At 48.8% G+C, this 114,987-nt stretch overlaps 4 protein-coding genes across 12 annotated transcripts; 3 read left to right on the forward strand and 1 right to left on the reverse strand.

Annotated features, from left to right (window-relative positions):
- The first annotated feature begins 37,937 nt into the window (after nucleotides 1-37,937).
- LOC309346939 (uncharacterized protein) lies at nucleotides 37,938-55,632 on the forward strand. 7 transcript variants are annotated; one of them, XM_081871326.1, is made up of 6 exons: nucleotides 42,314-42,490; nucleotides 45,447-45,518; nucleotides 47,296-47,343; nucleotides 52,721-53,245; nucleotides 54,793-54,848; nucleotides 55,251-55,377. In XM_081871326.1, the coding sequence occupies exons 1-5, from the start codon at nucleotides 42,401-42,403 to the stop codon at nucleotides 54,808-54,810; spliced, it is 753 nt and encodes a 250-aa protein (XP_081727452.1). In that variant the 5' UTR covers nucleotides 42,314-42,400; the 3' UTR covers nucleotides 54,811-54,848; nucleotides 55,251-55,377. The 7 variants fall into 7 exon arrangements, with proteins under 7 accessions (XP_081727451.1, XP_081727452.1, XP_081727449.1 ...); XM_081871328.1 differs by lacking the exons at nucleotides 42,314-42,490; nucleotides 54,793-54,848 and adding exons at nucleotides 42,629-42,733; nucleotides 44,966-45,158 and having other exon boundaries at nucleotides 45,473-45,518; nucleotides 55,251-55,632; XM_081871325.1 differs by lacking the exons at nucleotides 42,314-42,490; nucleotides 54,793-54,848 and adding an exon at nucleotides 37,938-38,008 and having other exon boundaries at nucleotides 45,473-45,518; nucleotides 55,251-55,632.
- Nucleotides 55,633-58,555: 2,923 nt separating this feature from the next.
- FAM131C (family with sequence similarity 131 member C) lies at nucleotides 58,556-68,465 on the forward strand. The gene is made up of 6 exons (XM_081871347.1): nucleotides 58,556-58,650; nucleotides 62,233-62,351; nucleotides 62,971-63,067; nucleotides 65,710-65,892; nucleotides 66,512-66,622; nucleotides 67,196-68,465. The coding sequence occupies exons 1-6, from the start codon at nucleotides 58,629-58,631 to the stop codon at nucleotides 67,477-67,479; spliced, it is 816 nt and encodes a 271-aa protein (XP_081727473.1). The 5' UTR covers nucleotides 58,556-58,628; the 3' UTR covers nucleotides 67,480-68,465.
- Nucleotides 68,466-69,282: 817 nt separating this feature from the next.
- CLCNKB (chloride voltage-gated channel Kb) lies at nucleotides 69,283-102,532 on the reverse strand. 3 transcript variants are annotated; one of them, XM_081870982.1, is made up of 21 exons: nucleotides 102,334-102,532; nucleotides 101,805-101,828; nucleotides 95,588-95,728; nucleotides 91,959-92,087; nucleotides 90,535-90,663; nucleotides 87,884-88,023; nucleotides 85,826-85,903; nucleotides 84,456-84,534; nucleotides 82,091-82,216; nucleotides 80,204-80,288; nucleotides 78,745-78,846; nucleotides 77,353-77,437; nucleotides 76,916-77,089; nucleotides 76,645-76,714; nucleotides 76,057-76,167; nucleotides 74,652-74,865; nucleotides 72,612-72,745; nucleotides 71,381-71,481; nucleotides 71,129-71,212; nucleotides 69,973-70,059; nucleotides 69,283-69,585 (listed from the first exon to the last, which is right to left on the reverse strand). In XM_081870982.1, the coding sequence occupies exons 3-21, from the start codon at nucleotides 95,700-95,702 to the stop codon at nucleotides 69,538-69,540; spliced, it is 2,091 nt and encodes a 696-aa protein (XP_081727108.1). In that variant the 5' UTR covers nucleotides 95,703-95,728; nucleotides 101,805-101,828; nucleotides 102,334-102,532; the 3' UTR covers nucleotides 69,283-69,537. The 3 variants fall into 3 exon arrangements, with proteins under 3 accessions (XP_081727108.1, XP_081727107.1, XP_081727109.1); XM_081870981.1 differs by lacking the exon at nucleotides 101,805-101,828 and adding an exon at nucleotides 101,829-101,997 and having other exon boundaries at nucleotides 102,334-102,491; XM_081870983.1 differs by lacking the exons at nucleotides 95,588-95,728; nucleotides 101,805-101,828 and having other exon boundaries at nucleotides 101,829-102,491.
- Nucleotides 102,533-102,801: 269 nt separating this feature from the next.
- On the forward strand, nucleotides 102,802-107,894 carry HSPB7 (heat shock protein family B (small) member 7). Its single transcript, XM_081871464.1, has 3 exons — nucleotides 102,802-103,107; nucleotides 105,242-105,378; nucleotides 107,534-107,894. Exons 1-3 carry the CDS (start codon nucleotides 103,029-103,031, stop codon nucleotides 107,717-107,719), a joined length of 402 nt encoding a protein of 133 aa, XP_081727590.1. The 5' UTR covers nucleotides 102,802-103,028; the 3' UTR covers nucleotides 107,720-107,894.
- The last annotated feature ends 7,093 nt before the right edge of the window (nucleotides 107,895-114,987 follow it).

Here is a 114,987-nt window from a genome sequence, read left to right on the forward strand (position 1 = left end):
GCAGCACTAAGGCCAATGAGATTGAAAATTGTCACTTGCAACCAATGATTCTGCACACTATATCACCTAGCAAATTCGGCTAACAAACTGTAGGACCGGCATCATGTCCTGTCCTGGTCTGCAGCTCCATCTCCTTTTAAGCTGTACTTTTTCCATACCTTCCTCTCTAGGTAAAAGTGAATGGATCATTATTATTTTAAGGTAAGTCAGGCCACAGTTGCTGACAGTACTGTACGTACCATGAAGTTTACATCGGGAGCAGCCAGCTGAGTCTCAAGGGATTTTATTTCAGGCGAAAGATGCAGCCACATTTGCGAAAGCCAAGCAGGTCTGGGAGTGGTCATTGTCTGGGTGGGAGACCACATGGGCAGCATACACACTGCCTTGCATTCCATCATCGAAAAAAGGCAGGATATACAGTGGTACTTCGGGCTACATACACTTCAGGTTATCCAGAAATATTACCTTGGGTTAAGAACTTTGCTTCAGGATGAGAACTGAAATCGTGCTCTGGTGGCGCGGCAGCAGCAGGAGGCCCCATTAGCTAAAGTGGTGCTTCAGGTTAAGAACAGTTTCAGGTTAAGAACAGACCTCCAGAACGAGGTGCTTAGGTTTTGAGTTTTGACAACGGGGGGGGGGGGGGACACAAAGTTAACAGAGGATGGATATCTGTAAAGACAATTATAGCAAATATCAATGGCTGACTTCCACATAAGCATTTCTTCCTCACCAACTTGGGTTGGCCATCCGCCAGCTCCCACCATAGCTGTCAAGTGTCCCTTATTTGAAGGGACAGTCCCTTATTCCAGCGCCATGTCCCGCTGCTGTCCCTTATTGATGATGTCCCTGAAATTTCCCAGGTTTCAAAGGAAGCAGCTCCTCTCCCTCCCTCCCTGTCGGCCAGGGAGGAGGGAGGCTCCAACTGTGTTGCTTGGCTGTGTTGCTCACCCAATAAGAAGTCTAAGAACGACTGGGGGGTGGAGCTTGCATGCCTTGTGTGTGGCTAGTTAATGCAAGCTGAGGGGTTTTTTGAATGCTGGACGCCATTTTGTTGCATGTGCTGCTGCAAACTTTGCAGTGCAAAGCCAGGCCAGGGAGCCATCTTAAGCTGAGGCTGCATAGGCCTTGTGGTGCATGTGATTCTTTTTTTTTTTTTAATAATATTTATTGAATTTTACAAAAAAGGTTTACAAAAACAGAAAAACACACAAACACAAAAAGCAAAAACAAAAAATTTAAAAGAAAAATTAAAAATCATTGTTTCAAATGTCATACCATTCATTAACTTACTTTCATGACTTCCTCACATCTCCCTATTATGTATTCCATTTAGAAATTTAATCAGCAAGTTCTTATCCTCTTATTTTACACTTAGTTAATTGTCCTCTCGAATTTTAACTTCTAAACATATTTGCTAGAACCACTTCATTTCATTTCAACATCATTCACATTCAAAAATTTTGCAATGTTTCTGTATATACATTTTAAATTTCTTCCAATCTTCTTCCACCGACTCTTCTCCCTGGTCTCGGATTCTGCCAGTCATTTCCGCCATCTCCATATACTCCATCACTTGCATCTGCCAATCTTCCAGAGTGGGTACATCCTGTGTCTTCCAATGCTTTGCAATAAGTATTCTCGCTGCTGCTGTTGCATACATTAAAAAAGTTCTGTCTTTCTTTAACACCAATTGGCCGACTATGCCCAGAAGAAAAGCCTCTGGTTTTTTAGGAAACGTGTACCTAAGTACCTTTTTCAGTTCATTATATATCATCTCCCAGAAGGCCTTAATCCTTGGGCACATCCACCAAAGGTGAAAGAATGTACCTTCAATTTCTTTACATTTCCAACATTTATTATCGGGCAAATGATAAATCTTTGCAAGCTTGACTGGAGTCATGTACCACCTATACATCATTTTCATAATATTCTCTCTTAAGGCATTACATGCCGTAAATTTAATCCCAGTGGTCCATAGCTTCTCTCAGTCTGCAAACATAATGTTATATCCTATATCTTGTGCCCATTTTATCATAGCGGATTTTACCGTTTCTTCCTCAGTATTCCATTTAAGCAGCAAATTATACATTTTTGACAATGTCTTAGCATTGGGTTCTAACAATTCTGTCTCTAACTTTGATTTTTCCACCTGGAAGCCCACTTTCTTATCTTGGTTATAAACCTGTGGTGCATGTGATTCAGATTCTAGTCAGTTGAACCTCTGGTTACAAAGTTGGTTGGACAGTGTTCTCGAAGCTACCAGCATGAGTTTGACCAGACTGCAGGAGGACAGGAAGACTGGAGTGCCTGGAACAGGTGAGGCTGCAGGTCCCTTATTTTGGCTGCTGGTCCCTTATTTTCAAGGCTGCTGGTCCCTTATTTTCAAATCTGTAAGTTGACAGCTATGGCTCCCAACTTTCTGCCTTCTTGCTCCCATCCAGGCAAGGATGTCACCGGCTCTCAACTTCCTCCTCCTCAGTCTCATCTGTGCTGCCATTTGTTACACAGCCTATTGTGTTGAAATGTAGCAGAGTCCTTAAGCAAACTTAAGTTGTAAAAGGGAATGGGAAGCCCTTCAGTCACTGTGTCATATACTAGACAGGGAGCAGTAAAAGGAGGCAGTTGCTGTTTTGGGCCAAATGGGCACTGAACGCTCCATGACGCTGAAATAAAAAAATTAAGGTCTTTTATATATACCGGCATATAATAGAAGTTCATAAATGTACCAAGCAAACACTTACATAAATATATAAACCACATGTCTGAAGCAGCACAGGAAAACAGCCCTGAAACCATTTTGACTCCAAAACTGACCAAATGATTTCTCTGCAAGGTCAAGGAAAATGGAAAAGCCTCCCCATTGTCTCCTCCTTCACAAATCCTGTCTTAAGGGTATGTCTGTGTATGAATAGGGTGAGCCTGTGACCTGGCTCAGGAACGAAGTGTTTATCATTACAAAAGACTGGCCAGGCTCCCCAGGGTATCCAATCAAGTAAGCATTAACAGGTAACCTGCCAGACAGGAGGTAAACAATGCACTCACATTTCTGTTGTAGACCACCCTTTCTGTGATGTAGGTATGATGTGTCTGTGGGGTGGTTTTGCGCTATACCCCTTTCTGTGATGTAGGTATGATGTATCAGGGGGTGGTTTTGGACTCCAGGCCGGGCAATTAAAAATGTCTATATAAGGATGGGCACACCTTGGTTCGGGGTCCTCCTCCTTCTCCTGCGTGTGAAGGGGGCACCCTGTTGCAACAATTCAATAAAGATCAGACTTACTAGCTGCTTTGCTTCTCAATATTCTCTGGTTGGCCTCTGTTATTTCCTCTGACCGATGGAGAAGCTGCAAAGGACTCTATAAGGGCTCTTGTGTCCCCCATAAGGGAATAACAGCAGATCTTTGTTTATTACAATGCCAATCACTGTCTCCACCTGAACACCAACATTTAACTCCTCAGGGCTTAACCATTGCAACCACAGGCCCTTTCTCCATTTGTCCTGCAGCCTTTATAGATCTGTGATTGCTACCGGCATGTGAACCATGATGCAAAGGCATGGGAGCAGCCTTCCGCAGTTGCACCAGCTGCAAAGATTGGTGCCAGGCAGACCAGCTGTGGTTCTTCGTTTCCGCGGTCAGCAAATGACACGCTGGAAGTAGCAGCTTTTATGAGTCTCCCCAGGGCCTGGGAGTCTTCATGGATTCCATTCCATTTTTCTCTCTCTCTCTCAGCCTTGCCACTGACCTTGTTGGGAGTCATGCTCGCTTCCCTTCTGGCTGAGTCATGTATACCCTTGGGTAAAATGGGTCTAATCTAACCACACCATCTCCTTTCTAAACTCTGTCTATAAAGTGCCTCCAGTAACTGGGATTAAAAACTTTGCACATTCGCAATTAACTGCGCTGGCAAGGGCACCACAATTGGAATTCCAGAGTTTAGAACATCAAGAAGCTGGTGGCACAAGAGACGGGCAGGTATGCAAAATGGCTGGTGTTGCACAGAGCAGGTGCAGGGAGAGGGGATTCAAACCATAAAATGCAATCTCACGTATCACCCAATCTGACATCATTGTTATGAACACACACCTGCCTTATATTATTGGCCCATTTACCCCAGCCTTGTCCATTCTGAGTAGTAATAGCCCTCTGAGGTCCAGGCTGAGAAAACCCTTTTCCAGCTTTGCAATCTCTTCAGCTCTAGGCTACGAAGGGGGGAATTCCTTCATTAGACCGTTGTTATGAGTTTTTTCCTCTCCCCCAACACAGTAGAAAAGGTATCCATGGAACAGTTTATTTAGAAACTGCTGGACTTCTCCAAAAGACTCCTGGGAATTGTAGTTTGTTAAGGGTGCTGGGAATTATAGCTCTGGAAGGGGTAAACCACAGCTCCCTGGATTTGTTGGGGAAAGCCATGTGCTTTAGATGTATGGTGCATATGCAGCCCTAGTCTTGCTTTGAAGATTGCAGTGGGTACCAGAGATAACCTGAGCGAGGGCATAGTACTCTTTAATCAAGTTCTGGGGCAAAGACTCAGTTCTGCAGCTTGTCAGGTCATCATCAGTATCTGAACATATGAGGAGGTGCCATAGTTCAGTAGCAGAACGGATGTGCTTTGCATCTCAAAGGTCTCAGGTTCACTCTTGTTGGGTGGGCCTAAGAACCACTGTACACACTTCTCCCAAGCCTCAGCTTCCAGCATTGCACAGCTAAGACAGAAACTTCTTCTTCCACGGGCCTCACCTGTCGTTTGTATAACAGGTTTCTTTCAGGGGTGGGGAATGTTATTACTGGAGCCAAATGCATCTTGAGTGATCACTTGCTTCATGACAGTGACCCAGATAACCTACTGTAATCAGTCTCATTAATCGATTAGTCCCATGATGCCCCCCGGGAGCAAATGCAGATTAGCAGTAAATTGCTTTCTCCAAATCTAATTTAAATTGAAGCACGCTGCTCTCTGTAATTGGGAGTTTCTGCAGGGATTGAAGCATGAAGGAAAGCTTCCTTTTCTTGAAGAAGGGAGAGATAGGAAGCAGAGCAGCCACCCCCCTGGGAATGGGAAGACTGGGTGGAGGGGGGATCTGTGCAAGGAACTGTTTGATTTGGGTCATTTCCCAGTGCGGGGAGGAGGGAGGGCATAGCAAAGGCCAGCTTGATCACCAGGGGAAAACCGTTGTCCCGGGAATCAGAAGCACAAAGGACAGTGGAACAATCTCTTGCGGAGCTCCAAAGTCAAGGTTGAGCACCTATAAATGGACAACGCTAGCTGGCACGTAGAGGGTTCAAGCCTTGAACAATGCACACTGCCACAACCTCCTTTTGTTCATTCACCTTCCCAGCTTGGCACCTCTCCATGTGCCTGTGACTCATCCCCATGGCTCGTGCTCCCTGGAGCCTGGCGCCTTGCTGGTGCAATTTGTCCCTTTTTATTTCCCTGGCTTTTCATTCTTCTGGGGGTTGGAGAGAGCCTTGGGGATTGTGGCACCTTGTTTGCCCATTGAGTGGGCCTGGTGTGAGGGCACATCCCATGGAATAAAGCAGTCATGAAACTGTCCTCAGAAAGAGGAGATGCCCCTGTAAAGGTTTTGCAAAAGTGTGAGCCTGTGAAGGAAACGTGCTTTCTTTTTTGAGAGTGGGTGGATAAAGAAGTCATGCGTATTCCATACTATGTTCACATTAGCAATCCTAAATACCTTGAAAACGGGTGTACTGGTGGGGAGAAAACCACAACCAGCTCATGGGACCAGTCAGAGTTCTGAAACAAGGACTGGTTTTCTCTATTCACACTGAAACTGCATTCACACAAAGGCAAACACAGCTGGCTCATCCACACTGCAGTTAAATGTGGATTTGAAGCTGCTTTTGTCTTTGTTGTTGTTACTTGTGGCAGATACAACAATGATAAAATAATTTTTAAAAACAACAAAATATCGCTTAAATACATTTCAAAAACATTCTCAACCAGTGACCTCCAGGTGACCAGGAAGAGACACTTTCATCCATCAAATGCCTGGGAATGTTTTTTTAAAATTCCTGAAACTCAATGATGAGACAGACACACCTCACTAAGGAGGGCATTCCACAAGGAGGGAACCGCCACTGAGAAGGCCCTGTCACAAGGAGGCTGTTGTTGGCTGAACCAGGGATTTTCTGTATGCAAAGCTCCAGTTTCTCAAGGTGTGCACCCTCTCCGTAGGGTTCCCCATCCTTTACACATGCATATTTGGTCTATTCAGGGGCAGGTATCTTTGCTACACAGGCCTCCACACCCACAAAGCCACAAAACTGCACAAGCAAAATATCCTGACACCAAAGCAGCCAGCAAATCCTGGCCTTTAATGCAGCAGCACCTGACTTGGGACTACACTTGGACACCAATGGCTCAGGCTGCCTCCTTGTTTCTTCCAAGCACGGGCCTTGTCTATTTGTCTTCTGTATCTAGAACAGAGCACCCCACTGCTCCCCCATCGCTGCTTCCATCCTTTGACCTTTGCCTGACTTAGCCCTGCTCTGCTAGCCACAGGGCTTATGGTCCTGGCAGCTGCCTGGCCTTCAGGAATGTGTCAGCAGAATTCCATTTACAAGAGAGATTTACAAGGGGGCCTCTTCCTGCTGGGGATTCACAGAGGGCCGCAGTCTTTGGGGAAAATGGAGACAAGAGGCACAGAAAAGCACCTTCCCCCTCCCAGACATCCCCACAGACAGGGCCCCTGTTTCCTCCTTACAATAGGGTATGATGCCACTGCTGTCCTGCTCACAACGAACTCTGTTTCTTTCAACTGGGCTGCTGCCCCTCCCTTCACAAGAGACCCTCCCTATGTCCTCATGACCAATTACTATACTGCCTACTGTATTTTTTGCTCTATAAGACTCACTTTTTCCCTCCTAAAAAGTAAGGGGAAATGTGTGTGTGTCTTATGGAGCGAATGCAGGCTGCGCAGCTATCCCAGAAGCCAGAACAGCAAGAGGGATTGCTGCTTTCACTGCGCAGCGATCCCTCTTGCTGTTCTGGCTTCTGAGATTCAGAATTTTTTTTCCTTGTTTTCCTCCTCCAAAAACTAGGTGCGTCTTGTGGTCTGGTGCATCTTATAGAGCGAAAAATACGGTAACTCCATCTCTGGCATGTAGACCTGAACATCCTTTCCTTAAAGTTCTCCCTGTAAGGAGATCCAGCAGTCTCCCAGGTGGGTTGCTCTGTTAGTCAAGTGCTGGGGTCAGCAAACTTTTTCAGCAGGGGGCCGGTCCACTGTCCCTCGGACCTTGTGGAGGGCCGGACTATATTTTGGGGGGAAAAGAATGAACAAATCCCTTTGCTCCACAAATAACCCAGAGATGCATTTTAAATAAAAGCACACATTCTACTCATGTAAAATCACGCTGATTCCTGGTCCATCTGCGGGTCGGATTTACAAGGCGATTGGGCCAGATCCGGCCCCTGGGCCTTAGTTTGCCTACCCATGGCAAAGTGGTTCTTCATAGTTAGCAAAAATTTACCTTCCTGCACCACCAGCAGTCTGCAGTCGAGGTCTCCCTGCGCAAAGCCCAATATGCCATCTTTAGAAGAGGGCTCTGGAGACTTAGAATTAGATCTGCTATTCTAGGGCTCGGTAACTTGGACTAGCTCAGGTCAACCCTGCCTGTTGAACATAGTGTCTGTAAATGCACAACACAACTCTTTCAAAGTACTGGAAACTGGGGGGTGGGGGGAAGAAGTGGTTCAGATGTTTTAGGTTTCTCTCGGGCAGGGGGAGCACCAGGCTTCATAGAATCATAGAATCATAGAATCGTAGAATCATAGAGTTGGAAGAGACCACAAGGGCCATAGAGTCCAACCCCCTGCCAAGCAGGAAACACCGTCAGAGCACTCCTGACATATGGTTGTCAAGCCTCTGCTTAAAGACCTCCAAAGAAGGAGACTCCACCACACTCCTTGGCAGCAAATTCCACTGTCGAACAGCTCTTACTGTCAGGAAGTTCTTCCTAATGTTTAGGTGGAATCTTTTTTCTTGTAGTTTGGAGCCATTGCTCCGTGTCCGCTTCTCTGGAGCAGCAGAAAACAACCTTTCTCCCTCCTCTATATGACATCCTTTTATATATTTGAACATGGCTATCATATCACCCCTTAACCTCCTCTTCTCCAGGCTAAACATGCCCAGCTCCCTTAGCCGTTCCTCATAAGGCATCGTTTCCAGGCCTTTGACCATTTTGGTTGCCCTCCTCTGGACACGTTCCAGCTTGTCAGTGTCCTTCTTGAACTGTGGTGCCAAGAACTGGACACAGTACTCCAGGTGAGGTCTGACCAGAGCAGAATACAGTGGCACTATTACTTCCCTTGATCTAGATGCAATACTCCTATTGATGCAGCCCAGAATTGCATTGGCTTTTTTAGCTGCCGCGTCACACTGTTGGCTCATGTCAAGTTTGTGGTCAACCAAGACTCCTAGATCCTTTTCACATGTACTGCTCTCAAGCCAGGTGTCACCCATCTTGTATTTGTGCCTCTCATTTTTTTTTGCCCAAGTGCAATACTTTACATTTCTCCCTATTAAAATTCATCTTGTTTGTTTTGGCCCAGTTCTCTAATCTGTCAAGGTCGTATGAAGTGTGATCCTGTCCTCTGGGGTGTTAGCCACCCCTCCCAGTTTGGTGTCATCTGCAAATTTGATCAGGATGCCCTTGAGTCCATCATCCAAGTCGTTGATAAAGATGTTGAATAAGACGGGGCCCAAGACAGAACCCTGTGGCACCCCACTAGTCACTCTTCTCCAGGATGAAGAGGAACCATTGATGAGCACCCTTCAAGCTGATTGCAGTGGGAGACAGAGCGATTCCCAGGTTGCCTCATTAATTACAGCAGTAGCATGTTTCCTGTCTTTAAGTCAAGAAGGTGAGCAAAGGGCCAGTGCAGAGGCTCATGTGTCTAGTTCAGCCAACAGGCTTTTCCCCACCACACACCCCAAAAGCTGCCATGGTGCTGGGTTGTCTCTTTCAGATGCCTCTATATCCAGACATTCCATTTTATAGGCAGGATTGCAGGGCCTCATTTTGTGTGTCAGCCACTGGGCATCTCAACGGGAGCTGATGAGCCAAAGCTGAATCTGGAGAGCTCACAAGGCGAAGGCTATGCAACGGACACCCAGAGAAAACAACAGGAAAAGCTACAGTGCAAAGCCTGTCATTTTTTGCTACCTGAAGCCCCAGCAGATGTGTCCCTAGAGAGATGGTGAGGCAGTTCAGCTGCCTTCAGAACAGAACTACTACAATAAATTCCTTAAATGCAGAGAAAGAGAAAAGAGAGGGAGATAAGGAAGAATACATGGGATAGATAGAGAACCAAAACCAAGACAGGCACTTCTCTTTCCATTTGCCAAGCCTGAGGCTCTCTGGCTGTCAAGTGTTATGAGGCAGCAACTGGGGAAGCAGGTGGGCACATCTCTCCAGGGCACAGACATACTCCCAGGGCACTGTAGTGGCTCAGCCCAGGAAGAAGAGCTACTGAGGCTTCCTGTTCAGTCTGGGATTTGCCTTGGAAAGGGTAGTCTTGACTGCCCCAGCCCTACTGAACCTGTTCTATGTTTCTCTGGTAGTGAACTCCCTCTCAGCGGCTGCCCATGCAGCAGCTCTGCAGCTGAACAGCAGGATCTCAAGTGTCCCTTTTGCTCAAGTCCCATTTTCACTCATCTGGGCATCAAGATTTCAACTTGTTGGTGGCTGTTTTTGTTATTCTAAAGCAGCAATGCTGCAGCAAGCAAAGGCTCTAACAGCTCAGACAGCTGCTAGTGGCTGCAAAGCCAGACAGGATGTGTGTGACTGCTGCCATGGAAACAAAGGGGCAGTCCATCCTTATTGAGCACAGGATATGAGCTCAGTGTGTGTCATATGACCTGTACAGGATGTACATGGGTGGAGTTTGGAGTTTCTCTCTGTTTGTTGAAGAGAGCAGACATCTTTTACTGTGTGACTGCTAAAGACAGGAATAAAAGCATGTAGTTACAGTGGTGCCCCGCAAGACGAACGCCTCGCAAGACGGAAAACCCGCTAGACGAAAGGGTTTTCCGTTTTGGAGGCGCTTCGCAAGACAAATTTCCCTATGGGCTTGCTTCGCAAGACGACAGCCCATAGGGAAATCTCCGGGACAGTGGGGAAGCGCAGCTCGTCTTCCCCGCTGTCCTCGGACCTCCTCCGAAGCCTGGCGGCGGGACGGGGACACCTCCTCCCGCCGCCGGGCTTCGGAAGGATGCCCCGATGCCGGGCGGCGAGGCGGGAACGCCTCCCCCCGCCGCCCGGCATCGGAACGATGTCCCGAAGCCGAGCGGCGGGGCGGGAAAGTCTCCCCCCGCCGCCCGGCATCGGAACGATGTCCCGAAGCCAGGCGGCGGGGCGGGAAAGTCTCCCCCCGCCGCCCGGCATCGGAACGATGTCCCGAAGCCGAGCGGCGGGGCGGGAACGCCTCCCCCCGCCGCCCGGCTTCGGGGCGGGAAAGCCTCCCCCCGCCGCCCGGCTTCGGGGCATCGTCCCGATGCCGGGCGGCGGGGCAGGAACGCCTCCCCCCGCCGCCCGGCTTCGGGGCATCGTCCCGATGCCGGGCGGCGGGGCGAGAAAGCCTCCCCCCGCCGCCTGGCATCGGAACGATGTCCCGAAGCCGGGCGGCGGGGCCGCGAAGCCTGGGCGCGCTGGCAACTCTCCGCAAGGAGCGCTCCCGCTGCTTGCGGAGAGGTCCGCGAAGCCTGTCCTGGACCTCTTCTGAAGGCAGGCGGGGGGCAAAAGTCTTTGTCCCCCCTGCTTGCCTTCCCAGGGGCTTTTAAATCGCCCAGACAGCGGAGAAGTCCTCCGCTGTCCCGGGCGATTTTAAAATGCCGCCCGCCAGAAGAGGTCGGGGGAAGGCGGTTTCCATAGGAACGCATTAATTGATTTTCAATGCATTCCTATGGAAAACCGTGCATCGCAAGACGAAAAACTCGCAAGACGAAGAGACTTGCGGAACGAATTAATTTCGTCTTGCGAGGCACCACTGTACATTTCTGTCTGTGTCTGATTCCCCTCCCTGGGGATATGCAGGGAGGAGGAGAAGGAGGAGAAGCAGTTGGTGTGTTTTTCTCACAGCCTGAGGAAAATCACCGGAACGGACCTCGTGTGTTTTTCCTGCCGGGAGTTGCCGGAGGGAGGTCAAAGGAATTCAGCCGGTGCCTGCAGATAGGCACATACCTCTGACCGAGCCTGAATTCTAACAGTTTTCAGGCCAACAACTTGATCCTATTTGGAATCAGGGGAAGAAATAGGCTGGTCTAGTCAACTATAATCAAAACATCTTTCCTCAGTTGTTAGTAATCTAGATTACTCATCTACAATATCAATATACCCAGTTTTACTTGACACAGAACGTGAGTAACTATTTTCCTGTTTTGAATGCTAGACGGTCTAGTTTTACCATCCAACACCAGCCTAACTATGAAGGCTCTGTGCAGTTGATAGAGTAATCTGATGTCAGCAAGTCACAGCATATCTGGAGGTCAGGAGTATTTGTCACATTCTGCTATCACTTGCAGAATATTATGGGATGAACAATGGATCCCTGCTCACAACCCAGTGCTGCTGGAAATGCCCTTAGATTGCATCTAATATCTAAGAGGTGCAAACTTTCACAAACTGTGCTACAAGGCATTCTACACATGCTCAGAGGCGTACAGCCTTGTACATAAATCCTTCACAGTTCCACAATTGGACTCCGACACCTGGCCCCTGTTCCCTATTTGTGAGGCAAGGCAGATTGCAAGAAAAAGAGAGCCAGCTCCCATCCCATTTAATAATACATTTCTATGTGGTTGCTAAGAGGCGCTGTGCAGCCGCTGGATGGGATCAGGAGGGTGGCTGTTTACAAGCTTGCACTATTAACATTTCAGGTTTTCTAGGGATGTGTCCTGGAATTCTAGCCTAGTCCCAAGGAGGAGCCGTTCTTGGCCCTGGCTCAAGTTAAGCCCTGTTTGCAGCTCCAGGTATACATCTCACTCTCTGACTTGGCAGAGCCAGCATGGCGGGAAGAAGGGGTCAGATCAATTTATATTCATCTTATCCAGTCTGATCTTCCAAAAACATTGCATGGACTTCCCCCTTCTTTTTAATAGTTCTCTATACTTGCCAATCATTTACTCATGCAGCCACATTCTCTGCCCAGGATGGAGCCGGTGCCAAAATTCTTCCTTTTTGTTTTGCGGTACCTTGCCACCAGCTCCACCGCTGGCTCCCTGCCCTGCCCTGCCCTGCCCTTCCCCTACCAACCCTCACCCTGTTTCTGAGGAGCAGCCACACACGCCAGAGCTTGTGCCCACAAAGGAGGAGGCAGCCAGGCGCCTGGCTTGTCAGGGGGAGTGATGTATGTTCAAGTGATGGGTGTCATCTGAGAATGCCAACCGCACTGCGGGGGAAGCAGGGACACATTTGTGTCTGTGTGAAGGAGTTCCTTCAAGGTGCTCACTAACACCTGCCTGCCAACTTTTGAAAGACTGTAGCCCGCCCCCCTACTTTGCCCACCAAGTGATTTATTTCAAAATCAAGATTATTATTTTTTTTAAAAAAAATAATTATTCAGCTGTTCTAAATAAGGAGGTTAAATGTATAAACTAATTTATTCCACCCTGTTAGTAAATTCTCATCCGGGCACCTCCTGTATGGCTTGAGAGAAACTATAGCAAGACACTTTCAAGAATGCAGTTCACCTCCTCTCAAAGTCCTTCAGCTTATTTTCAAACAAAAGCAAGCAGCTTCCCTGCATCTTGGCTGCTGGATAGCTATGGTCTGTTTGATGTGGCAAACTCGCACAACTGCAAGAACGGGTGCAGGTGGTTTAGAGGAGGGTATTTATGAGACCAGGCTGGTGACTTTGAAGACCTAATGCTAGGGGAAAAGGTGTCAGATGGCATCACAATTAATTTGGCTTTCAGCTCAGTATATCATTCAATTTGTAAGGTTGGCCTTGGACACTCTATCCTGCTCCCACAAAGCACTTGTGAAAATCAAGATAGGGTTTTATTGTGACCTGCCCTGTAATAGGGCAGGGAAGAAAGTTGCATTGCCTGGTCTGGGTCACGGCATATTGCTATCAATTACGAACCTATTAAGATGGTGCCAGCCCTACAAAATGAAACAGAAAGATAATAATGCAGCTCCGTCTGACCACAGCACAAGGACAGGAGGTTCTTTCCAGGCCCAGGTGAGTCACCTTGTTGGCCGTATCAGGTTGAAGCGTATTTGCACGGAGGTGGGTGGGGAGCTTTGGACTGCATTCTTGTCCGGCCACCACCCCGCCAATTCCAGGGAGTTCTTTGATAAGGTAGAAAGAGAGCGGAAGGAAGTCTGAGGTTGCACTGTAGGTTTCCTCATACACACCCTTCTCCTCCAGTAGGTGAGGGGATGCCCCTTCCAGTTGGCAGGAGGCCCAAGAGGTTCCAGATCTGATAAGAGGCATTGCTATAATAAAAAGGCCTCAGTGAGATTAGCTGAGGGCAGAGCAATTGTGATAGCTAGAAAGATCAAAGCAACTGGCATATGACCAACAGAATAAGCAGCTATTAGACCAGCGCCACTCCCTACCCCCAAACAGTCATGAGAGAAGTGCCCAAGGTTGCCTCTTGATGACTCCCAGCACAGCTACTGATTGTCGCTAGTGTTTTGGAATAGGAAATAGGTGCTCCCCATCTTCAGCTGCTACACCAGTTATGAATGTTAATCTATCTAGAGTTATCCATATTTTATACAGTTAAAATATGGCATTTGGGGTGGCGCTGTTCTTGAAGTGACGTGGGAGCTTCTTTAAGTTTGTACATTTTAAATATTTGTATACAGATGTAGACTCTGGAACACTTCCTTCCTCCCCCGCCCCTCTCTTTAAAGCAAAAAAAATAATAGAAGTCATTGTGATTCACCCAGAGCCACAGGTATACTGCGTGAGAGATAAATGTACACACATTATACAGGTAGATAAATAAACAGAATGGGATGTAGTGAAGCCAGGCTGAAGCTGCAGCTCACACACCCAGGGAAGCGTTAAAAGGTTCTTCTCTGTTTACCCTAATCTGCCAGAACAACTCATCCGGCACTGTTGTCCTCCAGCTGTGCTGTGGCTTTAGAGCAGGAAAACCTATGTGATCTGCCTCTTTCATTAAAAGGCACAGAAACCATTCTGCACTGATGCCCTAGGTGTGGCCGAGTTACTCAAAGCCACTCCATCTGAATAGCTGTGCTTCATTTCAAACCATTAAACTCAGGAAATAGGAGCTACTGTCTTCTCTGGTGACCGCTTGCTGGTTTGGAAACCCATCCAGCCAAATGACACCTAATAACACCACGAAGGCACATTCCCTGCTTCCTGGCTCTACCCAAAAGGGGAACAAAGCAGGAGGAGAAGAAAGAGTCTTTGTCCAAATATGAGTTGGACCAGCAAGGGATGCCAACATTTGCCACATTCTCTCTCTCGTGGATGTTGTTGGTGCCTCACACAGCACAAAGCTGGTGAGGGCGCAAAAACCTTGTGGTCAGCTGTTGTCCACGCAGCACCTCTCAGGTCAATTTGGAGCTTCTCTTGTCATGTGGGGTCTCTCTGGGGTGCTCCACCCTATTCTCCTCTTTTCTGCAGTCTTGAGATTGTGGAGGTGGCGGGGGGAGGTTCCTGGCTTTTGCCTTTCTGTCTCTCTGTCCACCCTTGGGTGGGTCTTCTTCAGAGCTTGTCCACACATGCATGTTCTCTTTGGGGTCCAAGTGCTCCAGTTCTCCTTTTTGCAATGTTGGGGTTGAGGGCCTGAGTTTCTGATGGGTCTTTGAGGTATTCCTGTAAACCCAGCAAAGGAGATACATATAGTTAAGGCTGGCTCAAACGAAGAGGCAAGGTTGCAAACTAAGCAACTGCTTGAGGTACTAAAATCCCAGGGGCACCTGCTTCAGCTGTGTGGGGGGCTTTATCCACCATCACAAAACATGCTTATGTGGATTCCAAACTACATTAGAGATTGTGCCCAGTGATCGGAGCTTTGTGCTTTGTCCAGATTACCTAAATACAGAGCACAGCAGTGTGATGATAAAGGTGCTTAAATAAATAAAAAATATGTAAGCACCGTGAGCAACTGAATTCATCATCAGTTAATGCACAATTGTTAGGCTGCTCAAGAGGTGGGTAGAGAGCAGAATTTTAATTCACTGAGGGCAACCAAAAAGCGAAACAAAAAAACCCCACAGCTGCATCCTTCATGTGACATGTGAACAAGGGGTAACTTGAAGAGACCTGAGGGAGACAAAGGGGGCATACTAGATCCCATGCTAAGGATTAGGGTGGATTCACAGCCATAGACTCCTGCAAACTCTTGTATCATTTTTTTTTCCTCTGCCTTGATTCTCACAGTCTTCTCTAAAAAAAACACACTACAGAAACCTGGCAGCTGTGAAACACTCCCCAAACTCCCCAGTATTATTCACCTCTTCAGCTGAAACACACATCTCCCAGGCTAGCAGACAGCCATAATCTACACTGAGAGCCTGTGGTCAGCAGCTATAAAAATCCATGCTGTAAATCTGCCACAGTCGGACATTGCTATCTCTAAGGTTTGTTCAGGAGATTTTGAAATAATCCCTTAGTGAGACATCAGATTCCTGTAGGTGATGACACAGGGTTTCTATAACCAGAGTTTCAGGCTGTTCTCTAACCAGCTATACACATGGGCCTCCCATTGTTCCCTCCCTTTGCTTTTCTGTTTTCTTCTCTTAGCAGTAATTTTTGGTCTTTCCTGATTTATGTTCCTACCTTGACAGTGGTTGGCCTTTCCCTTTCCCCTCTCAGCTCCCCCCACACCCCCATATAGTCAACATAGCTATTAAGTGGTTATAAGGAATGATGGTGAAATGGAGACTTCGTCTTCAGAAGTAGTGTTACACTGAATACCAGTTGCAAGAGCACGAGCAAAGACTACTGTGTTCAAGCCCTGCTTGTGTGCTTCCTAGAGGGAGCTGGATCGTCACTGTGGAGAAACAGAGCAGTGGGTCAGATCCAGCAGGCCTCTTCTTTTGCTTTCAATGCCAGAAAACAACAGAGGGAACTCGTCTAGGCCTGAATTGGAATTTTTTGCTTTCTACTCCCAGGACCTTCATGCTAACTGCCCCTTTTCAAAATGCCCTATAAACATACATTATAAACACTTAATGCACACCCATGTACTACTTGTTAGGATATAGTTCCATTCCACCTTAAAAGGAACAGGCATGACTTTTGTGTGTCACATGCCTGTTTACTTCCAGCACAAGTCTGCTGGGAACTTCCGTTTGTATATTGCTTTTGCTTTTGCTGTTTTGCTGGAGACGAAGGGAAGCAGACATGTTTTTCCCTTTGTCCCTGAACTATGCTGAATAAATTGCTGTAAATAACACTTACACATGTCTCTGTCCGCCACTTCCATTGTGAGGATTTATTCACTCTGCTGATAAGAGCGTGCACAGCTTCTAAAGGTTTCGGAGGCTCGTGTCGCTGATTGATCTCCCCGGCAGTATCCCAACACTACCATCGCCTAAAATGGATCATAGAAACCAATTCTGACAACCCAAAAATGCTCAAAGGGCCATGCCTGCTAACCTTAAGTTCACAGCAAGTGGCAAGGGCCCCAAGCAGAGCTCAAACACAGAGCTGCTAGCCAAAGGCTACAAGAAACACAAGTGGGAAGGAGGGTGGGTTGCTGGACTCATACCCTGCTTGACAGCTTCCTATGCCACTGTGGGAACAGGATGCTGGCAGGGCTTTTTTCATGTCCTTATTACTATTTTTATTATTTATTAAATTTCTATGCCCCCTTTCATCCGAGGAGCACAGGGCGGTTTACAACATAAAAACAAAATGTACAAGCTGCTGCCATTCAGTGAACTGGGTGGAGCAATGAGCTAGCTCAGTATAAGGCAGCTTCTTAGGTTCCTAATGGAAAACCGGTTAGAAACAAAGAAAATGAAATTCAGCAGAGACAAATATAAACGTCTGCATTTTAGGTACACACAAAAACCCAAATACATGGGTACAGGATGAGGGAAACCTGGTTTGGCAATAGAACATGTGAGAAGGATGCTGGGATTGCAGCTGATCACAAGCTGAACATGAGTTAGCTGCGTAATGTGGCAGCAAAAAAAGGCTAATATGATTTTTAGACTGCATTGATAGTTTCCAAGTCACAAGAAATTACTTTGTTCTGCAGTAATCAAGTTCATCTGGAGTGCTGGGAATGGACGGGACCACACACTCAAGAAGGTTGCTGACAAATAGGAATTGGTTCAGGTAAGGGCCTGCTGGACAGTGGCCTACCTAGTCCAGCATCCTGTCTTTACAATGACCTACCTCATACCTGTGGGAAACCCGCAAGCAGGACTGGGGTGCAACAGCAGCGTTCTCCCCACCTGTGAGTCCCAGCGACAGCCATGTAGTTCTTATGAGAAGGAGCCTGGATGACAAGGCCCCTCTCAACTGCATGATAAAGCAGCTCATTCAGAAGTGCTTTAAATAAAACCTCAGAATGATCTGGGAAGTGGGGCGTCATTGTTTGTCTCTCCCAGCTTCTAGCAACTCAAGAGGTTTCAGAACATGCTGATCTTGACATTGTTGGCCAAACTAATTTCTAGTTAATGATGAACATGGTAGGAAGGATTAGGAGGGTTTTGTGTGTGTTTTTTGCAGTACAACCTAGGACAGGAAGAAGACTGTCCAACTGAAAACACAAGGAATGCAAGCAGGGCCCTTTTGGCATTATGCTAGCTGTTAATTATGTCCTGTTTTTGCCCACATTGCTATGGATTTTAAGATTTGCAGATTCCATGGTGCACAACCCTACAATAAGCTGAGCTGGTCTGTCTTGCATCCAAGTTATTTTGTGCCCAGATCCAGAGGTTTTTCCTACAAGAAGTCTGTCTGAAGCTACAACATGGTCAGTTTGCCAATGTGTCCAGAAGAGCCATTAACTCAAGTTGACTGCAGAACAGCCATGCGTCTGCACCACTAAAGGTGCATTTTTAGGGGAAGTTAACAATCTGATGTGCATCACAGTATGAGTAGAGGCTGCTGCGTGTCTGGGGATGAAATCATGGGGCTCACCAAACTGGTTGTGCTACTGAAATTCACAGATTTCATATTTCTGCAAATGGAAAAGGGGGAAAAGGAAATACATAAATCAAGTGGTTTGCACTCCACAACGGAGAATGTGGGAAAATGCTACAGCTACTGCACTTGCTTTCTCCACCCCCAACTCTGACAGTGCTGTCACCTCTGAAAATGGGACGAGGAGGCTGGTCTTGGGATCCAATTACAACATGCAGCAGGAATTGCCCTCGGGGTCTGTGGCAATCTCAAACTCATGAAAGACAAGGAGCCATGCTTGATGGGTGACTGCAGCTCATTTCAGCTAAATTATAGAAGTGAGCAGAGAAAAGCTTCCCAAGAACCTTTTCTTCCTGTGGAAAGAACCTTGGTGTTCCAGAGATCTTTCCCATCCTGCGTAATCCTGACCTGCCTTGAACCGGCTTGGCCAGGGAACAAGTGCAACAGTGCAAATGTTTATTTGGCCATTACTTGGAATAGAGAGATGTAGATGTTGATAAGGCAATACAGTTTATCTGTCTTAATCGCACAACAGCACTTCCATCTATCTTGTGATGCTCTTGATGCTTGTTGTTGTTTAGTCATTTAGTCGTATCATTTAGTTCGTGACCCCCTGGAACAGAGCATGCCAGGCACTCCTGTCTTCCATTGCCTCCCGCAGTTTGGTCAAACTCATGCTGGTAGCTTCGAGAACACTGTCCCACCATCTCGTCCTCTGTCATCCCCTTCTCCTTTTTTTTTTTTTTTTAATAATAATTTTTATTGATTTTACAACATAAACAAAAAACAAAACAAACATAATGCGACTTCCCCAAACCTCCCCTTCACTGCATCCAAATTTCAAAATTTTTAGCAATTCTTCATCCCATTTTTATATTTAATTCTCTTTAAAAAGAGTTTCTGCTTTATAAATTTCGATTTATAGCTGTAATTCTTAGTATCCAATCCCCTGACATCTTAACATTCCGAAATTTTACAACAATTTTTAAGATAGATTTTAAATTTTTTCCAGTCCTCCTCCACTGTCTCTTTCCTCTGGTCTCGGATTCTGCCGGTCATCTCTGCCAGTCCCATAAATTCAGTCACCTTGGTCTGCCATTCTTCCAGAGTAGGTAGTTCTTTAGTCTTCCAATACTTCGCCAAAAGGATTCTTGCTGCTGTTGTTGCGTACATAAAAAAGGTCCTATCTTTCTTTGGTACCAATTGGCCGACCATGCCCAAGAGAAAAGCCTCCGGTTTCTTTACAAATGTCCACTTAAGGATTTTCTTAATTTCATTATAGATCATTTCCCAGTAGGCCTTAATCTTTGGGCAGGTCCACCAAAGGTGATAAAAAGTTCCTTCACATTCATTACACTTCCAGCAATTGTTATTGGGCAAATGATATATCTTTGCAAGCTTGACTGGGGTCATGTACCACCTATAGATCATTTTCATTATGTTCTCTTTCAGGGCACTACATGCCGTAAATTTAATACCTGTGGTCCATAACTGCTCCCAGTCAGCAAACATAATATCATGGCCAATATCTTGTGCCCACTTAATCATGGCTGATTTAACCGTTTCATCTTGTGTGTTCCATTTTAGCAGCAGATTATACATTCTAGACAAATTCTTAGTATTGGGTTCTAGCAATTCTGTTTCTAACTTTGACCTCTCCTTCTGAAATCCTAGTTTTCTGTCCTGCTTAAAAGTTTCATTAATCTGGTAGTAATGTAACCAATCTCGGACTTTAGGTTTCAATTTCTCAAAACTCTGTAGTTTCAGCTTTTCACCATCATATTCTATAATTTCACAATATTTTGGCCAGTCTGTATCCATGTTCAATCTTTTTACCGCCTTAGCTTCCATTGGTGACAGCCACCTGGGGGTTTTACTTTCAAACAAATCTTTATATCGATTCCATACATTATACAATGCCTTCCTAATAATATGATTTTTAAAATTTCTATGTACCTTTACCTTGTCATACCATAAATAAGCATGCCAACCAAAACTATTATCATAACCTTCCAGGTCCAGAATGTCTGTATTCTCAAGAAGTAGCCATGGTTTCAGCCAGCAAAAAGCTGCTGCTTCATAATAAAGTTTTAAGTCCGGCAGGGCAAAGCCCCCTCTATCCTTTGCATCAGTCAAAATCTTAAATTTAATTCTGGGTTTTTTGCCCTGCCAGATAAATTTAGATATATCTTTCTGCCACTTCTTGAAACAGTCCATCTTATCTAAAATTTGCAATGTCTGGAACAAAAACAACAATCTCGGCAATACATTCATCTTAATTACAGCAATTCGGCCTAACAAGGAAAGTCTCAATCTTGACCATATATCGAAATCTTTCTTCACTTCAGCCCAGCATTTCTCATAATTATCTTTAAACAGATTCACATTCTTAGATGTTAAATTCACCCCCAGATATTTTACCTTTTTAGTAATTTCCAAACCAGTTTCTCTTTGAAAACTATCTTTTTCCCCCACCGTGAGATTTTTTTCCAACACCTTTGTCTTGTGTTTATTCAATTTAAAACCTGCTACCTGACCAAATATTTCAATAAGTTCCAAAACTCTTTTTGTACTAGTTTCTGGCTGTTGTAGTGTCAAAACTAGGTCATCTGCAAATGCTCTTAGCTTATAATGTCTAGTTCCGACCTGTATACCTTTAACCAGCTGGTCTCTTCTAATCATATTAAGGAAAACCTCCAGTACCGATATAAACAATAGAGGGGAAATTGGGCATCCCTGTCGTGTCCCTTTCTCTATTGGAATTTCATCCATAACCATACCATTTACAATAAGTTTGGCCTTTTGCTCAGAATAAATTGCACTTATACCATTTTCAAAGTTCTTGCCTACCCCCATTCCTTGGAGATTCCTCTTCATAAAGCTCCAACAAATATTGTCAAAGGCTTTCTCTGCATCCACAAAAATCAAAACAGCTTTTCTATTTATGTCAGTTCCCAAAAGTTCTAGAATATCTATAATATTCCTCACATTGTCTGACAAATGCCTGCCTGGTAGAAAGCCTGTTTGGTCCCTGTGAATCTCCTCTAACAGCACTTTTTTGAATCTTTTTGCTAGAATGTCTGCAAAAATTTTATAATCCACATTCAAAAGTGATATAGGGCGGTAATTCTTGACTTGCTGTTTCTCAGTTTCTGTCTTTGGTATAAGTGAGATGAATGCTTCCTTCCACGATTCGGGAGCCTTTTTCCCCTCCAAAATTTGATTGCAGACTTCTTTCAATGGTTGTATTAACCAATCCTTCAATACTTTATAATATCTCGCAGTTAGTCCATCTGGTCCTGGTGATTTTCCCAGCTTCATATCCTGGATGGCACTCTCTATTTCTTGATCTGTAATTTTCTCATTTAAACTCCTTCTGTTGTTTTCAGAGATTTTTGATAGTCCGTATTTTCCAATAAATTCTTCTATCTCCTGTTCATTTTTTGGCCCTTGTTTGTATAATTTCTTAAAGAAACTTTGAAAACAATTACTTATCTCATTTGGTTTATTAATAGACTTCCCATCTACTTCGAGTGATGTCACTGTATTCAATTTTTGTCTCTTTTTCAGTTGCCAAGACAGTAGCTTCCCACATTTATCTGCAGATTCAAAAGTCTTTTGTCTCATTTGTTTAATTTTCCATTCTATTTCCTGGTTCATCAATTCCATATATTGTGTTTGATAGAATTTTATTTCTCTTAATATCTCCTGGGATTTAGGCTTAGATCTCAATTTCTTCTCCCCTTCTTTTATTAGATTCCAAATTTTCTCTTTCTTCTCATTCTGCTTTTTCCTCTTTATTGAATTCTGTTGTATTAGGAAGCCACGCATCACGGCTTTACTTGCGTCCCAAATGATTCTTTTTTCTGTGTCTGATCTCAAATTGATCTCGAAGTAGTCTTTAAGTGTTTCTTGGGCCTTTTTGCAAATTTCCCCATCTCCAAAGAGAGTGTCATTCATTCTCCATCTAAAGGTTCCAGCTGTTGTCAGTTTCATTTCCATCTTGACAGCATTGTGGTCAGAGCAGGTCTTTGGGCAGATTTCTGTTTTTTTAACCTTTGATGCCAGATTACTAGAAATCCATATTTGATCAATTCTAGTCCATGTCATTTTTGCTTCAGAGAAGAAAGTCCCCTCCCTTTCCAGAGGGTTCCTAGTTCTCCAAATATCGATCAGATCCATAGTGTCAGTCAGGTCAAAAAAAGTCTTTGGTAGTCTTCCGTCATTAGATATTGTTTGTCTTTGGGCCTTATCCATGTTTGTAGAGACGACTCCATTCATGTCACCCATCATTATAATTTTAAAGTCCAAAAAGTCCATTAAAGTCTCATGCAACTTCTTGAAGAATTCAGCCTTCCCCTCATTTGGTGCATAAACTCCAACAATCAATATTTTTTCTCCATAAATTTGGATTTCCACTGCCAGGTATCTTCCTTGGTCATCCTTAAAGATCAATTTTGGTTCAAATTTTTCCTTGACATAAATCACAACTCCTCTTTTCTTGACTCTATCTGATGATATAAATTCTTGTCCTAATCTCTTGTTTGTTAAAAGTTTTCTATGTATCCTGGCAATGTGAGTTTCTTGTAAACAGATTACGTCCAGATGTTCCTTCTTTAATAAATGAAATACTTGGCCCCTTTTTCGAGGGTGGTTCAAACCATTGCAGTTCCAACTGAAGAGTTGCAGAGACATTTTGGTTACTGGGTAGACCTTCCACCGACTGCACCAAGTTGTTGTTCCTCCTCGGTCGGTGCTCGGTTCAGTCCAAATGATAGATTTGAGATGTCCGGTACTTCCTCCTCGCTGACAGTTCCTTTCTGAAGATCCTCTTGATTTCTTTCCAAAAAGAACTCTTTATCCTGGTTTGTTTTTATTTTAATTTTCTTCCCTTTGTAGCTAAAGGACAGCCCTTGTGGAAATTCCCACCTGAATGGGATATTATTCTTCTTAAGTAGATCAACTAGTTCTTTAAATTGAGATCTAACCTCCAAAAAGTATTTAGGAATATCCTTGAAGATTTGAATCTGAGAATTTTTAATGACCAAGGCCTTCTGGAAGTGTAGGTTCAATATTTTGTCTCTTTGTTCCTTTGATCCTAAGGTAATTAAACAGTCTCTTGGCTTCTTCCCTTGCTTCCTGCCAATCCGAAAGGCTGAGGTTATCATAAATTCATCTTCCTCTCCATCTAGCTCATCATTCCAGAAGTCTTGAAATTTGTCTGTGAGGAATTCCCCGAGCTTGTCCTCTTCCTCTTCTGGAACCAGTCTTAATTTCAGATTCTTACTTTTCCTTTCTAGTTCTAGTAGGGCTAATGCTGAATCATGTTCATGTACTTTTTTTACAATAGGCGCAAACTTTCCTTTGGTTTCTTCAGCAGTGGACCTAGCACTCTCAGCTATTCTCCTTGTTTCCGTAGATTCTTGAACCAAACGGTTTATAGAATCTGTATTAGATGAAATTGTTGTTGTATTCAGGTCTAGTCTTGTTGTCAACTCCGTCAATTTCTTAGAGTTCTCTGTAGACTGTTTAGTGAGTTCTGCAGATTGCTTGGTAAGTACTTCTAGTGACTGATTTATTTTAAGCAGGGCCTGTGTCATTGACTCCATTGATGCTGCTGTTATTTTTTCTTGTGCAGCTGCTGCTCCTGATAAGGAGCCTCTTTTTTGAGCTTGTTTTTGAGCCTGCTTTGTTTTACTTCTTGTTGAAATCTCTTCTGGCGGGTTGCTCATAACTCAAGGTCATTCACACAGGAAAGTTGCAAGTGGAAAATCCCACTGGATACTCCGTAATGTGACTAAAGCCCTCTAGAGGAGGAAATTGTAACCGTCCAAAGGCACCCAGAACAAAGAAACAGAAAGTCCAAAGGCAAAAGTCCCATTAAAAGTCTTTAGTTTGTAGCACTTTACTGTTAAAATTGTAATCCACCAAAGTCCCGAGTATGTTTCAAAATAAGTCTTATTTTGTATCCGCTGTCCTTTGACAGCTCACTTGACAGTTCCTTTTTTCAGGCGATCGCTGCTCCGGCAGCCTGGCCAGAAGTATCAGCAGCAGAGGTTTTTTATTCCTTATCCCTTTCTTTTGCAGGTTAAATTAATTCTGTTTCCTCCCCCCCTTCTCCTGCACAACAGGGGGGAGATCCTTTCGATGTCTGGTTTAATAAGAGTTAAAAGGAAAGTCCATTTAAACACAGCTTAGTCTTTTCATTGCTCCGTTAATCATGCAGTTCCGGGAGGCTGACTTCCTTAATTTTGCCTTCCCGTTTTCAGCCAAATCTTCTAAATTTTTTAAGTCCCGTCTTACTTTTGCAATCTTACTCACGGGTATTGTTGTTGCCAATCGTTGATTTCAGAAAGGAATCGGCGCTCTCCGTTAATGGCGACGCGGCTTCACTCCGTAAGCTGGGTAGCGATCCTCAGCACCGCGCTCACCCCGATGCCGCTCCGGAGCCTTTAAAAAGGCTCTTTCACGATGCCGGGGGGGCGCAAAGGTGCCCACCGAATCTCCTTGCTCACAGGCTTCAGCGCCTGTGATTTTAGGGGTCCCCCGCTTGCCGTAGCGGGTAAGACCCGAACTTACGGAGCAGTCCTGCCTCGGAGCTTGAGGCTAGGACCGCCATCAAACGCTGGCGCCGACCGGAAGTCGCTGTCATCCCCTTCTCCTTGTGCCCTCCATCTTTCCCAACATCAGGGTCTTTTCCAGGGAGTCTTCTCTTCTCATGAAGTGGCCAAAGTATTGGAGCTTCAGCTTCAGGATTTGTCCTTCCAGTGAGCGCTCAGGGCTGATTTCCCTAAGAATGGATAGGTTTGATTTTCTTGCAGTCCATGGGACTCTCAAGAGTCTCCTCCAGCACCATAATTCAAAAGCATCAATTCTTTGGCGATCAGCCTTCTTTATGGTCCAGCTCTCACTTCCATACATCAGTACTGGGAAAACCGTAGCTTTAACTACCGGTATATGGACCTTTGTTGGCAAGGTGATATCTCTGCTTTCTAAGATGCTGTCTAGGTTTGTCATTGCTTTTCTCCCAAGAAGCAGGCGTCTTTTAATTTCGTGACTGCTGTTACCATCTGCAGTGATCATGGAGCCCAAGAAAGTAAAATTTATCACTGCCTCCATTTCTTCCCCTTCTATTTGCTGGGAGGTGATGGGCCCAGTGGCCATGATCTTAGTTTTTTTGATGTTGAGCTTCAGACCATATTTTGCACTCTCCTCTTTCACCCTCATTAAAAGGTTCTTAAATTCTCCTCACTTCATGCTTAGCTAGTTCAGAGGCTGTGCCACCATCCTCCCCGAGTAGCTGTGGTGACTCCATGGACATTCAGGACTCAAAGGAATGCAGAAACTAAAGGACAGTTTTGGCAGCAGGACAAATCAGGTTTTCCAAGGTGCTAAATGCCATACCGTTTCCATGGTGCGCCACATAAACTTTGGCATTTCTTTGCTGGTCAGAGGTCTCATGTAGTGCCTCAGCTGCACCAACTCACATCCATCCCACCTCCGTCCCCTGCTTATCCTAAAACCATGAAATTCTACAAGGACAGAACAGATGCCCCATATTTCAAACGGCACTGACCCCTTAACTTGAGAAGGCAGATGGCAACAGGTCATTGCTGCAGCAAGCCCATTCCAGAGTGTCTCTCTCATGTCTCTCTCTTTTCTCTTCTACCTGGTACATTGCTTTGTTTTGGCAAGTCTGTGCCACATGGTAGACTGGGCGTGGAAGAAGGGGAGTTTATTTTTGGATATCTGCCTGCATGTGAGAGAAAGAAATATCTTGGAAAGGCAACCAGATGTTCCCTAATTGGTTTGATAAATACAGCAGATGTTTCATCTCCTTGATTTATGGCAGGAGTGGCACTGCCAAAGTTTTGTGTTGTGTGGCAAGGAGGAGGCAGCCCTCAAGGCTGCAATCTGGATTTAAGCAAAGGAGCAGCCCAACCATGAAAAGGTCCAATCTATCATTTTTCTGCAGCTTTCTGGCATTTGGAGCCTACCTTGTACCTATGGAGTGCAAGTGGGAAGTGTTTGCAAACTCTTTGCACAAACTTCCAAAACTGGTTCAGAGCATCTAACAGCAGATCTCAAGGGTGTGATCCCCTAATTTGTGGCTGGGTGCCATTTTGGGTAACCAGATCCCTGTACACACAGTACAGTGCCCTTGAGGCTGTAACTTAGATTCTTATCCATCCCTGTTCCTTCTCCATGTAGCTCTGATGTTTGCCGCTTATTCCCCAGAGGTGGCCACACTTTTTCTGAAGGAAGAAAAACGAGCAATCCCTGTAATCGTACAAATAAACAATTTTATACTCCACTGAGACTAGAGCTGTCCTCTGTTTCCCATGCATATCATGAATATCTCCAGACAAGAGGCCACTGGAATCAAACTTGCATGGCGTGGGTGGAGAATAAAAGAGGCAGGCCCATAATAATGTTTCTGCTGATGTGTTACAAAACATTTCATAAGCTCAATAAGGGTAATTGTTGGAGAATTGAATAATGCTGACAGAAACAAAGGTGCTGCGGTTAAACAGTGTCAGTTTACTGCATTTGGAGACATTTAGCAGACACACTCAAGACCAGCTAGTGCGGATTAGTTACTCCCTGCTAATTCCTATTAATCACCTTCTTCAGGGTAGTTTAAGGGTAGGTTTTTCTCAGGGTTTATCCACACTTCCCTTTTGCCCCGCTTTTTTCCAGGCAGAAGCCCACATTTTAACGCTTCGTGTCCAAGCGTGTTGGTTTTTTGACCCCTGGAGGTTGCTATTTTCCTTAAGTTTGATGAGGGTGAGGGAAGACATGAGAGAGGGTGCAATGCCCTGGAATCTAGATGGGTCTTTGGGCCATAGCAATTCAGATTTCCCTCATTCTTTCTTTTTCTTTTTAGAATATTTTTTATTAAGGAGTTTCTTAGGTTACAAAAGCATGTGCATTGTCTCTTTTGTTTTTCCTGGTCTTGGTGCCTTTTCTACTGATCAGTTACATTTGATGTGAGGCATTAGTATTGTATACCTCTTTCTTTCAGCTTTCCTTCATTCACTTTCTGGTTTTCCACCTCAGGTTCTTTAACCACCTTTTCTTCCTTATTCCTGCCTCATGTTCCTCTCCCTGCTTATTTCTTGAAGCTTTCTGTTAAGTTGTGGGTTGACATAGCAGACGACACAGCGATTTCTCCAAAGCAGCTCTTTATTTTGTAAGCTGGAATAGAACTGACTGCAAACAGCTCAGCCGGCCTGCTTTTATAGGCAGCCGGCTGTCAACATTGTAGCAACAACAACCCAGAGTTTCCCGCCTAAAATAACTGATGTGGACCTGAGTGAAAACTATCTACAGACCTGAGTGAAAACTATCTACAGTATCCCCCTGCTGGCCCAGGGTGAAACTTCACTACATAACACTTTCCTTCATCCACTGCATGTCCCCCTGCTCACCTTCCTTTCTTTACACCTCAGCTTCTTTGCCACCCTCCTTCCTCTTTCCCTCATATTTCTGTGAGACCTTTCTTGGCATGCCTTCGTCTAGCTGTTTTCCCCCTCAGCGCTCTCTTTCCCCCTTCTTTTCTTACGCTGCTTTCCCCCCACCCAACAAACTCTCATCTCCTCAGGTTCTCCCGCTTTCCCTTCCCTTGAGCTTCGAAATGCCGCCTTCTCCTCCTTCCTCAGCTTCCCTTTCCACCTTGACTTCTTAATTCCACACGCCCACAAAATCCCTTCAGAGCCTCAGGCAGGCTTCTTGCCATCCCTTTTCTCTTGAAGACTCTTTTCCAGCCTGACATTCCCTCACTTTCATCTTTTCCCCCCTTTCAACCGCTTTATCTCCCCCTCACCCTCCCGTTTCTTAGCCCTCTCCACCTCATCTGATTTCGTTTTCCTCAGCGGTTCTTACATTTTCTCTATTTCTTTTGAACGGCTTTGCTAATTTTCCTTCAGCCGCTCTCATTTTTCCCGCCTTTCCCCCCTCCCTCTCTGCCCCTCAGCAATGGGGAGGGACCGGCAGCAAAAATAAAAATAAAAGGGCGAGAAAGAGAGACTGCAGGTGTAGTTTGCTGCCCTCTTACCCTTCCCGGCCTTGGGCGCCCTTGGCAGAAGGAAGGTGGAAGGGGGTTGAAATATACTCGGAGTCGAGAGTGGATTTCATGCTCTTTATTCAGCTCATAGTGGTGAGGAGGAATGGAAGTTCCCCCAGAATGTCTGCTTTATATACAGTTACAGATAGGTAGCCGTGTTGGTCTGCCATGGTCAAAACAAAATAAAAAAATTCCTTCCAGTAGCACCTTAAAGACCAACTGAGTCAACTCAGTTGGTCTTTAAGGTGCTACTGGAAGGAATTTTTTTATTTTGCTTTATATACATTATTTACACAATGGGCCCCACATGATTGGCTAATTCTGGGATTCACCTGTAGGCCAATCAGGTTGCGGATTCACTTCCACCTGGAGCTGGATTGGGTGGCTCCTGTGGACCAATCAGACTGCTGCATTCTAGACCCTATTGTTCTAGGACCAATCAGACTACTGCATTCTGAATCCTATTCTAGGACCAATCAGACTGCTGTCTTTTGAATCGTATTCAACTCAGTACATAACAGGGGTAAAAAGGAGGAGGGGGCTTTTCATGGGAAACAACAGCAAACTCCGTAATATATTGCTTCAGAGGTTGCGTGTTTCCCCCCAATCTTGAGCGGCAGCAAGATTTCAGGGCTTAGGCACCATCCCTGAGGGGCTGTTGGTGCCAGGGCAACGCAAACATTTTACTGTGGGTGCCCTGTTGGGCGACCCAACATGTCCTGTTGGGAATGGAGCTTGCCATATTCCAAGAAGTGAAAATCCAGACACAAAAGAAGTTGAGCTTTTTTCGACCATTGAGCTTTTTATTTTTGCGAAATCACAAAAAAGGAGCTATTTTTTTGGAAATTCGCCAAGAATTCAACCCTTCCTGTATGGGTTTCCCAAGACATTTTAAAATTCTTCCCGGACGCCATTTTTGATGGACATATCCCGACTACATCCAGGAGATTGCGAATGTATGGCAGCCCTAACTTTAAGAAATATGGTGCATTGACTCATATTTAGAACCTGGGTGCAGAACAGAATAGGAGCGTCCCAGAGAGGCCACAGAAGGGCAGGCAGACTCCTAGCTGGAGTGGAGAGGTGTGATTTCTACACTTGGGAAGAGCATGATGGAGCAGAGCAGTGAGAGGTGTGGCCTAGGCAAAGTCCTGAGGGCCAGTCAGGGAGGCCTGGAGGGCCACATTTGGCCCTTTGCCAAATGAGGTTCCCTACCCCTGCCCTAGTAAGTGGCTTTAGGATTGTAGCCTTAATCTGTTTCAAGCTGCTCAAACTCATGAAACCGATCAGTTAAGGTTCTGAAGGTGCTGAGAAGTATCTTGTGACCTCTTAATTCAGAAAGCAAAGCAAGAAGAGGTGACTCCCAGGTGTGGAATTAGGAACAGAGAGGAGACAGGACAGGTTCTTCTCAAACTGACCACTTAAATCTTGCAAGAGGACGTGCCAGGACGTGTAAGCAAATTTTATCATGCATTTCCTGATTTCTAAGTGCATCAGAATCATTTGTTAAGCATGGGCTGATGATGCCCAAGGCAAGTCAATACTCATCAGGGCAGGCTTGTTGAAATCCATAGACTTAAGTGCCTTTGGGGAAAGGGCCTCCACTCAGTGGGCAGAGAGCACCTGCTTGGCATGCAGAAGGTCTGAAGTTCAATCCTACTGCCAGTCAGGATAGTACTGCACTAGATGGACCACGGGTCTGACTCAGTATATATATATTTTTTATTTTTTATTTATGATGTTCAGTTACATACATGTCAATAGTTTTACAATCATTCCAACATTTCAAAGCTCAACTTTCTTCCTCTTCTTTATGCATTTCCTTAAATTATTTTTTTTTACATTTCCTGCATATTTTAAATTAACTTATTGTTTTATTCATCTACTTTAAATATATACTCTTATGAAACTGCAGGTTATTACAGTCATCCTGCAATAGGTTTACAGTTTGTTTGTAAATATTCAGTAAACCATTTCCATTCTTTTATGAAAAGTTTGTTAGCTTGATTTCTTATTTTTCCGGTAAGTTTCGCCATTTCTGCATATTCCATAAGTTTTTGTATCCATTCTTCTTTCATCGGGACTTCTTCTTCTTTCCATTTTTGGGTAAATAACATTTTTGCCGCTGTAGTTACATACATGAATAAATTTCTATACTTAGGTAATTCTACCCCCAAAATTCCCAAAAGGAAAGCTTCTGGGGGTTTTTTTACAAATGTTATTTTAAACATCTTTTTCAGTTCATTATATATCGTTTCCCAGTAAGCTTTAACCTTACTACAAGACCACCACATATGATAAAAAAGTACCTTATTTCTCTTTGCATTTCCAACACTGATTTGATTTTGATTTATACATTTTTGCCAATTTACTCGGTGCTAGATACCATCAATGGGTCTGGCTCAGAATAAGGCAGCTCTCTGTGAGTACTGCTTAGGTTATTTCCAGACAGGAACCTAATTGTGTGAATGGGATGTTGCTGACAACAGGGTGTTGCTTTGTTCTTAATTAACTGGATTTTTCCTGGAAAATGTAAATCCAAAGTAAATATGGTGGGGTGGGGAGATGGAGACTGCATTTGATGTCAATGGTGTTGTGTGGATGCTGTGAAAAAATGTGCATTCATGTGAAGCATCCATCCCATCATAAAAACCTGTTTGGAAGCAGCCTTGCTTGGATTCTTTGGGGCCTGGGTGCCCAAGAACAAAGGGCATCTTTGCAAACATGCCATACAATGATTCCGCAGCCCCCCCCCAAAAAGAAGTATATTGGGAACTGTAGTTTGTTAAGGGTGCTGCTGTTGCCATGCATGCATCCAGAAACACAAATAGTCTCAATTTTTCCAGCCCCCAGAATGGTCTTCAGCAGAGGTCTTCAGCGTTTTTCCCGACTTGGCTTTCTGGACATGGAAATTGTTATGTACTGAAGTTCTCACCCTGGGCAAGCAGGAGGATACTGTAGATAGTTTTCACTCAGGTCCACATATGCAAATAAGGAATTGAAAGTGACGTTCAGTGATTGGATAGTTACAGAAAGTTGTTACTGTTGCGTTGTAGTGGAGCTCTATATAAGCAGGCTGGCTGAACCCTTCAGTTCAGTTCTGTTCTGGGTCTGTGAATAAACAAGAGCTGTTTGAAGAATCGCTGTGTCGTCCGATATGTTCACCCACAACTTAACAGAAATAGCCATCATTCTTGTTGGGCCCCTAAATTCACATGACCAAACAGCCCAAGTATCCCTCTCTTTAAATAAAGAGAGGAGGAGACGCCAGTGCCTCAGTTTCCCTCCTGGAAACCGGTTTTGGATGTTTGCTCCTGAGTTGAGAATAACGGCGGTTTTGTAAACGTGACACTCCCCACGGAAGGCCCATGAAAAGTTTAATGGATCACCGTTCAAGGGTCCCACGTAGAGCCCTTTAAAACTGCAGCGGGGATACTATTTACAAGCCCACAGTGGGCAGCGGGGGGGGGGGACCACAGGTCGTTTTTCATTCCTCCACCCCCCCATCCAAACCCATCTGCGTTATGCATCTTGTAAACTGCGCGGCCTGTTGCGCTCCATATTTATTGGACCATAAATAAAACCTATTCAAAATTTTATGGTACTCGCTGGATTCCGCGGCCCCCGCCCCCGATTTTTATGGCCCTTTTTTGCTTCTGATGTGTGATGCAATCGCAAGTAAGAAATGGATACTCTCGCCAGCTGCACCTTAATGCCACGGGAATCACTGGAGGCGTTAGAACCAGGTGGGGAAGGGAAGACTGGGTCCTTTCCCCACACACTTTGGGGAGAGAAGGGAGGTGGGGGGGGGGCAAAGAGTGTGTAAAAAACCAGACCCACCAAATTCTTGTTATAAGATTGCTCACTGCTCCAACCTCCTGGTTTCTGACTCAGCTGTTAAACCCTTAGACTTGCCACAGAAATATGAAACGAAATCCTTGGGTTACCCTCTTAAACCAGGGTTGGGGGACACCTGCCCCCTCCTGCGAGATATTGCTGGGCCCCAGCTGCCCCAACAGCCAGCATGGCCAATGGTCAGAGATGATGATGCTGGGAGTTATACCGTATTTTTCGCTCTATAAGACGCACTTTTCCCCTCCTAAAAAGTAAGGGGAAATGTGTGAGTGTCTTATGGAGCGAATGCAGGCGGGAGGCTCTGCTCAGCGCTCCCTTTAAAGAGCCGCATGGAGCGCATGGAGGGCTGCCCTTCTCCCTCCTCAGGGAAAAGCCCCCAAGAGCCGCACACACAATCTGTGCGCTCTTTAAAGGGAATGTGGCTCTTGGGGGAGCCTTAGCTGTGCGCAGCCTCTCCCAGGCAGGGGATGAAGGCTCCCCTTGCCCGGGAGAGGCTGCGCGCGGCTATCCCATAAGCCAGGACAGCTAGCGGGATCGCTGCGCTGTAATCCCGCTGGCTGTTCTGGCTCCTGGGATTCAGAATATATTTTTTTTCTTGTTTTCCTCTTCCCAAAACTAGGTGTGTCTTATGGTCTGGTGCATCTTATAGAGCGAAAAATACGGTAGCTTGCTATAACACACTGAAGGCCACAGTCCATCTCCTCATTAAAAGAAGGCAGAGTTGTGATGCAGGAGCTGGGGTGGGGCAGTAAAGGCAAGTGTCGGTCTAGCTCAGGGATGGGAGACCCGTGGCTCTGTAGAAGTTGCAGGACTCCCAACAGCCAGCGTGGAAGGACGAAAGGAGCTGGAGTCCAGCAACATCTGGAGGGCCGCATATGTTACCCCTTCCTGCTCTTGTGCTGCCCGCACAGAATGATGGTTTCTGGGCTTTTGTAGAGAGGCAGGAGTGATGCTCAGGGGGTCGCTCAGCCTACCTGAAACGCCCCATCTTAGGCCCAGAGGATGTGAAGCAATGACCTAGAAAAGAGTGCCCTGAAGGGTGCTTTCCTTCTCCATGCTCAACGGTGGCAGCCAACCTTTGCGCGCTTCTGGCTGCCCGAAAGGTTTCTAGTTCAAAGAAAAGGGCTTTTCCGGCACCTCCTCACTGGGAAAGGACCCCTCCTTGGGTGCAGCTCCTCATGTATCAAGCACTGCGACTTTAAAAGCCAATCCGCCCGCAGGCAGGCACCTCCTGCCGTGCCCAGCCCTCAAGGTACTGGCCAAGAGGTGGGGAGAGAGGCAACCTGGGAGGGGAGCTAAGCTCCCCCTCTCCCATGCAACGGAGGAGGGACATGCCCCCAGATGGAGCCCCCTGCGTGCTGACAGGTTTTGCACACACACCTGCACACACAGCTTCCTTTGCAGCTAGGCAGGCGCTTTTCATCACCTCCACATCTGGGAAACGGTGAGGGAGGTGTCAGGGGGTGCAGGCAAGAGGAAGCTTTTCCACAGTTCTGGCACTGCTGCTGCTGTTGCTACCTGTGGCGCTCGCCTCTCCATGTGGCTCCCTAAAGTGAAAGTGGTAAGATCACTTGCCAACTACTTGATAGACCTGACGGAGCCCAATTTGAGAAGAGCGTTTACCATGGCCCGTTTCCATTCTATACCCACGGCCTTCCTGCAGGGGATTTACTCTAAGACCCCTATTACTCAGCGTCTATGTCCATGCACAATGAATGAAGTAGAGGACTTCATACATTTCTTTTTCTACTGCCCTATTTATGAGCTAATAAGAACTAAGCTCCTCCTCTTGATCCCGTCCACCATCACATCTAAGGAAGACTGTTTGAAATTGCTTCTTGTGGACGCAAATCCCCAAGTTACACGTGGGGTGGCAATCTTTATAGACCTGGACCTGTCTTAATTCTTTTATTACCTTTTTAACCTAATGTCCCGAGCCTGTTTTGGGGCCATTATATGCTTTATATACATTCGCAGTAATATCGCTTTGAATTTTGTTTGGTTGTTTGTCTCTAGCATATTATTATTATTATTATTATTATTATTATTATTATTATTATTATATCCTGCTATGGCTGTATGCTAATGCAATAAAGGTTTGATTGATTGATTGATTGATTGATTGATTGATTGATTGATTGCTACCTGTGGCTGTGGAAAGTGCCACCCGCAGGGTTGCCCAGCACCCCAGCAGCCCTGCCAGGATCCCTCTTGGCACCAGGTGGTGCCAGCCATCTCCTCGAGTGCCTGGCAGCAGCATTTTGCCTACGGGCTGCTTTGGGACAGGATTGGGTCCAGGCCCAAAGCAAGAGGGTTTCCTTCCAAGGGTGGAGAGACCAAGGGTGCTTTGCAGTGGGGCCACCTTGGTTGTTAAAAGACCCTCCTCAGATTTGAGGATGCAGGGCTGTGGCAGCATCAGGGCCTTCAAGCCAAGGATAATGGGCCATTGGCAGTTTTGCCCCTTGGCAGACACGTCTGCTGTTTCAGTTGCCTCTCTGCAAGGGCCCAGCCTCTCACATCTGGTTGACAAAAGAGCTTCCCCTGCCCCTGTTCTGTGGAACAGCACCCCTCCTCTCAAGACGCTACAGGAGCCCCTCTAGGTCTACACTTTCCGGAAACAGCTGGAGGCTTCATCCCCAGGTTGATAAAGGGGTCTTTGCCAGGAATGCCGACTTGTTGCGGTTTCAGTCTGGTTTTAAATGTGTTCCTTGTTTTTGTTTCCCCCGTGGCTTCTAATTATCGCATGGGCAATTTGCCTTGAGATGGTGTTAAGGCAATGAAGAAATCAATAAAAACAATAATGAATGAACCAGGGCCAGGAAAGATGGCTGGTTCCGTCAAGGGGCATCTTTGCTCCTCAGAAGTGGCACTGTGAGAAATCAGAACAACCGTTCCCTGCTCCTCTTACAGGTGTTAACAGGGGTTTTTATTACTCCCAGTTGCTGTTGCTGGCAATGCTCAGTGTGCTTGTTCTGCATCCGTATGCTAAGCTTCAGCTGGATTTTCTCTGTCCTCTTGGCATTTCATCACCTCTTGACTCCACCATCTCCAGTGTTCTCCTCTTCACCCGCCAGCTTATATATTCTTGCCAGCTTCGTGCACCTGAGGAGCACCTCGTCCGCAAAAGCATCTTATGTAATAAAATTGCTTCCCTTTAAAGCTTATGTTTGTTTGTCCTGGCCAAAGGCTGTGACTAATATGTAGCAGCAGCAGCAGCTCAGTGTACAAGAATGCAGAAGTCTGAAACCTCAAGCCCAGTTATCACAGCAGAAACACAGAGATCCATAAAATAAGCAAAGTTTAAAAGTCAGATTACTAATTATTCTTAATAAACCTTTTGCACAAGAACGTCTGTTACTTCCAATAGATGAGCATAGCTACTCCCCTGGAAATATCCCCCAAACATTCCTTTTGGATTTTGTTCTTCATTGGTCAACACAGCTATTTCCTGACTCCAGCTGGCCAGACTCACATCTAATGTCAGCTTTCCATAACCAACGACCAAATTAACTTTCTTTCTCTCCTCAGCCAGGCCTGCCAACGGCAGTCAGAACATAGGAAGAAAATGAACCATTATGCCCCATGTACCGTGTTGGTCAACACTGGCTGGCAGCATCTCTCCGGGGAAGCAGAGAAGACGCTGTTGGTGACTGAAGCCGAGTCCTTGAGTTGAAAAGGAGGACACAATGATTCAATCGTTTTTTAATAAAGACAAACACCATATACCGTGGCGTAACCTTGGATGCCAGTTTTGCATTCCCATCCAGGTGATGATAACAGCAAAAATCCCCTTCATTGATGGTTGGTACCTTTGGGTCTGGTTGGGAAGAAGGCAGGGAGCCCTTAAGATAGGCAGAGCCCATGACTGGCTGAGCCAACTCCTTCCAGTTTTGCCCCCATCCTCCTCAAGGAAAACGAAGATAGACGGAGGTGACAGGCAGGGCCCCGTTATCCTGGCCATGAGGCTGGCTGAGGTTGATGAGGCAGTGCCCCATTTGCCCTAATGGGCCAGCCTGCTCTGCCCCTAGTCCGAAGCAAAGTCCTCCTCCTGGTCCTTCTCACTCAGTGCTGGTCCTCCTTGCACAGCCTAAGGACGCCTCTCCAGGGGTCCAGGCAGAGCGGGGAGGCCTGCCCTGGCTGGCCAGCAGATGCCATGTAAGGCTACACATATGTCATATGGCTTTCGCCAGCTGCAGGCACAATGACAGCCTTGGCTTGTTCTAGCTCCTCCAAGATCTGGCCTGGATTTGTCCTTTTGCGGAAGAGATTCCTGGGGTTAGCTGACAGCGGAGGTCTTGTGTAGCAGCTCTGAGAGCAAGGGGCTGGGAAAGGGTCTCTAGAAAACTAGGAGCCCCTTGGAGAGGAGGGTGGCAAAACGGGCACCTGCCGTGCCTTACGGAAAACGAGGCTTTTGCGTGTTGCCACAAGCCTTCCTGACGCATATCACTGGGTGGAGCCGAAAGGCAGCCGAGCTGCTTTTTAAACATTTGGTGATCTGGCCTGATGAGAAATTGTGCACGCAACTGATGGGAGCATGGTTATGCGGTGACATCACGCAGAGTGAAACAGGGTGGTGATGACATCATGAGCCAGTGGCGCAACAGCAGCCTCAAGCCGTGACGGAGAAATGATTCCTTTCCAAAGAAGACCTAGAGATGTGGGTTTTGGATGTGGTTGCTCAATACATGCTCAGAGGCACTCTTTGTCCTCATAATTCTCCATCTTCTTCCAGGGCCTGGCCTTGGCATTGCAAAGTGTGTCAATGGCTCCTCTGGACAGTTGGGCCCCTGGGGTTTAGATAGGCTTCCTGTCAGGCAGAAATTCAACAAGTGCAGCCTTCTTTTGTTTCCGTAGCAACTCCTGCAGGATCAGTCCAGGCGGTGTGTTTGGGCATCTAGCCAGGCATCCAGTACAGATGCCTCTGGGAAGGAAGCCAGAAGATGGCGCCTTTTCCTCCTATTAGTCCCCGGCAGCCTTTCAGGGGTCCACAAAGCTGGAGGCTGTACAGTCTTGGATCCCAAACGCCTTGGTACTCAGACGTTTTGGCTCACAAACACCGCAAACCTAGAAGTTAGTGTTCCAGTTTGCAAATGTTCTTTGGAACCCAAATGTCCAATGGGGCTTCCAATTGGCTACAGGAGCTTCCTGCAGCCAATCAGAAGCCACCTTTTGGTTTACGAACATTTTGGAAGTCGAACAGACTTCTGGAACGGATTCCATTCAACTTCCAAGGTACAATTGTATTCTCATAGCAAACGAGAGCTCAAGAGGAAAGGACTGTTAGATGAAACCCTGGGAGAACCCATATATTCCAGTACTCTGGGCTGTAGTAAACTCTGTCCTGCTCACAGCAGACCTACTGAAAGTAACAAGGCCTAAGCTAATGTTGTCTGTTAACTTCAATGGGACTACTCTGAGCAGGAGCAACATTGGCCAGAACCCACTGTCTCCCTCCCCCCAATCCTACATGTTGTAGCCAGCCAATGTCAATCCTACTCAGAGTAGACTCAATGAAATCCATAGACATGACTAACATAGGTCCATTAATTTAAATGGGTCTGCTATGACTTGGTTGGCTACAACCCTAACTATGTTGCCTCTGGAAGGCCAAGGAGCCTTTTTGACCCACCCACCCCAGAGCTAAACAGTCCTGCAAAATTTTCTTGACGCTTTGGAGAGGGGCATCTAAAGTTCTAAACACACCATATTCTGTGTGGGTGAGCTGCACCTGTTGGAATTCAGCCTGCCCCAGCTCTGCTAAAGGAACAAGTGTGTGTGTTTGGGGAAAGCAGCCACCCTCTTTGGCCTGGCATAAAGCACTCCCTGCCCCCAGGAAGAAGCAAAAGGAAACCGCACCCACTATTCACCCTGGCCTCAAGCAAGCCCTGAGCAGAACCAGGAAGCCAGGCTGATGGGTGGCGGCAGCTGCTGCTGCTTTGAGGAAGACACTGGCCAGGCCACACCTTGCACTACTTCCCTGTGAGTAGGGTATGAATCAGGGCCAGCTCCTAGGGGAGGTAAACAAACAGGGGCTGTTCCTCTCCACTCTCTCGCCAGCTCATGGTGCCCAGTGGGCAAGGAGGTGGCTTGCCATAGAGTGCAACTCCAGCACCCACCAGCAGGGCAAGCAAGTTTCCAGGGGGCCACCAGCACTCTTGCGCAAAGGGTAGAGGTTGCGCAAAAGAGAAAGATGGATCGGCACTGTTTGTTTGTTTTAGGAATTTATCAATGCCTCGCCCTTTAACCAAAAAGGCTTGCAAAAGTCAGCATTAAGGTGGTCCCTGCCACCTTTTTAGACTGCCCTGAGAGTCTAAAAAAGGCATGACACACAAGCTGTATATGCAATTCTTACTAAGCAATTATACGGCCTGCATAGATTCTGGCTATCTCAAAGAGCAGCAGCTCAGCCGTTGTTTAGGCTGCCTTGCCCCTGATGAAGAGCACACACAGAGAGCGGATCCAGGAGCAGAGGTGATGGCAGGATCCTGGGCGAGAGAGCCTTCTTCAGCCAGAGGGCCACCTTCCTTTCTGGGAAACCTTCCAGGGGGGCACATACCAGAAGTGGGCAAAAGTGGCAGAGCAATAAATCTTCTCTTTGGACAGGAGGCTACTTTCTACAGCCTGGCAAAAGGTCAGAGTGTTCAAGGGGACATTCCAGACTTGCAAGAGCTGGTGAGGGGTGTGGCTTGAGGTCAGTCTCAAGGGTCACATTAGAACCCTGAAGTGAGGTGGTCCATCCCTGCTGAAACTGAAGGCCAGGGCTGCATCCTGGAAGATTACCATGAAGAAGAGGGATCCCTTGAGAAAAGCGTGTGTTAAGCTCCAGCATTCCTGAGAGTCAGGCTGGGATGATTTGCTGGTGCAAGATCTCCCTCTGCTGGCAAGTCACTAGAACTCGTGGAAATCCAACAAAACTGAGTGTTGGAAGATTCAGAATGGATAAAAGAAAGTACTTCTTCAGGCACAGCAGTCAGACTATGGAACTCACTGCCACAGGAGGGCAGAGGTGGCCACTTGGATGGCATTTTAAGAGGATTAGATAAATTCAGGGAGGAGAGGGCTATCAAAGGCCACTAGCCACAATGCCTATTCTCTGCTACCACAGCCAGCAATGCTTCTGAGAACTACAAAAGCAGGTTACTGCAAACCACAGGAGGGGAGAGGGCTGTTGTGCTCGAATTCTGGTTGAGAGTTTCCCATCATGGGCATCTTGTTGGCCACTGTGAGAATAGGGTGATGGACCGGATGGGAAAGTTTTTCTCCCTCTCTCGAAACACTGGAACTCATTGATATCTACCCAAGGTTTTTTAAACAGAGCCTGATATTCCTGTGTTGCATTGTCTTCTGTTTGCAGGCACACACGGTAAACCCGGTCTTACGACCGCAGCAGCGCCCGCTGACCTGGAACGCAAAGTATTAGCCTGTAAGGAAACGTATCATTAACTTGAAGACTGCTGACCTAGGATGAAATTATAAGGAGAGAAGAAATTATTAATTTGAGGGAGGGTGGGTGGGTGGGTGGGTGATCCTGGAAGGAAGAAAAACAGAAGAGGCCTGGACAACGGGGTCAGCCTCTTTTCTTTGGCCTTAGCCCCAGCCCTGGCCAGCTGTCCATTGTCCTCGTGGGCAAGGGTGGGTCAAAGGCTGGCTCAAGCACGGCAAGAGTGTTGTTAGCCCAGAAATGGAAACAAGAAGAAATTCAGACGAAAGAGGTACAGTGGTGCCCCGCAAGACGAACGCCTCGCAAGACGGAAAACCCGCTAGACGAAACGGTTATCCGTTTTGGAGGCGCTTCGCAAAACGAATTTCCCTATGGGCTTGCTTTGCAAGACGAAAATGTCTTGCGAGTTCCTGCGGGGTTTTTTCCCTCCCCCCCCTTTTCCTAAGCCCTAAGCCGCTTATCAGCTGATCCGCTAAAAGCCACTAAACCGCTAATAGCGCTAATCCGCTAAGCTGTCAATGGGCTTGCTTCACAAGACGAAAAAACCGCTATACGAAGAGCCTCACGGAACGGATTAATTTCGTCTTGCGAGGCACCACTGTATTTGTTGTTGTTGTTTAGTCGTGTCCGACTCTTCGTGACCCCATGGACCAGAGCACGCCAGGCACTTCTGTCTTCCACTGCCTCCCACAGTTTGGTCAAACTCATGCTGGTAGCTTCGAGAACACTATCCAGACGAAATTAATGGACTATGCAAAATTGGACAAAATGACAGGAAGGATTTGAAACCTGTGGGACCAGAGATTTACAGAAGATTGGAAGAAGTATATGAATTATTTGAAGAGCAACTGTAATCAACAAGTTACGCTAGTAGGATTACAAGAAGTTTTGTAAGGAGAAATATACGAAGTGTTACAAAGTAGAAAAAGTTACAGATAGGTAGCCGTGTTGGTCTGCCATAGTCAAAACAAAACAAATTCCTTCCAGTAGCACCTTAAAGACCAACTAAGTCAGTTCTTGGTATGAGCTTTCGTGTGCATGCACACTTCTTCAGATACTTCTTCGTATCTGAAGAAGTGTGCATGCACACGTATCTGAAGAAGTGTGCATGCACACGAAAGCTCATACCAAGAACTGACTTAGTTGGTCTTTAAGGTGCTACTGGAAGGAATTTGTTTTGTTTTGAAAGTAGAAAAAGATAGTGATATTGGTTATGAGATCGAAATGTACTAGGGAAGATAAGAAATGCATACTGAGAGATTAGATTGGAAAATTTTCAGGGGCCACTAGGGGCGCATCGGAAGATAGCGGACAATAACATCTCTCCGACCCACACGAGGTAATTAGGAGGCTGTGATGGGAGTAAATAGCCTCCCTACCCCCCCAAGGTTGGGGGGGGGCTGCCCTTGCCTGCTGTGCCCTACACCACCCCCAAATTTGTGGGGATGGGGGCACTAGGCAGAAAGCCCTCCTGTGGATCTCGGCGCTCCTGGACGCTGTCTCTGATCTGCGCCTCTAGCTGCAATAACTTCAAAAGAAGCAATTAGGAGGAAGTGAATGCACATATTTCAAGGAAGGAGGGGGAGTAAAGACTGCTAACTTAAGAGATCTCTGATAAACAAGATGGGTCGGAAGAACAAGAATAAATCATGAGAAGATCACCAAGGCTTGGTATGGCAAAGGGACTGGATGGCGGAGGGGAAAAAACTTTCCTTTCTTTCCTCTATGTGATTAACCAAGAATCCCCCCCACACACACACACAAGTCAGAAATGCCGTTTTAATGACTTAAGCTGTGGATTTATGACTGTGTGGAGATTATTTTCTAACCAAAGCATGTTTCAAGAAGATAGTGGAAAGTATAAGAGCTTTGGAATGACGCAGTTAAAAATACCGTCGCCATGTTGGCAAGTTCTGTCGGAGGACTTAAGTCTGGGAGGAGGAACAGAGCTGTTTTTATATTGTGGGTGAGACTCCTCAGAGGGACTTAAGAGCGACAGATTTGAGAGATTAATGATGGAAAGAGTGATGTTATTTATAAAAGCGATGATATATGGAAACCATCTTGATATGAGGATTGGACGAATGGAAAAATTCACACAGGATTATAATTGGTGTTTATCTGCTTTAGGAGATTATCAGAAGAGATCATAAAGAAAAAAAGAAAAAATATACGAACAAGATGAGATGTGGAAACAGCAAGATAAGACTGGATAGAATTATGAACATTATTTGGACTGATTTAGATATTAACGCAGTAGCAAGAAGATGATCGGAATCCCCCTTCGGAACTTGAAATATGGGTCCCCTCAACAAAAATTTAAAATTCGGCTTTGTAATTCGGAATTTATGTGATGTGATTTGATTTGATTAGTCGGCTAATAAAAATTATTTTTAAAAAAATAGATTGGAAGATTTTCAGCCAGGATTGATGGAAGTCAAAAATTTGAATAAGATGTAAAAGTATGTTTAATTATTGTTGAAAATGATATGTTAAAAAACTAATAAAAATTATATACAAAAAAAGGGCTGGCTCAAGCAGGTGTGAGGCACCTGCCCAGGTGAGCCCAGGTGCAGCAAACCCCGCCCACCTGTGGGGAAGGGAGGGCGGAAATTCTGGGGAAAGGGTTGGGGGGGAAACAAATTATCTTAAACCAAACAGGCTAATTGCCCCTTGGATTCGTCCTCTAAAAGGGGCCCCATAGCGCCCTCCTAAGGAGCAGCTGGCTAGCTTTGACCCCTCTAAAGAGGGTAATAATAAGACGTCACACAAGAAACAGGAAGCGCAGCTCTGTACTCTAGCCACCGGCCATCTTGCCGCTCTAGCCGAAGCTTCTCGCTTGTCCTCCTCCGGGTGGGGCTCCCATTTGAACAAGCCGCTTCCCGGCATCCTCCGCGCTCCACCTGCCACCCATTCAGGGCGCGCGGGGGATGCCGGGAAACGGGAGGGATGATTCAAATAGAGAGGACGGGAGAGGCGGAGCGAAAGGCCGGGTACAGCAGGAGTCGGATGGCGGACGGGTAAGCGGCTTGACCGCCATAGAGCTTGGCAGTGCTAGAAGGGCGTTTCCTGTCTCGGGGGCGGGACGCCGGGGATCCCTAGCTTCCCTTAGAATCAGAGACAAAGTCACTGGCTGTGAGGGCAGTTGACGCCGACGCCGCCCTGGCAGGAGAACATCCGGGGCTTTGGGGGTCGAGCTCTGATTGGCTAGCTGCGTTCTGCGGGCGTGGGAAAAACCCGCAAAACTTTCCGAAGTCTTATGTGTGGTTTTTTTTTGCTTTGCTTTTCTCCGCTCTGGTGTTTTATGCGGGGGGGGGGGGGAGTGCATAAATACTTTAATAAGTACTTCCATAAATAAACTGATTAATTAAAATGAAATTGTCCTGCAACCGCAGCCCGTGCGCTTCAGCCTGTAGGTTGATGCAAAAAATAATAATAATTGATACCCCGGGGCAGCATTTCAACGGGCAAGTTCCCAGAATGGCTTCTGGCATACATAACTGTGCGTGTTTATTGCACCCATGGACGGTATAAATTAAAGCGGCAACGGTAAAAACACAAAACCCCCGCGGTTTAGCCATATAAAAATTCTGGCTTTGGAAACGGCATGATTTTTTTCAACCCTGCCCTGGGTAAACCTCTCTGGGGAGGGAGGATGGGGAGTTACTGGCAAGTGAAGATATTGGAGTGGGTGTGAAAGGGTGGTTTGCAGTTTGGAGAAGAGAGTTGCCGCTGGGTGTGACCAGAGGCGGGAATATTAAACAAGGTGGTTAGAAGCATTTGTTTGTGAACGATGGAAGCATAATCCAGAAAGAATATGTAATAAACAAAAATCTGCCCTTATTCCCTTATGGGGGACACGAGAGCCCTTATAAAGTCCTTTGTAGGTTTTCCATTGGTCAGAGAAAATAATAGAGGCCAACCAGAGAAGCAAAGCAGCTAGTAAGCCTGATCTTTATTGAAACTGTTGCAACAGGTTACCTATTAATGGCTACTTGATTGGATACCCTGGGGAGCCTGGCCAGTCTTTTGTAATGACAAATACTTAGTTCCTGAGCCAGGTCACAGGCTCACCCTTTTCATACACAGACATACCCTTAAGACAGGGTTTGTGAAGGAAAAGACAATTGGGAAGCTTTTCCATTTTCCTTTGACCTTGCAGAGAAATAGTTGAGGTCAATTTGGGAGGGGCAAAATGGTTTCAGGACTTTTTCTGTGGGGTTTCAGACATGTGGTTTATATATGCAGTTATGAACATTTATCATATATAATATCTTTATATCTTATATATATATATATATATGACTTTAATATTTTTTTTTCAATATTAAAAGTAATTAAAAGCAGAGTATAGGCACAAACAAATCTTAGAGAAGGAAAATGTAAATGTACTTCTGTAAAATGCAGAAGGGAAATGTGATGGAAATGTAAGAAAATAAGAATGAAAGACTGTTAAGTGGTCATTATATTGGTACACACCACCCCAATCTCTGAGCTGCGTGAGATTCCAATCATCTTGGCGTTTACCCAGGGTCTGTGTTTCCTTTGGAAGTTAGGCACAGCAGAAACTGTAGTGTCTTTATGATAATATGGTTTATTCACACACACACACAACCTGAGTCTACAGGGGAGAGAGGGTTCAGAGCATTCATATCTGCAGAAGATTATTTGGTCTTCTGAATCAATTAGCTCAGTCAGTAGAGCATGAGACTCTTAAGATTGTAGGTTCACACCCAACGTTGAACAAAAGATTGCAGGTTGGACTAGATGACCCTCATGGTCCCTTCCAACTCCACAATTCTATGATTCTATTATTGTTAGGAGCAGCAGGCTTAGGTCTGCAAGCAGAGGAACCAGGCCCTCCTTCTTCCTTGCTTTTCAAACCTCTTGCAAAATGCCACAATTTCCCTTGCCATCCAAGCCTGAAATCCTAAACCTAGCCTTTGCCTGTTCACCATACCGCATCTGCTATTAGGCAGCACCACCTTCTTTTGTACTACATGATGGTTCTTCCCAGGTGATTCCTGGTCAGGAAGCTGATTCAGCACTGCTTTATCTACATCTGGCACCCAGGCTGACTCCAAGCATTTATTAATACTTCACATTTACTCTATAAATTATGGGTGCCTTGAACCCACAAACGCTGGCACCCAGAACTTGTAACAATATGTAAGGATTACAATATGCAAGATTAAAATTAACTACAATTTAAACTACATTAGCCCACCTAAATTCTACCAACTCTCTGGCTAACATTTATAATATTTCTAAGTGTATAGCATTTTAGTTTAAGAAAGGGACAGAGCTCCAAATTCAGAGTGGAATTCTAGGAAATAGAATCAATTTCAGATGGAAAGTGGTGGAGAGCAATATGGCATGTAGGATAGAGAATACTGGAAAATCTGAATAAAATACAAGTCTAGCCTAAAATAATGATTTAAATATAATATATAAGAGTGAAGGCTGACTCTCACTGTTTTCTTTTTGGCCAAAAGTATAGAATGAGAAATGGAAAATAACCCATATTTGAAGTTGTCCACAAGCCAAAACCAAAAAAAGTTTTAGTGCCGTAAAAATGATTGGGTACCATGTGATAAGAGAGAAGGAATGTCTGTGGAAAACGCAGCACAGAAACACCTAATGCAGCACAAATTATTCCAGCAGCAAGAATGAAATCTATAAGCGAAGGTATATTTGTGGGTTCCAGAGAAGAGATCAATTACAGAATAAAAAGGTATGGGGGAGGGAGGCTGCTTATGTGAAAAAGAGATGAATTTGGAATCTCAGACTTCTTCACAACACAAACCTCCCCAAGTTTTACTGCTTGTGTGGCTGGTTTGTTTCATTCCCCCTTTTGCTTGCAACTAAGACTTCTTTTTGCCTTTGTAAAAGTGTCGTTTCCTCTGTGAGCGGAGCCCTGCCTCATCTTCTCAGTCCCTGCTTCAGGGTTGAAAATTTGTTGTTGTTTCTCTTCAGCACGCTGACTGGATTTCCCTTTCTAGGTGTGCAGACAGCATGCAGACAGTTGACCTCCTTGAGAAGAACTTGGTGAGTTTCCCTCCCACCTTCTTGCTGTGGATGGCTGGCTCTTTGGTTTTTTTGGGGGGGGTGCAACACCTCCCTCCTCCCTCCCTCCCTCCCTCCCTCCTTCCTTCCTTCTTTCTTTGAAGCCTTTATATCCTCTTGTGTTCATTCTTTCTCTACAATGTCTTTCCTGGGAGAAAAGGTGAATGGGAAGCAACTTAGGGAAGTCGCAGTGGGGTTTTCCTCTGGGATTGCAAAATGGTGGCTTCCAGCTCTGTCCTGGAGGCCCCTTATTTTCCCCAGATATATAAGCTGGGATTCCCCACTTTGTGGCCCGGCATAGGCAGACATGGGTCCCAAAAAGGCAGCATGCTTCTGTTGCTGCTGCTGCTGCTGCTGCGTTTATTTCTTCTTGAAATGCCCCAGGAGCACACCTTGTCTAACTGCTGAAATGAAGGAGTGTCTCACCTGGAGACAGGACTACCAGCCTTGGTACATGGGGGGCGGGGAGATTCTGAGCTTGGACTCCACTGATTTCGTCTGTCACCCTGGTGTTCCTGTAGCTCTTAGAGCTGGATCCTTAAAGGGGCACTTGGAACTGCTGGGTAGGAGGCCTGATTTGAACAAGGTTGTTGACTAAGAGAATCTGCCAGGAGCAGAGGCTTTTCAGGCAGTTTCATATGTCCAGGATTCATCCGCTGAAAAGAGCATCCGGGCGGAATTCCCGACATTCGACAAAAAATGTCCGGGAAAACCTGGGCATATGGTAACCCTTGTTTGCAAATTTCCCAAAAATAGTTTTAAAAAAAAAACTTCTTTGAAAGATGGCAGGCATAGGTAGGGTTGGACCCTGCCAATGGCATAGACCGGGGGTGGGGTGGGGGCGCAGAAATCACACCTCTCCACTCTGGCTAGGTGCCTGCTTGCACACTCCCCGGACTGCTCCTCGGCTGCTCTGGGAGGCGAGGCACAACTCCTTGCCAAGGGCACAAGGGAGCCTAGATGCACCTCCTTCAGCACCTAGTGTGGATAATGGCCAGGGATGGTAGTGATGGAAAACAACATCCTTACCCCTGACAAAAGTTCTCTTGCCACTACCTAAGCCACGCAGGCAGCCTTTCCTGATCTCTCTGTGTGAGGATGGGGGTCCTGAGTTTCTGTCCCTTCACTGCAAGGGGGGTGCTGGCTATATCGGGGAGATTGCCTTTGTGGGCGCTGATTCCAATCATAGAATCATAGGGTTGGAAGAGACCACAAGGGCCATTGAGTCCAACCCCCTGCCAAGCAGGAAACACCATCAGAGCACTCCTGACATATGGTTGTCAAGCCTCTGCTTAAAAACCTCCAAAGAAGGAGACTCCACCACACTCCTAGGCAACAAATTCCACTGTCGAACAGCTCTCACTGTCAGGAAGTTCTTCCTAATGTTTAGGTGGAATCTTCTTTCTTGTAGTTTGGATCCATTGCTCCGTGTCCGCTTCTTTGGAGCAGCAGAAAACAACCTTTCTCCCTCCTCTATGTGACATTCTTTTATATATTTGAACATGGCTATCATATCACCCCTTAACCTCCTCTCCTCCAGGCTAAACATGCCCAGCTCCCTTAGCCGTTCCTCATAAGGCATCGTTTCCAGGCCTTTGACCATTTTGGTTGCCCTCCTCTGGACACGTTCCAGTTTGTCAGTGTCCTTCTTGAACTGTGGTGTCCAGAACTGGACACAGTACTCCAGGTGAGGTCTGACCAGAGCAGAATACAGTGGAACTATTACAATCCTCATGCCTATATCTGTCTTGTTCCCCAGAAAAAAATCCAGGACCACTTATCCCTTCTGGACATGCTTCAGATGAAGGTGAGAGCAGGCTTCGCTCCTTGGGGGGGGGGCGGTGCAGGGGGGGGGCAACAACAGGCAAGATATGGGTCCTAGTCTTTCATGAGCTGGTGGGGGAATGGGCATCTAATGGGGGACCCTTCTGAGCCTTGTGGTGCAAGTTCAGCTTTTTGAGTTTGTCTGCTGTTGAAACAAACGGGAGGCGAATTCCTTAAAAAGGAGGAAACAAAATGAGAAGAAAGACAGGATTCTGGATAAAATTAAAGAAGGCGAAAAGAAACTGAGGTCGAAACCAAAGTCTCATGAGATTTTGAGAGAAATTAAGTTTTAGCAGATGCAGTATATGGAATTGATGAATCAGGAGATAGAATGGAAAATTAAGCAAATGAGACAAAGGACATTTGAATCAGCAGATAAATGTGGGAAACTTCTATCATGGCAACTGAAGAAGAGACAGAAACTGAATACAGTCACAAGTTTGGAGGTGGATGGAAAGAATATCTCTAAGCCAAATGAGATTAGTAACTGCTTTCAGAGTTATTTCAGAAGACTGTATGCACAAGGGCCGGAAAATGAAGGAGAAATGGAAGATTTTCTTAAGAACTATGGATTACAAAAAATTTCGCAACAGAGTATGATGGTTTTAAATGAGAAAATAACCGAGCAAGAAATAGAGGGGGCCATTCAAAATATGCAATTAGGGAAATCTCCAGGACCAGATGGACTAACCTCCAGATACTACAAAGCACTAAAGGAATGGTTAATACAGCCGCTTTAAGGAGGTTTGTAATGAAATATTAGAGGGGAGAAAGGCACCTGAATCGTGGAAAGAAGCTTTCATTTCACTTATACCAAAGACTGAAGCTGACAAGAAACAGATCAAGAACTATCGCTCTATATCATTACTTAATGTGGATTACAAAATATTTGCAGACATTTTGGCAAAAAGATTAAAGAAGGTGTTGGTGGAGGAGATTCAAAAGGACCAAGCAGGCTTTCTCCCGGGTAGACATTTATCAGATAACGTAAGGAATATAATTGACATTATAGAAATGTTGACAGTTAATACTAATACAAAGGCAGTTTTGATTTTTGTGGACGCGGAGAAAGCCTTTGACAATATCTCTTGGAATTTTATGAAGAAGAATCTCCATGGGATGGGGGTAGGCCAAAGGTTTGAAAACGGTATAGGTGCAATATATTCGGAACAAAAGGCAAAACTAATTGTAAATAATGTGGTTACTGATGAACTTTCTATAGAAAAAGGGACACGGCAGGGATGCCCAATTTCCCCGTTACTCTTTATATCAGTCCTGGAGGTTTTGTTGAATATGATAAGGGGGGACCAGCTGGTGAAAGGGGTTCAGGTCGGAGCCAGAGAGTACAAATTGAAGGCTTTTGCAGATGACTTAGTTTTGACCTTACAAGAGCCAGACACTAGTACAAAAAGAGTTTTAGAATTAATTCGAGTTTTTGGTCAGGTTGCAGGATTTAAACTGAATAAGCAAAAAACTAAGGTTTTGGAAAAAAATTTAACAAATGTGGAAAGAGAGAGGTTCCAAGTGGAAACTGGATTAATTATGGTAAAAAGAGTGAAATATCTGGGAATTAACATGACATCTAAAAATGTGAACTTATTTAAAGACAATTATGATAAGTGCTGGACAGAGATTAAGAAAGACTTAGAAATATGGTCGAACTTGAAGCTTTCCTTGTTAGGCCGAATTGCAGTGATTAAAATGAATGTGCTGCCTAGAATGTTATTTTTGTTTCAGACACTACAAATTGTGGATAAATTAAATTGTTTCAAGAAGTGGCAGAAAGATATATCTAAATTTGTCTGGCAGGGCAAAAAGCCCAGAATAAAGTTTAAGATACTTACTGACGCAAAAGAAAGAGGGGGTTTTGCCCTGCCGGACTTAAGACTGTATTATGAAGCGGCAGCATTTTGCTGGTTGAAAGACTGGCTACTACTTGAAAATGCAGACATTCTGGATTTGGAAGGTTTTAACAATATGTTTGGTTGGCATGCATATATCTGGTATGACAAGGTTAAAGTGCACAAGGGTTTCAAAAACCATATTGTCAGGAAAGCACTATATAATGTTTGGATTCAGTATAAGGATTTGTTGGAAAACAAAACTCCCAGGTGGCTATCACCAATGGAGGCTAAAGAGGTGAAGAAACTTAATATGAGAACTAATTGGCCAAAATATTCTGAGATTTTGGAACTAGAAAGTGGTGAATTTAAATTACAGAGCTTTGAGAAGATAAAGTCCAAGGTACGAGATTGGCTCCATTATTTTCAAATAATGGAGGCCTTTAAACAAGACAGGAAAATTGGATTCCAGGTGGAAAAATCGAAATTAGAAACTGAATTGTTAGAACCCAATACGAAGAATTTATCAAGGATGTATAACTTGCTGTTGAAGTGGAATACAATTGATGAGACAGTTAAATCAGCCATGATTAGATGGGCACAGGACTTAGGTCATGATATTATGTTTGCTGACTGGGAACAGTTGTGGACCACAGGTATTAAATTCACGGCTTGTAATGCCTTAAGAGAAAACATTATGAAAATGATTTACAGGTGGTACATGACCCCAGCCAAGCTTGCGAAGATTTATCATTTGCCCAATAATAAATGTTGGAAATGTAATGAGACCGAAGGTACCTTTTTTCACCTTTGGTGGACCTGCCCAAAGATTAAGGCCTTCTGGGAACTGATTTATAATGAAATTAAGAAAGTACTTAAATGTATTTTTCATAAGAAACCAGAGGCATTTCTTTTGGGTATGGTCGGCCAATTGGTGTCAAGGAGGGATAAGATCTTTTTTATGTACGCCACAACGGCAGCAAGGATCCTTCTAGCAAAGTATTGGAAGACACAAGAGTTACCCACGCTGGAAGAGTGGCAGGCGAAAGTGATCGACTTTATGGGATTAACAGAAATGACCGGCAGAATCCATGACCAAGAGAAAGAGACTGTGGAGGAAGACTGGAAGAAGTTTAAAGCATATCTTAAAAATTGCTATAAAATTGAGGAGTGTTAAAGTGTTAAGGGAAAGGAAGATGTATAATTACAGCTGCCAGGGGTTCAGGGAGAGAGGCGCAGATGAGGGAGGAGACAGAGAGCGAGGGGGAAGGATTCCAGGGTGACGAGGAAGAGGACGACAATGACCCAAGATTGTCCATGAGTCCGTCCAGTGAATCGGAGGACTCCCAAAAGGGAGCCCCTCTGGTCAAGCCAAGGGGAGCTAGAGGGGGAAGCAGTCAGGAGCAGGGAAACGAAGGGGGAACCCCCAGTGGGAGTTGGAGATCGGGACCGGCTGCTCCGCCGGAACGGAGTGAAGGGGGTGGAGTGACCGGTGTGTCAGAAGGAGCAGAACAGGAAGCAGAGAGGGGAAGGAGATCAGGGCAAGACGTCCTGCCGGAAGGGGAGGAAAGTAGTATCGAGAGCAGTGTAACTGTCGAAGGGAAGGTCAGGAGCAACGTACGCGCGCCAAGTTCAAAATGGGAGGCGCGCGGAAGTGAAGAGAGTCCTGGGGAGGAGCCTGGTCCCAAAGCCCGAAGGAGGGGGGAGGAGGCGCCAGAGGATTCAGCCTCTGGGGAGTCCCGAAGGGAGAGAACACAGGGGGGCAGAAAGACCCTGCGGAAAAGGAAAGAGAGGAAGAGGTGGACCAGTACAAGCCTCTTAAACTGGTGTAGAGGCGGGACTGACTCAGAGGGGACTTCAGCGGTCTAAGGGTAACAGACGTAGAGTCACGGAGCTCGGATGTGAAGCTAATAATGTTCTTCAATAAAAGCTTTTGTACATAAGCTGGAGTGGACTTTGGTCTCTTGTGAGCTGGGACCACGGGTGACTCTGACAACAGCTATATATATCTTTTGATTCAAAGTGTAATTGAAAGGAGAATAAGTTAAACTATAATTGGCTAAAAGGGTTGCTGAAAAATTTTGAAATTAGGATGCAAAAAGGGGAAGGTATGGGGAAGTCCGAGAAAAGAGGCTTATGAAAATGAGGTTAAGAAAGCAAAAATGTATGTATGTGTCTATGTTTGTTGCTGTTTGTATTGTTTGGTGTTGTTTCGTTGTTAAAATTGGAAAATTAATAAAAATTATTTTTTTAAAAAGAAACAAACGGGAGGCGGCTTTGGAGAGTTAGGCAGGGAGGAATGGCAGCGCATGGGGGGGGTAGGCAGGCACAGGCTGGTGGGGATCATGACCCTCATTGTGCTATGTGGAGGAAGGACTGCAGCTCAGCACTAGAGCACCTGCTCTGCATGCAGAAGGCCCCAGGCTCAGTCCCCACTGGCAGCATCTCCAGGGAGGGCTGGGAAAAGACTCCCCTACCTGAATTCCTGGAGAGAGCTGCTGCCGGTCAGTGTCAACCATGCTGAGCTCGCGGGACCAAGGGTCTGCCTCTGTATCGGGCAGTTTATTAGAGGGCCACCACTCTGTGGCAGACCCTTGCTTGGCTTGCAGAAGGACCCAGGTTCAATCCGCATCAATGTCTCCAGGGGAGCCACTGCTGCCAGGCCGTGTGGGCAACACTGAGCTAGACAAACCGTGAGAGTAGGGCTCTGATTATTTTGTTGTTGTATATATTTCAACAACTACTCCAAGCGTGAGTAGCACTGGCATGGTAAAAGCAGACCGTTGCAGTAACTTGAAAATGATAAGGCAGAGGAAATTTTCATTCATACCAGCGACTTGGACATGTGAGAAAATCCAGTACAGTGGTACCTCGGGTTAAGTACTTAATTCGTTCCGGAGGTCTGTTCTTAACCTGAAACTGTTCTTAACCTGAAGCACCACTTTAGCTAATGGGGCCTCCCTCTGCTGCCGGAGCACAATTTCTGTTCTCACCCTGAAGCAAAGTTCTTAACCCGAGGTACTATTTCTGGGTTAGCGGAGTCTGTAACCTGAAGCATCTGTAACCCGAGGTACCACTGTGCAGCCATTTTAAGAAAAATATGAAATGTGGTTTATTTTTAATGTGATCTGTCATGGAATCCCATTGGAGAAGATAACAATGGTTAGCCAGATGTCATTGCTGGTTGCAAAGGGGGCCCCATTCACACTTCAGGGCCGCCACCGTTCATGGCTCATGGGCAGGGAAGGTTGAGACTGCAGCCCAGCTATAGCTGGTGAGGGGGCCACAGACTTCCCCTATGTGTGCTCAAAGAAGGCCAGGTTGTGGTGAGGGCAGCAGGGGCAGCAAACAAGTGACGGTCTGCTTCAACTATGGCCCCCCCCATATCTTGTTGGCCCCCAACTCCCACCAGTCCCAAGAGTCAGCATGGGTGGCCAGTGGTGAGAGATGTTAATGGGAGCTGTAGCAGCTGTGAGCCCTGTTTAAACATATTTTCTGAGTTTTCCTTTGACATCCTAGGTGACAGATGTTTGTGCGGGGTGTGAGGAGACCCGCCGGGACATGGAGGCCGAGGAGGAGAGGCTGGCAGAGCTGGAAGCCCAGTTGAAGATCCAGAATGACACGTTGGACGAGGAGGACGATGACGACGAGATGGATGACGAGGAGGAGGAGGAGGAGGATGACGACGACGAGATGGATGACGACGACGATGAGAAGGAGAATGGTATACTGGAGACGGTCAGGACCAACATAGCTCAGCTGAGGGTAAAGATAGAAGCCATGTCCCAGGAGGCTACTGAGCTGGCGGCAGATTTGACCAGGTATGCCCAGCAGAAGATGGTCTTGGCAGCAGGCCTTGAGGAGGTCCTGAAGGGCAAGCAAGGTGCCCATCAGCGGCGGGCAGAGCCCCTTTCCTGTGACCAGAAAGCAAAGCGCCTGAAAGAAGACGGAGAAGGAGACCAGGAGGTCCCAGCCCCATCTCTACTGCTGCAAGAGGAGGCGGCTGCTGACCTCAGAGCAGAGGACCCTTCTGTCCAGGAAGAGGTGAGCTCTGGGGAGGGCCTGGCTTGGCTCCGACGGGGTGTTCTGTGCTTAAAGGCCAGAGGGGCATATCCTGCAGGGGTGTCTCCTTGGAGAAGGGATGTAGTTCAGTAGCAGAGCAGATGGTCCCTGCTGGCAGCATCTCCAGGTAGGGCTGGGAATGTCCCCAACCACATGAAGAGCTTGCTGGGTCAGGCCAATGAGCCACTTAGCAGCCCAGCATCGTGGTTGAACAGTTGCCTGTGGGAAGCACAGGAGCATTCGATTGGAGCACGTTAGCACTTTCTCCCCTCCTGTGTTTTTCCAGCAACCGGCATTCAGAAGCAGGAGCCTGGCGTGCCACTGCTGCCCATCAGTGTAGGCAGTATTGAGCTAGATGGGCCAGTGGTGTGGCTTGATAGAAGGCATCTTCCTGTGTTCCTCAGAGAAGGGGAAGCCTCTCTTCCAGCCCCAATTGCCACAGGAAGGATAGCTCAGTTGGTAGAGCACGAGACTCTTAATCTCATAGCTATGGGTTCAAGACCCACACTGGGCGAAATATTCCTGCAGTGCATGGCCCCTTTCAACTCTTGTGATTCTGTGATCTAAGGCAGGGATTGGGGAGACCCGTGGCCTTTTCTGGACTACAACTCCCAGCATCCCTGGCCATTCACTCAGCTGGCTGCTGCGCATTTTTAGGGTCCAGCATGATCCGGAAGGCACTGGACTTTATTATTATTATTATTAATAATAATAATAATAATAATAATAATAATAATAATAATAATATAATATTTATTAAGATTTTGGAAATTACAAAAAGAAAAAAGGTGGAATGAAGCTATATGGCTTTGGCAGAAATGTTAGAAGGAACTAGGTATAGATAGATTGTTAATGTATTAAAAGGGAAAAAACTAGGTTACAATATGTTAAAATTAACTTTAAGATAGAAAATAGATGAAGATGGAAAGGACTTGCTGAAATAGTTAATTGAAGTGGAATACAAAAAGGGAGGCATTGAGGAAGTCAATGAAACAAGTGTATGAAAGTTAAGATTTGAAAATATTGGAAGTGTTTTTAATTGTTTGTTTTTTTTCCGGAAGGCACTGGACTTGGCTCCACATAAGGCAGCAAGAGAACAGGGGCTTCCTTGTTCCATCACCAGGCCCAAGCTGGCAAGCAGTTTTGGCTGCAGCCGCCTGTTTCGTTTCCCACAATGCCCCAGGCCAATGCTAGGTTCAGGGTCATTATGGGTAATTTTAAAAGGGCAGCTGCATCTGGCCTGCTGCTTGGAGTACTTGGGCCATAGTGATGGATGTGGGGGTGCTCAGCAGTGCCAGGAAGTCTGTATATGAAGGGGTCTGAGTGAATCCTAGGGAGGCAGAGGAGAGAATGAGCCCTATATAGAAGGTGTGGCAATGTGAGGGAGGCCCCTGACTCATCCTGCTCAACTCTGGCGCTACCTGAAGCAAAAGGGCGCTGGATCTATTGACTGTTCCCGACTGGCTGCAGAAGCTGAGTCAGTTCACTGGCTGGGCTGATTCTGAAGCCATGCCTTGTTGCTCCTGCAGGTCACGAGATTTATCTGAGCAGAGACGGGGGTCTTCCACACCTCCCTAGCAGGCTCGTATGTTCTCCTCCTTTCTCACTGGGTGTCCCAGCACTGGGTGTGAAGAAGGGCACTCTGCAAGTTGCACCAGGGTCTGGGGGAACCAGGGTTCGAATCTCCACTGGGCCAGGATGATACACCCTTGGTGTGACCTTGGGCCAGTCAGTGCCTCTCTCAGCCTAACCTACCTCGAGGGCATTAATTGAGGGAGAGAACTATGCACACCACTTTGGAGGAAAAGGTGGGAGATAAATTCAGTGAGTAACTAAAATAATAAAGTTCCTGGGTTGGGGGGTTGGGGCATGAAGAAACAGTGTGGCTGAGCCCAGGAAATGGGGGTGACAGGCAGTTGTTGTGGGGTGGGGGGCATTGCTGGAGCTGCAGACCTCTTGGCCCTAAGGACTCTGTTTTTCCCCGCAGGCTGACACTGGAGCCCTCCAGACCAACTGCTCACCCCCTACTGAACAACACCCCATCCTGGCAACAGCGGGGCTGGGTTTTTGTGCCACTGAGGAGGAGCTGGACTTAAGTAGTTGACCTCAAATGAACTTCCAAATGCTGGGGTTGGTGGGGTGAGACGAATTGTGCTTTACACACAATTGGGAGACTTGGTCTGAAACCTTTGGGGCAAAAGTGTTTGCGATTTACTTGGGAAGTTGCCACAGAAAAGAGAGTGGCCAGAATCCAGGACGAAAAGACTCCAGCAACTTTTAACTCCTCTCCATCCCTCCGCCAACATCCCCTCTCAAGAATTAACGCTGACCTATGACCTTCCCCCATTGACCAAAAGTTGTCTTCATTTAAGTGTAAGTTGTTTTCCAGTGTGCTATGCACATGTTTTTTTGTTTTTGTGGGGAGAAAGACCCCAGTTGGGATTCTCTGCAAGCCTTTTTAACAGGAAAATAATCCTGGCGGTTCTCTCTGTGCCAGACATGCTTTCTTCCCTTCTAGTCCGTCACAGTTGATCAATGGGAGGCAACAGGGCAGATCTCCAAGCAGAGGAGGGTCTGCACTTTCAGGATCCCAGAGACTCTCAACAATTTTAGCACAGTCCCACAGTCAGGGCATTTCTGCCTAAGAAGGATTGCAGTGCAAACAGCTGCCTGCCTTAAAAAAAAAGCAAAACAAAAACTTGTGCTTTGTTTTGAAGTGCATCTTGCTCTTTTATCGACAAATGCACTGTTTGCATAGCGATTTTCCTTCTGCTGAATATTTTTCTCCCAGTTTGGAAGTGGTTTAGTGCCTGAGCTCCAGTTCCCTCCTTGAGATCCTCCTCCTCTTCCTCCTAAGACTTTGTTTTTGGACAGCCTCTGGTTTTGTACGGAGTGGCCTTATTTTTAAATGTGTCCTGCTATGTACAATTATCCTGCTTAAAAATGTCTTTCATCCCTATGGGTGTCTTTTTGACTATTTTGGATTTCGAATAAAGTCCTTTGAACTTGCGCTGTTGCAGACATTTTCCTCTTAAGGACTTGCCGCCTACACAGAGCGGAGCTCTAAAAAGTGGAATCGAGAAGTGTAAGAGCAGCCCATCTGGTCCAGCACCCTGCTCTCTACACTGACCCACCAGAGGCCCCAAAGGGAAGCAGCAGCAACAACACGCTTGCCTTCACTTGCAATCCCCATCAACTGGCATCCTTCTGTATGCATTGACCACTGGGGGAGAGAGGTACTTGGGGCCCACCCATGTCCCATTGTCTCTCTTGTACAAAGCCAAGCGGTGGAGTCAGGTGTCCTCTGCATTCATGGGCTGTCTGGGGGCAGAGGGGCTCCTGCATCCCTTTCTAAAAGGGTGGTGGCTAAAGGCTGTGTGCATGCAGAACTCCCAGGTTTAATACCCTGCTGGCAGCATCTCTGCGTAAGACTCGGAGAGATTCCCTGCCTTCAGTCCTGGAAAGCTGCTGCCAGCCAGTGTAGACAATACTAAGCTAGATGGACCCAATGGACTGACTCCTGCCAGAGGTGTCAGCAAACCTGACACAAATATCTCTCTGCCGGCGCCCAACCCCCGTTTCCCAGAGTTTTCAACCTTTTTCTAAGGGGGGGGGGCACTTCGGTCCAGCTCGTTTACATCGCGTGGTCCGACGTGCACTTGGCATGTAGGAGGTGCCCAGATCGCAAAGCCTCCCTCTAAGCGCTCGGTGCCCCTTAACAGCCCCCGCCCGGGGGAGTTTGCGCCACAGGAGGGCCAGCAAGCATATCAGGTGGCCTGCCAGCTGTGCCATCCTTGCTAGGTGCCGGGATAGCACAGGGCGCTTCCCTGCTCCGCTCGCAGACTCTGCAGGGAGGTGCACAGACCACGACAAGGCCAGAGAGGGGCGCCTCGCCCCCGATTGCGCCCGTCAGGCAACCAGGCACCCCGGCAGGAGGGGATGTGAAGGGGCTTCACTGAGCTGGACGCAGGGCTCTCCGATGGGTGGCTGAGAGGAGAGGAGGGGGCTGCCCCAGAGCGGGGAAGGGAGTGCCTCCTGACTCTCCTTCCCAGACTGTCAGCCTGTGGCGCCCTCCAAAATCTGGTGCCCTGGTGCCCCGCGCCGCTAACATCTATGGGTAAGACGCCCCTGGGCAGCAGCAACCCTGCTGGGTGAGAATCCCTTGCAGGTCGCTGTGCATTTGTAGCAGTGACCAGAGGAGGGATGACTGCAGGGAGCAGTGCAGAGAGATGAAATGCCAGGGTGTATCTGTTGCAGCACAACTTGATGCCTTCATCTGCCCCAGCTGAAACAAAACATGTCTCTCCTGCATCAGTCTCTCCAGCCACAGCAGGAGCTATAACGCGCCAGTGGGTTGACTTCACCCCTGAAGGTGCGCTCTTTTGTTGTCTCCTGAGACAGACAGATGCCAACCAACTGAACCATTCACCCTCTGTGCCCTGCCCAACGTGCATGCGTGCCCTGGGCGCCAGCAAACTGTGCTACGCCACTGCCCTTCACACATACACACACCAAATTGAGGGGACTGCCCCCTTGCAAAGTTGATGGAAGTTGCAATTCAGACATTTTGTGTGCAATGTTTCTTGTGATCCATTATGCGCCCCCCAATATTTAATTCAAGTTAGCACCCCTGCTGGCGAGCCACTGCTGCCAGCCCGAGTCGGCAATCCCAGGGCTCATTTCCAAGGCGCGAGAGCTCCCTCTCCTGGCAAAAGGGGTGCCAGGTGAGCCCCGAAGCCTGGCAGGGAGGCTGCTAGTTTCCACACTGATTAGGGGCAGAGCTCTAGGCAGACAGACGGATGTCTATCCTTAGGTTCTTGCTTTGAACTGCAATAACTTCGGGGGCAGCTGCTTGTTCACAGGTGAGGCTGTTCGGGCAACTTCGTCGCCCCCCCCCGCCCCCCAAAGCTGTTGGTAGTCGCGACGGGTGGCGGCGTGGGAACCACCGGCAGGATGCTAATCCCGGCTCATCTGCCCAGCGGAGAGCGTCCGGCTCCCGCGCACGCATTTCAATGGGTCTACTCTGAGGAGCACCCAAAGCCCGGGCGCCTGACCCCGGAGGAGGAGGCTTTTCCGGCGAGGAAAGCGCTCCCCCCCCCGTCCCCGTCTCGGGGGTCCCCGGCGCCCCTCCTCGCCTTCAAGGCGGCTTGGTCGGAGGCGCGGCGATCTCCGCCCCGAGGAGCGCGCGGCGTCGGGCTGCTGGGCTGGGCTGGGCTGGGCTGAGCGGGTGGGGGCGCCGCCCCTCGACGGAGGCAGCTCCGCCGCCGCCGCCGCCGGGAAAGGAGCGAAGCGGGCGAGGCGGACGCGCGGGCGGCTCCGGGTGCCTCCTCGATGCGCCCCGGCGGGGAGGGCAGCGGCGGCCGCCATGGGGTCGTGCGTGACCAAAGGTGAGCCTCTCCGCCGCCGCGCCGCCCAAGGTCAAGGGGGAGAGGGGCTCCCTTCCTCCGGGGACGAATGAGCAAAGCCGCCGCCCTTGGGGACGGGGAGGGAGGGAGGGAGGGCGAGAAGGGTCTGCCCCTCTCCCTCCCCATCCCCGGGGCGCGCTGGGCTCACCTGATCCGCCCCCCACCCGCTTCTTGGCCCGCGTCTGTTGCGCTGCCTTCCGCGCGGCTGCTCAGCAGCGGAGGGACCAGAATCGCGCCCGGCGGGGGGGAGCCTGTTGTTATTTTCCTCGCCGCCCCTCCCTTCGCAGTTGCTGGGAAGGGAGACGCTTGGAATACCAGAGGTGAGGCAGGTCCTGGGTTCGGATTCTGCCTTCCCCGTCAAGGCCTCTGGAGAGACGCGGGAGGGGGGCAGCCAGTGGGCTGGAGAACACGTGGACTGGTAGGAAACAGGACCTGAGGAGCTCTGGCCCCCTGCTGCCCCCCCCCAACCCTAGCTGTCAACTTTTCCCTTATCTTGCGAGGAATCCTATTCAGAATAAGGGAATTTCCCTTAAAAAAAGAGAAACGTTGACAGCTATGCCCCCAACCCAGAGCAGCAGCAGCTGGGACCCCCGGGCTCCCTCCGAATCCGGAGACACGCCCCCACGTCCATTGCCAGCCCCACTAGCCTTCCTGTTGCTGCCAGCTGAGATGGCTAAATGGGGCCTCCACACCCAGGAGCAGTCTACCTCTGCACAGCCGCAGTTGTGGGTTTCTAGGGAGGCACCTGCTTGGTCTCTCCAGGGAAGGAGGAAGCTGGGCTAAATGAACCCACCATGGTCGGATCCAACAGGGCTCTTGTTTGTATTTTACACATGCTCAGTAAAGGTAAAGGGACCCCTGACCATTAGGTCCAGTCGCAGATGACTCTGGGGTTGTGGCGCTCATCTTGTTTTATTGGCTGAAGGAGCCAGTGTACAGCTTCCGGGTCATGTGGCCAGCATGACTAAGCCGCTTCTGGCAAACCAGAGCAGCGCACGGAAACGCTGTTTACCTTCCCGCCAGAGTGGTACCTATTTATCTACTTGCACTTTGACGTGCTTTTGAACTGCTAGCTTGGCAGGAGCTGGGACCGAGCAACTGGAGCTCACTCCATCGCAGGGATTCGAACTGCCGACCTCCTGATCGGCAAGCCCTAGGGTGGGATCCAAGCTGGTACTGGGGATCAACTTAAGATGGGGACAAAGCAGATCCCTAGGAGCAAGAGGCCTCTTGGAGTGAGCAGCCATGAGTGCCAGCTTTTGACTCACACAGAGACCTTCCCCAAGCGTGGGAGCTCTGCTGGTTTCTTAAGCAAGGGAGGAAACTTGCAAAGCAGGAGGAAGACTGTAAGTTCAGGGACTGTGCTTATGACATGGGAAGAAGGCCGTGTAAACAGAGGCTTAACGCCCAGGGAAGTGGGAGATGTTCAGAGCGGCAACAGGGCTTCTCTGTGTGTGACTCTGTGATTCCATCCCCTGCCGGCAGCCGATTTCAGCTTCTCTTGTTTGCACCAGACTGTCTGTGCTGAGACTGTTGAGGCAAGGGTGAGGAGAGACTGAGAGCCGCAGACCCTGGGGAGAGAGGGAAGCTCAGGGAAGATTCAAATCTCCCTTCCAAGAGGCACTTTTGGCCAAGTGAGTGAGGTGGGGTCATGGCAGTGAAGGAAATAGCTGCTCTAGGCAAAGATGGGACGAAATGGAGCGAGCCCTCACTCCTTTCTGCAGAGGAAACACCGAAACAGGCTCTGTTGGAAATCAGTGAGGTCTAGAACCTTATATTTAGTGCAGAGGGGGTGTGATGGCGAAGATCCTCAGCTCCTCCAAGCCAAGGCGGAATGGAACAAGCCCAATGGTCAAGTTTGGGCGTTGATTTACAGAGCCAGTCCTGGGCACATGAAGGCGTAGCAAAGAAAGGTGCCTCTGAGCATGTGCAAAATGCCAACCTCCTCCCTCCCTGACCTGGAATTAGTAGGTGGTGAGTCCTGGCAGGTGTTGTGGGGCAGCCGAGCTCACCCTTCCACTCCCATCGCGCCCCTTTAAAGGTGTTTGGTGGTGCCTGCTGGTTCTCAGTCGCCACTTTTGTCCTGAAAGGAGCTCCCCACTAAAAAGGGGGGGGGTTGATCCACGTAGGCGCCTTTCTGAATGCAAAAAGAGCAGCTGCGGAATAGAGCTTTGGGGTTTGTCCTGAGTCCCCCTGGCTCCCCGGCTCCCTGCTGGAAGATGCGTCATCCAAACCCATTTGAAGTGTGTTTATTTCATTGCCTCGGATGTGAGGTGACTCGAAAATTTAAGGAACAGGAGACCTGCTGGATCCAGCCAAAGGCCTCTGAGCCCAGCCTCCTGTCCTTGCGGCAGCCAACCAGAAGGAAGACGACCTGAGCATAACGCCAGCGCACTCCCAGCTTGCGATTCCTCGTATTCAGACTGCCGGATTAGATCATAGCCATAACCTTTGGCAGCTGTAATCCTCCTCTCTGAATTTGTCTAATCCTCCCCCCTCAAAAAAGCCATCTAGTTTGGTGGTTATCATTGCCACCTGCTGGGGTGAGTTCCATTGTTTAAATCTGTGCAGGGTATCCTTTATATATATGTACAGTGGTACCTCGGGTTAAGTACTTAATTTGTTCTGGAGACCCGTTCTTAACCTGAAACTGTTCTTAACCTGAAGCACCATTTTAGCGAATAGGGCCTCCTGCTGCCGCCGCGCCACTGGAGCACGATTTCGATTCTCATCCTGAAGCAAAGTTCTTAACCCGAGGTAACCTGAAGCATATGTAATCTGAAGCGTATGTAACCCAAGGTGCCAAATAATAATAATAATAATAATAATAATAATAATAATAATAATAATAATATATTTATACCCCGCCCATCTGGCTGAGTTTCCCCAGCCACTCTGGGCGGCTCCCAATCGAGTGTTAAAAACAATACAGCATTAAATATTAAAAACTTCCCTGAACAGGGCTGCCTTCAGATGTCTTTTAAAGATAAGATAGCTGCTTATTTCCTTCACATCTGAAGGGAGGGTGTTCCACAGGGCGGGTGCCACTACCGAGAAGGCCCCCTGTCTGGTTCCCTGTAACCTCACTTCTCGCAATGACGGAACCGCCAGAAGGCTCTCTGAATCTTCCACCATTCAGCTTCTCTGAGTGACCCCACTGGGTCCAAATGTTATGAGAGAGGGAGGGGAAAAAAACATTTATTTCTTACTCAATACCAAGCATAATCTTATATGTTTCTATCATGAGCCTGCACCCCACGGCTCTTCTCCCCCTCCCCCCAAGCTAACAAGCCCCCAAACGTCATAATCTTTCCACCTGGGGGAGTTGCTCCACCCCCTTCATCATTTGGGGTGCCTTTTTCTGAAACTTTTCCCAGCTCTACAATATTCTTGGTTTTCACTCTCCCTGCTTGAAAAAAACCTCTCCCCAGTTTTGTGGAGAAGCCGGGGGGGGGTGTAGCAGGGGGTTGGGGGGGGGAGAGGTCACAGCAGGACAGCCCCCTCCAGGAGGCTCTTCTGCCCCCAGAAGCTCTTCTGATGGTTTCTTTCTGCTCCTTCTTCCAGATTTCCTCACAAGTGCCCACAAGGACCAGGCTGTTGTCACCCCTCAGCTGGAAAGCCCCCCTGTTGCCCCACAAGAGAGCCATGGCCTTTCCAATGCCCCAGAGAAGGAGGGCAGCGAGGTAACTGCTTTTGGCATGACCCATCTCTCTCCCTTGGGAACGGTGGTGGATCTGTGGAGCTCCTAGATTTCTGGTCTCCTGTGCCTGCACTGACTGGCAGCAGTGGCTCTCCGGGGTCTCAGATGGCAGACGTTCCCAGCCCTACCAGGAGATTCCAAGGACAGAACCCAGGCACCTTCTGCATGCCCAGCAGGTGCTCTTCCTTTGAGACATAAGAAATGTCTTTATCCTGAGTCAGACCTAGCTCAATACTGTCCACACTGACGGGCAGCAGCATCTCTGTGGTTTCAGGCACAGGCAGTTTTCCCCCAGGAGATGCTGCCTGGGATTGAACCCGGGCACCTTCTGCATGCCAAGCAGGCGCTCTACCTCTGAGCTATGGCCATTCTTGGTGCCAGAGACCCCAAAAGAGCCGCTGCAAAACAGAGCAGGCAGCAGTGGGCCCGGGGAGCAGATAACTTTCTCTCTCACCCTAAGGTTTCTTCTCTCACCCTAAGGTGGCTTCCTCCACCTAAAAGCAGGTGATGCAGCTGTCAGAATGAACCCCCCTTTTTCCCAGTCCTGCTCTTTCACTCCCCCCACTCCTGACCCCCACTCCATCTGTTTTCTCTTCTTGCAGAAATGCTTCAAGCCCTCTGGCGGGCCCCTCTCCAGTGGAGACACTGGCTCCCCCAGCACCTACCACGTGACGGCCCTGGCCACCTCTTCCCTGGGGGGTAGGTACACCTGCTCTCCCCCTCGCACCCTTGACTTCCAGAACTGCACCATGTGTCCTGCTTCTTCCAGGCTCTGGCCCTCTCTCTGTTTCCAAATGTGCTCTTCAGAACATCTCTGGAAAACCAATAATAATAATAATAATAATAATAATAATAATAATAATAATAGTAATTTATTACTTATACCCCAGCCACTCTGGGCGGCCCCAACAAAATATTAAAGTACAGTAATCCATCAAACATTAAAAGCTTCCCTAAACAGGGCTGCCTTCAGATGTCTTCTAAAAGTCTGGTAGTTGTTGTTCTCTTTGACATCTGGTGGGAGGGCATTCCACAGGGCGGGTGCCACCACCGAGAAGGCCCTCTGCCTGGTTCCCTGTAACTTGGCTTCTCGCAGTGAGGGAACCGCCAGAAGGCCCTCGGCGCTGGACTTCAGTGTCCGGGCTGAACGATGGGGGTGGAGACGTTCCTTCTGTACCGAGGCCGTTTAGGGCTTTAAAGGTCAGCACCAACACTTTGAATTGTGCTCGGAAACGTACTGGGAGCCAACCCATAGGCAGGACAAGACTTTAGCAAAACAATTTCACACGCATCCTTTCCCTGTGTCCCTAGCTCTGCTACTTTGGAACAAGGCATTTTCATTTAGCTGTCATGGCCAACGGCTGTTCCTGAACCAATTCTCCAGGAATAGCATTGTCTCCTCTTTTATTTTATTTTTTTAAAGCAATCTTAAGTTTCCCATCGTTGCATTTCCATGCCCTGTTGGATTTTTGGCTGCTGGCAAACTGTTCATAGGGGCCTGCTAGAAGCAGAGAGAGAAAATACCCACTTAAAGAGGTGTGTGTGGTTTGTGTTGAGAAAATGGTCCCGAGAGAAGCGAAGGAAGACATGAGGAAACAGTTCCTGCTATGCTGGATCACAATATAATTGGCTCATTGTGAAAGAGCTGGAGGTCAACACTCCTGCCTTCTCGGGCCTGGGAAAGCACCAGCCCACAAAATAGAATAAAGGTAAAGGGACCCCTTACCATTAGGTCCAGTCATGGACGACTCTGGCGTTGCGGCGCTCATCTCGCTTTATTGGCCGAGGGAGCCGGCGTACAGTTTCCGGGTTATGTGGCCAGCATGACTAAACCGCTTCTGGCGAACCAGAGCAGCGCACGGAAACGCCATTTACCTTCCCGCCAGAGCGGTACCTATTTATCTACTTGCACTTTGACGTGCTTTTGAACTGCTAGGTTGGCAGGAGCAGGGACCGAGCAACGGGAGCTCACCTTGTTGCGGGGATTCAAACCGCCAACCTTCTGATTGGCAAGTCCTAGGCTCTGTGGTTTAACCCACAGCACCACCCGCGTCCCTTTTTAACCAGAATGCGGGTAGCAGTCATAAAAAACAACAACCCCTGGACGGTTAAGCCCAGACAAAGGCAACTATGGGGTTGCGGCACTCATATCACTTTCAAGCCGAGGGAGCCAGCATTTGCCCACAGACAGCTTTCCGGGTCATGTGACCAGCATGACTCAACCACTTCTGGCGCAACGGGACACTGTGACGGAAGCCAGAGCGCATGGAAACACGGTTTACTTTCCCACCCCAGCAGTACTTATTTATCTACTTGCACTGGTGTGCTTTCGAACTGCTAGGTTGGCAGCAGCAGGGACCGAGCAACGGGAGCTCACCTTGTTGCGGGGATTCGAACCGCCGACCTTCTGATTGGCAAGTCCTAGGCTCTGTGGTTTAACCCACAGCGCCACCCGCGTCCCCACAAAATAGAATACTACAACGCAGAAGGAGCAAAAACCGATCTGAAACGTGTCGGGCATAGCCCGTAAATCCTGTCGTATAGCAGGCAGTTGTGTGAATCCCTTCGGGAGTCCTGGCTATTACTTGCTTCCAGGGGCCCCTGTTGGGACTTTGGCATCTGGATCGCAAAGTCACCCAGCCCCCTTTCCAAGGTGTCCCTACAGGGGCCTGGACCACTGCCCCTTTTCTGCCTGCCACCACGGCAATCCCAGATTTGCAGACCCTGCGTCCTCTTGCCTCGCCCTCTCGCAGTGCAGCAGAGGGAGCAATGTGACCGAGTCCCTTTTGGTGCTGTTCTGAGTTCTGCTCCGTTTATTTCTGGCGGGTGCCAGCTTGACGAGGCAGGTGGGTTGCTAACCACAGAAAGGCTGAAATCTGCTGTTCTCCCTTGCAAGCAAAGATGTGTCGGGCTGAAGGAGACGCAGAACGCAGTCATTTTCATCCAGTATGTTTATTGCACTAGCCAAAGGCAATTCCTTGCAAGGTAGCAACCTGCAAATATATGGTGGTTTTTATGATGTGTTTCTATCTTGCGTTTTTATATTGTGAACCACCCTGAGATGTACGGTGCGCAAAATAAATAAATGTATAAAACATACATTCATCATATAAACCAGGCATTAGTAATATGAGGAAAGCAAAATCGGAATTACTGGCAGTGAGCTCAGCTTCCGATTTCACCTTCCAATCTGCAAAACAGTATTATTGTACGGGGCATTTGTTCCCATGGAAACCTTCCTGCAAGGCTCTCAGTGGGGCTGGCATAGATTCCGTCCCTCTGTTCCCAAGTGTGCTTATTGTGCCTCCTCCATCTTTGCTGCCCCACCACCACCACCACAGGCCTCGTCCAGAGCATCAAAGACCACGTCACCAAGCCCACAGCCATGGCCCGTGGCCGTGTGGCCCACCTCATCGAGTGGAAGGGCTGGAGCGCTCCGAGGACGGGCTGGGAGCAGGCCCTGACGGAGGAAGAGATCTACGCCGACCTCACCGATGAGCTGAAGGAGGCCTGGTTTGCAGCAGGTCAGCAGTGGGGCTGGGGCCTTGCAATCCCATAAAGGAGGCAGCAGCTTAAGAACCATGTTCAACTGATGCTGTCTGGGTGCTGGTGTCCTTGGGGCGCTGAGAGGTCCTGCACCTCTCCTCTGAAACTGCTCATGAAGGCTGCTTGTGTACACTTCAGAGGAGGAACTGTAGCATGTCAAGGGGTGCTGGGAACTGTAGCTGTCTGTGAGGGGTCCCCCCCCCCAGCTCTCAGCTCCCAGAATTCTTTGGGGGAAAGCCATGGCTGTCAAAAGTGGTGTCAAGAGCTCTTTAAATGCATGGCACAAATGTCACCTTTTTCAAGCATCCCGGAAGAGGAAATGGCAGTAAATTTTGGCCAAGTCTCCCTGCTATAATCCAGGCAGGAACCGGGTGACGTAGTCCCAGCTGCAAACCAGCCCTCAGCTTTGTTCCCAAGAAAGCCGGGACGTTCTAGATCAGGAGGGCTCCCTTTTGGGGGGTGGGGAAGGTGTGAGGTTTATTTAGGCTAAGCCTGGCTTGCAGCTTCATTCTCCCAAGACCTGCGAGGGTCCAGGGAGGGGCAGCATGGGCTGGCTGCTTCCCTGACCTCTTCTGCCCTCCGCCTTCCCCTGCCCAGGTGTGGCTGAGCAGTTTGCCATCGCCGAAGCCACGCTGAGCGCCTGGTCCTCCCTGGACGAAGAGGAGCTGAATTATGGGGGGCCTTCGCAGGAAGGCCCCCAGCTCCAAGGTAACTTCCAACCCACCTCTGGTTCTCCCCATTTTTTTATGTTGTTTTTTTTTGGGGGGGGGGTTTCAGCCCACCATAGTAGACCCAATGAAATTAATGATGCTAAGTTAGTTACATCTGTCAGCTTCAATGAGCATTGGGTCTCTCCATCCTTGAAGGCTTTTGTGATGCGGTTGCTTCCAGTTATCATTTGAGGATGCTATTGGTCCAGGTAGCCCTTGCTTCGCCCTGCCCACCCCCAATGCTCTTGAGCTTCCCCTCCCACCATCCCTCACCATTGGTCCTGCTAGCCAAGGCTGAGCAGAGTTGCACTCACAACATCATTTGTTGGGGGGGCACAGATTCCCCATCCCTGATACGCAGGAATCTGCCTTACATTGAGTCAGGCCACTGCTCCATCTAGATCAGTGTTGTGTACTCTGACTGGCAGCAGTGGGTTCAAACCCTACCTAGAAATGCTGCCGGCGGGGATTGAACCAGGGGCCTTCCACAGGCAAAGTAGGGGCTCCCTACCCCTGAGCCACAGCCCCTTCCCCAAATTTAATTAATAATAATAATTTCTCCTCCTTCCAGACCTGAGAGGCCTCTATCTGCCGCCAGGGACCTTTCTCCTCACCCCGCAGGGCACAGGGAGCCCCTCCAACTTGGAAAGCAGCCTCCCAGCCTTCTCCCTCTCCAGCTGCAAGTCCCCCCTCCCCACCGGCTGGAGCACCCCGATGGACAGCCTGGCGAAGGCCTTGCCCCAGGAAGCGGGGCAGGAGAGCCCCGTGGGGTCCCTGTGGCTCCAGCGCAGTAGCACCTCCCTCCGATACGTTGACAGCAGCTCCCTCTCGGAGGATGAGGTGTTCTATAACTAGAGGACTCTGGAGGGAGGGCAGAGGCTGGGCTGGGGGGGGGGCTTGTGTCAAGGGTTCCACCATCACATCCGGCGGGCGTTCCTGAGCGTTTGAGGAGGTTCTTCAACTTGTGGCACCCTTGGGTGACGTCTGCTTGCTCGAGCAAGCCGTGAAGGAGGTCATGACAGTTGAATCGCTTCAATCATACGTTCCTCCTATGGGTGCACCCCGCCCAACACCTCCCCCCAAAAAGCTGTTGTTGCTTTTTTGGTGGGTATAATCTCACTGCTAGGTAAAGGTAAAGGGACCCCTGACCATTAGGTCCAGTCGTGGCCGACTCTGGGGTTGCGGCGCTCATCTCACTTTATTGGCCAATGGAGCCGGTGTACAGCTTCCAGATCATGTGGCCAGCATGACCAAGCTGCTTCTGGCGAACCAGAGCAGCACACGGAAACGCCGTTTACCTTCCCGCCAGAGTGGTACCTATTGCACTTTGACATGCTTTCGGACTGCTAGGTTGGCAGAAGCTGGGACTGAGCAGCGGGAGCTCACCCCGTCACGGGGATTCGAACAGCCAACCTTCTGATCGGCAAGTCTTAGGCTCTGTGGTTTAACCCACAGCGCCACCCGCGTCCCAATCTCACTGCTACAGCCCTTTTATTTAAACTGAACTTCCGGGGCCGCTCTGTTTACTAGCCCCAGGGTGCCTGGGTTTGGTAGGGGCAGCCAAGAAGGCCTCTCAAGATGGCAAAGGCATTTTGGGCCGTGTGCCCCACTCCCATCTTCCCACGCCTGCGAGAACCGCCAAACGGCCACCTTCCGTCTGCTTGTTTGGTTTGCAGAACGAGATTGGGGCAAACCCCTTACTCTTTTCCTCCAGGGGAGTCTGCTTGGCCGGCTGGGGGGAGATACCTGCTTTGAGGGACCTCATTGCTCCTCCACCCTGCCCCACACACCCCAGCTCACTGTGAATATTTGTAAATAATAAAAGAGATATTGCACAGAAATTGCCTCCCTGTAACCAGAGTGTACTAACTGCTGGAAAGAAGCTCAGAGCCCTGTTGCAACAAGCGACAAGCTGGAACATGGGCAGAGGAAGGTGACGGAGATGACAAAGGGCAAGCCATATGAGGAACAGTTGAAGGAGCTGGTTATGCTTGGCCTGGAAAAGAGGCGATTGAAAGGAGATACGAGAGCCATCTTCAGATATCTGAAGGGCTGTCACATGGAAGATGGAACAAGCTTGACTTTTCCTGCTCTGGAAGGTAGGACTCCTAACAATGGCTTCAAAAAAGGAGATTCCAACGACACATCAAGAAGAATTTTTTGACTGTAAGAGCTGTTTCGACAGTGGAATAGGCGCCCTTAGGAGGCTGTAGACTCTCCTTCTTTTGAGGTTTTTAAGCAGAGGTGAATAGTCATCTGTCATGGATGCTTTAGCTGAGATTTCTGCGTCATTGGGGGGGGGTTGGACTAGATGGCCCTCGGGGGTCCCTTCTAACTCTACAATTCTATGAGGGAAGCAGGGACCAATTTATATGTGATTCTTTTGCACTTTAAGCTGTTCTTGCTGGAAATCGGCTCTGGACAGGCTTTGATTGCAAAGGAAATGTCACCATATAGCTCCCTCCATCCCTTGCCCAGAGGTGGCACTCCTAGGAGCAGAAGGTGGTTTTTTAAAAATACAACACGCCCCCCCCCCAAATCACATTATTCTGTACCACCCTGAAAACCACTGAAACACCCCCACTCCAGAAATTCAGGTGGTGAATTTGGGGGTCCATTTCAACTCAGCCCAAATATTAGCACAGACCTTCCATCATATTGTAAAAAATAATAATGGGGTTTTATTTTTTTCTGTTGTTAAAAAGTTTCAGTTGTTAAAGGTTTCGAGACGTGCCAAGAGCTTATACTCCTCTCCCAGACCTCCCCACCCATCCTCATTTGCCACCGACGGTGTGAAAATACATCTTTAATTTGCTCTTGACGCCAGGTAACATTCAACAGGAATCTCCTTCCATCGTGGTTTCGAATCCCCGCCTGGTCCTCTGTGGTCTTAATTGGAAAGGATGCCTCTTCTCATTTTGCTGCTTTGGGATTTGCCAAGTCTTCGATGGCTTTCCTTACCTGAAGGAAAAAGAAGGAAGGAAGCTGAGAGCTGGATGGGAAGTGGGGTGGATGTTTTCACACTGCAATCAGCCTGGAAGGGGTTTAACTGCCCTAGTTTCCTGCCACCCCTGATGAGGAACTGGGAACTCCTTCCTCAAGAAACACTTATTCCTCCTGCCTTTCCCAGAAGCACTCTGGGTGTGCTGTAAGCTGTTCTCCCACCAACAACCCTTCGAGGTAGGTCAGGCTGAGAGCACGACTGGCCCAGAGTCACCCGGTGTGTTTTGCGGCTGAGGGCGGGAGGGGATTCGAATGCAGGTCCCCCCCGTTTTGCAGCTCTCTGAGTTTAGGATCCAGCCCCGTCCTCTCCTAATCTGCCCCGCTTTAAGAGTGCCAGCCAGCTACCTCGTTCCTGGAGACAACACCAACCACCTTCCCCAGTTGCGTGACGAAGGCTCTCTGAAGGTTCAGAAGCTCAAAAAGGTTGTGCACCTGTGGGGAGAAAAATGGGGAGGAGAGAGATGGGGGAAGGTCAGGATGGTGATGTGGGGTAAAGGTAAAGGGTAAAGAGACCCCTAACCATTAGGTCCAGTCGTGGACGACTCTGGGGTTACGGTGCTCATCTCACTTTATTGGCTGAGGGAGCCGGCGTACAGCTTCCGGGTCATGTGGCCAGCATGACTAAGCCGCTTCTGGCGAACCAGAACAGTGCACGGAAACGCCGTTTACCTTCCCGCTGGAGTGGTACCTAGTTATCTACTTGTACTGGTGTGCTTTCGAACTGCTAGGTTGGCAGGAGCAGGGACCGAGCAACGGGAGCTCACCCTGTCATGGGGATTTGAAACGCCAACCTTCTGATCGGCAGGCCCAAGAGGCTCTGTGGTTTAACCCACAGTGCCATCTGTGTCCCAGGATGTGGGGTAACCCCTGCCTATAGCTCCTTTAACAAGGCTCCTTGCATCTTGATAAGCCAGCCCATTTCCCTGGTGACAGCAGCATCTTGTGAGAACCTCATGCGCACACAGAGAATGCGCCCTTTCCTTCATTTTCACAGAACGGGGTGTGTGCACAGAGGTAGGATCCTGTTCCACCCTCTCAGGAACCCTGCAAGGTAGGCTGGAGGAAGGGCCCAACGGCCAAGAATTCACAGCTGTGTGTTTTTTCCTTTTGCAAGAAGCAGCCCCACAAAGGCTGTGGCAGGAAAACAAGCGTTGGGAGGCAGGCCTTTCCCCTCCCCAAAGGATCTTTCTCTCTGTAATAAAAATCAAAATCCCCTACTTCCACACACACACACCCTCTGCCCTGGCCTCCCCGCAAAGACCTATCCAGACCTTTCGCCCTGTTTCCCAGGGTGGGAAATGTGCCCCCAGGGTGCAGAACGCAAAGGCAGCAACAACAGCCCTCCCTGCCATTATTCTCCAGCAGGTGACATTTGGAGGTAGACTCCTCCTGGGCATGGGGGCTCCATTTCACTGTAAACAAATAAAGGGGTGTGCCAGAGCCAAGAGCACTTCCTGCCATTCTTCATCTGATAACCCTCGCCTGTCTGCCGGCCATTTACCTGGTGTAGGGACATCCATGGGGAAAGCTGCAGGGTCACAGGGGTGATGGCGCAGGATCCTTCCAAGGTCTGGGCAGATGAAGGCTGCAGGAGAGAGTGGGGGGAAATAAAATCTTGCAGGGTGTGGCAATTGGGTGGCGTGGGGCCCATGCAACTCTGGCTAAGCTGCCTTGCAGAGAGGGTGCTGCTCCCCTCCCCCCACACACAGCAGAAGGTGGCTCCCATCTCAGCCTCGGGGGGCTTGTGACCCACCTCCTCCCCCTGTGCCTTGTGGGGCAAGCTGGCATCATCCTGGGTCTGGAGGAACTTGATCAGCTCGGATCTCTGGATCATCCCCAGCAACATGGCTGTCTCTGCGGGCGAGAGGAGGGAGAAAGAAAAAGCCTTAAAAGGGCTTGACAGCAGGATCAGGCCAAAGAGGGTCTGTTGAGCCCAGCACCCCAGGAAGAACATGAGATGGGCTGGATTAGGCCCGCCTTAGTCTAGCTTCCTTCCCCTCAACAGTGGTCACCCAGCTGTGCCTGATTGGAGGCCCACCCGCAAGACCCCACTAGGGATGCCCACTGGTCCTGCAGCAGCATCCTGCCTCCCATAGTGGAATCCTAGAACTGTAGAGATGTAAGGAGAACTGTAGAGATGTATGGTCCACAGAGGACCATATGGGCCAGTCGTGACCGACTCTGGGGTTGTGCGCCCATCTCGCTTCAGAGGCCGGGGGCCAGCGCTGTCCGGAGACACTTCCAGGTCACGTGGCCAGCGTGACAAAGCTGCTCTGGCGAGCCAGCACCAGCGCAGCGCACGGAAACGCCGTTTACCTTCCCGCTAGAAAGCGGTCCCTATTTATCTACTTGCACTTAGGGGTGCTTTCAAACTGCTAGGTGGGCAGGAGCTGGGACCGAACGACGGGAGCTCACCCCATCACGGGGATTCGAACCGCCGACCATACGATCGGCAAGTCCTAGGCGCTGAGGTTTTACCCACAGCGCCACCCGCGTTTCCATGCTATGGTTTCCCCCAAAAAGTGAGTGAGACTGACACTGGCCATTTAGGCAGAAGCCATCGGCCTTGGCCAGACAGGGGCCTCAACACCCCCACAAAGCGGGAAGTGAAATAAAGCCCCAGGCCTGATGCCACAGGGAAGGCCATTGGGGTTTGGGAAATGGCGGGAGGGGAGAAGCAGGGCTTCGTCCCCCCTCAGAAAACCCATTACGTCCCAGTACAGTGGTACCTCTGGTTGCGAACGGGATCTGTTACGGAGGTCCATTCGCAACATGAAAAGAGTGCAACCCACAGTGGTGCGTCTGTGCGCGCGCGGGTTGCGATTTGCCGCTTCTGCGCATGCGCGTGGCGTCATTTTGCGCATCTACGCATGTGCGAGCGGCGAAACCCGGAAGTAACCCTTTCCGGTACTTCCGGGTCGCCGCGGGACGTATCCTGAAAGAACATAACATGGACGTGGACGTAACATGAGGTATGACTGTACCAGCATTGTCCACCACCGGGTACTCAGAGTCGTCTGTTGAGGTGACCGTGCTGAGAATTTCCTGGAAGGTGGCATCCCTGGGCAGGTAGACGAATTTGGTGTTCATGAACTCCTCTGTGGTGACCTTGTAGGAGCTGCAGGCGGGAGAAAGTGGCGTCAGAATGACCCCAGCAAGAGCCCAGCAATGGCAGAGCAAAGATTGCCAGAGGGTCTGCAGGCTGTTAAAAGGCCTGTGAATTGACAGCATGCACACAGCCCCCCAGTAAATGTGTGCCCTACCCTGAAATATAGGGACATAGGAAGCTGCCTTCTACGGAGTCAGTCCATCTAGCTTTGTAGTGTCCACACTGGTCGGCAGCAATGGCTTTGCGGATTCCAACCCAACCTGGCGATACCAGCAGGGATTGAACCCGTGTCATGGACTGGTTGGTGCAGAAGAACAGTAGGAGGAACCAGCTGAGGAACCCCCAAGGGTCAAAGGCTCAAAGCCTGGAGATTGGTGGTGGGGCGATGATGAGTGGTCACAGTGAGAAGACAGGGAGGAGGAGGTGTCGGAAGCTGAGGGTTTAGTGAGCTGGGAGAGTCTGTGGCAGAGAGAAGTCGTGAATCAGAGGCAGAAGCTGAAGCAGAAGCATGGGGCGAGGGAGGCCAAGAGGCAGAGATGAGTTGGGCTGGCGAAGAGTCACCGGTGTCTCCCTCTCCAGCTGTTGCAAGCTCCCAACTCTCCCCTAATCTCCCAGAACCAGAAGAGGCATGAAAGGGGCAGAGGAGATGTTGGTCTCATGTAGGCGTAGTCTCCGATTCCTCGGAAGGAGCCCTGGAAGAGGAGCAGACCTAGATGGTTGTGGGGAGGTGGGGACTTTTAGTCTCGGCAACTGATTTCGTGGAGTAAGACCTACAGCATGGGTAGGCAAACTGAGGCCCGAGGCCCAGATCTGGCCCAATCGCCTTCTAAATACGGCCCGGGGAGAGTCCAGGAATCAGCCTGTTTACACATGAGTAGAATGTGTGCTTTTATTTGAAATGCATCTCTGGGTTATTTGTGGGACATAGGAATTGGTTGATTTTCCCCTTCAAAATATAGTCTGGCCCCCCCACAAGGTCTGAGGGACAGTAGACTGGCCCCCTGCTGAAAAAGTTTGCTGACCCCTGATCTACAGGGAACGAGCTGCTGTGCGAAACAGGCCTGACCCTCAGCCAAATCCGTAAAGCGTTCACTCCCAACTATTGAAATGTGTGATTTGCCAGCCAACTCACTTCGCGACAACCTTGCACCTTCTGCTCGCAAAGCAGACTCTTTGCCCCTGAGCTACGGCCCTTCCCGATATGCAAAGTGACATAAGGCAAGAGAGACTCTGAGTGTGGGCAGAGTGTCCTTTCCCTCATCAGCAAGCAGCACGTCTGAGAAGGCTCTTGGGATGCCCCTCAATGTCCCGGGAGTGGGAGGGCGAGAAGCAGTGGAAAATACAAGATTTACCCACCCGGGAAGAGTGGCAGATGAAGCTGGTGGACTATATGGAACTGGCTGAGATGACTGGCAGAATCCGAGACCAAGGAGAAGAGTTGGTGGAAGAAGAGTGGAAGAAATTTAAAGCTTATCTTCAGAAATATTGTAAAATTAAGGAATGTTAGAAAGATGTTGGGGGGAAAAATTATGTGGTTTTAGCAGAAAGGATATAAAGGATTAAGTAAAAATGAATTGGTGAAAGAGAGAAGGTAAAATTACAATATGTTAAGATAAATTATCAGGATAAAAACAAAGTTGGAAGGATTTGCTGGAATATTTAACTGAATTAGAATACAAAAATGGGAGGCGTGAGGAAGTCAAGGAAATAAGTGAATGTAAGTAAGCGAGTTAAAGGTTTGACTTGTTTTTTATTTCTTTTTTCTTTTTTCTGTTTTTTGATGATATGTATTGTTTTCTTTTTTTTCTGTAACCTTTAAAATCTTAATAAAAATTTATTTTTTTTAAAAAAAAGAGAAGCAGTGTCCCCACTTGCTCCCCCACACCCTGCGACGTGGGAGGGGGTTTCACCTCACCCAATGTGCCTGCTTCGGATGCGTGGCAGGTAGGGCAGCTTCTTGACGATGATGGTGCCGTCGTAGAAGGAGGGCTGGAACTTCTGGGCGATGGCGTTGGCAATGAGCACAGCGAGGATGACGGGCAGGATGTGGGCAATCTGCCCCGTCATCTCGAAGGCCAGCAGGGCCGTGGAGAGGGTGTGGGTGACCGAGCCAGAGAAGGCTGCTGCCCCTGGAGGGAGGAAAACAGAATCTAGAGCAAGGGTTTGTCCCTGAAGGGGGGGTCCTGAGGCAGGCCGGCGACTCACCCTGGGTGTGGGTCCCTTGTTAGCCGCCCCGATTCCTATTCCAAGTCCCAGAACTGAGCTGGCTGGGGTCTGCATCTTGCTTGAAGAGCATTCCGCACCAGAGCAGAGGAGCTCAGTGGTGGGGAGGACAAGTCATGAATCGAACACAGCTCTGTCCTCCAGCCCTGCCTAATGGCAGAGCTGGCCCTCCTCTGTGCTGGTATCGCACCGGGATTAACGGTTGTGGCCTCCCCCTGCAACACGCCCCCCCCCAGTGTGTCTGAGCTGCGCAGGACTCCAGGGATTCCAGGTTCGGTTTCCTCCAAATAAAGGTCAGCGGAGACTGTGGCGTCTTCAAGATACAGTCATAACTCGGGTCGAAGTTGCTTCAGGTTGAGCGCTTTTGGGTTGCGCTCCGCGGCAACCCGGAAGTAACGGAGCCCGTTACTTCCGGGTTTCGCTGCTCACACATGCGCAGACAGTCAAAACGACGTCACGCACATGCGCGGAAGTGCCGAATCGCAACCCACAGAAGCGCAGTCGCGGGTTGCGTTCGCTTCGGGATGCAAACAGGGCTCCACTGTATATGGTTCTATTCACATATATGTATGACCTATGGAGGGGGTGGGTCACGGCATCCGAAGAAATCTTGCTTCTCCATTTGTTGCCATTTTTGATCCAGCACGGAGCAAGCAAGTCCCTCAGTCTCTGGCCTCCAGCTCAGCTCCCTCACACCTCTCTGGGTCTTGTTCTCCTACCTAGCAGCAAGGTGGGGGGTGGGGTGAAGCCTTGGAGCCCAGAAGGCCCCACCCCTCTTGCAACCTGGCCCGTTTTTGCAGGATGCTGATGAGGACATTTCAGTGGCCGGCCAGCTCCTCTAACCCTCCCTGTATACAGGACCCCAAGAATTGGGAGAGGAACCAAGGGCATCCTCCAGACAGATGCCCCCTGCAGAATTGTAGTGAACAGAGGCGCTCACTGTCATTGCAACCGTGAGTCCCTGGGGTGGAGGGGGAGGGGCCGTGTGGCAAAGTTTGCAAGTGTCTGCCAAGCCGTAGTTGCCTAGACCTTTGGCTACTGTGGCTTATTGGCTTGCCCTGTAGCAAGTGCCCACCCCACCTGCTTTGCAGACTCACCTGCCAGTGCGTAGCTTCCAGGAGTGATGAGGCTGGAGCCCCCCTCCGATGAAATGCCCTGGGGGAAGAGGAAGGCGGCGGTTTCCCCCACCAGGCGCCCGAGCGCAGCTCCTGTCATGGGGGTGGGGAAAGAGGAGGAGGACGACGAGGCAGAAAGAAACCGGTTGCATCTCCGCGACAATCCTTTCCAGACCACGTCTACACTGCACGCTCAAACTGGTTTTGAACTGGATTAACTGTCATGGAGATCCCCTTCTCCAGCCCGTTTGGTACTTGGCAGATGGAACCAGCGAAACTGATCCTGCGTTTACCTGTGGTTCCTGCATTGCAGGGGGCTTGACAAGGTCACCTTTCCAACCCTCCAGTTCTTTGATTCTGTGACCCAGTCAGTGGCGTAGCGTGGGGGGTGCAGGGAGGGCCGGCCGCACCGGGCACAACATCTGGGGGTTAGGGTTAGGGGGCACAAATCCACGGGTTAGGGGGCGCAAATTAGTTGCCTTGCCCCGGGTGCTGACAACCCACGCTACGCCACTGGACCCAGTATGGAGGGGGGGTCATCTGATGCAGGGAGATGGGGGGGGCACTTACCATAAACAAAGACGGGCATGAAGTACCCAGCGGGCATCGGCATGGTAGTGGCCAGGATCAGCATCCAGAACTGTGAAAAGAGCGAGGAAAAGTGAGGCCGAGGGTAATGGCTGCTTGCTTTCAGACAGCCTGTGATGCCACGGCATGCCTGAGAACACTCCAACTCCTGAGGGTGAAAGCACCGTAACAGAAGTGGGAGGGGAGTCGCCTGAACCCTTCCTCCCTCATCAGAGAGCCCCCCCCCCGTGTGCTTCAGAAGCGGGCCTGGTACCTTCATGAACAGGAAGACAGCCAGCGTGCCAAAGATGGTGATGTTGGGGTCCCACCACTCGAGCCACAGGTTGTGGGTGTCGACTTGAAGGGGCCTGGCCAGCGATGCGTTTTGGGAAAGGGCGCTCCAGGTGTGGTTGTCAAGGAGGGAGGTGAGAAGTTCCTTCATGCTCAGCTACAGGGGAGAAAAGATGGGGGGTCTGGAAGGGCTGGCGCAAACAGGAGCACAAACGCCCACCCACCCTCCCCCTTTTTGTCTGTGAGGGGGCCGGTGGGTTCCTCTTTCTGTGCCACCAGACAGGTTGGCCTTTGGCCAGTTCACTGGCTGGTATCAGTCCTGTGGGTGCCACCTGTCGTTATTCAGCAGGGAGAGGGGGGCACTCTGCGTATGCTCCAGTGTGCTCTGTGCTGGGAAGGAGAGCGATACCCAGTATTTACCCTAGAGGCCATGAACTGCCCCAGGCCCGATGGGAAGGTGATGGAGGAGAGCAGGAGGGCAACCAGCACCGAGTAAAGAGGTTTCCTGGAAAAAGGTACCAGAAACAAACAGACAAAAAACTAGGGTTACTTTTCAGGATTGAAAACGAAAGGCAGGGCTTCCCTGCCCAAAGCTAACTCTGATGGCAGACCAGCAAGTCACACACAGCTCAAAGCAAAAATAGAAAAGATCATTTGGTGGAGGAATCTGTACATTTTCCAGGCATCACAAAGCTCTTCCACCAGGCAGAAGGTGCTGAGGATTTCTGTGCCACTTGAAAGCTTGCATAAAGGTAAAGGTAAAGGTACGCCTGCCCGTACGGGCCAGTCGTGACCGACTCTGGGGTTGCGCGCCCATCTCACTTAAGAGGCCGGGGGCCAGCGCTGTCCGAAGACACTTCCGGGTCACGTGGCCAGCGTGACAAAGCTGCTCTGGCGAGCCAGCACCAGCGCAGCACACAGAAACGCCGTTTACCTTCCCGCTATAAAGCGGTACCTATTTATCTACCTACACTTAAGAGTGCTTTTGAACTGCTAGGTGGGCAGCAGCTGGGACCAAACGACGGGAGCTCACCCCGCTGTGGGGATTTGAACCACCGACCATACAATCGGCAAGTCCTAGGCGCTGAGGTTTTACCCACAGCGCCACCCATGTCCCGAAAGCTTGCATACAAGGGAGAATATTTTTTCTCGGGGTGATGGAGGAAGTAATAATAAAATGCTGGTCCATCTCTACCATGGGTAGACAGACTAAGGCCTGGGGGCCAGATCCGGCCCAATCGCCTTCTAAATCCGGCCTGTGGACGGTCCGGGAATCAGCATGCTTTTACATGAGTAGAATGTGTGCTTTTATTTAAAATGCATCTCTGGGTTATTTGTGGGGCATAGGAATTCGTTCATTCCCTCCCCCCCCAAAAAAAAATATAGTCCGGCCCCCCACAAGGTCTGAGGGACAGTGGACCAGCCCCCTGCTGAAAAAGTTTGCTGACCCCTCTACTGTCACTCACTTTTAAATACCTTGCGCACAATATGCTTTTTTTCTATACCCTGCTCATTCTGTTCCCAAAGCCAGAATATTATTTTTTTTTGTAATCCCTATGTCATGGAAAACCCAAGAAGACCCCAAATATGTGAAAGGAGAATGTCAGCTGCTACGATTCATTTGTGCTTTCATGGAACATTTATCGCCAATGCAACAACCAGGCGAGGCAAACTTCTGTTGTTCCCGTTTTGCAGAGTGGGAAACTGAGGCTGAGAGGCAGCAGTGTGTTCAAGGCCAGTCGGTCGGTCCTTGCAGGACCTCACCCCGCATGCCCCCCAGCGCATGGCCCCCACTCCCAAGGTATGACTTACTCCTCTGCAAGCAGCTTGGCTGTGAAGCAGTTCCTCCGGACATAGCCCAGGAACCAGCGCTGGCAAAAGAGGTAGGCACAGCTCACCACTCCACAGACTGCGCTGCAAAGAAACAGGGGAGGGAGGGAGGGAGGTTAGGGTCACTTTGGCTGCTGGGCACACAATACCCCTTCGGTGTCACCCCCACCCCACCCCAAGGCTGCATTACAAGGAAGGAGATGGGTCACATCCACCCCCATACATTCAGAGCATATTTCAAGCACATGGTGCCCCCATGAAGGACCCTGGAAACTGTACTTCCCCCCCCAGAAGCCTTGACACGGTTATAAGAATGCTAAGGTCTCAAATATAGAATGAAGGTTCACAAATGTACAAGGCAAACACATGCACAAGTATATAAACCACGTGTCTGAAATAGTACAGGAGAGCAATCCTGAAGTCATTTTGACTCTCTCATATATTTCTCTGCAAGGAAGAAAGAAATGGGAAAAGCTTTCCAATGGTCTTTGGACTGTAGGGGCTTACACCTCCCTTTTCAAATATAGTCTGGCAAGTATCTGTTAAGCTGAGCGAAATATCAATATGCGTAAGAGATTCAGGAACTAAAGTATTTACCATCTCAAAGGAATGGCCAGGCTACCCAGAAAATACAACAAAGTAAGGCATTTATCGGGATGCGGGTGGCGCTGTGGGTTAAACCACAGAGCCTAGGACTTGCCGATCAGAAGGTCGGCAGTTCGAATCCCCGCAACGGGGTGAGCTCCCGTTGCTCAGTCCCTGCTCCTGCCAACCTAGCAGTTCGAAAGCACTTCAAAGTGCAAGTAGATAAATAGGTACCACTCTGGCGGGAAGGTAAACGGAGTTTCCATGCACTGCTCTGGTTCGACAGAAGCGGCTTAGTCAAGCTGGCCACATGACCTGGAAGCTGCACGCCAGCTCCCTTGGCCAGTAAAGCGAGATGAGCGCCGCAACCCCAGAGTGAGCCACGAATGGACCTAATGGGCAGGGGTCCCTTTAGCTTTACCTTTAAGGCATTTATCAGGTATCCTGGCAGAAAGGAGAGAAGCAACACTCTCAAATATCTGCTGGGGACCACTTCTGTGATATATATATGATTTTTTGGGAGGTGTCTTGGGGTACAGGGTGGGCAATTTCAAAAGTCTTTATAGGGGCTTGCACACCATTGTTCTGGGTTTCTCCTACCTCCTTGCAAGGAGAGAAGGGAACTCTGTTGCAACAGAAAAATAAAGATCCCCCTTGCTTTCTATGGATCTTGCCTCCATCCATTCATCTCTGACCGACCATTGACTTAGGGGACTCAGTCCCTTCAGGAGTTGGGCAGCAAAAGCCAACCCCCCTAGTTTTCCCTATAACAGCACACCCCAGTTCCCAGAATTATTGAGGGGATGCTTTAAATATATGGGGTGGACCTGACCCCAAAATCCCTCACCCATCTCACCCGAGGAACATGAAGAAGAATGTCTCTGGCAGGTCAAAGGGGAAGTCAATCTTAAAGCTGGTCTTGAAAAGAGCCATGATGGTCTCTGGGAAGGGAGAAAAAGCGAGGTGTTTTAAACACAAAACAGGGGTGCCCACAAAAATAGAAGCCCCCTTCCTCATCTACCTGTGTCCCTCCCCACTTTCCTTCCACCCAAGACCCCCTTCCCCAATTTCTCACTTTCCCCTCTTCTCTCCCCCGTCTCGCTTAAGCCCACCCCACCGATGGCCAACATTTGCAGAAGGCCATTTGCTTGGGGCCAAACCCCACTTTGCTCTTGCACAGCCAGGCAGGGGAACCAGCGAGCCACATTGTTTAGCACCCATCACCGGCTCACCATGGCTGCTGAGGTTTGTCCCCAGAGAGCCTTCCTCCATCACCAACATCCAGCTCCAGGGTTTCCCAAACTGGGGTCTCCAGTTGTTTTTGACTACCATTCCCATCATCCCTGACCACTGGTCCTGCTAGCTAGGGATGCTGGGAGTTGTAGTCCAAAATCAGACAAGTTTGGGAAACCCTGCTCTGGAAACATCTTCACGCAGCATTGGTGGTGGCTGGTAGGGCAGGAGGCAGGGAGCCCAACAGTAGGTGGTGCCAGAGCCAACTACAGGCAAACTGCTCCTAGCCTTGCACCTTCCATCCTTCTTTTTCGCCTCCCGGCTAGTTCTTTTTCAAGGGCAACACTGAGCCTAAGGAGGATTAGCTGTGGTTCCTGCATTGGGGGGGGGGGTGTTGAACTAGATGACCCTTTGGGAAAGGGAGGCAGGCAGGCAGGTGGGCCTGGAGGGGTGAAGACTGAGATTGGTGGGGCAAAGCCCCCCTTGGCACACATAGACCATCCTCCACTGCATGGGGGAAATGGTAAGGAAGGGAAGGGAAGGGGTTCCAGGGAGGGGGACACACCTAGCCTGTTTAACTAGGGCTGCCATATTCGCAAAAGTGAAAATCCGGACAAAAGTTGTTGAGCTTTTTTTCCTTTAGGGGTGGAGGGGAATCAAACATTTTTGGGATTTTAAAGGGTTTTTTAAAGTTAAAACAAACAAACATCCTACTTGCCATACATTGGGGTTTCCCCAGACATTTTGCCGATTCTGCGAAAATCTGCCCAGACGCCATTTTCAAGCATATGGCAGCCCTAGTTTCCCTTCCATTTTGCAGCAAGGGTTCGGCACTTCCAACAAGGTCGCCACAATTGCTCAGTCATCTCTTTCCAGGGCAGTTGTGGTCAGTTTAGAATATTAGTATACCTGAAGGAGCGTCTCCACCCCCATCGTTCTGCCCGGACACTGAGGTCCAGTGCTGAGGGCCTTCTGGCGATTCCCTCATTGCGAGAAGCAGAGAAGCAAAGCTACAGGGAACCAGGCAGAGGGCCTTCTCGGTGGTGGCACCCGCCCTGTGGAATGCCCTCCCTTCAGATGTGAAGGAAATAAGCAGCTATCTTCTCTTTAAAAGACATCTGAAGGCAGCCCTGTTTAGGGAAGTTTTTTAATATTTAATGCTGTATTGTTTTTAACACTTGATTGGGAGCCGCCCAGAGTGGCTGGGGAAACTCAGCCAGATGGGTGGGGTATAAATAAATTATTATTATTATTATTTCCACATGTGAGGCTTAAACTGCTGTATCCCAGCAACCCCCCCCCCAAATCAAATCTATTTCCAGCCCATGCAAGGTAAGAGCCTAAGATTGTGCTTAGCTTGCCAGAAAAAGCAGCAGGTGGGCAGAGGTGTTTACTATGTGGATGAACACGCTGGCCAGGGCGCCCAACACTGCAGAGCAAACTGGAAGCAAGAGTTTCTCTCCTCCCACCCGCTTTGCACTTCCCCAGCAACTCTGCTCAGCTTCCTCACCTTGTTCGCTGTTGAAGACGGCCAGAAGGCGAAACATGAAGGCCCCACAAGTGGCTGAGAAGAATCCCCTCCAGTAGTCCCGGACGGCGAAATGGGAGGACACGACCTCGATGCTGAAGAGGACCCCTGGGTGGGACCAGATTAGGAGGAGAATGGGCAGGTGAAGAAAACAGGTAAGGCAGAGGTCGGCAACTGGCAGCCAATATGCCCCGACCAGAGGCGCACCTAGGCTCCCTTGTGCCTTGGCAAGGAGATGCATTGATGCCTTCAAAGTTGGGAGAAACCATAGACAAGAAACTCATAAAGTTTTGAAATAAAAAAATTAAGGTCATGTGTGTGTGTGTGTGTGTGTGTGTGTGTGTGTGTATGGGATATATATATATATATGGGATGCGGGTGGCGCTGTGGGTTAAACCACAGAGCCTAGGACTTGCCGATCAGAAGGTCGGCAGTTCGAATCCCCGCAACGGGGTGAGCTCCTGTTGTTCAGTCCCTGCTCCTGCCAACCTATCAGTTCGAAAGCACATCAAAGTGCAAGTAGATAAATAGGTACCGCTCCAGCAGGAAGGTAAACGGCATTTCCATGCGCTGCTCTGGTTCGCCAGAAGCGGCTTAGTCCTGCTGGCCACATGAGCTGTATGCCGGCTCCCTTGGCCAATAAAGCGAGATGAGCACCACAACCCCAGAGTCGGCCACGACTTGACCTAATGGTCAGGGGTCCCTTTACCTTCTCTCATATATATATATATATATATATATATATATATATATATATATATATATATATGCAGGTTTTGGTGTCCTCGGGTGTCTTCCCGTGTAAAAGTTGGGGTGTCTAGGCGACGTTTCGACGAGGTCTCACTCGTCATCTTCAGGCTGGTGCTTTCGGCTTCTTGTTACTGGAACAGAGCAGGATCTCAGTGTTTGAGTTCCTATAAATACTGTAGAGGGGGTGTGGTGTATAGCCTCCAATGTTCTGGGCAGAGAGGAAGTTCCCAGGCTAGTGTGCCTTTTCTTCTTTTGTTCCTTAATTACTTGAGAGATATCTTGAGTGATTTCTTGAGTGATATCCTGAGTACCACTTAGGTGGGTCATTAGGTGTGGATTAGTTGTTAAAGTCTTTGTGTCTTGACCTCTTGAACTTTGTGAAGAGTTTTCCTGAGAAGATGGCTGTACTGTACTTAGTTGTGCTCTGGCTTGGCTTCGTGTATAGGGGCGAGCTGTGGTTTTGTGGCTTGTGTCAGCCAGATCTGTGTAGGGATTGCAGGGGGGTGCAACATCCGGAGGTGCCACCATGGATTGGCTACTGGATGGTGTCTGTAATTCATCTGTGGAGAGGGTCTGGGTTTGGGTCTGGTGTGGTTGATTGGTGTTGGCGTTCTGTGTGCCTCTGGATCTGGTGTCAGTTTTTGTGGGGAGGGCTAATTTCCAGATGTCTGGCAAGCGGGATGTGTCGTCACGCTTGTTCATGTTGTGAGGGTGTTTCTCTATCTCGATGGCTTCCATGATTATTCTCTTGTGGTGATGTTCCGTGTTAAAGGTATGATATTTCTGGGGGTGGTCTTGGACTCCAGGGCGGGCAATTTAAAATGTCTATATAAGGGCGGGCACACCTTTGTTCTGGGTTCCTCCTCCTTTCCTGTGTGTGAGGGGAGCACCCTGTTGCAACAGATCAATAAAGATCAGGCTTACTAGCTGCTTTGCTTCTCAATATTCTCTGGTTGGCCTCTGTTATTTTCTCCGACCGATGGAGAAGCTACAAAGGACTCTATAAGGGCTCTTGTGTCCCCCATAAGGGAATAAGGGCAGATCCTTGTTTATTACAGTTTGCTGTTTGTCGCCTCCTGTGCTCTACCCAGTGGCGTAGCGTGGGTTGTCAGCACCCGGGGCAAGGCAAGTAATTTGCGCCCCCTAACCCATGGATTTGCGCCCCCTAACCCGTGGATTTGCCCTAACCCCAGATGTTGTGCCCGGTGCGGCCGGCCCCCCCTGCACCCCCCACGCTACGCCACTGGCTCTGCCACTGACTTCCTCCACGGCCGTGACTGGATCCCTCAGCTGAGGCACCCAGAGGAGTCTGCATACCTTGTCTCGCTGCCCAGAGCTGTGAGGGGGGCGTCTCTTACCCATTTCAAACCAGAGTGGAGAGGTGTGGTTTTTGCAGGCCCCTCGCCAACACAGCCCCCTTCCCCCAATGACCACTTTAGACATGAGCTGCTTGACAGCGCGACACAAAGCGTTTTCACCAAACACGCACAAACTCCAAGCTCTGTAAACTTTGCAAGCCACTTGCCAGCTAGGTTTACTGAATCTGACCCACGGGGCAGGGCAAAGCTTTGCTGGTCTGTGTGCTTGTTTCTCTTACCGCTGATGGGAGCCCCGAAGACAGTGGCCACTCCAACAGCTGCTCCAGCCACCAGCATCTCGTTCTGTTTGCTCTTATTCTAGGAGGAAGAGAGATCCGTTTGCTAAGTGCCTCTTGCATCTGCCTGAGAGCCAGCACGGCTGAGCATGAATCCCCCCAGGGCTCCAGAATGGGTGCTGAGTGCTGCATTTGCCTTCCAAGCCAGCAGGAGCCACTCCAGTTTGACCCCTTTCCAGCTCTGTGCTCAGATTATTAAACTGAGCAAAGATTGGGGGAGACAATCCGTTCCTTCCGGTTCCTCTCTGTTTATCATTTCTCAACCTCTTAAATCCAGTTCTCATTTCAACATTAGTGATTTTTGAAAAATAAAATAAATGAGATCTGCAACATTCTAGTGCGAATGTTGTTCCTAGTTCCTGATAGGCTCATCTGTGTGTGTGTGTGTGTGTGTGTGTGTGTGTGTGTGTGTGATTTTGCCTAATGTACACATTTTTTTTTTTGCAAAGCCATTTCTCTTAATATAACACATTTGTGTATGTTGCTTTTCCCTAATGCATGCTCTTTATGTACACTTTGCCCTGGTTCTATGCATTTCTGTACACCTGACTCTGCCTTGCAAAATTTGGAAAGGTCCAAATTTCAGAGGATGGCTGCAATTTAGGTTTGCGTTGTTAGAATTCCTGCTCCATGATTGCAGTCACGGGATTGTTGTCTATCACATGACGGTATATGTTTTGACTCCACAGAGTGGGAAGTGAAAGGATGTTTCTGTTACTGTGTTCCGTGAAGTGGGACTATTGTCCTTTGTTCTTTTTCTCTTTGCTGTCTGTTGCTAGAGAGAGAGGGAGCCATGTTGTAGTGCTCTGTGTGTGTTTATATGTAAATAAAGTAGATTAGCCAAAATGCTGAGTTGCTGAGGCCTGTCACGCAAGTTGCGAAGACTCTGCGGATCCCTAGGTGTGCCGGTGTTAATTGGCATCGGTTGCTGTGATGTTCGGGCTGAATAAAGCTTTTGAAGATCCCGAACGATCGACCAGGAGGGAGAGAACATGCCAGTTGGGCATGTGTCTTTACCAGGGTCCTACTCGAGTGTAGGACGAGCTCCTAACATGCGTATTGTTCTGGACTCACCTCTAACGTGAATGGACTCGAATTTCTCCTCTGTCTCCCCTGCCTCAAAAGCACCCACTGAAAATGCGGTGGGGTGGTTATTTTGTGGGGGCAGAAATCACCTCTTCAGCCACCCTGGTTGTGACTGTAGGAAGGTGTCAAGAGGGACAATGAATCTCCATTTATCAATCTAGTGAAGGAATGCTTGGGCAGGCCCACTCCACGCCTTGGTGGGGGGTGGCAGTCCCCTTGCTCCTTACCTCATATTCCCCAGAGACACTGGTCCGAATCTTCCCTAAATAGGCAGCGATCATGCTGGATAGGTGAACGAAAGGCCCCTGGGGGAAGACAAGAGGAGGGCAGATTAGTAGAGGAAGGGATTCTACAATTATATAGGGATGCTTGGGCTGCGATTCCTACATTGCAGGAGATTGGTGAACCACCATCTGGTATGCAGGCTGAGACCCTGCCTGCCCGCGGACTGTCTCATTAGAGTGGTGCATGCTCTGGTTATCTCCCGCTTGGACTATTGCAATGCGCTCTATGTGGGGCTACCTTTGAGGGGGACCCAAAAACTACAACTAATCCAGAATGCGGCAGCTAGAGTGGTGAGTGGGAGCGGCTGCCGAGACCGTATAACACCAGTCCTGAAAGACCTACGGTACATTGGCTCCCAGAAAGTTTCCAAGCACAATTCAAAGTGTCAGTGTTAACCTTTAAAGCCCTAGTCAAAACAAAATAAAAAAATTCCTTCCAGTAGCACCTTAAAGACCAACTGAGTTAGTTCTAGGTATGAGCTTTCGTGTGCATGCACACTTCTTCAGATACACTGAAACAGAAGTCACCGGACCTTTCTATATAGTGAGAAGGTGGGGAGGGGTATTACTCAGAAGGGTGGTGGGAATGGGTGATTGGCAGATAGCTGCGATGAGCCTGTTGACGACTCTTAACGACTGCAATAGGTCTAACAGGAAAAAGCAAGGGGTGAGAAGGTGAAAAATGGCTTTGTCATGTATAATGAGATAAGAATCCAATGTCTTTGTTCAAACCAGGTCTCTCCATAGTTTTAAGTTTGGTGATAAGTTGCAATTCAGCAGCTTCTCTTTCCAGTCTATTTCTGAAATTCCTTTGTAATAGAATTAGAAATGTAATAGAATAGAATGGATTCTTATCTCATTATACATGACAAAGCCATTTTTCACCTTCTCACCCCTTGCTTTTTCCTGTTAGACCTATTGCAGTCGTTAAGAGTCGTCAACAGGCTCATCGCAGCTATCTGCCAATCACCCATTCCCACCACCCTTCTGAGTAATACCCCTCCCCACCTTCTCACTATATAGAAGGGTCTGGTGACTTCTGTTTCAGTGTATCTGAAGAAGTGTGCATGCACACGAAAGCTCATACCTAGAACTAACTCAGTTGGTCTTTAAGGTGCTACTGGAAGGAATTTTTTTATTTTGTTTTGACCATGGCAGACCAACACGGCTACCTATCTGTAACTTTAAAGCCCTAAACGGCCTCGGTCCAGTATACCTGAAGGAACGTCTCCAGCCCCATCATTCAGCCCGGACACTGTGGTCCAGCTCTGAGGGCCTTCTGGCAGTTCCCTCACTGCGAGAAGTGAAGCCACTGGAGAGCCAGGCAGAGGGCCTTCTTGGTAGTGACGCCCACCCTGTGGAACACCCTACCTTCAGATGTCAAGGAAATAAACAACTAGCTGACTTTTAGAAGACATCTGAAGGCAGCCCTGTATAGAGAAGTTTTTAATGTTTGATGTTTTATCACATTATTATTATTATTATTATTATTATTATTATTATTATTATTATTTTGGAAGCCACCCAGAGTGGCTAGGAAAACCCAACCAGATTAATAATAATAATAATAATCGCAATCCCTTCCTACTTTACAATTTTATGATTCTGTAGGAATCCGGTGTATCTCCTGCAGAGGGTGGCATGGTCCACTGACCCAAGTTTCTTGAGTGGACCTGGAGGCAAAAATTGCAGGCCTCCAACTCGCCTCCTCTCCTAGACCCAAGCTACCTTGCTCTAAAGCTGCTGGGGGTGTGTGAGCCTCTTTGCAAACAGCCACAGGGTGTAAACCAGGCATCCCCAACCTTCGGCCCTCCAGATGTTTTGGACTACAATTCCCATCATCCCTGACCACTGGTCCTGTTAGCTAGGGATCATGGGAGTTGTAGGCCAAATCACCTGGAGGGCCGCAGGTTAGGGATGTCTGGTGTAAACGGTGAAGAAGAGCTCTGCAGCCTAGAGGCCATGGGTTGCTTCCCTTTGACCGACCAACGGGTCACTTACGACTTTCCCAAGGAAGATGGTGCTTCCACATGCCAGGGTGCAGGTCAGGCCCACGACTTTGGCGCTAAAGTTCTCGATGGCCAGGTATTCTTCCAGGATGACCCCCGTCAGGATGATCTTGAGCTCAGGAATGCCGGAACCTGGAAGGAGCACACAGGGAGGAGGTTCCAGGTTGTTTTAGCCTTCTCCTTGGCCCACCTCACAGGAGGCCTGTTATGTATTCAGTGGCCTGTGTTTGCCTAAGCTTAAGTCTGGACTGAAGGGACGCGGGTGGCGCTGTGGGTAAAACCTCAGTGCCTAGGACTTGCCGATCATATGGTCGGCGGTTCAAATCCCCGCGGCGGGGTGAGCTCCCGTCTTTCGGTCCCAGCTCCTGCCCACCTAGCAGTTTGAAAGCACCCTTAAGTGCAAGTAGATAAATAGGTACCGCTTTATAGCGTGAAGGTAAACGGCGTTTCCGTGCACTGCGCTGGTGCTGGCTCGCCAGAGCAGCTTCATCATGCTGGCCACATGACCCGGAAGTGTCTCCGGACAGCGCTGGCCCCGGCCTCTTAAGTGAGATGGGCGCACAACCCTAGAGTCGGACACGACTGGCCCGTATGGGCAGGGGTACCTTTACCTTTACCTTAAGTCTGGACTGAGGATTCTGAGCTCCTGTGTTCTGATTCGATACACGTTGTCCAATCACAGAACATTTCAGGATTTGGGCCTCTGCCATTGCCCCTTGAACCCTGAGTCGTGATTCGCAGTTTAGAAGTTTAGACAGCCAATCACGTTGGCAGTGGGAGTGGCCCAGGCTCTCAGGAATGTATATAAGCAGTTGCTTTGCCTCTGTTTCCCAGTTATGTGGTTCAATAAAGGTTCTTGCTGTTATCACTGTGTCTTGCCTCATGGGAACCCACCTTTAAGGCCTTTGCGGAGTTAGCCAATTAGTCCATCTAGCTCAGTTCTGTCTACACTGACTGGCAGCAGCTCTCCAGGGTCTCGGGCCCCACTTGGAGTTGCTGGGCATTGAACTCAGGGACCTTTGGCATGCAAAGCAGAATGTTGTTCTTATAAGCGGCATTCCTTGCGAGCTGAGTGAAGACCCTTCCTTTAAGATGCAGGAACTGAGGACCCTTGGCCTATTGAGCTCCGTCTTGTCTACACTGACTGGCAGAAGCTCTCTGGTTTTCAAGCAGGGAGCCTCTCCCAGCCCTACTCGACGATGCTGCCGGGGCAGGGCTGGATTAACCATTAAGCAAAACAAGCACGTGCTTCGGGCATTGAGGGAAAGGTGCACCGCAGGAAATTTTCCACTGCCAGATTTTTAACATTAATGGCCACAAATTGCTCAGCTGAGCATTCATTTTCTCAGCTAAAGTATATTACAAATCCCAACAGAACAACTATACAAACAAGGCATGCTGGATGCCTACTAAGTATAGTAGCAAATGTGTTACGTCAGATGTTTTGAGAATCTGATCAAAGATTTTGCAATTAAAAAAAGCAGAATAAATTTTTTCAAACACAAATAAAGTGGAAGTATACAAAAACAAGCAGCATTTTCCATCTTACTGTAGGTTTTGTTTCATTTCTAAAAATGGAATTTTATTTTACTGTTTACTATTTATATTTTGAATTAGGTATATGCAGGGGCAGTGCTTTTTTTTCTAAAACGTTTTTTTAAAGGGTACTCTCATTTTGACTCAAGAAAGCCACCATTTTGTAGGCCACCGTCAGGGGTAGCAACGGAACGGACGATTCACCACGCTAGAGAAGAAACTAAAATTTTTAACATTTTTAGTTTGTTCTCCTGTTAGATTCACAAAATGTTTCGGGGTATGCGTACCCCTGCGTCCCCCCTGAAAAAGCACTGTGCAGGGACATCAAAATCTATTAAGTGCTTAGGGTCTCTAAAGCTCTTAACCTGGCCCAGTTCCAGGGGTTAGATCTGGGGGCTTCTGAATGCAAGGCTCTACCACTTGAGCCCTGACTTTTCCCCAGAGTAGAAACTCAGTGGCTTCCTGCACCCCAGTCCTCTACAAATGAATTGTGTTTACACTCCTTCCTAGCTGCATCAGGCTTCCTTTTGGAAGGAAGGTAAAGGTAAAGGTACCCCTGCCTGTACGGGCCAGTCTTGCCAGACTCTAGGGTTGTGCGCTCATCTCACTCTAGAGGCCGGGAGCCAGCACTGTCTGCAGACACTTCTGGGTCACGTGGCCAGCGTGACGAAGCTGCATCTGGCGAGCCAGCGCAGCACACGGAACGCCGTTTACCTTCCCGCTGGTAAGCGGTCCCTATTTATCTACTTGCACCCGGAGGTGCTTTCGAACTGCTAGGTTGGCAGGCGCTGGGACCGAACGACGGGAGCGCACCCCGCCGCGGGGATTCGAACCGCCGACCATGCGATTGGCAAGTCCTAGGTGCTGAGGTTTTACCCACAGCGCCACCCGCGTCCCTTCCTTTGGAAGGAAAAGGAGGTGCAAATATGACAGTTAAGTGGTGAGCAGGAGTACCTAATGTTCCTTCTCCTTCTCTTCCCTCTGCTGATAAGTTGCCAGGGAATCAGGCAGGCTGTTGAGCTGTTGGTGGTTTGGGGCTGGGGCAGGCTCCGCACCTTGGCCGCCAGTGGCCGACCCCTGCTCCCACTCGCCCACCCAAAGGCTCACCTGCAGAGTGTGGTGTGATGCTCTGTGCAAAGCCAGTCGAGAAAGCCGACAGCGCGACGGGGTACATGGTCCAGGAGAGGTACTTCAGCACCGGGTAGTCCCCAATCTCTTGGTAAAGCCACATGTGGGCTAAAGAAACAGAAAGGAAAATCGACATGTCCTTCTGGACGCATCGCCTAGCAGCTGGTTCAAACTGGGCAGCTTAACACAAGGATGGAGGAACCCATGGCCCTCCAAACGTAGTTGGATTCCAACTCCCCTCATCCCTAGTCACTGGCTGGGCTGCCTCAGATTGGAGGACCACACAGGCCATTTACTGCCCCTGGCTACCCCCATCACTACTCTGCCTTCTTTTGGGGTTTTTTGGACTACAGTTCCCATCATCCCTGACCACTGGTCTTGCTATCTGGGGAAGATGGAAGTTGTAGTCCAAAAAAACCAACACCCACAACCCAGCTAGAGACCCAAAATTGGGAAACACTTTTCTAAATGACTCCCAGGCTCCCTTCCAATTCTGTGATTCTATGAATGGACAGATGGAAATCATATGTGGCACTCTGGATGTTGCTGGACTCCAACTCCCATCATTCCCCTGACCATCGGTCATCCGGGCTGCTGAGGCTTCTGGGAGTTGGAGTCCAGCAGTGAACCGAAGGGCCTCACACTGTCTTCCTCTGCCTTCGCATTTCGCCCAGTCCTTTTAAAAGCTGTGCAAGAAGGTTAGTTTTGTGAATAGCTTCTCTGGGCGGCTGTGTTCTAAGGGCTTCGACGTCCACAATGTCATTGCAAGTCAATAATTGCTGCTAATTGGGCCCAAAGGCAGAACAGAAGTCTTTTAAATGAATGAGCCCATTAAAGGGGATACATGCGAGGAGGCTACGATCCTTCCTGTAGGGGCTCTGATGGGAGAATATTCAACTAAGTACCCAACTAAGTCGGGGATTCTTTAGCATTGCGGCAGGCGGGCTAGACTAGATGAGCCCTGGGTCCCTTCATTTCTGCAATTCTGTGGTTTTACTAAGGTTTACACTCACAATGAACCCATTGAAAACAATGGACCAACGTTGGCAAAGTCTATTAATTTAAAAGGGGCAACCCAGCCAGATGGGTGGGATATAAATAATAAAATCATCATCATCATTTAGCCCAGTGTTTCCCAAACTTGGGTCTCCAGCTGTTTTTTCAGACTACAATTCCCATCATTCCTGGCCACTGGCCTTGCTATCTAGGGATGATGGGAGTTGTAGTCCAAAAACAGCGGGAGACCCAAATTTGGGAAACACTGATCTTGAGCAAGCTGATGCAATGCAAGAATCCAATTAAATAAATCTGATGAATAATAATTTAGCTCTCCGGTTCTCCTGCTGCCTTTCAGAGATTAGGGGCCTAAAGCTGACTGAGAGCGGTCAGGGGGTGTCTGTTACCGTTGGCCATCCTGGAGACGGTGAAGTCCATGGCGAAGCTGACCAGGGCCATGATGACCCCCAGGGCGAAGAGGAAGTACCAGTCGTCCCCCACGCGGAAAAGTTGCCGCTTGACGAACTCCAGGCAGCCTGCAGGCGGCAGCAGAGGACCAGGGTGTGTCAGGTACGTTGGCACTCATAAGAACAGACGCCCAGCGGAGGGTTTGGGGGGGGGGCATCTACAGACCTTTCATTTGGCACACATTGGAATCCACCACCACACCCCCAAAATGCTGACATTCTTATATGCAAATTAAAAGACGCCTGCTTCTTGGGAGAAAAGCAATGACAAACCTAGACAGCATCTTAAAAAGCAGAGACGTCACCTTGCCAACAAAGGTCCGTATAGTTAAAGCTATGGTTTTCCCAGTAGTGATGTATGGAAGTGAGAGCTGGACCATCAAGAAGGCTGATCGCCGAAGAATGGATGCTTTTGAATTATGGTGCTGGAGGAGACTCTTGAGAGTCCCATGGACTGCAAGAAGATCAAACCTCTCCATTCTGAAGGAAATCAGCCCTGAGTGCTCACTGGAAGGACAGATCGTGAAGCTGAGGCTCCAAGACTTTGGCCACCTCATGAGAAGAGAAGACTCCCTGGAAAAGACCCTGATGTTGGGAAAGATGGAGGGCACAAGGAGAAGGGGACGACAGAGGACGGGATGGTTGGACAGTGTTCTCAAAGCTACCAGCATGAGTTTGACCAGACTGCGGGAGGCAGTGGAAAACAAGAGTGCCTGGCGTGCTCTGGTCCAGGGGGTCACGAAGAGGCGGACACGGCTAAACAACAAAAATGCCCATGCTAGTGAGGAGTCACAGAATTGTAGCGTTGGAAGGGACCCCAGGGTCATCTAGTCCAACCCCCTGGGATGCAGGAATCTCAGCTAAAGCATCTTGACAGATGGCCATCCAACCTCTGCTTATAAACCTCAAAGGAAGAGGAGAAGTGGATAGGACTAAAATTCAGGGTCACCCGATTCAGCAGAGATTCCAGGCAGGCAAATCAAAAGGACTTGTCTGCACTGTTGTGAAATGTAACTGACGGAACTCCCTGCCACAAGGTTCTGATTCAAATTGGCTTAAATAGGGAGAAGCTGACACCCACCCACGGAGGGAGACGAGTCTGTTACATCGCAGGGGGTTGGACTAGATGACCCTGGGGTCCCTTCCAACGTTACAGTTCTATGACTCCTCACTAGCATGGGCAGCCAGGATTTTTGATGCGGGGGCGGGGGGAGGGGAACCTCAGATTTGTATTGGTTTTCATTGATTTTTTTGGAGGGGGTAGCTGCGCCCATGCTACGCTCATGCTCACTAGGCCTATATTTATAAACATTGGATCATATCATGACACACTTGGGGGTAGGGCTTTGAGATGGGGCAGCGACAACAGAAAAGAACACACAAAAAAACCTTTCACCAGTGCGCGCTGGAAGTTATCAAAGCTGTGCCTTGCAGGAAGGTTAAATCTATTGCGTCCAGAGATCTCAGATTCCTTTCTGAGCAATTTGGCACCAAATGGAATCAGCTCGGCTCTCAGTCTTGTCCCACTTGTGCTTGGGGGGGGGGGGGGGGGAGGAGAGACGCAGGAAAAACACAAAGTCCTGGACAAAGTCTCCTCTCCATTCCCCGCCGGGTGTATTTTGAAGCTGGCCAGACGCAGGAATGACCGGCCAGGGAGCGTGTGGGTCCATACCATAGCTAAATCCCTCTCTGGGTCACCACGTTGGAATCCCATTCCCACCTCCTTCTCCCCCCCCCCCCCCACCTAGGCGGCCACTTCCATCGCCGTCCGGGCAGGGGCAGGGAAAGGTCTGGTTCTTGCTTCAAAACATCTCTGGCGAGTTCACGGGGTTTCTCTTGGCTGGGGCGCAGCGCCAGTTTTCGAGACCGACAGAGCTCCGCCTTCATCAGATGGGACTGTTGTTTAGGGACCAACAAGCCCTGCCTACATGAGAGCAGATCGTGCATTTTCCATGACAGCGTCTTAGGCACATTGCCTCGCTTGCAAATTCGGATCATGCCTTTCTCTCTCAAAGGCAGGCAGGTTCTTCTTCTGCCTTGATTTCTCTCTCGCACTTGATCAAAAACACTTATTGTTTATAAAATATATATTTTTTTATAACCGCTTGGCTGTTAAAAAAAACAGCAACAGCAACCTCAAAGCAGTTTTGCAGAAAAGGAGTAAAGCAATAAAATTACCAGTAGGGAAAATAACTATGATAATTCAAAACGTTCAGAAAGTTAAAATAGCAGTGGACTGCAAACAGATTAAGACGGCTTTCTAATAAACATTTGGGCAGGCTTCCTTAAACAAAAATGTTTTAGCGAAGGGGCCTGCCTGATGTCAATATACAGGGGGGAATTCTAAGTGCTACCAGTCTGAAAAGATGGACTATATGGAATTGGCGGAAATGACTGGCAGAATCCGAACCAGGGAGAAGAGTCGGTGGAGGAAGACTGGAGGAAATTTAAAGACTATCTACAGAAACATTGTAAAATTAATATTTGTTAGAAGGATATTGGAATAATATTATATGATTTTAGCAGGAATGATATAAAGGATTTGGGAATAACTGACTGTTAATGGGTGAAAGGAGGAAAAGTAAAATTACATTATATTAAGACAATTTACAGGACAAAAATTTGAAAAGAGGGAAAGGATTTGCTGAAATAGATAATCGACCTAGAATACAAAAAAGGGAGGTGTGAGGAGGTCAAGGAAACAAGCTAATGAAAGAATAGAAAAGAGAATTGATGCTTTTTCTTTTTTCTAATTTTGTTTTTTGTTTAATGGGTTTTATTCTTCTGGTTTTTTCCCCCTTTTTTATTGTGGTGTGTTGCTTGGTTTTTGTTTAACGTGGTATGTTCATTTTTTCTTTTTGTAATTCTTGAAACTTTAATAAATTCATTTAAAAATAAATAAATGAAAAGATCGACAGTACGTCAGCTCCCAGTACTTTCTGAGCACAATTCAAAGTGTCAGTGTTAACCTTTAAAGCCCTAAATGGCCTCGGTCCTGTATACCTGAAGGAGCGTCTCCACCTCCATCGTTCAGTCTGGACACTGAGGTCCAGCGCCGAGGGCCTTCTGGTGGTTCCCTCACTGCAAGAAGGGAGGTTACAGGGAGCCAGGCAGAGGGCCTTCTTGGTGGTGGTGCCTGCCCTGTGGAACGCCCTCCCACCAGATGTCAAGGAAATAAACAACTTTTCGACTTTTAGAAGGCACCTGAAGGCAGCCCTGTATAGGGAAGGTTTTAATGTTTGAAGTTTTACTGTGGTTTTTATAATTTGTTGGAAGCTCCCCAGAGTGAGCGGAGTTCCTGTATTATTATTATTATTATTATTATTATTATTATTATTATTGCCGTCTCCTCCATGAAGTTCTCTGATCCTCTTGTCAAGTGATCTAGGTTGGTGCTGGTCACTGTGTGAAAAAGGACTTTCTCTTATCTGCCTTGATTCTTCCTGCATTCCCACCAGCAGCTGAAGGTTTTGAGGACCAGCATGGATGCCGCACAGGGAACCTACCTCTGGATAACCACCCAGGGGATCCTCTGACTCTTATAGATCCCTAGATTCCTTTTCCCTTACCTCTGATCTTCCTCCGTGTTTTTGGCCAAGGTTTCCAACTCTGCTCCAGCATCAGAATCCGCTCTTCTTCCTCCTCCCTTCCATCTTTCCTCTTCTGCTGACCTTCTGCATCCATCTGTTGATAGGGCTGGCAAGCACCCCCTGTTGGAAATGGGGAAGGTTCCCAGCGGGTGACTACATGGTGGGGCAGGGAGGAAAGGCTGAAGACCAAATTTGCTGCACCATTCCTCCCAGCTCTGTGGGAGTTGTGATCCTGTGGGCAAGTTGGTGCAACTCTGTGGGGCTCTATGCTGCTGAATTCACTGAGCCAGCAATTCTGGGCCCTTCCCCTAAATCCATCCTTGGCCCTCTTCCGGCTCATTCAAGCCTAGACCTGGGTAAACTCAGCCCCACATTGCCATGGAATGTGCGAAGCAGGAGGGAAAGGGTGCCTCTAGGCATGCACAGAGTGCCTTTTCTCTGCACAACCGAGTTCTGAGTACCCCACTAGCACCTGGAGTTACGGGCCACAACTTCGGTCTAACATAAAACAGGCCGATCCAGGTAGCCCCCCCCCCTGCATAATTTTAAGTGTAAACATGAAATATTCTGAAGCTCCTGAGGCTGCAATCCTGTGCACACTTAAGCTCAGAGTAAACCCTGCAAAGCAGACCTTCCTGCTTGGGAAAGGGTTGGGATGCCAAATTACTCAAAAATTCAGAAAGTCAAAGACCCCTCCACCTCCCACAGGGTTTATTTCTAAGAGAAAATGCTAGCAATTTACATCTCCTTCTCCTCTTTCAGCCTCAAGTAGGAATTCATGGCCACGGCTGCTGTTTCTTCTTGAAAACCACCAAACTGGAAAGAATTAACTCCAACAAAACACCCTGAGCAACCCTTGTCGTTTCAGCTACAGGAGCAACCAAGAGTCTTCTCTGAAGACCCCCTTGCCAGGGGTTTTCTGCAACAGCTCTGCCCTAGGCTGAATTACACAAGAGTAAGACCTGCTATGTTTAATGGGCTGAATCCCAGGTAAGTGCACAAGTCACAGGTGGCTGCCTGAGTTAACAAGCTACAACCCTAGAGCGTGCAAAAGACTTACCCTGCCTCTCTGGTGGAAAAGTCCTGGTGTGTCCTCTCCGGGATCTTGTCTCTCTGCACCTGCGCTAGCCAGAGAACACACCTGTCTCCCTCCCTCCCTCCCCACCACACCCCTCTCTCTGACCTCTAACCATCTGCAGGTGATTTGGGACCTTGCAGAAAGTGCCCTTCAGGGATCCAGGCAGACCTGAGCTGGAAGGAACTGGCCTGGCAGCAACTCAGGAGCAAGGAAAAGGGCTGCGAGGGAAGAGCAGTTTGCCTGCGCTGGGATCCAGCCCTCCTACACCACAAGGGTGTCGTCTGAGCCAGATTCGAGGGCCAGCATCTGATTTGAGTTGCAGGAGCTCATCTGCGGAGTACGTGCCTGCATTCCAGTTCCCCAAAGTACGCGTCACACTCTTGCGTGACCAAAAGACAGAGCCAAGGGCAGTAGGGCTGTGTGGGCAGGGCCTCACTGTGCCTCAGTGCTTTCCTTTGTAAGCGTCATAAATAAGGTGGGATGGTGGCGACAGGTTCAGTTTTATTTGTGTTTCAGCGAGAAACTGCCTCTCTGCACTTCTCTGAACTTCATGATATAATTCCCCAGCAGTGCATTGGTTTGGGGGAAAGGGGCATTAGTGAAAACAACACACAAAAGCGCATCATTTGCACAGTGCATGGTTAACCTATGGAACTCCCTCCCACAGGAAGCAGTGATGGTCACCGACATGGAGGACTTTGAAAGGAGATTAGACAAATTCATGGCTGCAAGTCGCAATGGCTATGCTCTCCACTGTTGGAGACAGGATCCCCTTGAAAGTCAGTTGGTGGGCAGCACAAAGGGAAGAGGGCTGCTGCTCTGCTCAGGTCCTGCTTGTGGGGCTGGACTAGATGACCCTTGGGTTCCCTTCTGGCTCTACAACTCTTATGATTCTATTATACACTTTGGGGCATTTGGCTGGCCACTGCGAGGGCAGAGAGAGGGGCTGGACTAGATGGGACTTGCTTTTGCCAACTCCGGATGGGACAATACTTGTGTCCTTTAAAAAATGCCCCCTCATCACCAGCTCTGTAACTGGGGGTGGCACTGGGGGTATGGTTGAACGATACGATACAATACAATAATCTTTAAAACCCAAATCGCATTTGGATAGAAACTGTTTCTCAGACGGCTAGTCCTAGTCTTTATAACCCTGTACCTTCTTTCATTTTTTTTTTATTATTTTAAATAAATTTTTATTAAGGTTTTAAAGGTTACAGAAAGAAAAAAGAAAAAAAGAAAACAATCAAGGGGAAAAAAGAAAAAACAATACATATCATCAAAAAACAGAAAAAAGAAAAAAGAAATAAAAAACAAGTCAAACCTTTAACTCACTTACATACATTCACTTATTTCCTTGACTTCCTCACACCTCCCATTTTTGTATTCTAATTCAATTAAATATTCCAGCAAATCCTTCCAACTTTGTTTTTATCCTAATAATTTATCTTAACATATTATAATTTTACCTTCTCTCTTTCACCAATTCATTTTTACTTAATCCTTTATATCCTTTCTGCTAAAACCACATAATTTCCCCCCCCAACATCTTTCTAACATTCCTTAATTTTACAATATTTCTGAAGATAAACTTTAAATTTCTTCCACTCTTCTTCCACCAACTCTTCTCCTTGGTCTCGGATTCTGCTAGTCATCTCAGCCAGTTCCATATAGTCCATCAGATTCATCTGCCATTCTTCCCGGGTGGGTATAACCCTGTACCTTCTTTCAGAAGGCAGAAGCTGAAAGAGATCATTTCCGGGGTGTGCACTATCCTGCGCTATCTCTGCAGCTTTCTTATAGCACCTGGAAGCATAGATTTGATCCAAGGTGGGAAGAGTGCACCCAATTATTCTCTCCGCATTCTTTACAACCCTGGACAGCATTGTTTTTTCCCTGACCGTGCAGCTCCCAAACCACACACAGACCATAAATTAATACACTCTCCGCAGTACAATGGTAAAATGCCATCAACAGGTCCTTTAAGAGATTGTTTTTTCCGGAGGATTCTCACAAAATATAACCTCTGCTGTGCTCTCTTCATCAGGTCTTTGCTGTTTTCTCCCCAGGTTAGGTCATCTCTCAACTCCATTCCCAGAAATTGAAACACCGAGACCTGTTCCACGCACTTCCCCTCAATAATGGGTGAGGGGGCAGAGACGACGTACCCCTGAACCACTTGTTGCAGTTTGGAAAATGCCCCCATCACTCAGTGCCTCCTTGTTAAGGGCCGTGCTGGGTTGCTGAGCTGAATGGCCCCCATTGTGTACCTGGCAGAGAGGCAAGCTCCCTCTGCTCTGCCCAGAGACATAAGAACATCAGGAGAGGCAGCTGGATCAGGCCCAGGGCCCTTGTAGTTCAGCCTGTTGCTTTCAGTCCCCGTGGCCAACCAGATGCCCCCCAAGGGCAGTCTGCAAGCAGGACCCGAGTGCAAGAGAGTAGCCCCCCCCCCGAGACTCCTGGAAATGGGGCAGGGAGAGAGAGAGGCCGCAGGCAGAAAAAAACACCCCTTTTACTGGGAAATGTGAGCCCCATCTTTTCTCAAGCATTGGGGAGAGTTGTGTCAGATGGCTGACCCCAGGGTTTTCCATCTTTAAGTGTGGCAGCAGCGTCCACACTTTGGAACTCCCTCCCTATTGATGTCAGGTGCCTTCAAGGTGTTCTTTTTGGTGCCCGCTTTAAAAGAACAACACCATTTTTGTTTCAACAGATACCCAGACTGTTGACATGGTTTTAATCAGCTGGTTTAAATTTTTCCGACTTTTTAAATAGCTGCTGATAATTTGCTTTTCTTTTGGCAAATCAGAGTATATACGTTTTATGAAACAAAATACAGCGGGGCAGCGTAGGAGCCAACTCCTGGGGCCAAGGTACCATCACCCCCCCAATAATTTTTTTGAGGGGACTGCCCCCCCAAGTTGATGTGTATTGCCATTCAAATGGTGTGCATGTGTGATCGATTGTGCAGGGTTTTTGCGTACATTCAATTGTAAGGTAAAACATATGCGAAGGAACTTGACAGGAAGTCAAAACTGAAGAAAAGATTTTGTAAGATAAAAGGGGGGAAATATTTATTTTCATTATTAGCATTATTATTATTTCTCGTGTGTGTGTGCGGGTGGGTGTTTTGTATGAAATGTGTGGGAGGAAATAAGACGGTAAATAACAAATAACAAACAAAATATGGATGCATGTCATTTTTATTTCTCTCAATAATATTTTGTGGCAGTATGGTTGTAATGCTTTTTGTAACATAAAATCATTTTATTAAAAATTATATATTTTTAAAAAAAAGGATTATGCGGGGCGGGACTTACAGTACCTCCCCCAATGTATTATTCTAGTTGGCATCCCTGGGGGGCAGGGCCAGTTTGCCTCCGAACCCAAATATGCCCCCAGTAGGTAACTCGTGAATGATTTCTGTGCCTCCGCGCCACCCGGAGGAGGAGCCTGCCGGGCTCCTGGCTTAAGGGCGAGCTTCTCCTGCGGGAAGCAGCGGAGGGCGATCGGCATGGCATTGGCAGGCGTCCCTGGCAAGAGAGCGCGAGCAAAGGGTGACTAAGGCTTGAGCCGGGACGGTGACCAAGCAAGCCGGATTTAGCTCTGATCCAGCCCCTTCTCCTCCTCCTCCGAGCCGCCTGTGAAATGCCTCCCGCCTGCCTCATCTCACCCCTCCCAGCGCGCAACCGAGGCACATTCCGGGCTGCCGGGTGCGCGCAAGCGCCCCGGGGTGGCCTTGGCCCGGGATCCGTCCGAGCGAGCTGGGAAAGGGAACCTTAAATGGGCGAAGGATGCAAGGGGGGGGTCTGGCACTGCCTCCCCCAATGCTTACGGCGTCCCCTTTCATCCCCGCCCCCCAGGGCTGCAAGGCAGGCAGGAGTTGTACAGGTGAGGCTTTGCGCATTGCCGCTTCCCCTGTTGGATTCCAGCCTGAGCCTCGCAACTGTTTGGAAATAGCTTCTTTCAGGACGCAAGATGCAAATCAAACAGGTTTCCTTTGGGCTTGTTTGAAGGGGGTCATGCTTGATTTAGCTGTCCCTCCCCCCCTTACTGAGGGATGTGGGTGGTGCTGTGGTCTAAAACCACTGAGCCTCTTGGGCTTGCCGATCAGAAGGTCGGCGGTTCGAATCCCCGCAACGGGGTGAGCTCCCGTTGCTCGGTCCCAGCTCCTGCCAACCTAGCAGTTCGAAAACACATCAAAGTGCAAGTAGATAAATGGATATAGCTCAGGTGGGAAGGTAAACGGCATTTCCATGCGCTGCTCTGGTTCGCCAGAAGAGGCTTAGTCATGCTGGCCACATGACCTGGAAGCTGTACACCGGCTCCCTCAGCCAGTAAAGCGAGATGAGCGCCGCAACCCCAGAGTCGTCTGTGACTGGACTTAACTGTCAGGGGTCCTTTAACTCTTTTTACCCCCCTTACTGAACAATGGTCAGGGCCATCTTACCCATAGGTGCTAGGGGTGCGGGGAACCCAGATGCTGGGCTCTCAGGGGCACCAGGCTGAGAGTCCGGGGAAGAGCTGGCCCATCGGTCAGAGCGCTGCAGTGGGCTCTTCTGCTGTGGGTGGCTCTGCGCCACAAGTTCAGGGGCGACCGAGCCAGCAAGACACTGAGGTCAGCCGACTCCGTCCTTCTGTACGCCTTGGACTAGGCAAGGGGGGGCACCGGGTGGATCTTTGCACCCCGGTGCTGCATATGCTTAAGACAGCCCTGACTATGGTATATATAATATTATACATTTTTCATCTTTGTGCTTCCACCGAGTCAAGCAAAAGCAGCAGGCACAAAATTTACATGGCTTTTAAAGTGGCTTAGAGGAGGAACAGGGCTGCTAGTTGCAATGGCTATGCCTTAACTGGAGTCGGTAAATGTTTATGAATCTCGTTGCAGGGAACAGCAGAAAGGGAGAATTGTTGCGCTCAGGGCCCTGTTTAGGAAGAGGCATCTGGTTGGCCAATGGCAAGGCAGGATGCTGGACCTGGCGGTGGTCCTTTATTTATTAATTAAAATATTTGTATATTGCTGTATCGTAAATATATATCTATATCTATCAAAGCAGTTTACAGCAGTAAAAATATAAACCATATTAAAAAGTTTAAAAAAGGACAGCAACGAACCATTTTGGAAGGATGTCTTCTTACCTGACGGAATAGGAGGAATTTAAACGTTGGCATAGAAGGCACCTCCTGCTGAATCTCCAGTGGCGGAGAGTTCCATCAGCCGGGCTGACGTTTCTCATAATCGTCAAGTGAGCCTTGCCAACTCCAGGAATGACCAGCGACACTCCCGTCAGTGACTCCCGTGACCGAGCTAGGATATGACAAGGAGTTGGTTGATTTCAGTGGGCCAGACCTAGATCTACTGTGCCCATTTCTGGAGACCACCATTTAAGAAGGATATTGACAAACTAAAAGGTGTGCAGAGGAGGGTGACCAAGATGATAAAGGAGATTCCGACTAAACATAAGGACATTTCTGACAGCAAGAGCTGTTCGACGCCCTTGGGAGGTGGTGGACTCTCCTTCCTTGGAAATTTTAAGGCAGAGGTTGGGTGGCCGTCTGTCAGGGATTCTTTAGCTGAGATTCCTGCACTGCAGGGAGTTGGACTAGATGACCCTTGCGGGTCGCCTTTTATCTCTACAATTACATGATTTTGTGGTTGGGCGTCTGTAGGGCTCTCCTGACGTCCTGTCCCCAAGGTCTTGATCTGCCAGCCCAGATCCCAGTGGTTCTCCCTGCTCCAGCTCAGAGAATCGTCCTTTTAGGATCTGCTTTTGTTGCCTCCTGTCACACAAACTCACCCTCCCCGCCCCACTCCAATCCCTTGCCAGGCTCACATGCCCACTCATGCGCCTTTTTTTGGAAGGCAGGGCTAATCGCGCGGGGGGGGGGAGCTGTTATTATTATCCAGGCCGGCAGGAATGCTAGTCATGACGCTCCCCCACCTTGTTTGTTTGGAGCCCGTGTCCCACCCCCCACCCCCAATCCACCGGGGAAACTTTCCAGCGGGATGGTCAGAGGGAGTGATGATGCTAGAGTGCCTAAATTTAGAGACTTTGACAAGAGGCCTGGAAGTTGGCCCAGAGGCTCGGAGCGCCTTTATATGTGCTGCAGCTGTGGCTGAATACCTCACGAGCACCCAAGAGTGACTTAGAGCAGAGCAGAAAGGGCTGAACAGGGAAGGGAATTGCTCTTTTCTCGCCCACCCAACTTGAGTGCCTCCAGACTCCTTGGGCAGCTTGAATTAGGGCGCCTCCTTTTCTTTCTTCCGGATAAGCCCCTTCGGAGAGGTCGAAGCCACTGTTGGGGGTACAGCTCTTTCCTCAAGCAAGGCTCGCCGCCATGGAGAAGGCGCACGGGATATTCGGCGACAATTTTGGGGGCTTCCTGAGACCACGCTGCGAGCCCCAGGGCTTCTCAGGCAAGGCGGCTGTGGGAACGGGGCGTGTGTGTTTGTGTGCCTGGGTGTGATCCTGCCCACACCATACATTTAAAGTGCATGGCTTCCCTCAAAGCAGCCTGGGAACTGTAGTTTGTTGAGGGCAGCGCTGTGGTGGGTAAACTACGTTTCCTGGGATTCTTTGGGAGGGGAGCCAAGACTGTTAAAAGTGGTGTAAAGGTGATCTGAAGGTGGATGTGGCTTCTAAGGCAAATTTGCTCCCACATTCTCACGCCTTGAACCGCAACAGAGCCAACCAAAAATATATTAGGAGATTCAGCACTAAAATGCTGGCAATTTTCTACAGTGACTTTATTTATAAAAAAAATCTGCAAACTAATGTGGAGCCCTGAACTTCCAAAGGGGTAAATGGTAAACTGGAAGAATCCAAAGATGCAGATCATTCCATCCTTAACCCAATTGGACCTTCAGGTTGGACGTGGCTCCCCAGGACAGAAGGAGCTACCTTGTGAAGTCTCTCAGACTACTGCTTCCTCCTTCCTCCACCTCTGAGGCGCTGCCCAAGGTCTCAGGCAGAGGTCATTTGACTATAGATTGGACCTGGGACCACAGGAAGCTGCATTCAGCTGAGTCCAGCCACTGTTCCATCCTGCTCAGTATCGACTCCTTCCCAGCCCTGCTTGGAGATGCCGCCGTGGGAAACTGAACCTGGGGCGTTCTGCAGGCAAAGCATATGCTCTAACCACTGAGCAACCACTGCCCTTCCCTTATTCAGACGGGAACAGGCCTGAAACAATGATGGGGGAGGGAGGGCAGCTGGGGCAGACATCTGCTGATTTTCTTACTGATGCTCCACTCTGGGGCTCTTTTCTGTGGCCCAAGGAGGTGTGATAGTATCTGGCACTCTGGACTTGGTCAGTGTAGTGTAGTGAATCAGGCCAAAGGGACCCCACCAATGTATCCCAGCCTCCTGTTCTCACAGCGGCTGACCAGAAGCCCCCAACCCATGGGAAACCAGAGCATCTCGACCTCTGTGAGTGTAGAACATTGCCAATGTGGACGGTAAACAGGATTCACTTTGTTGTCCTCCAGAATTTGTCCAATTCTCTTTTAAAGCCATCCAAATTGTTCGGCATTGCTGCTTCCTGCAGGAGGGAGTTCCACAGTTTAACTGTTGTCACTGGGTTTCCTTTACACTGTCCTGAATCCTCGGTAGTTCCTCGTTAGTATAGTGGTAAGTATCCCCGTCTGTCATGCAGGAGACCGGGGTTCGATTCCCCGACGGGGAGGCTGCAGATCATTTTAAGAGGGCCTGGATAGCTCAGTTGGTTAGAGTTTGGCGCTGATGATGTCACGGTTGCAGGTTCGATCCCTGTTACAGGACAGCTTCACAGCCCTGAGTTTCAGGGGGTTGGACTAGATGACCCTCAGGGTCCCTTCCAACTCTACAAATCTATGAATCTATGGTTCTCTAAACCGGCTCTCTCACTTCCAGATCCAGTATTCGGAGAGGGAAGGAGGACACCTGTCTCTCTGCCCCACTTTCTCCAGTATCCTGCCCCAGTATTCTGTCCCCAGCAGACAGATGCCCTGAACCCTTTCATTCATTCATACACACACACACACACACACACACACACACACACACATTTTTATCAGATTTTAACTTATTACTTAGCATTCATACAACAGAACTTCACATCTTACACAATTATTTTTTTTTGGACTTCCGTCAACACCTCTGATGGTTTTCCGTTCTTATCACTTATTATGCATTTCTTAATTTCATATTACCTTTAATTATCTTTAACTAATAATTCTCCCCATTATCTTTTTTGCAATATTTCAAATAATTCGCCGTACAAAACTTCTGCAAACCTACTAGCGTAATCTGTTCATCACAATTACTTTTCAAATAATCCGTAAATTTACTCCAGTCTTCTGAGAATCTCTGGTCCCGAAGGTTTCGAATCCTTCCTGTTAGTTTATCTAATTTTGCATAGTCCATCAATTTCAACCTCCATTCTTCTTTCATCGATAATTCTTCTTGCTTCCAGTTTTGGGCCAATGCTCTGAACCCTTCTGTGGCCCAGAAAACAGATCCTTGTGTCGAGGGATCTGGGGTTCACGTCGACCTTGTCCCTCTTTTTCACAGCGGGCCGTGCTGGAGGGATGGGGAACATCAAGACCTTAGGGGACACGTATCAGTTTGCAGTGGACGTCAGCGACTTCTCCCCCGAAGACATCATCATCACCACGTCGAAAAACCAGATTGAAGTCCACGCAGAGAAGGTGAGAGGCCCCTCCGAGTCCTCCCCCTCCGCCTCTTAGATCCAGCGGGAAATAGCTTTTAAGGGAGCTCTGGACTACAACTTCCATGAGCCACAGAGGTGTGGTGCTGGGGCTGATGGGAACTGTAGTCCAAAGGATCTGGGGAAGGAAGGGTGGACCACAGGGGTGCCCAGATCTCCTCCAGACCAACCGTTCTGCCTTCTTAGGGCAAAATCTATTCCCAAACAACCTCTGAGTTTGGGGCTGGGGAAAACACCGTAACTTTAATGCACATAGGTAAAGGTAAAGGGACCCCTGACCATTAGGTCCAGTCGTGGGCGACTCTGGGCTCATCTCACTTTATTGGCCAAGGGAGCCGGTGTACAGCTTCCGGGTCATGTGGCCAGCATGACTAAGCTGCTTCTGGCAAACCAGAGCAGTGCATGGAAACGCCGTTTACCTTCCCGCCAGAGCGGTACCTATTTATCTACTTGCACTTTGAGGTGCTTTCAAACTGCTAGTTTGGCAGGAGCAGGGACCGAGCAACGGGAGCTCACCCCGTCACGGGGATTCAAACCGCCAACCTTCTGATCAGCAAGTCCTAGGCTCTGTGGTTTAACCCACAGCGCCACCCGCTTCCCTTTTTTAAAGAGCATAGCTTCCCCCAAAGGATTAAGGGAACTGTAGTTGGGAATTAAGAGGGTACTGCAGGATACATTCAGCATCCTGCTCTCACAGTGGCCAATCGGAAACCTGAGTTGCAAACTATGGTTCACATAATTCTTGGGAAAGTGCTTGAAAAGTGCTTTCAGCCTGAAATGAGATGGGGTTAAGCAGTGCCCTTTTTGCAGAGGTGCTGGATGTTGCTGGCATAAGAAAGGGCACCCAGGATGCTGCCAGGGAGTGGGGGGGGGGCTCCTCCTGGACTTTCTCTCCCTGTCTGCCTGGCATCCTTCCCCAGTGACAAATGCTCTCTGCCTTTGCTGGGGACACAGTGCTCTCTCCTCCTGCCACTCCTCCGGGGTGGGAACGCAATGTTCCAGACAGTAGGCATGGTGACAGAAGCACTGAACCATCTTCCTGGCTCTCTGGCTGCCTTGAAAATCCTGGAGGGATTTTGGGAGGAAGACCTGAGCTTTGTGGGCCAGGAAATGGGTGCACCTGTTCTGGTTTGCGGTCCCAAGGGGGGCTGACGGGAGAAGGGGCAACTTGGAGGGCTTGGCGTTGCGAAGTGAGGCTGTGGAAGCAGGATGAGTTGGCCCCATTGTACAGACCGGGCAACTGAGGCAGGGAGGTGTGGTTTCTATCAGGGACACCCTCATACCACAAGGATCACAGGAAAGCAAGAGCTGAAAAGTGGACAGACTCCAGCCAGGCTGCGTGTACGTCATGCATTTAAAAACACATGACTTTCCTGCAAAGAATCCCGAGAACTGTAGTTCACCCAATACAGATCACCCTTAACAAACTACAGTTCCCAGGATTCTTGGGGGGGGGGGATTTGGGCAATGAAACTCCTGGAGTTCAGTTAGTCACATCCCTTCATGTCAATGGGCTTACTCTGAGTAAGGCTAGCAATGCATACCACCCAGTGTCCCCCTTCCAGGTCCAGATTGACTGAGCTTCTGCACGGAGGCTGCATCCCCTGCCCTCTGCCCATGCTCTAGAGCCCACCCCCATCCCCCACTGGGGACACTCCTTGCCCTCCCCTATACACCACTGCAACCCATCTCTGTGGTCACGGCCCTAAACTGATTGACTGAACTATTTATAGGCAGATTGCTTGAACTACTTAAAGCCAGCTCATGGATGCTTTAGCCGAGATTCCTGCATTGCAGGGGGTTGGACTAGATGACCCTTGGGTCCCTTCCAACTCTATGATTCCACAAAAATGCAGGAAGGTGGTATACACCACCAAAAAAATCACAATAAAATAAATGAAAGCATCAATAAATACTGGTTGGTAGCAATCACAGTGACAAAGTCCTGCCTGAGCAGTAACACTTTTTTTGGGAGACATCTAAAAGACAGCAGTGACGATTCCTGTGGCAGGGAGTTCCGCAGGGCCTGCTGTGCGAAAGGCTGACCCATCCTCAGAGGGAAAAGGGAGGCAGACTAAACATCCCCAGTCCAGGCCCCCGCTGACTCCTCTCTCCTCTCTCTTTGCCCTGCTCAGCTGGCAGCGGATGGGACCATCATGAACACCTTCACCCACAAATGCCAGCTGCCTGAGGATGTGGACCCCACCTCGGTCACCTCTGCCCTGGGCGGAGACGGCTCCCTGACCATCAAGGCTCAAAAGCGCCCCGGCAAGCACATTGAGCACGCCCAACAGACCTTCAGGACTGAAATCAAAATCTGAGCATCCCCCATCGCCCCATAGCAACTGGGGGACGGCCTGGGGGTGAGGGGGTGGGTTGGTTGGTTTCGGAAGGTGAGCGAAGGGGTTGGGCTCACCACTCCCCCCCCTTTGGCCATTCTCCTTTGTATATAATAGATTGCCTTTGGTTTGTTATAAATTATTGGGGATACCGGTACCTGGTGTGACATCCGCTTTTTCTCTTGTGGGCGACTGTTTCTTTTCAGAGAATTTTTTTCCCAAAGGGAAGGAGAGTCATCACGTTCGTCTCTGCATGTGTGGGAATCCTGGGGTACAGTTCCGGTTGCTTCGCCTCAAAGAGGATATTGCTGTAGCATTCAGGGGTTTTATAGTTTAAGGAAAAGGTGAGTGAAAAAGGGAAATGCTAGAAGTCTACAAAATTATGCATGGCATGGGGAAAGCTTGATAGGGAGTAGTTTTTCCGCCCTCTCTCATAACGCTAGAACTCTTGGTCATCCAGTGAAGCTGAAAGTTGGGAGATTCAGGACAGATAAGAGAAAGCAGGATTGAACGGTGGAACTCACCGCCACAGGATGTAGCGACGGTCACCAACGTGGATGGCTTTAAAAGGGGGTTAGAAAATCCGTGGAGGGAAAGGGCTGTAGTAGCTCAACGGCAGGACACCTGCTGGGCATGCAGAAGGCCCCAGGTTCAGTCCCTGGCAGCATCTCCAGGCAAGGCTGGGAGAGAGTCCCGCTGCCAGTCAGTGCAGACACCGCTGAGCTAGATCAGCGAAGGATTCAGGGCAGTGCAGGCAGTTCCACTGCACAGGGCACCGAGCAGGTACAAAATAAGAAAACCCAGAATTGAGAAGTTCCATGGGGGCGGGATACCAAACTTTGGCCATGCATAGGATGTCATATTATGCAAGATTATTAAAGTCCATTGTTGGCTAGGTGGAACCCATGCATGGCAAAGGACAAAACAGCTTCCTCTGTTCTAGCAACTCCTAGGCATCATATCAATGTTTTGCTTTCAAGCATCATGCCTTCGAAGTCCAGTTGCTGCGAAATCCCAAGCAAAGGGGGTGCTTATTATTATTATTATTATTATTATTATTATTTTAGCTAGTAAGCCTTATCTTTATTAAACTGTTGCAACAGAGTCCTCACTCCTCCCATGCAGGGAGGGAGAGAGGCACCCAGGACAGTGGTGTGCAAGGTCTTATATAGACTTTTGAAATTGCCTCCCCTGTCGCTCAAGAGGTGGTCCCCAGCAGAAATACAACACAGGGGGCGGTCAATAGTAGAAAACCTATCTGTCAAGATACCTGATAATGGTTACTGATTGCTTGACCTGGGTATCCTGGCTATTCTTTTTGAGATGCTAAATACTTAGTTCCTGAATCCAGGTCACAGGCTCACCCTATTCATACACAAATACGCCCTAAAGACAGGAGTTGTGAGCAAAGGGACAATGGGGAGAATATCTGAGGTCAATTTGAGAGAGTCAAAATGGTATCAGGATTGCTCTCCTGTACTATTTCAAACACGTGGTTTATATACTTTATGAACATATGGTTTATATATATGAGACCTTAGAATTCCTATAACACATTTTAAACACATTCAAGGGTTTTAACAAAAAATAATCTCTATTAAATAGTTTCCCAATTGAAATGGTTGTACGATCTCAACAATCAAGCAGAAACCATCCAAATTGGCATGAAATAGTACAAAGTCTTTCTTCTTCCTGTTCCTGAGATATTTGAAGCTGTTAAAAAGGACAAAATGGGGAAATCCTTTTTGATTCCTCAATAATAAGAGGCGGTGGGGTGAGGGAGGCCAGGGCCACAGCCACACCATTTAAAGCAGATGGGATGGGGGGGCGGGATTCTCCCCTATTGCAAAAATTTCACCACCCCAGTCATCAACACGCGAGCCTCGTTTCCCGTGGCAGGGTTGTTCTGGGGCATATTTGGGGGGGGGGAGGAAAATAAAAGCTGCAATCCTAGACCCTGTTACCCTATGGAACACAGTGGAACTTACTTTCAATTAAGCCAGTGGATCTTGCTTTTTTCCTGACCGCTTAGGTCAGGGGTCAGTAAACTTTTTCAGCAGGGGGCCGGTCCACTGTCTCTCAGACCTTGGGGGGGCTGGACTATATTTTGGGGGGCAAAATGAACGAATTCCTATGCCCCACAAATAACCCAGAGGTGCATTTGAAATAAAAGCACACATTCTACTCGTGTAAAAACACCAGGCAGGCCCCACAAATAACCCAGAGGTACATTTTAAATAAAAGGACACATTCTACTCATGTAAAAACACGCTGATTCCCGGACCATCTGCGGGCCGGATTTAGAAGGCGATTGGGCTGGATCCAACCCCTGGGCCTTAGTTTGCCTACCCATGGCTTAGGTGATACCGATGGCTTGCAAAATCCCTCGTCAGCCCAGGACCATCCCATAAATGGGAGCTTCTCATACGCAGAAGAATAAAAAAGTGGAATTGTAGAAATCAGAGATGCTGGGGAATGATGGATCTGGGAGCAAACTCCTTTCTCAGTTTGTGGACCGTAGGGGGGGGGTGAAAAAGGGGGGGAGGTGGAGATGTCCTTGATGCTCTGTCCCATGTAGGCCGAGGGCCAACGGCCTGAGAAGCGAGAGGGGCGGAAGGAGTGAGTCACTCTCTGGAAATAGCTGCCCTGACAAAAGACAGGCACTGCTAGCTGGGAGGGTCAGCTGCCTGCCTGCGCCTGGCTGGCTTGTCCTCGGGCAGCGACGGCATGGGCAGTAACCACATCCCATTCGGAGCCACCTTGCCCTTTGGGCAGAAGACAGACAGAAGGATCCCCCTTGGTGCGAATGGCACCAGGGGACTTCTGCCCAATGGCCCAACATGGCTACAGTTTATTCCCATTCTGTCCTGGCTCCATTCATGGCTGTTGGAACTGCATCCCCCCCCCCCCAGCTGAGGAACACACAAAGTTCAGATCAGAGTCAACCCTGACCCCAGCCCAATGCAATTTGGAGCCCTGGGAGGCAGCAGAGCAATCCTAGCTCCAGAATATGACTCGAGTGAGTGAGCCCAACTACATACTCTAAGAATGTGGGAAGCAAGAAAGAAGCCAACGGGATAAATTGGTAGCTGGCCTCAACTGGCCGTGGTCAGCATTTGAATAGCAAGACCACATCCCTGATTCCCACATGGTGCACAAAGTATTTTAACAGATAACAGAATGTAAGAGGAGTTCAGAGCTCCAACAGCACACAAACAAATTTAAAGCCATAATTTAAAGCAGCCGCAACTGAAACAGAAAACAATTAGCAATGCAAACCTTTATGAACAGGGTCACTTGCACCCTGAAGGTCCTTAGAAATAAAAAAACAGGTCTCATAGCTGGGGCTCAATGAAAAGAGGGGAGGGGGAGCCATATTCAGGGGGGGGGGTTGTTTCACAAGCAGGACACTACAAAAAAACATGTTTTTGGGGGAGGGGGGCGGTAGGATATCTACGGAGAAAAAACCCTTGTCTTTTGGGGAACAAATTCCAGGGCAGGTGGTTGTGTAAGTCTGGGTCAGTCAAAACAGTGGCAAGGGTCTGGTGACACCTCAGTGGGTTGGATGGTTTTATTTCGCAACTGGTTTATTTTGCAAGGAGACTCTTGGGGACAAGATCCGAGGAAGGCCTTGTTTGTGAGCTGCAGTGTGTCACAAAGCTCCATACCAAAATGCTTCTGCATGGGAAGGGGGGGAAAATCCCCGCCCATAGAAAGCGGGGCGCATATCAGGCTGGAATCCTAAAGTGCACAATTTCAAACTGCAAGGATTTGTTTTGATTTGCTGGTGGGGGTGGCAGGAGGCCGGCTGCCTCACTCTATCCCCAACTCAGATGTTTGCAGGACTCTCCTGCATGTGAGTGCCTGAGGGCCCTGCTCCTTCCTGCCACTCACCATCGGGCCTGGGGCGGGGCCTGAAGCCTCATAAAGGACTGCTGGACTCTGCTGCCCGGGAGGACTCTCCTGCATGTGAGTGCCTGACGGCCCTGCTCCTTCCTGCCACTCACCATCTGGCCTGGGGCGGGGCCTGAAGCCTCATAAAGGACTGCTGGACTCTGCTGCCCGGGAGGACTCTCCTGCATGTGAGTGCCTGACGGCCCTGCTCCTTCCTGCCACTCACCATCTGGCCTGGGGCGGGGCCTGAAGCCTCATAAAGGACTGCTGGACTCTGCTGCCCAGGAGGACTCTCCTGCATGTGAGTGTCTGAGGGCCCTGCTCCTTCCTGCCACTCACCATCTGGCCTGGGGCAGGGCCTGACGGGCCTCACTGGAACAGTTGCTGTTACTGCCGGAGGGGTGCAGAGTGCTTTTAAAATGTTTTAAAATTTTTATTTTGAATTTTTTGTATGTGGGGGGGGGGTGCGGTGGATGTTTATTGGGCCTGGGAATTTGTTTGATTTTATGTTTTTGTAATTTTTGTAATTTCTATTGTTTTTTGTTTATATTGTCTTATTTGTGGTTTTTTTGTGTTTTTTTTTTTTGTTTGTTTTTTTTTTTTTTTTTTGTTTCTTAAAGGGGTTATTTTGTTCTTAAGGGGAGGGGTCAGGGCTGCCGGGGAATGGGCCCCAGCCCATAAAATGGCTGGGATATGCTTCACAGGGGGGAATGCACTGGGACAACCGATCTCAGTGATCACGGGTAGGAGGAGGAGTTACGCTAAGACCAGACCATGTCATTACAGAGGAGGCAGGTTTAGTCGTTGTCTGAGGACTATCCCTGCCTCTGGGTCTGGTCCTGACCGGACGAATACTAGAATCAGCAAGGGATACCCACATGACCTGAAAGTGTTGCTGTGCAATGCCAGGTCAATGATTCATAAGACCACTGCCATCCATGACTTGATCGTGGATGGAGGACTTGACCTGGCATGTGTAACAGAGACTTGGTTGGATGAAGCAGATGGGCCTGTCCTTGCCGCTGCTTGTCCACCAGGTTTCTCTTACGCACAGCAACCCAGGTCATGTGGGCGGGGAGGGGGGGTTGCAGTGATTTTTAGGAAGTCATTAGTTTGCACCAGGCGTCCTATTGGGAAGACCCAGTTTTCTGAGTGCATGTTCTGGAAGTTGGGCAATAGGGGCAGTACAGGATTCCTTTTGGTGTACCGACCTCCCCGCTGCACCAAGGATTCCCTGCCCGAGCTGCTTCAGGTCGTGGCGGATGTTCTCCTGGAGACACCTAGTTTGGTCGTCCTAGGGGATTTTAACATCCATGCCGACACGACCTTACAAGGGGCCGCTCGGGACTTCGTGGAAAGCATGGCCTCCATGGGGCTGTCCCTGAATAAGTCTGGCCCAACCCATAGCCGCGGACATGCCTTGGACCTGGTGTTTACCTCTACGGATGTTGGTGATCTGACACTATGCAAAAGCGAAACGAAAGAAGTGCCATGGTCAGATCACTTCCTGGTGCAACTGGACTTCTCCGCGACCCATCCCCTCTGCAGGGAGGTGGGACCGATTCGGATGGTCCGCCCCCGCCACTTAATGGATCCAAATGGTTTCCAGAGAGTGGTTGGGGATGCTTTATCCCATGTTGATGGCCTTTCAGCCGATTCCCTGGTGGCCCGCTGGAATGTGGAGTTAACCAGGGCTATTGACTGTTTGGCTCCGAAGCGCCCTCTCCGATTGCATGAAGCCCGGAGAGCCCCGTGGTTTTCCACGGATCTGAGGGCAATGAAACAATCGTTGAGACGGCTAGAGCGCCGGTGGCGGATAACTCATTCTGAATCTGACCGGACACGGGTTAGAGCTCAACGTCGAGCCTACCAAGTGGCGATAGCGACGGCGAAGAAGACTTTCTTCACCGCCTCTATTGCATCTGCAGAAAACAGCAGCAGGAGACTCTTTCAGGTGGTTCGCAATTTAGCGGAACCACCTGTAACATCGGGGCCCAGTACGGGCCACATGTTCTCCTGCAATGATTTTGCAAATTTTTTTGCAGATAAAATCGCTCAGATTCGGGAAGAAGTAGACTCCACCGTGGGAGCAGGGCCGGGGCGGGAGAGTGCTAGAGTCCTGTCTGGTCAAGTTGTGTGGGATCAATTTCAATCTGTTACCTCCGAGGATGTGGACAGGCTGCTTGGACGAGTGAAGCCAACCACCTGTCTCCTGGATCCTTGCCCATCCTGGCTTATAAAAGCTAGCCGGGAAGGACTGGGCGATGGGCTTCGTGGGGTGGTGAATGCTTCCCTCCGTGAGGGAGCCTTCCCAGACCCGCTGAAAGAGGCGGTTATTAAACCGCTTCTTAAAAAACCATCTTTAGATGCGGCCACGATGGCCAATTATCGCCCAGTCTCAAACCTCCCATTCTTGGGCAAGGTGATTGAGCGAGTGGTTGCTGAACAACTCCAGGCACGCCTGGAAGAAGCGGACCATTTGGATCCCTTCCAGTCGGGATTCAGGCCTCATCATGGGACTGAAACTGCCTTGGTCGCACTGGTTGATGATCTCCGGCGGGCTAGGGACAAAGGTGAGAGCTGTTTCCTAGTTCTGCTGGATCTCTCAGCGGCGTTTGATACCATCGACCATGACATCCTTCTGGACCGTCTTGAGGGGCTGGGAGCTGGGGGCACTGTCATACAGTGGTTCCGCTCCTTCCTCCTGGGCCGTGTTCAGAAAGTGGTGGCGGGGGATGAGTGTTCAGACCCCTGGCCGCTCACTTGTGGGGTGCCTCAGGGTTCTGTCCTCTCCCCCATGCTTTTCAACATCTACATGCAGCCGCTGGGAGCGATCATCAGGAGGTTTGGGCTGGGTGTTCATCAGTATGCAGATGATACCCAGCTCTACCTCTCTTTTAAATCAGAACCAGTGAAGGCAGTAAAGGTCCTGTGTGAGTGTCTGGAGGCGGTTGGAGGATGGATGGCGGCTAACAGATTGAGGTTGAATCCTGACAAGACAGAAGTACTGTTTTTGGGGGACAGGAGGCGGGCAGGTGTGGAGGATTCCCTGGTCCTGAATGCGGTAACTGTGCCCCTGAAGGACCAGGTGCGCAGCCTGGGAGTCATTTTGGACTCACAGCTGTCCATGGAGGCACAGGTCAAATCTGTATCCAGGGCAGCTGTTTACCAGCTCCATCTGGTACGTAGGCTGAGACCCTATCTGCCTGCGGACTGTCTCGCCAGAGTGGTACATGCTCTGGTTATCTCCCGCTTGGACTACTGCAATGCGCTCTACGTGGGGCTACCTTTGAAGGTGACCCGGAAACTACAACTAATACAGAATGCGGCAGCTAGACTGGTGACTGGGAGCGGCC

This window comes from Podarcis erhardii, assembly GCF_964252035.2.
Source record: "Podarcis erhardii genome assembly, chromosome: 7".
Taxonomy (NCBI): domain Eukaryota; kingdom Metazoa; phylum Chordata; class Lepidosauria; order Squamata; family Lacertidae; genus Podarcis; species Podarcis erhardii.

Excerpts from the sequence above, each read along its gene's own strand:
- LOC309346939 (XM_081871323.1), top strand. The coding sequence starts at position 42,401 with ATGCCGGGAAACGGGAGGGATGATTCAAATAGAGAGGACGGGAGAGGC. Across the intron at positions 42,491-45,446 it reads AGGAGTCGGATGGCGGACGG|CACGCTGACTGGATTTCCCT; the intron begins GTAAGCGGCTTG and ends GTTTCTCTTCAG. Across the intron at positions 53,246-55,250 it reads ACCCTTCTGTCCAGGAAGAG|GCTGACACTGGAGCCCTCCA; the intron begins GTGAGCTCTGGG and ends TTTTCCCCGCAG.
- FAM131C (XM_081871347.1), top strand. The coding sequence starts at position 58,629 with ATGGGGTCGTGCGTGACCAAAG. Across the intron at positions 58,651-62,232 it reads GGGGTCGTGCGTGACCAAAG|ATTTCCTCACAAGTGCCCAC; the intron begins GTGAGCCTCTCC and ends TCCTTCTTCCAG. Across the intron at positions 62,352-62,970 it reads CAGAGAAGGAGGGCAGCGAG|AAATGCTTCAAGCCCTCTGG; the intron begins GTAACTGCTTTT and ends CTCTTCTTGCAG.
- CLCNKB (XM_081870982.1), bottom strand. The coding sequence starts at position 95,702 with ATGGATGCAGAAGGTCAGCAGAAGAGGAAAGATGGAAGGGAGGAGGAA. Across the intron at positions 74,866-76,056 it reads TGGAAGCTACGCACTGGCAG|GGGCAGCAGCCTTCTCTGGC; the intron begins GTGAGTCTGCAA and ends TCCTCCCTCCAG. Across the intron at positions 69,586-69,972 it reads GTGTTGTCTCCAGGAACGAG|GTAAGGAAAGCCATCGAAGA; the intron begins GTAGCTGGCTGG and ends TTTTTCCTTCAG.
- HSPB7 (XM_081871464.1), top strand. The coding sequence starts at position 103,029 with ATGGAGAAGGCGCACGGGATATTCGGCGACAATTTTGGGGGCTTCCTG. Across the intron at positions 103,108-105,241 it reads CGAGCCCCAGGGCTTCTCAG|CGGGCCGTGCTGGAGGGATG; the intron begins GCAAGGCGGCTG and ends TCTTTTTCACAG. Across the intron at positions 105,379-107,533 it reads TTGAAGTCCACGCAGAGAAG|CTGGCAGCGGATGGGACCAT; the intron begins GTGAGAGGCCCC and ends TGCCCTGCTCAG.